This window comes from Myotis daubentonii, chromosome 3 (genome assembly GCF_963259705.1).
Source record: "Myotis daubentonii chromosome 3, mMyoDau2.1, whole genome shotgun sequence".
In the NCBI taxonomy this organism is placed as follows: Eukaryota; Metazoa; Chordata; class Mammalia; order Chiroptera; family Vespertilionidae; genus Myotis; species Myotis daubentonii.
Window position 1 is genome coordinate 183,479,548 of NC_081842.1, and position 144,179 is coordinate 183,623,726.

The 144,179-nt window shown below is 42.5% G+C and overlaps 2 protein-coding genes and 2 pseudogenes across 3 annotated transcripts; 3 read left to right on the forward strand and 1 right to left on the reverse strand.

Annotated features, from left to right (window-relative positions):
* Positions 1 to 9,579: 9,579 nt before the first annotated feature.
* ZYG11B (zyg-11 family member B, cell cycle regulator) lies at positions 9,580 to 92,135 on the reverse strand. Of its 2 annotated transcripts, XM_059689559.1 has the most exons (14): positions 91,919 to 92,135; positions 67,108 to 67,273; positions 49,083 to 49,837; positions 39,548 to 39,688; positions 33,577 to 33,753; positions 30,431 to 30,495; positions 24,601 to 24,700; positions 24,326 to 24,376; positions 21,284 to 21,445; positions 21,131 to 21,178; positions 18,786 to 18,983; positions 18,599 to 18,651; positions 17,072 to 17,169; positions 9,580 to 14,408 (listed from the first exon to the last, which is right to left on the reverse strand). In XM_059689559.1, exons 1-14 carry the CDS (start codon positions 91,946 to 91,948, stop codon positions 14,218 to 14,220), a joined length of 2,235 nt encoding a protein of 744 aa, XP_059545542.1. In that variant the 5' UTR covers positions 91,949 to 92,135; the 3' UTR covers positions 9,580 to 14,217. The 2 variants fall into 2 exon arrangements, with proteins under 2 accessions (XP_059545542.1, XP_059545543.1); XM_059689560.1 differs by lacking the exon at positions 67,108 to 67,273.
* On the forward strand, positions 64,649 to 65,686 carry LOC132231071 (bcl-2-like protein 12; annotated as a pseudogene).
* Positions 80,150 to 81,009, forward strand: LOC132229496 (TCF3 fusion partner-like; annotated as a pseudogene).
* A 26,466-nt stretch (positions 92,136 to 118,601) lies between the features above and the next one.
* Positions 118,602 to 134,171, forward strand: LOC132231072 (cytochrome c oxidase assembly factor 7). Its single transcript, XM_059689561.1, has 3 exons — positions 118,602 to 118,846; positions 121,716 to 121,856; positions 132,931 to 134,171. Exons 1-3 carry the CDS (start codon positions 118,741 to 118,743, stop codon positions 133,377 to 133,379), a joined length of 696 nt encoding a protein of 231 aa, XP_059545544.1. The 5' UTR covers positions 118,602 to 118,740; the 3' UTR covers positions 133,380 to 134,171.
* Positions 134,172 to 144,179: the final 10,008 nt, after the last annotated feature.

Genomic DNA, 144,179 nt, shown 5'->3' on the forward strand with positions numbered 1-144,179 from the left:
CCCGGTCGAACTCACAAGGGGACACTTTGCATATTAGCCTTCTACATATCTAGATCTAGATCTATGTCTAGATATCTAGATATATAGATACTTAGATCCCCATGACTACTTTTGTAACTGGCAATTCGTACTTCTTAATCTCTTCACCTTTTCCACCCATTTTCCCAAATCCCTTCCCATCTGGAAATTGTCAATTTGATCTCTGTGAAAATGGTTCCTTTTATGTGTATTAGTGTAAAATGAGAGGAAAGCTAAAGTATTTTTGTTCTTAGCTCTTATATTCACATTCCATTCTAAAAGACGTCATTAGAGATGGTCCTCGGCTGAGTCATTGCAAGATAATTTTAAACAGCTGTCCTATTCAATGCATGGGAGGAAGCCATTCATCTGCATCATCTAGTCACTGGTGCCATTTCCCCAAATGTGCTCCAAAGGCTGATTTCTGGAAATCAAGAGCTCAGTGTGGGTGCTCCCGTTCTATGCTTTACTCTTTTTTAAAAAAATATATTTTATTGATTTTTTTACAGAGAGGAAGGGAGAAGGATAGAGAGTTGGAAACATCGATCAGAGAGAAACATCAATCAGCTGCCAAAGGGGTCGCGACCCACAGGTTGAGAACCACTGAGTTAGGGCATGACTTACTCTTTTCATAGGTTGGAGCTTGTGTAAAGGCTGACTTTTGAGACTGCATTAGAATCAAATTATACGATACAAAAATGACTAATGTGAGTGTTCATGATTCCTGTCTTTCATCTCTTCCCCTCAATTTTAGGATTTATGCAGCTAGTCAGACCATTTCATAGACTGTTATGATGCAGATTAAGAATGAGGAATTGGCTCTGACCGGTTTGGCTCAGTAGATAGAGCGTGGACCTATGGACTGAAAGGTGCCAGGTTTGATTCTGGTCAGGGGCATGTACCTTGGTTGCAGACACATCCCCAGTGTGGGGGTGTGCAGGAGGCAGCTCATGGATGTTTCTCTCTCATTGATGTTTCTAACTATTCCTTTTCCTTCCTCTCTGTAAAAAAAAATCAATAAAATATATTTTTTAAAAAAGAATGAGGCTGAAACGGGTTTGGCTCAGTGGATAGAGCGTCGGCCTGTGGACTGAAAGGTCCCAGGTTCGATTCCGGTCAAGGGCATGTACCTGGGTTGCGGGCATATCCCCAGTAGGAGATGTGCAGGAGGCAGCTGATCGATGTTTCTCTCTCATCGATGTTTCTAACTCTCTATCTCTCTCCCTTCCTCTCTGTAAAAAATCAATAAAATACATTAAAAAAAAATAAAAATAAAAATAAATAAAAAAGAATGAGGACTTGGAGATAGCAGGGTAATCAGAAGGAAAGAAAAAATTAGCCAAGGGTCTATCTACCTAATAAAAACAGTAAAAAAGGGTGAGGTAGGGGAAAGAATGGAAGAAGGCTTTTAATTTTTGAAGTGTTGGCTATAAACAACATAGCTCAAAAAGTTGTTGGTTTTGCCGAAACCGGTTTGGCTCAGTGGATAGAGCGTCGGACTGAAGGGTCCCAGGTTCGATTCCGGTCAAGGGCATGTACCTGGGTTGCGGGCATATCCCCAGTAGGAGATGTGCAGGAGGCAGCTGATCGATGTTTCTCTCTCATCGATGTTTCTAACTATCTCTCTCCCTTCCTCTCTGTAAAAAATCAATAAAATATATTAAAAAAAAAAGTTGTTGGTTTAAATATTAGCCAAAGGTCATTCAGCCGGAGTGGCTCAGTGGTTGTGCTTCAACCTATGAACCAGGAGGTCTTGGTTCAAGTCTCAGTCAGGACATATGCCCAGGTTACTTAATCCCCAATATGGGGTGTGCAGAAGGCAGCCAAGCAATGATTCTCTCATCATTGTGTTTCTATCTCTCTCTCCCTCTCCCTTCCTCTCTCTGAAATCAATTTAAAAACATATATATATATACACTCTAGAGGCCAGGTGCACAAAAATTTGTGCACTTGGGGGAGTCCCTCAGCACAGCCTGTGCCTTCTCCCAGTCTGAAACCCCTCGGGGGATAACCAACTGCTGGCTGAGGCCTGCTCCCTGGGAGATTTGGCCTAAGCTGGCAGTCAGACATCCCTCTGGCAGCCCGGGAGCCCTCGGGGGATGTCCACTTGCCAGCAGGGAGCGGGCCTAAGCTGCAGTTGGACATCCTTGGCACTGCTGAGGAGGCGGGAGAGGCTCCCACCACCACCGCTGTACTGGCAGCCATCAGCCTGGCTTGTGGCTGAGCAGACCTTCCCGTGTGAGAGCGCACTGACCACCAGGGGGCAGCTCCTGCATTGAGCATCTGCCCCCTGGTGGTCAGTGTGTGTCATAGTGACCAGTCATTCCCAGTCGTTCTGCTGTTAGGGTCAATTTGCATATTACCCTTTTATTATATAGGAGTGCCTGGCCAGACTGGGTGGAGGGGCTGATGGCTGCTTGCAGGTTGGCCATAGCCCCTTCAGAATGGGGATCCCCGCTGGGGTGCCTGGCCAGCCTGGGTGAGGGGCTGATGGCCATTTGCAGGTTGGCCACAGCCCCTTCATGGTTGGGGGGGGGTCCTGCTGGGGTGCCTGGCCAGTCTGGGTGAGGGGCTAAGGGCCGTTTTCAGGATGGCTAAGCCCCCCAGCAGGGACCCTCACCCCATGAGGGTGTGGCCAGCCTGGGTGAGTGGCTGATGGCTGTTTGCAGGCTGGCCAAACCCCCCAGCCACCCAAGCTCCCAGTGGAGGCTGGCTAGAAGCAGGTATCTGGGATTTATTTGTCTTCTATAATTGAAACTTTGTTGCCATGAGCGGAGGCCGCAGCCGGCTCAGGGCCCGTGGGAAGCTTGGCTTCCTCCATCGCCAGGGCAACCAAGCCTCCTGCTTGCTCCAGCTCTGTGGCTGCCAGCCGCCATCTTGGTTGGGTTAATTTGTATATAGTCGCTCTGATTGGCTGGTGGGCGTGGCTTAGGGCGTAGCAAAGGTATGGTCAATTAGCATCTTTGTCATATATATATATATATATATATATATATATATATATATGCCAAAATTATTTGTTGTCTTCATAGGTATGTAGGATCCAGAGTAATACCATGTTACTATTGAATGAATTATTTATTGCACAGGCAATAAACTATTAAAAACCCTATTGCTCCAATACATCTAATTGAAAGTTTAAAGTTGGTGATAGGGTGCAGGCAGGCTAAATAGTCATCTCAGATGTTGAATAATGAAAAATTAAATTTATTTAAGGAAAAGAAGATGGGAGATGGGGATATCCAAAGGTAAGAGCTACACAGCACTGAGCCAAAGGGTACTGGGTCCATGATGGCAGCAAAAATATACTTAGGACAGTGAAAGAAGGAAGGGCATTGGAGAAGCAACAGGAGAGCCTAGGCTGGGCTGCTTTGGCTCACTGAAAAGTCAGAGAAAAGGGGCCCTTGGAGACAGGTTCAGGAGTTAGTGGAGGATGAGCTACCACTGCCCATTGCTCCCCTGGTTGCAAGTCTCATGGGGTCCCTTAGAGGTTAGGGGATACCTGCCTGTGGGGGAGAGGTGGAAAGGGAATGGCATAGGTGTGCTCCCTGGAGGGAGAGCATGCACTGGATCCTTTGTCTTGAGCATATTTCTTTCTTTCTTGTAGGTGAAAATCTTAGGGGAGGACTTGAGGTGGGTCTCACTAAAATATTCATCAGCTTTCCAGGTGTGTTCTTTCAGGGTCATGGTCTCCACTGATTGGTCAGTGCCAGGGCAGGGGTTCCCATTAGTCAATGTAGCTGATCCTGAGGCAGCCACAGCATCCCTTGTCTGGTTTTGCTGCTTTTCTGGGCCTAGAGTTGAAATACAACTGATGCCTAGATGTTATCTTTAGGGAGGAAAAGGTCAGGGGTGTCTAAACCATCTGACCAGGGATATGAAAGATCAGAAATCCAAACCACAAGACCAATTGTTGCAGAATTTACCAGAAAACACACAACGGGCATTCAGAATATTCAGGAAAAACTCTTTACTTGCAGATGCACTAGTGCGGTGACTCAGGAAGAATCCTTCTCCAAAGCCCGAGTGATGAATATGGAGGAAGCTTTTTTTTATCCCCTTAGTTTCTTTGTCCCCCAAATATTGACCAGGTTTCTGGACTTCTCGCAGGCTTTGCAGCCACACCCCTCCCCCCTCCCTCCCCGGTTGGGATGGGGGAAGTGAGATTACACCCAAAGGCCCGGCCTGGCTGGTGCCAGTGCTGCCAACCCCCTCTGGGAGTAGAGTCTGGTTCATGGTTTATGGCCTCTGTAAAATGGGAGTATTCCGGGAAACCGGTTCTGCAAGGCTGGACAAGCTTCACAGATAAGAACGGGGCTTAATTATACCAGCAAGACTGCGTCCGAATATTGGTTATTGGCACAGATGCAGATTGCTAGCCCCCCAGTTGTCTTATATTCCCCCTCACAATGATATGCTAGGGGAGGACAGGCTGCCCTGGGGTAAGGTTCTTGTTCTCCCAGTTTTGCCTCTTGCTAGGCATCTGGGGCTTTCTGCCCTGGTGCGTTTCTGTACCTGGCCCATCGTCCTGGCTCTGCTCAAGTGTGTCTAAAACTAATCTCATGTTTGTGTTGTGACATAGTATTTGTAGTGACCATTCATTAACAATTGTATAGACTCTAAACATGAATACTTCCCAATAATACCATCCTCAAAAGATAGTTAATCTCTACTCTGACCATTTGTTGCACATTCTTTTCTGTACCAATGCTATGGAAATAGTTGTTATACTGTATTGTTTAGGGAATAATGACAAAAAAAAAGTCTGTATATATTCAGTACAGACATTATCACCATAGGCCTAACTATACATAGTACACATCAGTAACAGAGTAATTTTTCCCCCTGAATATTTTCCACCTACAGTTGGTTGAGTCCATGGATGTGGAATCTGCTATTGTGGAGGGTCAACTATACTGTCTACAGCTAAGAAATCTCATGCCATTATGCAACAATATTGTGTGTATGGGAATTGGGGAGGGGGGGGGGCGGGGACATTGGATTGGGAGCTGGGAGGTAAGAATTGTGATCAAGTTTGTGACTGACTTGCTGTGTGACTTGGGCAAACTCATGTTACCTAAGCCTTACTTTCTTCAACTATAAGATGAGGTTTCTGAAACTAAAATCACTAAGGATTCTTCCAGACCATTGGGGTTCTTATATTATACTTTGCTTTTTGGTAATCTCCCTGACTAAATGCACTTAAAAAATACATTATATCAGTTAATTATTGCAATAGTTGTGCGAATGTCATCCTGGATATTATGTTCTCTAAGAAGTCTTCTTGGGCTGTCTAACAGGTATCCAGATTGGTTTATGTGTGGTCTCTGCCTCTATAACAAGCACTGTGGGTTGGTCTGTAAAACAATCAACACTAATAAAAGAGAAAAATGGTAATTGGCGTACGAGCTACCCTTTTCATTGGCTAATCAGGGCTATATGCAAATTAACTGCCAACTAAGATTGGCAGTTAACTGCCAACAAGATGGCGGTTAATTTGCATATGTAGGCACAATGCAGGGAGGCGAAAGGGAAAGCAGGAAGAAGCCCCCTGCCACTGACAGTGATCGGAAACCCAGGGGGGAGCTAAGAGCTGCCCCTCAGCCATGATCAGAGAATCAGGTGCCTTTTCTGCCCTGGCCAGTGATAGCAGGACGTAGGGGTGGAGCCAGCGATGGGAGCTGGGCACGGTCGAAGCTGGCAGTCCCAGGAGCTAGGGGTCCCTTGCCTGGGCCTAAAGCGAAGCCCACGATCGCGGGGCTGCTGCAGCTGTGGGTCCCCGTTGCCCAGGCCAGATGCCTCAGCCAGAGGCGTCAGGCCTGGGCAAGGGGCCGATCCTGCGATTGGAGGGTGATGGGGGTCAACGCCTGAGGGCTCCCAGTATGTGAGAGGGGGCAGGCTGGGCTGAGGGACACTCCCCCCCACACACACCCAGTGCACGAATTTCGTGCACCGGGCCCCTAGTCCTATCTAATAATAGACAAACATGGTAATTAACCATACCTCTGCTATGCTTCCCATTGGCTAATCAGGGCGATATGCAAATTAACTGTGAACCAAGATGGCGGCCGGCAGCCACACAGCTGAAGCAAACAGGAGGCTTGGTTGCCCCGGTGATGAAGGAAGCCAAGATTCACCGCCTGCTGCGCGGGGCTCTGAGCTGCACTCTAAGCAACTATGTTGCAATTATAGAAGCTAAACAAACCCCAGGTACCTGCTTTCAGCCAGCCAGCCTTGGAGCTGGAGCTGCAACAAAGTTTCAATTACAGAAGGTAAATAAATCCCAGAATAAAAAAAAAAAGAAAAAAAGGAGAGACTGGGAGCTCCAGTTGCAGGCTTGGCCTGCCTGAAAACAGCCCTCAGCCCCTCATCCAGGCTGGCCAGGCAGCCCAGTGGGGACCCCAACCCTAAAGGGGGTGCGGGCAGCCTGAAAACAGCCATCAGCCCCTCACCCAGGCTGGCCAGGCACCCAAGCGGGACCCCCACACTGATCTGGGACACCATTCAGGGCAAACCAGCCGGCCCCCACCCGTGCACCAGGCCTCTATCCTATATAGTAAAAGAGTAATATGCATACTGACCCTAACAGCAGAAAGACTGGGAATGACTGGTCACTATAACACACACTGACCACCAGGGGGCAGACGCTCAATGCAGGAGCTGCTCTCTGGTGGTCAGTGAGCTTCCACATGGAGGAGCTTTGCTCAGCCACAAGCCAGGCTGATGGCTGCCAGTACAGCAGTGGTGGTGGGAACCTCTCCTGCCTCCTCAGCAGCGCTAAGGTTGTCTGACTGCAGCTTAGGTCTGTCCCCCACTGGCAAGTGGACATCCCCCAAAGGCTCCTGGGTTGCCAGAGGGATGTCTGGTTGCCAGCTTAGGCCCAATTCCCTGGGGAGAAGGCCTCAGCCAGCAGATGGTCATCCCCTGAGGGGTCCCAGATTGTGAGAGGGCACAGGCCGGGCTGGGGGACCCCCACAAGTGCACAAATTTTTTGCACCGGGCCTCTAGATATATATATAAACCCCTAATATGCAAATAGACCAAATGGCTGAACAACTGAACAACCATACGCTGACCACCAGGGGGCACACGCGGAACATGGTGGGTGATGGCAGCAGGTGGCAGAGCATGGAACATGGTGGGCATAGGCCGTGGCAGGATGGTGGAGCAGGTGAGCAGGGGCACCAGGCCAAGGCGGGGCACTGGTTGCTGTCATCAGGGCAAGCCTCTGGTGGTTACTGAAAATTCTTTGCTCCAGCATGCCGTGGTCCTGCTGGGTGCTCACGCTGCTGCCAGCACTGGCCCCACTCACACCTGCTGCCGGCACCCAGCGCTGACCCCAATCGCTCGGCACTGTCAGTGGGTGCAAGCAGCGGCTGCTGACCCCGATCACCCCTCAAGGCTTCGCCACCTCCCCCTGCTTCTGAGGGGCGATTGGGGCTGGCAGCCGCCTCTCACACCGGTCCCAATAGCTTGGCGCCATCAGTGGGTGTGAGTGGTGACTGCTGGCCCCGATCATCCCTCAGGGCTTCTCTACCTCCTCCTGCTCCTGAGGGGCAATCAGGGCACCCGCTGACAGCACTGAATCCGCTTGCAGCTGCTGCAAGGCTGGCCCCAATTGCTCTGCGCTGTCAGCAGGTATGAGCGGGGCTGGCGCCGTCAGCTTGTGGGAGCAGTGGCGGTGCTGCGGGAGCAGGGCTGCTGGCAGAGGGACCGGGGGCCACAGCAGGGAGGGCTAGGTGGGGTTGGGGAGGATGGGCCAAGACCCGCTCCTATGCCCACAGCAGCCTCACGGCCCACAAGTCCTTTCAAGGTGCACGAATGCATGCACTGGGTCCCTAGTGTTAAATAATAGTTATATTTCTTTTTTTTTAAAATATATTTTATTGATTTTTTACAGAGAGGAAGGGAGAGAGAGAGTTAGAAACATCAATGAGAGAGAAACATCGATCAGCCGCCTCCTCCACATCTCCTACTGGGGATCTGCCTGCAACCCAGGTACATGCCCTTGACCGGAATCAAACCTGGGACCTTTCAGTCCACAGGCCGACGCTCCATCCACTGAGCCAAACCGGTTTTGGCTATATTTCTTAATATATATTCTTCTCCACTAATTTATATGTCCCCTGAGGGATTTATAGATGATATAAATTCCAACACTTAAACAGTACCTAGCATAGGTATTTAATGAAATGAATAAATGGAGTTCTAGTACTAGAAAACTTTTGCAGTAAAATTGAGGTAGGATAGTAAGAAGCTAGGAAAATTCCTTGGCAAGTGAAATGGGGAGAAGATAGTGGATTCAAACTGGCCTCATCCAGCACCCTGACTCACCTGCCTTTTTCTCCTTTGCATGACCACTCCCTTAAGCATTAAGAACTCAGGACAATGAGGTTCTGATTAGCATTAAAAAATCTTAGGAACAAATCTCCAGTCTGTTGACCACAGACACAGAGTTTTGATCAAACTAGAGATAACATCTAAGCCTTGGTTGTGTTTCAGCTCTAGGCCGAGAAAAGCAGCAAAACCACATGAAGTGAGGCCATGGCTGGTGTCAGGACCAGATGCATGACCCATGAACCCCTACCCTAATGCTGACCAATCAGTAGAGACCACACCCTGACCCTAAAGCTATGAATTGGCATATTAAAGGACACACCTGGAAAGCTGATGAATATTTTATTGAGGTCCTCCTCTGAAATGCCTGTCTTTGGAAAATAGCTAAAACCCCTTAAGATAAAGGACCCAGTGTAGGTACTCTCTCTCTCTAGAGCATGCCCATGCATTCTTCCTTCAGGCACATACCTTTGCTTTCTTTCTCCTAAGCTCTAAGGGTCCCCACCAGACTTGGAAACAGAGAGCAGAGGCAGCAGTAGCTTACCGTTGGCTAACCCCCTGAACCTCTCTCTCTTAGTGCCCCCCCCCCCTTTTTTTGCCTCTGTACTTGTTTCCCAAGTCCATGCAGCTCAGCTGGCTCACTTCTGCCTCTGTGACTTTCTTTCTAAAAGGTCAAGACAGCTCCTCTGAGCAGCCCACTCGAATCTTCTCTTCGAATGTACTGTCACTTTGCATGCTAAATAAACTTCCTCTTGCGTTAGAGTTCTTGGCTCTGAATTCTTTCTTTACTAAAGCGTCGAAAATCAACACTGCCAGTAACAAAACCATTGGTCTTTTCAGAAAGCAATTTTTCAAGAGGATAACTAAGGAATCCGAATCTTGCATTAGTATTAAATTTTAAAACAAATGTCTAGAATCAAAGTAGACAAGGCACACTTTACATAAAATTTATCATTTATTTAGGCAAAAAAGAAATTCCAAAAACAAAAATCTTTACACGCAACATTAATATCTAAGTGATGTCCTGGTTTAAAATATAGCATGATTCACGTACAGAACACTGCTATTTATCTGGCCACAGTGAGAACAGTGCCTCCAGTCCAGATAACTGAGAGCCTTTGAAATGTATACACATTATACTTTCCAATGATTTCCTTTGAAAGGAGTTAAACTCTTCCACTAGAATTCAAGCAAAAGATAGCTTTTTTTTTTTTCCACACTCACAAGTCAGAATTTGATAGTGGGAATTACACAAAAGTCAGGAATTTAAAATTTTTATTCTTGCAGATTATCTGAAAGTATAAATCTTGATATAACATCCTCCCATTTTTAAAGAGAAAAAACACTCAATTTCTTGCTTTTATGAAAGTGTGTTCAGCTTCCACTAGCTAAGTAGCTTTTTGCTTCTAGGCTGATTAAAATAAGCTTAAAAGAATCCAATGTGAACAGTTTTCCCAAAAGTGAGTCCCAAACTGAGCACATACTATTAATGAACCAGATCTATAATTTCCCATTTAATGATTGTGATAAGTTTAGATTTTCTAAATATTCTTAATAGACATTCTGGCTAGTTATAAAGTTAGGTTGTGCTGTCAAAAAGAGTTCTGCTTCATCCAGAGAAAGGAGGAACAGCATTGATTTTTCTCATAGTTTACCCCAAAAAATTGGGGGAGGAAAGAAATAGGCAGAGAAAGCTCTTTCTTAGGCTGCCAATCAGTTAACATAGAATGTCTTAGGTTAAGATTTGGAAACTGGCCTGGGCTGCGTAGCTCACTTGGTTAGAGCATCATCCCAATATGCCAAGGTTGCAGGTTTAATCACCGGTCAGGAATCAATCAATAAATGCATAAATAAGAGAAACAACAAACTGATGTTTTTCTCTTTCCTCTTTCCTCTCTCTCTAAGATGAATAAAACAAAACAAAAAAAATTAAAAAGATCTGGAAACCAAAGAATGTATAATTAGGAATATACCATGTCATGCAAAGACTTTGAAATACTAAAAAAAGATAAAGCAATTACTCATTCAGCAAATGTTCCCATCATACTGCTATTCTCATCACTGGATAAAGGTTGGATTTGCATTATTCCTAAAATAATCAGTTCATGAGTTAACAATAAAAATTAAAAATATGCCAATACATTTGGCACAAATGGTAAAGATTAAATATCCAATATCCACACAGTCATTTGAAACTGCTACAATGGATTTGAGAGGGAAACCGTAAGTTTGCAAATCTTTTTATAATCTGTCTTAAACTACTACCGTGAAGCTCTAACCACAAAGTCCCAAATAAGTAACATGCAGATAAAACTGCCCACATCAACTGACAATGTGATAGTGCCTTTAACTTATACCGTTAGTTTTAGTAATACTGTTTATCCCAAGATAAAAGTTGCACAATAACCAAAGAACGTAAACATACCATTAGAGGGCAGCAGAGGGATAGGTTTCCAACAAAAGAAATTTTCCCAGCTGCTCATGACCTCTTTTCAAACTTGAGTACATTGTTCTATGGAAGGGAAGGGACGGTGGGTGAATGTTATCTATGCATTTGGAAACATTAAGCCAAAACCATGATTCCTTAATCTGACCTTCCCTAATTTAACAAATAAAATGTTTTCATTAAAATGTGGTCCAACCACAGCTGGTTTTGCTCAGTGGATAGAGCCGTTGGCCTGTGGACTGAAGGGACCCAGGTTCAATTCCCATCAAGGGCATATGCCTGGGTTGCAGGCTTGATCCCCAGTAGGGGGCATGCAGGAGGCAGCCGATCAATGATTCTCTCATCACTGATATTTCTATTTCTCTCTCCCTTCCCCTTTCCCTCTGATATCAATAAAATTATTCTTAAAAAAATGTGGTCCAAAGGGCTCGAAGATGGCCCAATGCCATCTTACACATGGTATAATAATAATAATAATAAACACAGCCAAATGAAAGTGAATGGGGAGAAAAAGGGCCAACTCAAAAGGTTCCATTTAGTAAAAGCAACTTCGTAGGCTGAATATATAGGATTAATGTTTTTACACATGAATCTCTAATTCCTGGGCTGTTTGTAATCAAAAGATAAAATTAAATTTCCACTGCAGCTTTACGGTGATTCAGTGCAATCATGGGTAATTCACTTAAGTTGATTGATGACACTAAACAGAATTTCTGTTCAAGAGTGAGAAGTAGTAATATTTAAGTTAATTTCTGTAATTGTGGATCTGATATGATTTTTTAAATCTGCAACTAAGGTCAGTAGCCACTGAGGCCTTGGCCAGAAGGTAAAATAACCATTTATTATTACCTGATTTATGTTTTTTTCAAATGCAAGAAGGAAAAAAATGATTTTTTAGAGTTCAAAGGTCACAGCCAAACTTACTTGATGGAAAAATGAGATGGCTTAATTTTTGCTTTAATTTCAGACTGCTCTTAACAATACCACCAACATGCATCATTATACTCTAAAAAGTCTAATTCCATTTCCTGTTGATCTCTTGCTGTTGCTTATGGACTGCTGTACTGTTATTTTACAATATCTGAGTGCATCTTGATTTGAGCAATGAGTGGTTCAATCCTAGTCTTAATTGTGCTTAAAATAGTACTTTTTAGCCACTGAAGAAGTAACCCTTGAAGGCACCAAGTACTGTTAAATTCTGTTATACAAATGCGAAAGGAAGGCCTAATAGATTCTAACTGTAGAGAGAGGCCAGTTATGCCTTATAGTTTCAATATTTTAGCCAGATTCAAGACCTTAGAAACAATTCTGTGCCTTAATTAGATATACCATTTTAAGAACCATCCCAACAATAAAGGCACTACAATTTTTATATATTTGGGAAGTGATCAATTATTTTGCTTTTAAGACTCAGAGGTATTTGGCCATCACCAGTGCTCAAAGTAGTAAATTAAAATATCTGAGTCTTCATCTATCAACAAGTTATTCTGTATAAGAAGAGATTTATTATTTTCTGTACATCTTTAGCCATTCCTGAAAACAACTTGTTAGGAAAAATCTAGGATTAGCCTATAAGGAACATGCACTGTCTTGAACAGAATATAAGAGAAACTTAAAGCCAAGCTTTTACAAATAGCCTTTCCCTTTACTACACAAGCTGGGAGACTTGGAAGTGGTCAACATAGCTAGTAGCAACTTCCAAGATACTGTAGGCTGTCCTATTTTCTACATTTTGCCTTAGATATTAAAATTCAGAAAAAAAGGGGAAAATTTTAAAAGAATTTTCTATTTCCTCTGAAATAGGCTTATTCTATACAAATTTATCCTGTATCTATAACATTTTTTAAACCAATTAAGTCAGAATTAACACACAGTTTTACTTGTATTTTAATGGTTTTTAAAGACCTACGTTAGTTTAAATTTTCATCCCTGTGGAGGAGTACCAAATAATTCAAGTATGATTACTGTAATAGTGGTATGAAATGTGAATGTCAAAAATGTTATCAGCATACTAGTAAACTGGCTCCTTTCTAAATAAAAATGCTTCTGAATAATCACCATAATTTAAATATACCATTTAAAATCTCTACTGAAAACATTTGGTCATCTATGGAAAAAAATGCATTCATATGAAATTGTGATTAACTTTAATCACAAAGTAAAATTTTAAATGGGAATTAAGTTTTTTGGTGACTTGCGTGTCCCAACTGCTGTTATTGATATAATGATAACTGATTCTTTACCATACTATAACAGGTATCTTAAAGGAAAGGCAATTGTATTAAAAAAATAATCAATCAAAAAGTATTTTCTCTTATGCACTGCACCTAGAATCACTATATTTAACAACAGTCTAATTCTACTTGTTCATTTTGGCAGTACAATGTGGACATCTTTCTCCAACATAAAAACGTTAAGATACATGTATTTTGAAACAAAAGAAATTTAACTTCTTGTGGCAAAATTTACTGTTGTTAAACTTGTATTTTAACTGAGCAGTAACATCATGTGTAGTCTCTCTATTCCACTGAACAAAATTACTTTGAAATAGAGGGACAGGAATGGTCAGTTTTAACAAGACATTTTAAAAATTCACATTTTCACAACGATGTGACCTATCGATTCAGAGAGTTAATCTTTAGCCAGAATGCTGTAACATTTTACACTGTGATGCCTGTGGATTATTTCTAGAGAATTTGTGTAGGAAGCAGAAGCCCATGCTTCCAGGAATAATTATGAAGAAGCTACTGCTCATTGCCCCAGGAGATGTGGACTCCAGAAGCATAGCCTGCTCCACTTTAAAAACCATACCATAAGACCAGACCTTTTCCCAGTTCCTAAACTCTGTTATCCCTTAATCGTTTTTCTTTTTAATATATTTTTCTTCCAGCTATCCAAGCTCCAGCCAGTGAGTAGCTTTCCCGAGGAGAGGGTTCAGATTTCCATTCTTTCACACTAAGGAGGGCATCTGATAAAAGGTACACAGACAGAGAATAAAGGCATTTTATACAGAGCATTATAAAATTTACAACTGAAGCAGTTTCAGAAATCAGGTTAACAGCTTATCTGAAGCTGCAAACTGATTAGAAGGGTCTTAAAGGTCAGAAAAGTCTGGCCTAAGGGTTCGTGCAAACTTTATCATAAAACTAGAATTTCAAGCACAGGTAAGTTCAAACACTGAAAGATGTAGAAATTTTTCTAAAAAGCAATGATGAAGGAAGAGACCCTTCTTACCTCATAAGTTAAAAATCACAAAACAAATTAGAGACTGTTCACATGGGCAGTACTGTACATCATCAATCCCAAACTGATCTAAGCCTCTTGTTATGGAAACCCCAAAACATCACAGACGATATCCTAATGAACCTATCACAAAAAGGATTCCTGTGATTCAATTATCCAATTGCCTATGGCTATCAATTTAGTCTGGCCTGGGGCTGCTTTTTACAGGGAGGTGGTCTCCCATGGCGTACAATGTGTTTTTCTAAAGTGTCCAGAATGGCCACAGCAATCTGCTGGACATGGGGATCAGTCTGTTCATGTTCTTTGATGTTGTATAAATGCTGCAATCCTCCTTCTTCAATCAACATGCTGCAATACCTTGAGGCTGAAAGAAAACAAGAGAAAGAACTTTTCTTAAAACACTTAAAAATTATTCCACACACAAAAAAATAATTTTCACTTAAATTTAGCTCTTTTGTTATTGACCGCTAACATATGCTACAGATTGATAAATACCTTTGTAATGATGTTATGTCTACACTGCAAGTTCCCACACATAAATAATATAGGTACCATATATATATATACATTTTAATCATAACCTTAAGGCATAGACAATCTGGAAAAGAAAATTTATTTGACCCCAAATCACAAGATAGGTGCTTGTTACACTTTTATGCATTTCCTGTTTTTTAATATATTCTTTTATTTTATTTTATTTTTCAATTACAGTTTACATTCAATATTACTTTGTTTTAGTTTCAGGCGTACAGCATAGTGGTTAGAAAATCATATACTTTGCAAAGTGTTTGCCCAATATTTCCAGTACCTATCTGACATCATACAGTTATTACAATATCATTGACTGTATTTCCTATATGACTATACATTCCCATGACTACTTTTATAATTGCCAATTTGTACTTCTCAATCCTTTAACCTTCTCCACCAGTACCTCCACCCCCACCCTCATTTCTGTTTTTTGTTGTTGTTTTTTAAATAATATATTTTATTGATTTTTTTTTTTTTTTTTTACAGAGAGGAAGGGAGAGGGATAGAGAGTTAAAAACATCAATCAGCTGCCTCCTGCACACCCCCTACTTGGGATGTGCCCCCAACCAAGGTACATGCCCTTGACCGGAATCGAATCCGGGACCCTTGAATCCGCAGGCCGAAGCTCTATCCACTGAGCCAAACCAGTTAAGGCTCATTTCTGTTTTTTAAAAATTTAATGGCACTGATATTGTACATGCAATTTTATTTCTGCATTTTTATTTTAAAATATTTTTTGTACACACAACTTTTTAAAAAAATATATTTTATTGACTTTTTACAGAGAGGAAGGGATAGGGATAGAGAGTTAGAAACATCGATGAGAGAGAAACATCGATCAGCTGCCTCCTGCACACCTCCCACTGGGGATGTGCCCGCAACCTAGGTACATGCCCTTGACCAGAATCAAACCTGGGACCCTTCAGTCCCCAGGCCGACGCTCTATCCACTGAGCCAAACTGGTTAGCACTACACACAACTCTTAAAGCCTTATTAGTTTTAGTCATTGATTAAAGTATAATTTACACACAATAAAACAAAATTAAAGTTAATATACATTTTGATGAGTTTTGCAAATGTATATACACCTGTGTTATAATTCTTGTTTAAGTTTTTTGGTGGACTTTCCATTTCATTGATTTTGAGGAAATATCTGGAATGCTGGGCAAATGCTAAATGTAGGTTTAACTTTAGAAGAAGTCACCAAATTATTTTCTAAAGTGGTTACATATTTTTCCATCCCATTAGCAAAGAATGTGAAAGAGTTATTTCGCATTCTCGCCAACACTTGTCCTTGTCCATCATTTTGATTATAGGCAGCCTTCCTAGTATGTGCGAACTGGTATCTCATTGTGACTTTAATTTATAGTTCTCTAATGACTGATGATGTTGGTTCTGATTTTTAATTAAAAAAACACACACTACACTTTATTATTAGTGTTTCTATGTGTTTCTTGTGCAATGTTTAAAGTAACTTATGGAATGAACTTATATTAATAAATAACTGACAAAACAGTTGATTCATAATCTTTGAAAAAAAGATATCAAACCTGATCTAGGCCTGGCTGGTATGACTCAGTTGGTTGAGCGTCATCCTGTGCACTGAAAGGTCACCTATTTGATTCCTGGTTAGGGCACATGTACAGGTTTTGGGCTCAATCCCCATTTGCGTGCGTGCAGGAGGCAGCCCACTGATCTCTCTCTCTCTCTCTCTCTCTCTCTCTCTCTCTCTCTCTCTCTCTCTCTCTCTTCTCCCCCCTATCTCTCTCTCTAAAAACTTATAAAACAAAAAACAAAACCCTTATCTAAATGCCTTGCTTCTCCACAGACTATGGGTGCAGAGAGCAACATCTTGAATGGGGAAATTTTGTGTAGATGAGGACTAGGTACTGGAATGTACCATAAATATTGGATCTCCTTAAGACATTTTGCTCAAAAAATGAACCCACTGTAGGCTCCTAATTTTTACTATTATTTTTTTAAATGTCTGGATTGTTGAATAAAACTTAGGTTCTCTTGACCCTTTTATTTATTTATTTTTAAATGTATTTTTATTGATTTCAGAAAGAAAGGGAGAGGGAGAGAGTAATAGAAACATCAATGATGCGAATCATTGATCTGCTGCCTCCAGCATGCCCCCTACTGGGGATTGAGCCCGAAACCCGGGCATGTGCCCTTGACCAGAATCAAACCTGGGACCCTTCAGTCTGCAGGCAGACACTCTATCCACTGAGCCAAATCCGTTAGAGTGGCTCCTAACTTTTATATTCCATGTTGGAACAATGTAAGTCTCATTCACTATTATCATTCAGTATCTACTATTGGCAAGCTCATTCTGAAAAAATAAATGTACTTTATAAACTAAGATTCTCTTATATAGTATTTTAAAAAGTCTATGTCCTTAAAATCACTTAAATACACAATTCAGAAATGGCTTTTCTATGTAAGGAGAATTTTCCTTGAGAAAGAAAAACATAGTTTCTTTTTGGTACATACGATTCTTGCTGCAGACATGTTGCATGGCCCAAACTGCCCATAGCTGGACTCCTGGTGTTGTGAAACAGCCAAGTAATGGAAAAAATGGATTAAAGGACCTAAAAGTACAAAAGAAGAAAAGTTACATCCTCTACTTAGTGTCATTTTCTTTCTTTTTAAAAAATTCCTCACCTGAGGATAAGTTTATTTATTTTAGAGAGAAAGGGAGCGAGAAAGAGGGGGGGAAGAGAGAGAGAGAGAGAGAGAGAGAGAGAGAGAGAGAGAGAGAGAGAGAGACATGGATGTAAGAGAGAAACATCAATCGGTTGCCTCCTGTTCACACCTTGACTGGGGGAATGAACCTGCAACCAAGGTATATGCCCTGACCAGAAATCAAACCCACAACATTTTTGGTGTATGGGACGATGCTCCCACCAACTGAGCCACCCAGCCAGGGCTTAGTGTCATTTCCTAAAGCAATGATTCCTGAGCTTTTCACCCTAGAAATTTTATCCAACTATTTTTAAACTAATATAAATGAGCTATCAGTATATCTTTCCTTTGTCTTAGCCATTTGAAAAAAGGACCATATTCTGAGAAGTCTCGGTAGAGAAGATGGAAGGTGACAGAAATTTTAAAAAGTACTTTTTTGGTCTTGAAGATACACATTTAAAGAATAACAGACCTTGGCTGGAAAACCTAGAAAAGAAAAAGTTAGTTGATAACTAACTGATCGAACACCATGAAGGAGGTCTAGAGTTAGCCTTTCTATTTTTACTGGTTTTCTACCCAAAAGTGGGTAGAACATAAGTTGGGAGAATCATAAATGTTGGCAGCATCAGCATTTATGAAGTAGACAACAAAAATAAGTTGTAATAATATTATGCAGCCATCTGGAATATTTCAAGTAATTAGCAATTAGCTATCAAGTCAACTAATTGTCATAAGCAGAGTTAGGCATCCAGTATGCACCTTAATAGATTATTATAAATTGTTTCCCTAAACTAATTTGGTGCTACTTCTAGTTCTCTCAATCTTGTTTTGGAACTCCTTATATTAATATACTGTTTCCTGTTCCTAAAATCTTATGCCCTTACTTAATTATCTCTCAAAATTCAGCTCATAATCTACATCCTCTGGAAACTCTTAACCATTTTCCAATGCAGATTTAAGTACTCTCATCTTTAATTGTATAGCCTTCTATGCACAAAACTAGCATAATAGTGAATCATATCTGATTCACATTTGGTCTCCCTCACTAGGTTCTTGTGTGCAAGCACCATCTCTTACTCCTCTTTAAATTTCAAGAGCAAAAAACAAGTCCCTGGCATTTGTCTTTAATAAAAGTGGAATAAAGGAAGGACTGATGAATGAGAGGTAGCAGAAAGTAAAGATACTTTGCTTCTTTTAAAACCAGTAGGAAGATAGATACCTGGGGGCAGGGAGTAGGGGGATTATGTACCTAATAGGAATTACACATTTAGTAGGACCTCTAGGCAAGCAAAATGACTAGGTTACTGTCTTAATATTAATTATCTTGCTAATTACCTGTATGCTACCATCTCACACTCTGGAGTTGGCCATTTCAAAATAGCTGAATGCTGCAAGACACAAGACACACAAAAAAGGGATTACAATATTTATTTAGCACTGCATTATTGCATTATGAAGCTTTGATAGTTTAACCACTATGAATATTGTGTGTATGCTTCCAGAAAACACCAAATGATCCTACCAGATCATCCAGAAGAGAATTCCTCTGGCTACGGCTCAATGTCCAAGCTTGTTCACCTCTAGATATTAAATGGGCAATAATTCCTGCTGCAAAGTAACTGACTTCCACTTCCACACTATGTAGGAGACTACTGATGTGGTCTATAAAGTCCTTCCACATTAATTCAGAATGCAATTCTTGTACTTCAGCTATATTGTTCTGGAAAAAAATTAAAAGTAATATATAGTAAATGCCTAATGACCCTTTGTACTTTAAGAAACAACAGAGATTGAAATGATTTAAACATGTACCTGTATATGGACATAGCTGAAGACTGTTGCTATATTAGCACAGTGGGATTATGGGTGATTTTTTTCTCTCCTCTCCAAACAAAATAATAAACAGTGAGTCCCTTTTCAGGCAAAATTGTTAAATAGATAACCTAAAAATGTCCTGATATAAAATATCTAGAAGTGCTGGGCGAATAATAGCTAGCTAGCAACCTTTAAATATGTAGCAAACAGAACCAAACCAGAGCAGTAACAGGCCATCACCAATCTGCAGGGGAGGAGAACTGGGTTTTAATAGCCATGCAAAGCCAGAAGGTAAGGGCTAAAAATTGGAACTAAGACTTCACATACAAATGAAGGACTTTCAAAGTCTTACACCTCAATAAAAGAGTGGATAGATACATGAAAAAGAAACCTACTGTAATCTACTCTCTGGCCTAAAAGGAAAAGTCTTCCCTTATAATTTATAACTAGGGGCCTACCTTCATGCAAGGCTGTGGTTAAACCCCAACTTAGAAAACAAGAGCAAGAGAGGTAGGAAGAAAACCAGAAAAGTTTGGTATCTAGAAAGCAGAGAGGGGTGAGTATATCAAAAGGGTAAAGGAAACAGTAGTTCTGAATACTGTGGAGAGCCTAAATAAGACGAAGACAAAAAGCATCCATTTGTTTGAGCAATATAGCGATCTTGTGCCTTAAAAATGTCATAGCCTTAGGTCCCCACTAAAGTCTGCCGGCTGGCCTACAGAAGGCAGGTGTTTTATCTGGACTTGGGATGTAATGGCTTCCCTTGGCAGCACATAAGGAAGACCTCTGTTCACACAGGAAACAATTCAGGGGTTTCCAATTTATCTCACTACTCTGAAGATTATCCTCAGTCTTTTTTTTTTTTTTTTTAAGGTTAACTCTTAATTTTTTTAATTTATTGATTTTTAAAGAGGAAGGGAGAGATGGATAGAGAGTGAAAGAGACATCGATTTGTTGTTCTATTTTTTTATGCATTCATTGGTTGATTCTGACCCAGGATTGAACCTGCAACTTTGACCTATTGGAAAAACACTCTAACCAGTTAAATTATTTAACATTTCCCTATTACTGGGCATTTAGATCATTTTACATTTTCTACTTTATATAGCTAAGTGAATAGATAGGTCCTTCTTAAATGCCAGGCTCCAGCTGTCGCCCAAATCCATCTCTTATTGCTCAGTATTTCAAAGTCTTGCACCTGGGAAACAAACACAAATCTACATATTTTTACTCACTAATCTATGCCTCCTATGATCTAATTCCTTCAGAACAGAGGTCTGCTCTAAAATGGTTTTTACCACATGGGCACTTTGCCTGTTGCAGAGATTAAAGCATTTGATCTTTCATCTTTGATCCATAAAACATCTGATCTTTTATCTTTGTCTCAAAATCCTAGAGGGCTCACTTTCACCAAATCCAATATATTTACTGAATATATGATTTGTTAAGAAGTCTTTTTTTTCTAATATATTTTATTGATTTTTTACAGAGAGGCAGGGAGAGGGATAGAGAGTTAGAAACAGCGAGGAGAGAGAAACACCGATCAGCTGCCTCCCGCACACCCCCCACTGGGTTTATGCCCGCAACCAAGGTACATGCCCTTGACTGGAATCGAACCTGGGACCCTTGAGTCCACAGGCCGATGCTCTATCTGCTGAGCCAAACCGGCCAGGACTGTTAAGAAGTCTTTTAAGTAGTAATTATTAATTACCAAACACGGCCTCTAAAAATACTTTAGGTTAGTGACATTTTTTTTCTTTTTTTGTATGTGGCATTTTTAAATGAGATTTTTTCCTGATTATAAAAGTAAGTCATGCTCATGAAGTTTGTACTATACCAAAAATATAAAGTATGTAATTCATGTTTTCCTTTTAATGTGGTGAAAATCTTAGTATGTACATATAGTTTTGTACACTGCTTTTTTACTTAGTTAAAATACATATGTTTTCTAATGTCATTAAGTATTTATAAATACAATAGCAACTTCAATGTATTGCCTCAGACAGAAAATAATTATAGGTTTGAACTAAGCAGGAAATGCTTATTTCTTACCAAAAGTCCTAGAACTTTCTGTTGAATGGATGACTCAGTTGGAAAAGACTGTAAAAAGAAAGAGAAACCTATAACTACCTAAAGAATCAAATATAATAAATGCTTAAATCAATCAATAAATGTCAAAACTGTAGGCTAAATTCCCATTCTAACCTCTAGAACCCTCATGAAGAGTTCTAACCCTTGGTTTTCAATAAAGTGTCTGCAAGTGGTTGGAGATTCATCTGTGAGGTTCCAAAGTGCACTCAAAGTAAATTTCAAAGTAGTATCCACCGAATTTTGATTGGTTTTCTGCTTCACTATTTGAAGAAGTTGCTAAAAGAAGGAAAATAGAATTAATTTCTCATTATTGAATTATTACAATTATTAGTGGCAATAACTAAAAGTCCATTAGGTTTAGTCTCATGGCTTAAGACACTTCCTATAAAGGTTTTTATAATTATAACAAACAGCCTCCTAGACCAGACTATTCCTCCAACAAGAAAAAAGTATAGGAACTTCACAAATACTTCTATATTATTCTGTTTGCATCTATAGTCTAATCACCTCTAAATAAAATGAAAAGCAAAATGATTAAACCTTGGGACCAACTATCTTACCCTATCAGTGACAACATATACTCATTTCAGATCCTGGCATATAAAAGGTGAAGGGGAGAATGAAGCAAACATTTATTTAGCATCAGCAAATTATATCCTAAATTGTAGTAGTGCTATCCCCATTTTTCAGGAGAAGAAATTCAGTCTGAGAGGTATTAAATTTGATCATAGTCAACTTAGTATGAGAAAGTAAGAAATGGAAGAACTAATTCTTTCTTCAAGTTTTAAGAAAAAAAAGAAAGGACAAACTAAATATAATAGTAAGAGAATTAAAGTCTACATTGGATTTCCGGGAGGAGGAGGTCAAGGGGGAGAAAAAGGGGCTATCTGTAATATTTTCAACAATAAAGATACATTTTAAAAAAGAAAACAGAGGTGCAGGAAAAAATTAAGTCTATACTGGATTTAAATAAGATAATAACTTTGAAATTCCACTTATATATTATCTGTCATAGCTTTAACCTCTGAAATTTAAAGTTTGCAAGTTAAATGTTTTAACACCTACATAAAGCATCCATAATTCCATTTATACATTACACTTTTGGAAGAGACAGCTTTGCTAAAACAGATACAAGAAAACATTAATAAACACTCCAAGTTACATACAGTTCAGGAAAAATATTTAAGAAACACAAACACTTCTGTGCAATTATTTAAATTAATAGCATAGAGGCTAAGAGTTTGGCATCAGAATCAGGTTACCTGAGCTTAAATATAATAATCTCTCTGCATCTGATTAACTGTGTAAACTTGTTTGCCAATTCTTTGTTTCCTCATTTGTAAATTGTAGGTGATAATTAAAAAAAAAAAAAAGCTATCATTACTACTACTACTACTACTATTAATTTCTGCTAATTCCTGCTTAAGCTAAGCTTAATTTCCCCCCAAAGCATATGAGGGGGCTATTTCCTTAAAATCTTTGAATATATCTCCATCTAAAAGTACTGAGACATATATAGCAATGAAAAGCCTTATTTATAATTAAAATGCCATTCTGAATATAGTAAAAATAAATAAAATCAGCATCATTTTCCACTTAACAATATATATTCTATCATCTAGCACTTAGCATATATTCCTTCAATTACTCTTTTTTCCTTTTCATTTAATCTTCATAATAACTGTATAAAGTATTTTTTACCACCCTTAAGAAAATTTATGTGACTTGACCCAAATCACACCACTAATAAATAACAGAATTAGGGATAAACCTAGATATGTCAATTTAAGAATGCATACACTTTCCATTTACCACTACAGCCTTCTTTTTATGTTACTTATTTCATTCATATCTTTATTATTATACTTATTAGATTGCATTACAACTACCTCTACATAGCTATTTTCTATACTGTGAATTTCTTATGGGAAGATATTAGAAATATAATTCAGTGTGAATCCCTAACATTTTAAGGTGGTAGGTGATGAGTATTGTATAATTACCTATCAAATGAATGATTTACTTTGTCATTTCATACATAACTTATGTCATAGAAAAAAGGAGTCTCTCACTTCACTTTTCTATCTACTATGGTTGTTCAAACACCTCATGCCAGGATTCTAACAGGAAGCCCTAAAATGGACGTTTTCCTCCAGTTCTCCCTAAGACACTATTCATATTTACTCTCTTTAAAGGTTTTTAACTTTTCACTGTTCATTATATTATTTCCTCAACTGTGTAAGCAAGCAAAATAATACATGAACTATTTAAATTATATTCTTCCCCAAATCATCTAGCATAATCTTAAATATTTTTTAAAATATATTTTATTGATTTCAGAGAGGAAGGGAGAGGGAGAGAGAAATAGAAACATCAATGATGAGAATCACTGATCAGCTGCCTCTTGCACGCCCCCTACTGGGGATCAAGCCCGCAACCCAGGCATGTGCCCTTGACTGGAATCAAACCCGGGACCCTTCAGTCCATAGGCCGATGCTCTATCCACTGAGCCAAACCAGCTAGGGCTAGCACAATCTTATGCCTATAATCATCTTTACATTTTCTTCATAAATGTAACAAAATCACAGAATTTTAGAACTCGGTAAGATCTTAAGGCTTATATATACACTAATAGTTCAGGCAATTTTTCTAAATTCACAAAATGAATTTACAAATGAGATCCTAGGTCATCTGACTCTTAGTTCAGGGCTCTTTCCATCTCTGTTAAGGAGTAAAGCTGCCTCTATAAAAAGAAATTAATACACTCATTTAGAAGAAAGAAAAATAATTTTTAAAATATAAAGTATCGCCGAAACCGGTTTGGCTTAGTGGCTAGAGCGTCGGCTTGCGGACTGAAAGGTCCCAGGTTCGATTCCGGTCAAGGGCATGTACCTGGGTTGTGGGCACATCCCCAGTAGGAGATGTGCAGGAGGCAGCTGATCGATGTTTCTCTCTCATCGATGTTTCTAACTCTCTATCTCTCTCCCTTCCTCTCTGTAAAAAATCAATAAAATATATTTAAAAAAATAAATAAATAAAATAAAATATAAAGTATCAAAAAAATATAAAGTATCAGAAGATACATACACAACTACTGCCTGAAAACAATGAAAATGAAAACTGTCTAGTGCTCTGCATAGAGGAGATAACACTTACCCTCACAATGAAGAGCTCAGCACCAAGCTGTGCAGTTTGTTCTGTAGAAAGCTGCAAGCAAGCAGACAAAATAAATGTCCAAGAACCCACTAGTGTGAATGTAATATCAGTCACTATAGCAGGCTAAGGTCAGAGTAAAGTCTTTGATCAACCTGGAATTTTGCAATTTTGAATTGCAAGCGTGAATAAGCAGGCTGGCAGAGAGGCTTACTAACCTTTGTGGCTTTTGGATTTGGGGAAAATAATAACTATAAGGGAAACACGAGTTCAGGTACCTTGGCAGCCAGAATGGAAATGATAGCAACTGCCATCCTTTGCATGTTTTGATCCTCATGGTTGCAGAGCCACTGCATGACAAGCTTAGCTGCTTCAAACCTGAAAACACACAAATGGGTTCATGAACTAATTCTGGAGGGGCAGGCACAATTTCAGAGTCCCAGCTGGAAACTGATAATTCCTCTTAATTAACAGAGAATAATAATGATACTTAGTGTTCTGGAGACAGTACCGCAATATTAATTCTGACAACACTTTGTAATGAAATAAGAGTCAAAACTACTGGGCATTCATCTTCTAAAATTACAGCACATTTCTATTCTGTAGTGATTTCAATAATGTAGTAATAAGTATTTTCTGGGTTCCTCACAGTAGCTAGCACAACAGTAATTCATTCACTTACAAACATGTATTGAACTCCTCTTATGCCAAACATTGTTCTCGGTGCTAGAGACAGAGTAGTGTTCGGGTTATTTTATATTTTTTAGATTCCACATATAAGTGACATTATGTGGTATTTGTCTTTTTCTGTCTGACTTACTACACTGAGCATAATACCATCTAGGTCAGTGTGGCTAAACTTTTGAGCTCGGTGTGTCAGCATTTTGAAAAACCCTAACTTAACTCTGGTGCCGTGTCACATATAGAAATTTTTTGATATTTGCAACCATAGTAAAACAAAGACTTATATTTTTGATATTTATTTTATATATTTAAATGCCATTTAACAAAGAAAATCAACCAAAAAAATGAGTTTGCATGTCACCTCTGACATGCGTGTCATAGGTTCGCCATCACTGATCTAGTTCCATCTATGTTGTCACAAATGGCAAGATTTCATTCTTTTTTTAAAAACTATTTTTATTACATTTTATTTTATTTTTCAATTACAGATGACATTCAGTATTATTTTATATTAGTTTCAGGTGTACAGCATAGTGGTTAGACATTTATATAATTTACAAAGAGATCCTCCCAATAATTCTAATACCCACCTGACACTATACATAGTTATTATACTACTAGAGGCCCAGTGCACAGGATTTGTGCACTGGTGGGGGGGGCTGGCCTGCGTGGATCAGCCCACTGTGGGAGCGCCGCTCGTTCTGATCAGCCAAGCAGCTGTGGACCTGCCCTTCTGTGGACCAGCCAAGCAGCTGTGGACCAGCATCTTCTATGGAGCCGGAGCATCTGCCTCTCCAGGGGACTCGATTGGGGCCGGGCCCAGGGACAATAGCACTGAGAGGCGGTAAAGTAGTTCTCAGTCCTGCAGCGGCCATGAACCTGCCTCCTAGCCTCTGGGGTTAGCTCTGTGAGCCTGGCAGCAGCACTGCACAACCTGCAGGCATCCAGAGGAGGCAGCAGGGAGTGAGGAGGAGGAGCCTGGGGCGAGGAGGCGATGATTGCAGCCTGGGTTCCTGCCCATCGGCCTGGGGTTCGCAGCGGGAGCAGCCTCTCATCCCTGTAAGCAGCGCTCCCACTGTGGTAGTGCACTGACCACCAGGGGACAGCTCCTGCATTGAGCGTCTGCTCCATGGTGGTCAGTGTGCATCATAGCAACTGGCTGACCGGCTGTTCTGGTCATTCCACCATTTGGTCACTGGGCTTTCATTATATGCTAGAGGCTCGGTGCACGAAATTTGTGCACGGGAGGGGGGTGTCCCTCAGCCTGGCCTGCACCCTCTCTAATCCAGGACCCTTGTGGGATCGAGCCTAAACCGGCAGTTGGACATCCCTCTTGCAATTTGGGACGCTGGCTCTTAACCGCCTGCTTGCCTGCTGGCTTGATCCCCCTAACTGCCTCTGCCTTGGCCCCACCACCATGGCTTTGTCCGGAAGGATGTCCGGTCTAATTAGCATATTACCATTTTATTAGTATAGATCAGCCGTGGGCAAACTATGGCCCACGGGCCGGATCTGGCCCATTTGAAATGAATAAAACTAAAAAAAAAAAAGACCGTACCCTTTTATGTAATGATGTTTACTTTGAATTTATATTAGTTCACACAAACACTCCACCCATGCTTTTGTTCCAGCCCTCCGGTCCAGTTTAAGAACCCATTGTGGCCCTCCAGTCAAAAAGTTTGCCCACCCCTGGTATAGATAGAGGCTTTGTGCACGGGTGGGGGGGGTCTCTGCTGGGGGTGGGGCCAGCCTGAGCTAGGGGCTGATGGCTGTTTGCAAGCTAGCCATGCCCCCATTGGGGTGGGGGTCCCTGCTGGGGGGCATGGCCAGCCTGGGCGAGAGACTGAGGGCCGTTTGCAGGCTGGCCACGCCCCTGGCTTTGTCCAGAAGGACATCTGGAAGGTCTCTGGAAGGTCTCCTGGTCTAATTAGCATATTACTCTTTTATTAGTATAGAGCAGGGGACCTCAAACTTTTTAAACAGGGGGCCAGTTCACTGTCCCTCAGGCCGTTGGAGGGCCGGACTATAGTTTAAAAAAAAACTATGAACAAATTCCTATGCACATTGCACATATCTTATTTTGAAGTAAAAAAACAAAACGGGAACAAATACAATATTTGTATGTGCATGTGGCCCACGGGCCATAGTTTGAGGACCCCTGGTATAGAGGATTATTGATTACATTTCCTATGCTGTACTTCACATCCCCATGACTGTTTTGTAATTACCAATTTGGACCTCTTAATCCCTTCACTTTTTTCATGTAGCCCTCCAACTTCCCTCTCATCTGGCAACCCTCAGTTTGTTCTCTGTATCTATGAGTCCTTCTGTTTTCTTTTGTTCATTTATTTTGTTCTTTTAGATTCCACACATAAGTGAAATCATATGGTATTTGTCTTTTCTGTCAGACTTCTTTCACTTAGCATAATATACTCTAGGTCCATCCATGTTGTCATAAATGGCAATATTTCATTTTTTTATTTCTGAACTAGAGGCCTGGTGCATGAATTCATGCACAGGTGGGGTCCAGCCAGCCTGGCCCGATCAGGGCTGATCGGGCTGGGCCAGCTAGGGGGAGGGGCCATGGGCGGTTGACCAGCCAGCTTGCCCCCTGGCCGAACTCCAGGTCAAAGGGACAATCTGCATATTAGCCTTTTATTACTAGTATATAGGAGGATACTATTCCATTAAATAGGTAGGTAGGTAGAGTTAGATAGATAGATAGATACATAGATACTACATTTTCTTTATTAATTTACTGATAGATATCTAGGTTGCTTCCATATCTTGAGTATTACTAGTAATGCTGCAATGAACATAGGGGTGCATGTGTCTTTTCAAATTAATGCTTTTGTTTTCTTTATATAAGCTGGCAATAGATTCCTAATGGGCCTCTGTCTCCCTCCATTGCGTTCCCTTCAATTTCTGCCTACACAATTGTAATAAATAAATCTGTAAGAGGACTTAGGTATGATGTCACTCTTGTAGTTAGTATTTTATGATTCTAGCAATGGGCCCATACATTAAAAACTTTTTTCCTGCCTACCATATTCTTACTGCAAAGTAGACTGCTCATTAGTCCTCCAAACATACCCACAGTTATGAGGTAATATGGCCTGAAGTTCTTTGGATTTTTTGGTTTAAATTCTAGTTCTATTTTTACTTTTTCATGTGAGGTGATGCATTAAGTCATTCAAAACATCATAGGCCCTAGCTGGTTTTGCTCAGTGGATAGAGCATCAGCCTGTGGACGAAGAGTTCCGGGTTTGATTCTTGTCAAGGGCAGGTGCCTCGGTTGCAGGTTCAATCTCTGGCCCTGGTTGAAGTTTGTGTGGAAGGCAACCCATCGATGTGTCTCTCTCACATCAATGTTTCTCTCTCTGTGTCTCTCCCCCTCCCTTCTACTGTCTCCAAAAAAAAAAAAAAAAAAAAAAAAAAAAAAAAAATCGATGGAAAAATATCCTTGGGTGAGGAGTAACAGAAACATTATAAACTTTGGAGTCAGCCTAGACTCAAATATCACCTTCTACCACTTATTAACTTTGGGACCCTAAGCAAGTCCCTTAATCTCTCTGAACTTCAATATTCTCATCTATCTATAATAATAAAAGCATAATATGCTAATTAGACCAGATGTCCTTCCGGACATCCTTCCAGATGACCTTTTGGACAAAGCTGGGGCTGCGAGGAAAGCCGGTGCCAGTAGCCAGGGGAAGGAAGGCCTACTCTTGCACTAATTTTGTGCATCGGGCCTCTAGTAAAATAATAAGATCTATTCTACAGGACTGTCATGAGGATTAAATGATATCACATATCAAGCTTAAGACAGTACAGAATTGACACACACCACGCTTTTGATAAAGGTTATTTTTTTACTAGTATTATTGACTTCCTCTGTGCCTTTATTTGTACAGTTTCCAAAACATAAAACAATCAACTCAACTAGCTTCATCTTTAAAGCATATAGCATGGCATAAAAAGTACAGGCTCTCAGTCAGTCTGGATTTCAATCTAAATTCTGCTACTTACTATCTTATCACCTTGAGCAAGTTACTAAACCTCTGTGTGCCTCTGTTTCCTCATCTGTAAAATGAAGATTACAAGACTAATCATTTCACAGGACTGATGTAAGGACTGAATAAGCATATGAAAAACACAGCACAGTGCCTTGCGATTCCAGTGCTTCATACATGTTAGTTATCTTTATTACCTCAAATGCCATCACTAACATGAAATCTTTAATGATTACTAATCAGATGGAATCTTTCCCTCCTTGTTTGGGGGCCCAATTCATTCTGTTACTTCTTCTATGAAAAATTCTGTTTTCTATTATACTCATTCATTCATCCTCCCATCCATTAAACATCCACTTAAGCACTAGAGACAGAGATAAATCAATCACAGTCTCTAACCACAAAGAAGTTCAATTCTAGTAGAGTGCACTGGCTATAAAATAAAATTAGTAATCTACTATATATATTCCAAACTACGTATTTTAAATAGTAAATGGAACACCTCATTCCTCAGCCATGCCAGATAACAGTGTACTGTTAACAAAATAAATAACAGTAAAATTGCTGCTGGAGAAATATACATTTCAGTATAAATTTCTTTTTCAAAATATCATCATTAAAAATTATAAAATAGTAAAATGAAAAAAATCTCTTTTAGCTCCCAAATTATAGCATCTTAGAAAACTAAAGAACCCTTTTTACTTACTGGAATCTAGTCTTCCTTTAACTCTGCTTAAAAGTTTCTTCTTAAAAAGTTTCTTCTATAATTCAATATCAAATAACTAATAATAAGAGGTATGATTCAGAGAAAAGAACACTGAACTAAAACTAGATGACTTCTAGTCTGGTAATTACTAGTCACAAAACCATGGGCAAGACACTGAATCTCTATGTGCCTCAGTTTCTTTAGCCTACATTATTGTGTGGATATTTTTTAAACTATAATCAATATAAATTCTTAAGCAAAGGGCTATGAAAACAGGGGCCCATCTGCTATCATGAATATCAAGACACTGAACTAGAGAAAGTAGATTTAGCATTCTGTAAGACAACATTTAATCCCATCTATTTGATTAATTGTACACCAGGGATATAACTGGTATGAAATTACCTAAGACTTGGCTGGTGTAGCTCAGTGGTTGAGCGTCAACCTATGAACTAGGAGGTCATGGTTTGATTCCTGGTCAGGGCATATATCTGGGTTGCAGGCCTGACTGATCTCCAGTGTGGGGCGTGCAGGAGGCAGCCAATCAATGATTCTCTCTCATCACTGATGTTTCTATCTCTCTCTCCCTCTCCCTTTCTCTCTGAAACCAATAAAAATATATTAACAAACAAAAAAAGAAATTACTCAAGACAGATTTCTAAAACTCTGTTTTCTCCCATTTTAAGTTTTAGGACTATCACTTGCCTGTTAAATGGAACATCTTGAAGGATCCGGTCACTGCAAAGTGAAAGAAGGCAATTCTTTTGCAACTAAAGAACCAAAGGGAGAAAAAAAATCATTAATAAAATGTTGCTTTGTTATTTCTTAAACAGGAGTAGCCTCTATATTAAAAAACAAAACAAAACAAAAAACGGAAGAAGACTGATGAAACCCCATTTATTTTACAACCTTTATTTTGGCACCTACTGTTGAAATAATGACTTCCACTGGACACATATAAGTTTACCAGCACATTTTTTTTTCTTTTCCTTTAGATGACAAATAGAATAAGAAGTAGGATAATTCCAGATAATTTCCCTCTGTTCTGGTAGACTTTAGGTGGGTCCCGTTTTGTCTTCTGTCTACCTGGCCTCCAGGGCCCATGAAAAACAAAGCCCAAAGTTTATCTGGTTTGAGGGAGGCTGGCTTTAATGATCCACTCACCAATGTGGGATGCCATTTTTACTTGGTTTGGACATATTTTTTACTAACTTGCCAACTCACTGCTAAATTTTAAGAGTTAAAAATATAATTTAAGCCCTGGCTGGGTGGCTCAGTTGGTTGGAGCATCGTCCCATTCACTGAAAGGCTGTGGGTTCAATTCATGATCAGGGCGAGTACAGGAGGCAACAGATTGATCAGTGATTCTCTCACATCAATGTTTCTCCCTATCTCTCTCTAAAATCAATAAAAACAGTCCAGCTGGTGTGGTTCACTGGCTGAACCAGGAGGTCATGCTTTGATACCTGGTCAGAGCACATGCCAGGGTTGCAGGCTTGATCCCCAACAGGAGGAAGCCATTCAATGATTCTCTCCCATAACTGATGTTTCTTTTCTTTTTTCTTTTTCTTTTTTTAACATATTTATATTGATTTCAGAGAGGAAGGGAGAGGGAGAGAGAGAGATAAAAACATTAATGACAAAAGAGAATCACTGATTGGCTGCCTCCTACACGCCCCCTACTGGGAATCAAGCCCACAACCCAGGCATGTGCTACTGACCGAAATCGAACCCAAGACCCTACACTCTGCAGGCTGATGCTCTATCCACTGAGCCAAACCAGCTAGTGTTCATCATTGATGTTTCTTTCTCCCTCTCCCTTTCTGAAATCAATAAAAAATTTATATATATAAAAAGAGGTAATATGCAAATTGTCCAGAATGCCATAACGTCACAACCGCTCAGGAGGAGGCTGCAAGCGCACATGGGTGGGAGGGGACTGTGTGTGCGGTGAAATAAGCCACGGCTGGTGCAGGCCCAGAGAGAACAGGGCCTGCCTGCTGCCGTGGCTGTGCGGAGGCCCGGAGAGAACAGGGCCCACCAGCCGCAGCGCATGAGCTGCAGAGGAAACACCTTTCTGGCCACTCATTGGCTAAGTTCCCTGTATGCCACCTGCAGTGTTCTTGGTAACTTGGGTAATAAGAATCCAAGAAGGTGATCTAGGGTTTTTCCATCTCATTCCTGGAGGAAAAAACGAAGGTCTGCTGCTGGAGGGGCTAAGAAATATCATATCCTGCCCTAGCTGGTTTGGCTCAGTGGATAGAGCCTGGGCCTGTGGACCGCAGGGTCTGGGTTGGATTCTGGTCAAAGACATGTACCTAGGTTGCAAGCTCCTCCCTGGCCAGGGTCCAGGTCAGGGGTCCTGCAGGAGGCAAGCAATTGAAGTGTCTCTTTCACATTGATGTTTCTCTCTGTCTTTCCCTCTCTCTTCCATGCTCTCTAAAAATCAATGGAAAAATATCCTCAGGTGAAGATGAAAGAAAGAAAGAAAGAAAGAAAGAAAAGAAAGAAAAGAAAGAAAAGAAAGAAAGAAAGAAAGAAAGAAAGAAAGGAAGGAAGGAAGGAAGGAAGGAAGGAAGGAAGGAAGGAAGGAAGGAAGGAAGGAAGGAAGGAAGAAAGAAAGAAAGAAAGAAAGAAAGAAAGGTCATCTCCTATGAAAGAGACAGCTTGAAAATGCCTAAAGAAAGTTGTCATTTTTTCATGGTGAAGGGACCAGACTCCATGTTGATGAAAACACCTTGGCAGCTGCAGCAGCTGGCAGTGGCAGCAGCAGCAGAGTGATGGAGGCGGCGCCTTCCTCTGATCAGCCCAGTTGCCTCCCGCAGAGGGAGGCCTGGGAGCGGGCCTAAGCAGTCAGTAGGACATCCTCTGAGGGCTCCCGGACTGAGAGGGGGCAGGCTGGACTGAGGGACCTCCCACCCCGCCCCCAGTGCACAAATTTTTGTGCACCGGGCCTCTAGTTATATAGATAAAGAAAAAATAAAATCAATAAAAACATAGCCTCGAGTGAGGATTTATATATCTATATCTATATAGATATGTATATGTATATAATCTAAGCAGTATTTTATTTTTTGTTTTTTATCTTTCTTTATTGGTTAAGGTATTACAAATGTGTCCTCATCCCCCCATTAACCCCCAACCTCCCCCCCGCCACTCATGTTCTCATTCCCCTGTGTCCACGTCCATTGGTTTGGCTTATATGCATGCATACAAGTCCTTTGGTTGGTCTCTTCCCCTTACCCCCACCCTCCCCTACTTCCCTCTGGGGATTGATAGTCTGATTGCTGTTTCTCTGTCTTTGGATCTGTCCGTGTTCATCAGTCTATGTTGTTCTCTATATTCCACAAATGAGTGAGATCATGCGGTATTTATCTTTCTCTGACTGGCTAATTTCACTTAGCATAATGCTCTCCAGTTCCATCCATGCTGTTGCAAATGGCAAGAGTTCCTGAGTTGTCATCTGGCTAGGTTATATAGTCTGGCATACTGCTAGAAATAGAAAATCCTTGTCTTATTCATTTCTGTATCCCAGTACTTAATAGTATATGGCCCAGAACAGATAGATGCTCTATGGCTAGACTCAAGATCTAGGTTGAAAATGAGTTTTATATGGCTTACACTATTTCCCTGAACATTTGGATTTAAATACTATTTAGGCAGGGAATGCACACTTTAGTTTTCTACTTCTCTGTTGTCTTACAATCAGTCATACCACAAATTTATTACTTTACAGCATCTAAAGGCATTAGAATTTCCACCCTTGGTCTATTAAATTGAACTATATGGAGGTAGGAGATGGGTAGGAGACACTAAAAGGACTATTTGAATGCAGATTCCCATATGCTTACCTGCTGGTGATTAGGAAAATGTTCCATAGCTTTCAGCAGCAAATGGGTCACATCAGCCAGGAGTCGGACAGGCATCCCTACAGCAAGATCCTGCTTGGTTAAATTAAATACACAGGCGCTTGCAGCAAGTTGCACTGGTAAATTCATAGGGTGGTTTCTCATCCCAGTGACCACAAGCTGGAAAAAAAAAATTAATCCACCTTATAAATCCAAGCTCTCTTCACACAGCAACATTAGTGTTAATATATAATAATTTCTAAAATATCTTAAGTATCTTTTTTGTTCTCATGTGCAAAGAGCCTAGTGCCGGGGTCCAGCCCCAGCGGGTCCAGGGGTCCCCAAAGGTGTGGATGGAGTCGGCGAAGAAAGAATGACACGGAGACAGCGTTCAGTTGATCAGCAGCCTAGCCAGGATCTCCAGCCAAGTTCTGGTCTCGATCTCCAGAGAGGTTCTGCTTCGGATCTCCAGCGAGGTTCTGTAGCCATGTTCCCTCGCTAGGTTCTCCAGCCAGGTTCTGTCCAGGCTCTCCAGTCAGGTTCAGTGTCCAGGTTCCAGTCAGGTTCTCCTGCCAATCTCTGTAGTCAGGTTCAGTCCAGGATCCCTTGCCATGTTCTCCCGCTAGGCTCTGTCTCTAGGCTCTGAGGCCAGTCCCTCTCCAGGATCCTCCGGCATGCTCTCTCCAGCGAAGTTCTTCTGTCTCTAGTTCTGTGTTCTAAATTCTGTCTGTTGTTGTCTTGTTGCATCTGTATTTATACTAGTTGATTCTAATCCTGTCAATTTCTATTACAAAGGTTAGGGCGTTTCTTATCTCCATTCCAGGGAGAAAAGATTATGTAGTTTAAGCATGATTGTTCGTAGTTAAAGGGATTAATTACCCGCCTGGCACTTACTTGAGGGGTTTTATTCCCTCCCTAACTTCAGGGGAAAATCCCTACCTGGGGATTCAACCTTTCTCGGAGAGGTGACCTTGGTTAAAACACAGCGCCAAGAAGGTGAGCAAATATATTAAGAACCATATGCCATATATGCCAGGTCCCTTGAAACAGCAAGGATGGACCGGCTCCCGGCAAATTCCCCCTTTTTTATTTTTTAAAAGCAAGCATTAAAAAGAAAAACCTGAAACGCTCTCTTGTATCCATTTTAAGAGTAGGATTGGCGCTTTCTGCTATTACCGGAGTCCTGATCTATCATCTCAGGAAGAGCTTGCCAATCCTGCACTTTCCCGGGGTAGAAAGGCTGCAGTGGGGTTAAGGATAAGGCTCCTTGGGCCTACCTTCTCCCATGCCTCTACATTTACCTTTCCGGCACCTTTCCTTCCTCAGAAAAGCATGGACGTATTTCTTGTATAAAATGTTCCATCTGACTGGGAGTAACCTTAATTCCTCTGCTAGCAAGCATATGTGTTAAAAGATCAATACGGAGTCTTTTTTCTTGAGACTCAGTATGGCACATCTTCTTAATCTAAGGATCAATACAGAGTCTTCTTTCTTTGGACTCAGTATGGCACATCTTCTCAATCTAAGAATCAATACAGAGTCTTCTTTCTTTGGACTCAGTATGGCACATCTTCTCAATCTAAGTTCTGTACTATCCACCTTCTTACCCTACTTATCCTCTATAGGGGGGTCTGTAGCACCCTGGTGGAGTCCTATCCGTCCCGAGTGTGGGGTTCTCAATGGGGGGGGCTTACCTATGGGAATCCTGTTCCAGGGATTCCCAAAGGTGTGGACGGAGTCGGCGAAGACTATCCACCCTCTTCCTATGGTGGAGTCCTATCCATCCCGAGAGTGGGGCTTATGTAGGGGTCCCTGTTCGGGCGCCATATGCCAGGGTCCAACCCCAGCGGGTCCAGGGGTCCCCAAAGGTGTGGACGGAGTCGGCGAAGAAGGAATGACACGGAGACAGTGTTCAGTTGATCAGCAGCCTAGTCAGGATCTCCAGCCAGGATCTCCAGAGAGGTTCTGCTTCGGATCTCCAGCCAGGTTCTGTGGCCAGGTACTCCAGTCAGGTTCAGTGTCCAGGTTCCAGTCAGGTTCTCCTGCCAATCTCTGTAGTCAGGTTCAGTCCAGGATCCCTTGCCATGTTCTCCTGCTAGGCTCTGTCTGTAGGCTCCGAGGCCAGTCCCTCTCCAGGATCCTCCGGCATGCTCTCTCCAGCGAAGTTCTTCTGTCTCTAGAGAACGTTCTGTGTAGGTTCTGTGCCTAGGCTCTGTCTCTCTTGGTCCTGTCTTCCAAGCCCTGTCTGAGTTCTGTCTCTTGCTGTCTTGTTCTGAGTTCTGTGTGTTTCTGTCTTGTTACAACTGTATTTATACCAGTTGATTCAATCCTATCAATCTCTATTACAAAGGTTAGGGCGTTTCTTATCTCCATTCCAGGGAGAAAAGATTATGTAGTTTAAGCATGATTGTTCGTAGTTAAAGGGATTAATTACCCGCCTGGCACTTACTTGAGGGGTTTTATTCCCTCCCTAACTTCAGGGGAAAATCCCTACCTGGGGATTCAACCTTTCTCGGAGAGGTGACTTTGGTTAAAACACAGCGCCAAGAAGGTGAGCAAACTTATTAAGAACCGTATGCCATATATGCCAGGTCCCTTGAAACAGCAAGCATGGACCGGCTCCCGGCAGCCTAGGACATAGCAGTTGCTCACTAATGCTTAGTTTCTGTGAACCTGGTTCATGTCCAGAAATTTTTCTGTAAGACTAATAAATCTTTTTTATTCAGGTAATTTATCTTTGTGTATCCAAAACCTATTATAGTATCTGTTATATGGTTAACACAATAAATTCTTAATGACTTAAATAGAGTAAAGCAGAGGCAAACTACTTTCAGATGAGACTGGGCACATCAGGGTGATATGGCAGTAGACTAAACTTCACTTTCTTTTTTTTTTTTCCTACTTTTATTTTTACTAGCATTTATTTTATGCTGAATTTACTCCCTGGCCATAGTTTTTGTTTCTTCAGTTTCTTCTGGGATATCTTTTTTTTTCATGTAACTTCCTCTTCTGGTTTAAGAACAATCTGCTCTTTTTTTTTTTTTTTTAAATATATTTTTATTGATTTTTTACAGAGAGGAAGGGAGAGGGATAGAGAGTTAGAAACATCGATGAGAGAGAAACATCGACCAGCTGCCTCCTGCACACCTCCTACTGGGGATGTGCCCACAACCAAGGTACATGCCCTTGACCGGAATCGAACCTGGGACCCTTCAGTCCGCAGGCCGATGCTCTATCCACCGAGCCAAACCGGTTTTGGCTCTGCTCTTTTTTAGTAAGGATCATCTAAATGTGGGAGGGAGAGCTCATCTATGGGTTAATCTGTCCACGAACTCTGTAAATTCTGTGCCGCTTCTTAAGCTTTGTTCACCTGGATGTGCTCAATGACTAGAGAACCTACGTCTAAACCCCGAAGTTTAGCATTACTCTCTGCACTTTTAAGCACGTGCAGGAAAAATTCAGCACTCTTTTTAGCCACTGACCCTGCATCCTCCCCCAATCTATGGCCTGGGCAAACCTACCAACTCCACCATTCTAAAGACAGAATGGCACACATTTGCTTCTGTACAGTAACATCTTTCAAATACTTGGTGGCCTGCATACCCTGGATGGCCTGGACAATTTCATGAGTGTTCTTAAAGGGAACACAAAGATTTGAACCTTGATTTTGTAGGGTTTTCTAGGTCAAGTGAATAGCAAATCATTTTCAGAGGTCACTTCAAGCCACTTTCAAATTCCAACATTCAGTTCCTTGAGAATGCTGTTAAAATTAGAGCACAATAAAATCCATTCACTTCCTTCTGGCCTTGATAACTATTTTCTAACTTTCCCTCTCTAATCAACCCCCCAACAAATCCTTCCTACTCCTCATTATCCATATCATCTGAAGACCTTGCTTCCAACCACATGGAGAAAACTGAAGGAATCAGAAAGGAACTTCAGATTCTCACTACACAGTGCCCTCTAACCCAGTGATGGCAAACCTATGACACGCGTGTCAGAGGTGACACACGAACTCATTTTTTGGTTGATTTTTCTTTGTTAAATGGCACTTAAATATATTTAAAAAAATATCAAAAATATAAGTCTTTGTTTTACTATGGTTGCAAATATCAAAAAATTTCTATGTGACATGGCACCAGAGTTAAGTTAGGGTTTTTCAAAATGCTGATACGCTGAGCTCAAAAGGTTCACCATCACTGCTCTAACCAGCCTATATACATGCTGCCTTCCTGCCTGTTACCATAAATGATTTTTGTGGGCTCCTGTTGAAAGGTATTCTCTCCATTATGTCCTAGATCCTCCCTTTCTTGTCTACTCAAGGATATTATTTCAGCTGTTCTCCCCTCTCACTTTTACACCATTTTAAAATTCTGCAGTAAATGCCCTGGCCAGTGTGGATCAATTGGTTAAGTGCCGTCCCTTGTACCGAAAGGTCACTGGTTTGATTCCTGGTCAGGGCACATACCCAGGTTACAGGTTTGATCCCCAGTCGGGTTGTGTATGGGAGGCAACAGATCCATGTTTCACTTTCACATTGATGTTTCTCTCTCTCTAAAATAAATAAAAATATATTTTTTAAAATTCTGTACTAGGTCATTCATATCATCATATAAAGCTAGTTTGTCACCCATTTCCTCAGCCAACTACCACCTTTTTTCCTTTGCTCCCCATTGTAGCAAAACCTCTTAAAATAACTGCCTATATTTTTTTCTCTATCATTCACTGATGAATGAATTGAATGAATGAATGAATGAATGAGTAAATATTTCAGATCAGGACTAGAGATCTAGTCCTTTGGTCCTAAAAAAAATAGATAAGGCATATGCCAAGTGCCAATATCCTCTGGTATGTATGGAGCAGGTGATAGGTACTGGGGATAATATCCTAGGGTCTGAAATGTACTTGTTCCTATTCATGCACCCCATTCTCAAAATTTAAGATTCCTGAAGGATAAGTCATTTCTGGTTGTGCCACTAACTTATTGTTATTAAACCTCACAGACCCTCAGTTACACAATCTATAAAATAGAAGGTACAACTTATCAGTTGGGACTGTGGTGCCCACTAAATGAGATAACAAATATAATATACTCCTATACTCACTGGTTTCAAAAATGAATGTGTATAAGGATTATCTTTTTTAAAATTTATCTTTATTGTTGAAAGTATTACAGATGTCCCCATTTTCCCCCATTGATCACCTCTTCCCTGTTCCCCTCCCCTCCCCCAGGCCTTCACCTCCCTATTGTCTGTGTGGATGGGATATGTATAAATTCTTTGGTTAATCTCTTCCCATCACTTCCCATGCAGATTCCCCTATTGGATCTAAATTTCTTGGGGTGGGGTTCACAAATCTGCTTTTTAAAATAGGCAATACACCAGACTTCTGGTAGACAAAGACCACATTCTAACAAACACTGCCCTAAGCAATCAACAAAATTAAGAATCTTCCTTACTTGCCCTTTAAAAGCTGTCTTGGTTAAAATAACATGGCTTAGTTATGAAAGCACAGGAGGAGGTTTATAAATGGCACAGGAGGTTTATAAATGGCATGGAAAGCACAGGAGGTTTATAAATGGCATTGGAATTCCAATGTTGTATTTCTAAAAAGAGCCTATCTGGAAGCTATACAGGGCTAATACCTATTGCAGTGTCCTGATTCAAGTCATATACTTCCATTTTCTACTACAACTGGTGAGACAATATCACACTGGTCACTGGTTTTAGGTAGTTAAATATCATCTGGAAGGCAGTCATACTACTTAATGAGACTGCTATATAATTTCAAAAACATTATGCAATTATCTTTCCTCTTTCTCATTTACTGCTAATAACTGAAGTCATGCATCATTAATCCTATTACAAAAAAGAGTCAAAGGCTAAATGCATATTTTCACTAGTTTTCTTTACAAAACCATCATCTATCCAGGCAGATCATTTCAAATTTTTCACATCCAGTTTCTTATTCTTACCTTTAAAATTTCTGGCTTTGTTTTTTCCATCACATGAGTCAGACTAAAAAGGTGAAATAGAGCTTCCCGGACAAAGAATGCTCGTTCACTGTACCGCTTCAATGCCTCTGCAATCTGAGTTTCGTTGGCTTCTCCAGACACCTTTGAACAGAGCCAGAAAATTAGCTTTTAGGTTCTTCTCAACCCTCTAACTTTCTCTATCCAAATATTATTTGTCTAGATGGCATCCAGGATAGCTATGTAAGGCTTAAAACAAATCAGAATAGTCATCCTATGCAGATGCAATAGTCATCCTATGTTAGAGAGAGATACTGATATAGATATAGATATAGATATAGATATATAGATATATAGATATCCTATGTAATAAAAGCCTAATATGCAAATCGACTGAACGGCAGAGCGACTGGTCATTATGATGGGCACTGACCACCACGGGGTAGATGCTCAACGCTGGAGCTACCTCCAGCCTGCAGGCCCCAGGTGAGCCAAGGCGGGTACCAGCAGGGCACCCCCCCCCCCCCCCCCCCCCGCCGATCACCCCACAGAGCAGCACTGATCACCAGCTAGGCCTAGGGACCCTAAGCGTGCATGAATTTCATGCACAGGGCTTCTAGTACATTATATAGGCTCAGACCCTACTATGAGCCTGTGGGTAAAATTTTCTACATTGCACCTAAAATAAATCTCAATTTATTTAATATTATCTATAAGGTCTTGCCTTGGGATTAGGCTTTTATCTACCTCTTAAGGTAACTCTCTCCCCCTAACATACAATGTTATAGCCACATGGGCTATTTTCCTGATCTTTCAATAAGCCAAGCTCTTTCCCAGGAAAAGGCCATTAATAATAATAAAAGCGTAATATGCTAATTAGACTGGACATCTTTCAGGACAACCTTCTGGATGAAGCTGGGGCTGCAAGGAAAGCCCAGGTCCCAGGTGCCAGAAGGAAGCTGGTGCCGGCAGCCGGGGGAAGGAAGGCCTACTCTTGCATGAATTTCGTGTATTGGGCTTCTAGTTATTTATAATATCCTCTCACTGAAATCTTCCTCTCTTTCTTTGACTAATTTCTACTCAACCTTCCCAATTCAAGTTAAACAATACTTCTTTAGCAAGGCCTTCTCTGACCCACCAATCTAAGTCAGATCCCTCTGAAACATCTTTTTCATAGCCATTATCATAACCACCCCTCCCCCAACTACACTGACCCATTCACCACTCTATCCCAACAGCTGGCATTATGTGTGCCTCACAATAAAAACTCAGTAAGTATTCATCACATAAATGTATAAATTAACTTTCCTGATTTATTAAGCTCTCAGTCAGCATCAAGAGGTTCTGTTCAAAATTAAGACCATCTAGGAATTTCCCATTTACAAAGGTTAATACACTTAACTTAAACTATGGTTCATGTACCATTGGGTAACCAAATGTACATAATAAGAAGTGGCTCTTTATAAAAGTAATTCAACTAATAAGTGAAAGAGAAATTATTAGAATAGCACCATAATCTCCAATGAATTAATGGAACTAGGTATTAAGTTTCAACACCTGTTAACATCACAGAATAGATAACAACCAGACATTATATACTTCCTTAATGAAAGAGCATGATACCTTAAGGGTCCTTTCAAATATATCAAACATGAGTGTGATTAAGTTTCCCATCCAGCTACCAATCTGTATAAAATTCAAACACAGGGAAATATGCACCAGGAGTATACAGTCGTGAAAATCCAGATTGAGGGAAATTCTACAAGTCAAAAAAGCTGGATTCTTTAATAGACAAATCAAAAGGAAAAGAAAGGAATGGAGAGGGAACCTGTAAATTAAAAGATACTCAAAAGACAAAATTTTGAAAAATGGACAAGATTAACTAGAGATAAATAGTTGGGTCATAACACTATATATAAAAAAGCAAGGACATAATTATTATTATAAAGTCAGAATAGAGGTACTTTTATGAAGAAGGAGGGAGTTGTAATCAGAATTGGACACATGGAAGAGCTTTAGGGTAGTTGACAAATTTCTATTTATTAACCAGAGTGATGGTCTCAAATGTGTTCACCTTATTTTCACTCACTAAGCTATACATTTGTTATTTATGGTCTTTGTATCCATCTTATTTTATAATAAGGTTTAAAAATATGTAAAAACAAAAAACAAAAACAAAACCCTGTCATTCAGAGAGATATAATCTCATTAAATTGGAAGACAGGTATTTTTTGGCAGTAACATTATGCAGGATGAAACAAAAATAAATACTTAAAAAATATATTACTCAGAAACTAGTTTTTATATGAACATACAGTATTTAGGTAGGAAATGCAGCTTTGAGGAAATGAAGGGCTGCATCATGACTGACATTTCAACCATTGATATGATATGCTACAAGATCTAATATAAACTAGACTATAGTACTGATGTGTGCCAAGTGACACAAGGGCACATACCAAGCATTTGTAAGATTGTAGAAATAACAATGCTATTTCTTTACAAAATGTTTTAAAAACTATTTATATACTAGAGGCCTGGTGCACAAAAATTTGTGCACTCGGGGGAGGAGGGGGTCCCTCAGCCTGGCCTGTGCCCTCTTGCAGTCTGGGACACCTCGGGAGATAATGACCTGCTGGCTTAGGCCTGCTCCTGGGTGGCAGAGGGCAGGCCCAATCCCTAGGTGCAGCCCCTAGTCGGGCTCAGAGCAGGGCCGATTGGGGAGTTGGGGTGCCGCCCCCTGTCATGCACAGAGCAGGGCAGATTGGGAGGTTGCGATGCCACCCTCAGTCACGCTCAGGGTAGGGCCGATTGGGGGGTTGGGGCACCGCCTCCTGTCACACTCAAGGCAGGGTCGATGGGGAGGTTGCGGCGCCACCCCCTGTCACGCACAGAGCAGGGCCAATCCGGGGTTGGGGCGCTGCGCCCTGTCATGCACAGAGCAGGGTCCATCAGGGGGGTTGGGGCTCCGTACCCTGTCACACACAGAGCAGGGCCCATCAGGGGTTTGGGGAGCTCCCGCATGTCACGCGCAGAGCAGGGCCCATCAGGGGGTTGGGGAGCTCCCCTCTGTCACGCACAGAGCAGGGCCGATCAGGGGGTTGAGGAGCTCCCCCCGTCACCCACAGAGCAGGGCCGATCAGGGGGTTGGGGCGCCGCCACTGTCACACTCAGGGCAGGGCCGATGGGGAGGTTATGGCTCTACCCCATCACACACAGAGCAGGGCCCGTGGGGGAGGGGGGGTTGGGGCGCCGCCCTCTATCACCCACAGAGCAGGGCCGATCAGGGGGTTGGGGCACCGCACCCTGTCACACACAGAGCCACAGGGCGATCAGGGGGTTGGGGAGCTCCCCCCGTATCAGGCACAGAGCAGGGCTGATCAGGAGGTTGGGGCACCTTCCCCTGTCACGAACAGAGCAGGGCGGATAGGGAGGTTGTGGCCCCGCCCCCTGTCACACACAGAGCTGCAGGGCGATCAGGGGGTTTGGGCGCTGCCCCCTGTCACGCTGATCCTGGTGCCAGGAGGCCTCTCGGCTCCGCTGATCCCAGTGCTGGGAGGAATATTACCCTTTTACTATATAGGATAGAGGCCTGGTACATGGGTGGGGCTCGCTGGTTTGCCCTGAAGGGTGTCCTGGATCAGGGTGGGGGTCCCCACTGGGGTGCTTGGCCAGCCTGGGTGAGGGGATGATGGCTGTTTGCAGCTGGTCACACACCCTTCAGGGTGGGGGTCCCCATTGGGGTGCCTGGCCAGTCTGGGTGAGGGGCTGAGGGCTGAAGCTCCCAACTGCTCCTTTTTTTCTTTTTCTTTCTTTTTTTTTTTTTTATTCTGGGCCAGCTTTAGCTCTGGCTCCAGCTCTGAGGCCTCTGCTGCTGAAAGCAGATATCTGGTTTGTTTGGGTTCTATAATCAAAACAATGTATAACTCCAGCTCTGAGATCCTGGCGGGCTGAAAGCAGGTTTCTGGGGTTTTATTTAGCTTCTATATTTGTTACAATGTTTCAAACTGCAGGCTCAGAGGCCGGCAAGGCAGGCGGGGAACATTGGTTTCCTCCGTCACTGAAGCAAGCAAGCCTCATGTTAGTTTCAAGATGCCTGGCTGCCGGTCGCCATCTTGGCTGGCAGTTAATTTGCATATCGCCCTGATTAGCCAATGGGAAGGATAGCGGGCGTACGCAAATTACCATGTTTCTCTTTTATTAGATAGGATAATATACATGCATACACATTGGTCATGACTATGTATTCACATATATAAGCAGTAATTGAATAATAAAATTTTCCAAGTGTTCACCTCTTTTTAATCACCCTGAACCTTTTCTTACATTCTCTTAGATTTGGAAACACACTGAAATATTATGTGAAACAAAAAAGATTGTAAGGGGGAAATTACTTAACAATGATTTCAGTCAGACTTCATTTACCACAATTGGTTGATTCCAAACAGCTTTATAATATCTTATATAAAATATAGCCTCAAGTTTGCATGAGAACCACAGCTTGGTAGATAACCCCAGAGTCTGGGAATGAGGTGCCCCATAAATCTAAGAATCCTAGTTGTGGAGAAGTAGAAGGTTCAAGAAATGGATTGTGACAAAAGAGCAAATTGAGTGGGGGAATTGTGATGACAGAGTTGGAAATTCTATGGCAAAAAAGCCCTCTGTGTTGGGACTAGAAAGGGAGAGAAAGAACTAAGATACTCAAATAGAGACAATGAGATGTAGTGGAAAGATACACACTAGTACTTTGGAATCAAATAGTCCAAGGATACAGTGTCAGGGTCTGATGTCATCTAGTTGTGAGCCTTAAGAAAACCATTCCCTCTCATTGAGTCAAGAGATCAAAATAAGTAATATATATGTAAATGCAAAAATACCCGCCCTCCCAAAAAAACCCACAACCTCTTCTTATAACTAACTGACCACTCAGAATACCATATACGCAATGTCTTATAAAGAATTCTAGGAAGTCACACTGTCTCTATTTCTTGCATCCTTCAGCCTGGCCTAAAAAACTCAGGAATGTAAAGCCAAAAAACCAGTCTCAACTAATTTAAAGCATCACAATAATGAGACAATCATTTCAGACAAGTTTTTCATCAACTTTGCTAAGTTAGACAATTCTGAAAAAGGAGATATGGCAACATCAGCTCTTCTCCCTTAACATGTCCTATTATTTTCCAGTTTTCAAATCAGTAGTCAAATAATGTAAAAAGGACATAAATTTTTGTATTTAGTTGAATAAAGGGCAAAGATCCAATAATCTTTATCTTAAAAAATATTTTTTAAAAAATGATTCTCTTTGGCTGCATATTAATCACCTACTCAGCTTTAAAAAATACTGAAGCCTGAGTTCTACCTCCCTGTGATTCTGATTTACTTGTTCAAGTTTTCCAGGCTATTCCTTTTTTTTTTTAATCCTCAACCAAGGATATTTTTTCTGACTGATTTTTAGAGAGAGCAGAAAGGAGGGAAGGAAGGAGGTAGGAGGAGTGAGGGGGAGGGAGGGGGAGAGAGGGAGTGAGAAGAGAGAAACCATCCATGTCAGAGAGACACATCAATTGACTGCCTCCAGCACCCACCCCAACTGGGGTCAGGGATCAAATCTTCAACCCAGTTATGTGCCCTTCACTGAGAATTGAATCCTTAGGTGTGGGCTAATGCTCTAACCATCTAGCAACACTGTTCAGGGCCCAGGTTATTTCTTTTCTTTTCTTTTCTTTTTTTTTTTTTTTTTGGTATAGCAAAGGTGGAGTTTATTAAAGAACAAGTACAGACTCCCATGTGGGGAGGGGGAAAGGGTCCCCCTTCCCTATTTCTTTTCAATTAAAATTTTTTTCCAGCTTTATCAAGAATAATCCTATCTAATAATAGACAAACATGGTAATTAACCATACCTCCACTATGCTTCCCACTGGCTAATCAGGGTGATATGCAAATTAACTGCCAATGAAGATGGTGGCCGGCAGCCACACAGCTGAAGCGAACAGGAAGCTTGCTTGCTCCAGTGATGGAGGAAGCCAAGGTTCCCCGCCTGCTGCGGCCCAGCTCTGAGCTGCACTCTAAGCAACAATGTTGCAATTATAGAAATTAACAAACCCAGAAACCTGCTTTCAGCCAGCCGACCTCAGAGCTGGAGCTGCAACAAAGTTTCAATTACAGAAAGTAAATAAATCCCAGAATAAAAAAAGAAAAAAAGGAGATGCTGGGAGCTTCAGTTGCAGGCTTGGCCCACCTGAAAACGGCCCTCAGGCCCTCATCCAGACTGGCCAGGCACCCCAGTGGGGACCCCCACCCAGAAGGGGGTGTTGGGAGCCTGAAAACAGCCATCAGCCCCCCATCCAGGCTGGCCAGGCACCCCAGTGGGGACCCCAACCCTAAAGGGGGTGTGGGCAGCCTCAAAATAGCCATCAGCTCCTCACCCAGGCTGGCCAGGCACCCAAGCGGGACCCCCACACTGATCTGGGACACCATTCAGGGCAAACCAGCTGGCCCCCACCCGTGCACCAGGCCTCTATCCTATATAGTAAAAGGGTAATATGCAAACTGACCCTAACAGCAGAAAGACTGGGAATGACTGGTCACTATGACACACACTGACCACCAGGGGGCAGATGCTCAATGCAGTAGCTGCCCTCTGGTGGTCAGTGAGCTCCCACATGGAGGAGCTCTGCTCAGCCACAAGCCAGGCTGATGGCTGCCAGTACAGCGGTGGTGGTGAGAGTCTCTCCTGCCTCCTCAGCAGTGCTAAGGACGTCTGACTGCAGCTTAGGTCTGCTCCCCGCTTGCAAGTGGACATCCCCCGAGGGCTCCCGGGCTGCCAGAGGGATGTCTGATTGCCAGCTTAGGCCCAATTCTCTGGGGAGCAGGCCTCAGCTAGCAGATGGTCATCCCCCAAGGAGTCCCAGACTGTGAGAGGTCATCCCCCCCACCGCCGAGTGCACAAATTTTTGTGCACTGGGCCTCTAGTCTATAATAATAAAAGCGTAATATGCTAATTAGACCAGACAGCTGAACAACCTTCTGGAGGTCATCCTTCCAGACAAAGCCATGGTGGCAGGGGCCAAGGCAGAGGCGGTTAGGGGCAATCAGGCAGGCAGGCAGAGGCAGTTAGGGGTGATCAGGTAGGCAGGCGAGTGGTTAGGGGTGATCAGGCAGGCAGGCAGAGGCGGTTAGGGGCAATCAGGCAGGCAGGTGAGCAGTTAGGGGTGATCAGGCAGGCAGGCAGAGGCGGTTAGGGGTGATCAGGCAGGCAGGTGAGCAGTTAGGGGTGATTAGGCAGGCAGGTGAGTGGTTAGGGGCAATCAGGCAGTCAGGTGGGTGGTTAGGGCTGATGAGGCAGGCAGGCAGAGTGGTTAGGGTGATCAGGCAAACACAACCACATAGCATATAATATTTGGTTGTCTGACTCCCTCACTAAGTTACAAGCTCCATGAGGGCAAGATCATATTTGTCTGGCCTCATGATCAAAAACCCATGTCCAGCACAGTATCTAGTGTACAGAAACACCTGATAAAATATTTTTGAATGAATGAATAAAAAAGAGTAACTCAAATCATTTTCTAGATTCTATTTTTTAAAGTCTAAATTTATAAATAACCTAGGAATTGAGATATTTATAAGATATTTATAATTAACCTTGCCTTTTCCTTTACTGAAATCAATGATGGTTGCTCAAAAAAGATACCTTGCCATTGTAACCATAATATTCACTTCTAGGCCATCTCTGACACTGCTCCAGGTCAGATCAAAGAATGCTTCTGCTTAAATGGTAAAGGTAATAAGGGGGGCGGGGGGCAATGTGGCTCTGGAGCTAGACATGTAAATCCAAATGTTGGTTCTAATGAACAATAAATCATATAATTTCTGAGTCTATGTTTGACATCTATAATACGGGATTAATACCTATCAATAGAAAGCATCTATCTAGGATACAATGTATATTAGAAAAATATTAGTTTTCCTTAAATTTGTCATATTCTTTTCTTCAAGTTCTGACTCAGATACCATTTTCTCTATCAAGCCCCAAATTCTCCAGCTAGAGGAAATTTCTCCTACTCTCTTATAGCAACTACTAGAGGCCTGGTGCACAAAATTCGTGCATGGGGGAGGGGAAGGTCCTCTCAGCCCATCCTGCACCCTCTCCAATCCGGGACCCCTCGGTGGATGTCCGACTGCCGGTTTAGGCCTCATCCTGGGAATCAGGCCTAAACCGGCAGTCGGACATCCCTCTCACAATCCAGGACCACTGGCTCCTAACTGCTCACCTGCCTGTCTGCCTGATCGCCCCTAACCGCCTCTGCCTGCTGGCCTAATCGCCCCTCACTGCGCCCCCTGCTGGCCTGGTCACCTCCATCTGCCCCCCTGCCGGCCTGGTCACCCCCAACTGCCCCTCTGCCGGCCTTGTTGCCCCCAACTGCACCCCTACTGGCCTGGTCACCCCCAACTGACCCCCTGCCGGCATGGTCGTCCCATGCAGCCTACTGTTCAGTCGTTACTGTTACTGTGATGGCGTCCTGGACAATTTGCATATTCCTCTATTATTAGTATAGATAGCTATCCTTGGCTTTATAGTTCTTGTTTTTTTTGTGACCAAACCATTACCATTCCTATCAGACTAAGCTCCTATATCTTTTTCATCTTTGAATGCCAAACTGTATTAAGTTCAATAGATGCTTGCTAAAATGAGTTTAAAACAGGTATGAGAAACCTAAGAAAAGCAAAATTTTACCATTTCTGCAGTAGGTTTTTTAAAAATTTTCTAAATCTCTAGGCTTTCTAGGGCCTACTATGTGTCTTGTACTTTACATATGTAATTATTAATCTTCAAAAGAATTCTGCAAGATAGGAATGATATCCATTTTATAAATAAAGAAATGTAAACTCAAAAAATGACATCATAGCTTGCTCTAGGTCAGTGATGGCGAACCTATGACATGCGTGTCAGAGGTGACACCGAACTCATTTTTTGGGTTGATTTTTCTTTTCTTTTAAAAAAAATATATTTTATTGATTTTTTACAGAGAGGAAGGGAGAGGGATAGAGTTAGAAATATCAATGAGAGAGAAACATCGATCAGCTGCCTCCTGCACACCTCCTACTGGGGATGTGCCCGCAACCAAGGTACATGCCCTTGTCTGGAATCGAACCTGGGACCCTTCAGTCTGCAGGCCGATGCTCCATCCACTGAGCCAAACCGGTTAGGGCTGGGTTGATTTTTCTTTGTTAAATGGCACTTAAATATATAAAATAAATATCAAAAATATAAATCTTTGTTTTACTATGGTTGCAAATATCAAAAAATTTCTATATGTGACACGGCACCAGAGTTAAGTTAGGGTTTTTCAAAATGCTGACACGTTGGGCTCAAAAGGTTCGCCATCACTGCTGTAGGTCATAAAGTAAGCAAGCTGGGATTTTTGTTAGGACTCTGACTCTAAAGCAAGGTCTATATATTATTAGACACTCATCTTAATGGAGTTTTATGTAACTAAGACATTAGACAACTTGACAAAACACTACACTTTTAAAGTCTAACCTTCAAATGCCCTTCGCCTGTGAGGAATTCAGAGTAACCAGCATCAGTGGCCAGCAAACCTACGAACTGCATACTGGGCCGTTGTTGTATAAAGGCTTCAACAGCTTTATCTGTCACATGCTTTCTCCCAGAAACGTCCAGGGAGACCAGGTTGGGTAGGATATCTTTTTGTTCTAATAATCGAAGAGCTATGTCTGATGTAAATTGCTTATCATCTGATATATCAAGATGATTCAGATATTTTAGTTCTCGAACAACATCCAGTATCTGAGTAGTTGTCATTTTTAAACATTTTAAGTGATGCATGGTTAGAGACTTGAGTCGGTCTTTGCAGGCCAGCAGAGCCGTGATGTCTGTAATTGAGGTGTTAGAAATATCCAGGCTCTCTAATCTTGGCAATGAGGCAACTTCAGCCAGGTCTTCATTGTAAAAGAGAACGTTGGTGATGCTTAATGCTCGAAGGCCAGAAAGCTGGTTGAAGCACCGCTCGTAAGGATCTTCAAGGGACAGAGTTAATGAATTCAGCACCAGGCACTGGAGATTTTGCTGGATCCATTTATTACTGCCAAGCCCGCTGATGATGTCTGTAATCGTGATGTCAGCATTCACACCTGTTGCATCAAGTTCCACTAACTTGTGATGGCAGAAGGCTTTCCGAAAAGCAACAGCAGAGATCTTGGCTTTGCGAATGCAAGCTCTCTTTAAGCGCATCTGGTTACCCCTAAAAATACCTACAGTTCCATCATTCAGGAGACCTGGAAAAAAAAAAAAGCAGCACTTCAACTTCAAAAAATGGTTAAAGAAAAGCTAAAACTTCTAGCATTCTTTACATTTCCAAAGCACTCCCATGTGACAATGTTTCATTTAATATATATATAACAATTGAGCTAGGTAAAAATATTATCTATGATTTATAGATGAGTAAACAGGGGCTCAGAAAAGTGACTTTCCAAGATACCAGAGCTAGCAAGTGGCAGACTCAGGACTGTGGTACACGTTACTAAAACTAACATCTGGTTCTTCTCATCTTCCTGAACACATAGACAACTACATTTCCCAGAACACCCTTGGAGTTAGATGGGGTCTGTCCCTAGTTCTGGCAAATGGGCTGTAACCTGAAGCACCTGAGACCCAGTACATAATTTTTCATTCTATCTTTTCCTGCTATGACAAATGAGGAGCCTTCAAATTCTAGACAGTTAACCTTTATTAGAGTGGAGCTTCCATCAGCCTATGTCCTAGGGTGACCATGGAGCAGAACCCTCCATGAATTTGCAGCATTTAGGCATCATGAGTGAGGTCTAAACTTTGTGTTATACTACTAGTTCTGGGGGGTAAATTTGTTAGTAATGCATTTCTAGACTATCCCTTTATTAAGTCACTATAACACATTATTAAACACATATCTACATATAAATATAGTTAGCACATATGTCTATAGTTCATTATTAAACTACTAGTTAACAAGATCTAAAATATTATTAAAAGGATCGAGAGCAGTGGTTCTCAACCTTCCTAATGCCGCGACCCTTTAATACAGTTCCTCATGTTGTGGTGACCCCCCAACCATAAAATTATTTTCCTTGCTACTTCGTAACTGTAATTTTGCTACTGTTATGAATCGTAATGTAAATATCTGATATGCAGGATGTATTTAGGCAACCCCTGTGAAAGGGTCGTTCGACCCCCAAAGGGTTGCGACCCACAGGTTGAGAACCGCTGATCTAGAGGTTATAGTCCCTCCCTGTCAGATGAACTCAAATAAAGTGAGCACAGTAACCTCTTGAAGTCCCTAAGAGATAAAAAAATAATAATAATTTGTTAGAGAACCAAGATGGCGGCATAGGTTAACGCCGGAGTTTGCTGCTTTGAACAACTACTTCAAAAGTGAAACCAAAAAATGGAAGGGACATCACCCAGAACCACAGGGGCGCTGGCTGAGTGGAAGTCCTACAACTAGGAGGAAAGAGAAACGCATAAGGACACTCAGAGGAGGCGCAGTGCTGAAGTCAAATTCTGAGGTGCGGAGTGCACGGAGCGGGCTGGCGGCAGAGGGCGCGGTTGTTGTTTTCAATCGGGAGGGAGTCGCAGACTCTGAGCTCCAGATCCGGGCGAGTCTTTAGGGACCCAGACTCAGGCGGGAGAAGCGGGACTGTCTGGCTTCGGTCAGAGCCAGTGCAGCTTTCTCTCTGAGCTTTGCAGCGGGTGCTGGGACTCAGAGAGGCAGAGCCCCTTGGGACAGGACTGAGAGCCGCCATAACTGCTCTCTCAGGCCCACGCTGTTGATCCTGTTCGACCCGCCCTGCCCAAGCCCTGCACAGAGGCATTTGCCGGATAGCCTCAGGCAAAGGCTAGATTAGCACCTCCCTAGAGGACAGAAGTTCTCTCACCGCTGACACAGCTGAATCTCATAGCCACTTGGCCTGGAGGTCAAACCCTCCCTGGAATTAGCTACAACAAAGATTTATCTATAAGACTGCGAACAAAGACCACTAGGGGGTGCACCAAGGAAGCATAACAAAATGCGGAGACAAAGAAACAGGACAAAATTGTCAATGGAAGAAATAGAGTTCAGAACCACACTTTTAAGGTCTCTCAAGAACTGTTTAGAAGCTGCCGATAAACTTAATGAGATCTACACGAAAACTAATAAGACCCTCGATCTTATATTGGGGAACCAACTAGAAATTAAGCACACACGGACTGAAATAACGAATATTATACAGACGCCTGACAGCAGACCAGAGGAGCGCAAGAATCAAGTCAATGATTTGAAATGCGAGGAAGCAAAAAACATCCAACCGGAAAAGCAAAATGAAAAAAGAATCCAAAAATGCGAGGATAGTGTAAGGAGCCTCTGGGACAGCTTCAAGCGTACCAACATCAGAATTATAGGGGTGCCAGAAGATGAGAGAGAGCAAGATATTGAAAACCTATTTGAAGAAATAATGACAGAAAACTTCCCCCACCTGGTGAAAGAAATGGACTTACAGGTCCAAGAAGCGCGGAGAACCCCAAACAAAAGGAATCCAAAGAGGACCACACCAAGACACATCATAATTAAAATGCCAAGAGCAAAAGATAAAGAGAGAATCTTAAAAACAGCAAGAGAAAGAAACTCAGTTACCTACAAGGGAATACCCATACGACTGTCAGCTGATTTCTCCACAGAAACTTTGCAGGCCAGAAGGGAGTGGCAAGAAATATTCAAAGTGATGAATACCAAGAACCTACAACCAAGATTACTTTATCCAGCAAAGCTATCATTCAGAATTGAAGGTCAGATAAAGAGCTTCACAGATAAGGAAAAGCTAAAGGAGTTCATCACCACCAAACCAGGATTATATGAAATGCTGAAAGGTATCCTTTAAGAAGAGGAAGAGGAAGAAAAAGGTAAAGATACAAATTATGAACAACAAATATGCATCTATCAACAAGTGAATCTAAGAATCAAGTGAATAAATAATCTGATGAACAGAATAAACTGTTGATTATAATAGAATCAGGGACATAGAAAGGGAATGGACTGACTATTCTTGGGGGGGAAAGGGGTGTGGGAGATGTGGGAAGAGACTGGACAAAAATCGTGCACCTATGGATGAGGACAGTGGGTGGGGAGTGAGGGCGGAGGGTAGGGCGGGAACTGGGAGGAGGGGAGTTATGGGGGGGGAAAAAAAAGGAACAAATGTAATAATCTGAACAATAAAGATTTAATTAAAAAAAAAAAAATAATAATAATAATTTGTTATACCAAGAACTAGTAAGGTTTCAAACTGAAAAAAAGAGATAATCTATAAATTCAATGTGAGATAATAAAAATGTTAAAATTATTTGACAAATATTTTAAAGGAGCCACCATAAAAAACGCTTAAGTGGGCAATTACAAACATGCTTGAAACAAATTAAAAATGGAAAGCCTCAGCAAAAAAATAAAAGACCTTAAGAAAAAACAAATGGAAATTTTAGAACTGAAAAATACAGTAATAGTTGGGTTCAACTAGAATGGAAGGAACAGAGGAAAGAATCAGTAAACTAAGAGATGAAATAATAAAAATCACTCAAATCTAAACAGGAAAAAAAATACACTGAAAAAAAAAATGATCAGAGCTTTGTGTGTTATTGAATTCCCAGGAGAGGAGAAAGAGGGCAGGGTTGAAAAAGTACTAAAAGAAGTAATAGCTATAGACCTATGAGAATGCTCAAATAAAATATTGTAATAACAACAAAGGCTGGCAAGTATGTGGAGAAACTGGATCTGTCCTATATTGCAGGCAGGAGTGTAAAATGGTACTACCACACTTAAAACAGTTTGGCATTTTTCTTAAAACCTAAACATACAACTATCAAACAACCCAGTAAGAGCACTCCTGGGTATTTATCCCAGTGGATGAATGGTTATACAAACAGATGTACTTGATAACATGGACTACTACTCAGAGATAAAAAGAAATGATTGATATACATAACAATCTGGAGGAGTCTCCAGAATAAATCCCAAAAGGTTATATACTGAATGATTCCACATATATAACATTCTTGAAATGACAAAATTACGGAAATGGAGGACAGAAATGGTTGCCAGAGTTTACGGAGGGGGAAGGAAAAGGAGAGAAGTAATTGTGGCTATAAAAGAGTAACATGGCCCTTGCTGGTTTGGCTCAGTGGATAGAGCATTGGCCTGTGGACTGAGAGGTCCCAGGTTCGATTCCGCCAAGGGCACATGCTGGGGTTGTGGGCTTGATTCCCCGTAGAAGGCGTGCAGGAGGCAGCCAATCAATGATTCTCTCTCATCACTGATGTTTCTATCTCTCTCTCTCTCTCTCTCTCCCTTCCTCTCTGAAATCAATAAAAATATACATTAAAAAAATAAAAGGGCAGCTCTAACCAGTTTGGCTCAGTGGATAGAGCGTAGACCTGCGGGCTCAAGGGTCCCAGGTTCGATTCCGGTCAAGGGCATGTACCTTGGTTGTGGGCACATCCCCAGTAGGGAATGTGCAGGAAGCAGCTGATCGATGTTGCTAACTCTCTATCCCTCTCCCTTCCTGTCTGTAAAAAATCAATAAAATATATATTTTTAAAAAAAGGGCAACATGAGGGATCCTTGTGGAGATGGAAATTTTGACCATATCAATGTCAATATCCTGGTTGTGATACTGTACTATGGTTTCACTACCACTGGAGGAGGATATCATCTGTATTATTTATTACAACTTCATGCGACTCAACAATTGTCTTAAAAATACAAAGTTCAAATCCAGTTTCTCCAATTTTAAAGAGATCACTGAAGAAAATTTGTAAGTGTTGACATGGAATTAAGGGAATTCCATTTCATGGTTTCAAATTTCTTGCTAAGAATAAGTGACAGAAGATCTGAGAAGAGCAAAAAACATCTGAAACAATTATTAGGAGCACTACTAATGATCAGAGAAACACTCAAGAATTCCTAGGCAGTGCTGAGGAGCCTTAGCTTTGTATTACTGAACTGCCTCCTCATCATTCAGGTCTCAGCCTAATTATCACCTCCTTGAAAAAGCTTTCGTTCATCATCCAAGCTAAAGTAGATGCCTCCCCTCCCCCGCCCCCCGAAAATGATGTTCTTTTTCCCTCAGAGAATCTATCACAAGTTGTAATCCTATATGTTTATTATGTCTCCGACTGGACTATACACCCCATGCAAGCAACATTTGTGTTTAATATTGTACACTCAGCACCTGACATAGTGCCTGGCATGCAACAGGTGTTCAATAATTACCTCCTCTGGCACGTCCTTCTTAAAAATTTTATTTCTATTGAGCCTCTTCTGCACTCATTAGTAACTCCTTTCACACTAATGTTAAAGATTTCTGTTAAGGATGCTTGTAAAAAACAAAAATGGGAATAGACACTTAGTTAAGATCAATGTTTACCTTGTTTATGCCACAAATTAAATTTTCATATATTTTTAAATGTTAGTATTGTTTTTACAGCTCAAATTTCAGGCTCCTAAGTTAATTACTGATTTTAATCTTAGTGACTATCACAATGCCTTTGGATATTGTATACATACATTTAGTAAAATGGGTTACCCCTTGATTATTTGGGTCAGTGTACATTAAGTGAATTTTTCTAATTACAAAGTTTAAGGGTCTATAATTCAAATTAATGGAATTAAAAGAGCAAAGAAATTTTAAAAAAGGAAAAAAGAGAGACTGAGATTTAGAAACCAGTCCTGTGTTTGAGTCCTGGTTCCAATATTTATTTGCTATTTGACACCAGACAAATTACTCCACAAATCTAATATTTCTAATCTGCAAAATGTGAATACTTATATTTCCTTCACAGGGATTGCTGAAAAAATGAAATAAGACAATATACATAAAAAGCACTTTGCAAATTGAAAGCACTATACAAACATCATTAACTATATTTGAAAGAAATCTTTCTAGATCTTTTCCTTCTTTCAAAAATAAATATACTGAAGAATCATTTGTCTTTTTCCATGACCAATAATTGTACTTGCTACAATGCATTTAAGCTAAATTTTCCTTTGCTGTCATTCGATCTGCTTGGATTGTAGTTGACAGCCTGCCCCTTCAGATTATCAATTCTTTTTTGGTTTTGCTTTGTTAATCCTCACATGATATTTTTTTAAATTCCTTTTCAGAGATAGTGGAAAGGAGAGAAAAAGAGGGAGAGAGAGAGAGAAAGAGAGACAGAGATCAATGTAAGGGGCACATTGATTGGTTGCCTCCCACAGGTGTCCCTACTCAGGCTGGGGATGGAACCTGAAATTCAGGTACTTGCCCTTGACCAGGAATCAAACCTCAGACCCTTACTGAACAGCCGACGCTCTGACCACTAAGCCATGCCATCAAGGGCAGATGATCAATTCTTAATTTGCCAGGGTCAAAGAATCAATATGTTCTAAATGAGGGTTCCTCAATGAGTTCTTTCAATGAATAAAATACAGAAGCATTAATGCAAGGAATTTGCCCCAAAGCATTTTTTATTTCTTTCTGCTTTAGTCTATGGATAGCTGAGGTAACCAGCAATATGACTTCAAGATAAATGGGGTATTCATCTGGGACTATAAACACTCAATCATTTAGAAAGTCTATTTAGTTATTCAAGGATGTAATCCATGTTTCAAAGGTTTCAATTTAATCCCATACCTGAACATGTCACGGTGTATCAATTTAGGTAAGGTAGGCAGTATAACACAGACACATTAACATTAGATGGCAAAATTCTTATTCTGATTCATAGAAAATTTTGAGCACTGAGACACAGATAGAATGAACAGAAATTATGGTAAGAAAATTATAGAGACAAACCAAGATGGCGGCATAGGTAAACACCGGAGTTTGCTGCCTCGAACAACCACTTCAAAAATACAACTAAAAGATGAACGGACATCATCCAGAACCACAGGAAGGCTGGCTGAGTGGAAGTTCTACAACTAGGAGGAAAGAGAAAAGCATACCAAGACTCAGAGGAGGCGCAGTGCTGAAGTAAAATACTAAGGTGCGGAGTGCATGTGGAACAGGCTGGCGGCTGAGGGCGTGGTTGTCATTTTCAATCGGGAGGGAGTCTCAGGCTCTGAGCTCCAGTTCCGGGTGAGTCTCTAGGGACCCAGACTCATACAGGAGAAGCGGGACTGTCTGGCATCACTCAGAACCCTACGGGAGCTTTCTCTCCGTGGGGCTTGCAGCGATTACTGGGACACTGAGAAGCAGAGCCTCGGAGGGCAAGACTGAGAGCAGCCATCATTGCTAACCCCACCCTGTTGATCCCGTGGGACCCGCCCTGCCCAAGCCCTGCAGGGAGACTTTTGCTGGATAGCCTCAGGCAAAGGCTAGATTAGCACCTCCCTAGAGATCCAGGAGCCAGGAAGCCCAGAGGTCAGAGTGGGACCATCCAGTTTGCAGCTCCGTGGAACCATAAAAGACACACTCAGGGGGCAGACTCAGTGAGCACCAAAGCCCCATTGAAGCAAGTCTAGCCCCAGAGAGGTGTCTCCAGCACAGAAGTTCTCCCACTGCAGACACAGCTGATTCTCACAGCCAATTGGCCTGGAGGTCAATTCCTCACAGTGATAACTACAACAATCAAGGCTTAACTACAACAAGACTGTGCACAAAGCCCACAAGGGGGTGCACCAAGAGTGTCTACCTCAGGTAATTGGGACACTTAGCACAGAAAGGCACTCTAGCGACACAGCGAAGCATAAAAAATGCAGAGACAAAGAAACAGGACACAAACGATAGAATTGGAGGAAAGCAAACTGTTGGATATAGAGTTCAAAACCACACTTTTAAGGTCTTTAAAGAACTGTCTAGAAGCCGCTGATAAATTTAATAAGGCCCTCGAAAAGACTGGTGAGACCGCTGATAAATGTAGTGAGATCTTCAAGAAGACTGGTGAGACCGCCGATAAATGTAATGAGATCCTCAAGAAATCTAATGAGACCCTCGATGTTGTGATAAAGAACCAACTAGAAATTAAGCATACACTGACTGAAATAAAGAATATTATACAGACTCCCAACAGCAGACCAGAGGAGCGCAAGAATCAAGTCAAAGGCTTGAAATACGAAGAAGCAAAAAAAACACCCAACCAGAAAAGCAAAATGAAAAAAGAATCCAAAAATACGAAGATAGTGTAAGGAGCCTCTGGGACAGCTTCAAGCATACCAACATCCAAATTATGGGGGTGCCAAAAGATGAGAGAGAGCAAGATATTGAAAACCTATTTGAAGAAATAATGACAGAAAACTTCCCCTACCTGGTGAAAGAAATAGACTTCCAAGTCCAGGAAGCACAGAGAACCCCAAACAAAAGGAATCCAAAGAGGACTACAACAAGACACATCATAATTAAAATGCCAAGAGCAAAAGACAAAGAGAGAATCCTAAAAGCAGCAAGAGAAAGAAAATCAGTTACCTACAAGGGAATACCCATACGACTGTCAGCTGATTTCTTAACAGAAACTTTGCAGGCCAGAAGGGAGCGGCAAGAAATATTCAAAGTGATGAATACCAAGAACCTACAACCAAGATTACTTTATCCAGAAAAGCTATCATTCAGAATTGAAGGCCAGATAAAGAGCTTCACAGATAAGGAAAAGCTAAAGGAGTTCATCACCACCAAACCAGTATTATATGAAATGCTGAAAGGTATCCTTTAAGAAGAGGAAGAAGAAGAAAAAGGTAAAGATACAAATTATGAACAACAAATACACATCTATCAAGAAGTGAATCTAAAAATCAAGTGAATAAATAATCTGATGGACAGTATGAACTGGTGATTGTAATAGAATCAGGGACATAGAAAGGGAATGGACTGACTATTCTTGGGGGGGGAAAGGGGTGTGGGGGTGAGGGAAGAGATTGGACAATAATCGTGCACCTATGGATGAAGACAGTGGGTGGGGAGTGAGGGCGGATGGTGGGGTGGGAACTGGGTGGAGGGGAGTTATGGTGGGAAAAAAGAATAACTAATATAATAATCTGAACAATAAAGATTTAATTAAAAAAAAGAGAAATGAACCACTTACAAGGTCAAAAAAAAGAAAACGAAAAAAAGAAAATTATAGATCTCGGAGAGAACCAAGATGGCGGCATAGGTAAACACCTATACTTGCTGCCTCTCACAACCACATCAAAATTACAACTAAAAGGCAGAACAACTACCACCCAAAACCGCGGGAAAGCTGGCTGAGTGGCAGTTCCATAACTAGAGAGGTGAAGAAAATGCACTGAGACTGGTAAGAGGTGCGGAGGCACGGAAAGAGCTGGCACCTGGATGTGCTTCACTTTTAATGGGGAGGGAGATACAAGCTCCCGCTTGCTCTGAACTCCAGTTCTGGGCGAGATTCTGGGGGACCCAGACACATACAGGGAGAAACTGGACTGTCTGGCATTGGGACAGGAACGCGAGGGCGGCTTTCTCTCAGAGGTGCTCACAGCGAGCATTGTTCCTGCATGGGGGCGCGGGACGTGGAGAGCCGGGGAACTCTCTGGTGCAGGGCTGACTGGCAGCCATTGCTGTTTGCTCTGCCCTGGTGATTCCCAGAGACCCTGTCCCACCTAATTTACAACCCCACCCAAGCTGTTCGCATCAGCTTTTGCATATGCATGGCCTGTCCTTTCTCTGCCTAAAACCTGTCAAACTGCAGCTGGGTCAGAGAGCCCCAGAGCTTCCAAAAGAAGGCCCAAGGCCCTGCTGGCCTTGCCTCACAGCTGGGCCTCATCTGGGCCCTTCCAAACCAAAGAGGAGGAATCTGCAGATGTCTCTGTAGCTCCTGCTGGGCGGCTCCAGACAGTGGCTGACCTTGCACTCCTTGGAGATCCAAGAGCCAGTGTACCCAGTGGTCAGAGTGAGACCATACTGGATTACAACTCTTCACATACATAAGAGTAACACTAACAGCAGACTCAGTGAGCACCAAAGCCCCACTGAAGCAAGTCCTGCCCCATAAGGGTCTCTCCTGCGCAACACTATAGACACAGCTGGTCATTACAACCAATTGGCCCAGAGGTCAATTCCTCCCAGTGACACCAACAGCAATCAAGGGTTAACTACAACAAAACTGTGCAAACAGCCCACAAAGGGGTGCACCAAGAGCGTTCACCTCAGGTAACTGGGGAGGCTGAGCCACTGGGCCCTATAGGACACCAACCACACAAGGCCACTCTATCAACTCAAGGAGACTTAGCAGCTACTCAGTACATAAAAACAAACACAGGGAAGCAGCCAAAATGCGAGACAAAGAAACAAGTCACAAATGAAAGAAATGGATGAAAGCAAAATACTGGATATAAAGTTCAAAACCACAGTTATAAGGTTACTCAAGAATCTTCTAGAAACCTTTGAGAAATTTAGTGAGACCCTCAAGGATATGAAAAAGAACCAATTAGAAATTAAGCATACACTGACTGAAATAAAGAATATTACAGAGATCCAACAGCAGACTAGAGGATCACAAGAATCAAGTCAAAGATTTGAAATATGAAGACGCAAAACACACCCAACTGGAAAAGCAAAAAAAAAAAAAAAAAAAAAAAGGATCCAAAAATATGAAGATAGTGTAAGAAGCCTCTGGGACAACTTCAAGCGTACCAACATATGAATTATGGGGGTGCCAGAAGAAGAGAGAGAGCAAGATATTGAAAACCTATTTGAAGAAATAATGATGGAAAACTTTCCCTACCTGGTAAAAGAAGTAGACTTACAAGTCCAGGAAGCGCAGAGAACCCCAAACAAGAGGAATCCAAAGAGGACGACACCAAGAACACGTCATAATTAAAATGCCAAGGGCAAAAGACAAAGAGAGAATCTTAAAAGCAGCAAGAGAAAAACAGTTCCCTACAAGGGAGTACCCATATGACTGTCAGCTGATTTCTCAACAGAAACTATGCAGACAAAAAATATACAAAGTGATGAATAGCAAGAACCTACAACCAAGATTACTCTACCCAGCAAAGCTATGATTTAGAATTGAAGGTCAGATAAAGAGCTTCACAAACAAAAAAGCTAAAGGAGTTCATCACCACCAAACCAGTATTATATGAAATGCTGAAGGGCATTCTCTAAGAAGAGGAAGAAGTAGAAAAAGGTAAAGATAAAAAATTATGAACAACAAATTGACAACAAATATGTATCTAGCAACAAGTGAACCTAAAAATCAAATGAATAAAAAACCTGAAGAACAGAACAGACTGGTGAATGTAACAGAATCAGGGGCATAGAAAGGGAGCAGACTGACAATTCTAGGGGGGAAGGGGTTGTAGAGGGTGCGGGAAGAGATTGGACAAAGAGCTTACACCTATGGGCAAGGTCAGTGCTGGGGGGGGGGGGAGGCCTGGAATGGGGTGGAAAACGGGTGGAGAGGAGCTATGAGGGGAAAAAAGAGGAACATCTGTAATAATCTGAACAATAAAGATTTAAAAAAAGAGAGAATTATAGATCTCAATAAGTAAAACTTCAGCATTAGGTTCATATTATTACTAGTGGCCCAGTGCACAAAATTCGTGCACAGAGGGTTGGGGGTGTCCCTCAGCCTGGTCTGCACCCTCTCTAATTTGGGACCCCTCTGGGGATGTCCGACTGTCGGTTTAGGCCTGAGGATCGGGCCTAAACCGGCAGTTGGACATCCCTCTCGCAATCTGGATTGCTGGCTCCTAACCGCTCACCTGCCTGCCTGCCTGATTGCTCCTAACCACTCTGCTTGCCGGCCTGCTAGCCTCCAACTGCCACCCCTGCCAGCCTGCTTGCCCCCAACTGCCACCCCTGCTGGCCTGCTTGCCCCCAACTGCCCTCCCTTTTGACCTGATTGCCCCCAACTGCCTCCCCTGCCAGCCAGCTCGCCCCCAACTGCTTCCCCCCACCGACCTGATCGCCCCCAACTGCCCCGTCGGCCTTCTCGCCCCCCATCTGCTCCCCGTACTGACCTGCTCCCCTCCAACTGCCCCCCTGACAGCCTGCTCACCCCCAACTGGCCCCCGCCAGCCTGCTCGCCCCAACTGCCCCCCGTGCCAGCCTGATCACCCACAACTACCATCCTGTGCTCACCTGCTTGCCTCCAACTGCCCCCCCCCGTGCTGACCTGATCGCCCCCAACTGCCCTCCCCTGCCAGCCAGATTGTCCCTAACTGCCTCTGCCTCGGCCCCACCACCATGGCTTTGTCTGGAAGGTCTCCCGGAAGGCCTCCCAGTCTAATTAGCATATTACTCTTTTATTAGTATAGATTAATATTTTAAAAATATATTTTATTGATTTTTTTACAGAGAAGGAGAGGGATAGAGAGTTAGAAACATCAATCAGCTGCCTTCTGCACACTCCCTACTGGGTATGTGCCCTTGGCCGGAATTGAACCTGGGACCCTTGAGTCCTCGGGCCGATGCTCTATCCACTGAGCCAAACCGGTTAGGGCTAGATTATTATTTTAAATCCTCACCTGAGGATATGTTTTCCATTGATTCTAGAAAGAGAGGAAGGGAGAGAAACACTGATGGGAGAGAGAAACATTGATCAGTTGCCTCACACTTACCCTGACTGGGGATCAAACTCCCAACCTGGGTATGAGCCCTGATTGGGAATCAAACCCGTAACTCTTCGATGTAAGGGTGATGCTCTAACCACTGAACAACACTGGCCAGGGGAGCATCAGGTTTATTTTAATAAAGACTATTAACAATATCATTAGTCCTTTGAATTTGGTAAATAAGTAAAAAATTTGTAAATGTAAATAATTTTTAAAAATCATTATGCTATTAGAAAAATATATTATCAATTTCGTTGATTCTTTCAGAGAGGAAGGGAGAGGGATAGAGAGACAGTAACACTGATTGGCTGCCTCCTGCACGCCTCCCATTGGAAATTAGCCCACAACTTGGGCATATGCCCTGAAAGGGAAATGAACTGGCAACCTCTTGGTTCATGGGTCAACACTCAATCACTGAGCCACGACCACACCAGCCAGGCTGATATTACCAATTTTAAAAGCATTCATGGAACATTTTTTCCAAAACATTTTATTATGAAAATTTTTAAACACAGAAAAATGTATGAAACTTTATAAAATTGTGACAAGAATTGGCAATGTGTTCTTTTGCATATTAGTAGTATCCCCTCTTGATTATTTGAAGGTGGATATGATTTTGACAAAGAGATTAAATAATTTAGAATACTTTTTGGTGAATAATGCAGGTAATCACATTGGGGTAACACAAATGGGGGCAGCAGGTTACTTCTCTGACCCTCAGTTTTCTCATCTGAAGGCAGCTTGAAAAGAAGTAGTAGAAAACACGTTTTGATCAAGCATATAGCCTCTCCAAGTCACTACTCCAGAGGATAATTATCTAGTTAGAGTGACTTAAAAACAACTTGCATTATTTTATTTAAAGCAAGCATGTCAAACTCAGGCTAACAGCCTAACAGGAATCAAATAAATAAGGTTTAAGCTTATGTGGGCCACAAAAAAAACAAAAGCTTCAATTTTCATAGAAAGATAGGTTTATTTTGATAGAGACATGCTGAATACAAAGGGCTGAAATGAATGAGTAATCATTAACACAAAATAATAGAACATTTTAATAAAAATTAATTAATATTTTTTCTTGAACATTAACTTACCAGACACTGAATAACTGCACAAATTAATAAGCATAATGCAAATAAACCTATTTTTCTTGTTCTCCAAAAGCGAAGTATTTCCTGTTGCACACACCAAACAAGTCAGTCCAAGACTAATGATGTGGCAATCAGCTACTAAAATCTTCGCTGCTAGTATTAGTGCAGAGAAATGCTGCGCCTGCATGTAAGGCACGTAAGGAAAATGAATGCAACACAATTATAGTAATCAGTCATTAGCGAATGTTGTAGTTCATTATTAATAATTATATATAACAGGATATTGTAAAAATTAAGTTACGTAATTTTTATTAAAATGTTTCTTACATACTGTTATATTGGCGGGGCCCCAAAAACATTCATTGTGGGCTGCATGCTGCCCATGAGTTTGACATGCTTGATTTAAAGCATTTGCCACAGTACTTTATTATACAACTAGTGGCCTGGTACACAAATTAGTGCTCATTGAAAGGAAATTAGTTAGAACAACTATTTTAATATTGCTATTCACCCTTTCTCTATAATAGAAGTGTCAACCAAATTCATGATCAACACTGACAGATGGAAACACGCGTGTGATTGGTGCCAGTGAGAGCTTTACATGCATTGCTATGCACGAGTCAACTTAGCCTCTTATAGATATAGAATATAGTTACTTAATTAGACCTGCTTTCTGATTTATCTAAACTTTTTCCAGCCCAGTGAAGCACCCCAACTTCTCTTTCAGGTCATTGTCAGCAACACAGCAGTAAATATCAACACGAAGCAGATTATTATTGTAGATGAGGCAGGGAGAATAAAGGGTAAAATATTTAACTGCATCAATGTTTGACTATATTCTGCACAGTGAGAAAACCTGAAGTCATTTTCAAGGTCCACCATTTCTTACTTCTTTTCAGTCAGGTCAAGTTTCTAAGCTTTCTAAATCTCCGTTTTCCGGCTAAATAATAGATAATACAATTCCACTGAGTCTCCTATCTACCTACTCCAGGACTTCTGTGAGGATCAAATGAGATGAGGTACGGGAAAACACTTCACAGACATTTGGTTATAGTTGAAATGTTTCCACCTGGCTATAAAGCAAGTCATGTTCCTGGAATGAAGAAACTGAAAGGAGCTAATCGTCGCTAAGGAGAAGAAGCCGGGCGTTGCTACGTGACATCATTACCCAGACGAACACTTAGCATATTAGCCTTTTATATAGATAGATAGGTAATAAGCATTCAATCAATACTGTTAACTGCTATCATTAGGAATCTGGCAAAGTTAAAACTTTAGTTAACATATATTCTTTTGATTTACAAGACTAGTTGTACATATACTTAAATATATATTTAAATGGAATATGCTCATATATATTTAATGTATTAAATTTAATATGCTAAAGATAATCATTAAATTGAAACTAGAAAGAAATGTTAGCACTGTCATAATCTCTAAAATTGCTGGGGAAAGTTGAACAAATAGAAGTTTAACAAGTTCAATGAAGGAGGTGGCTGTGGCGGTGGGGCCCCAGGCCCAGGCCCTGGGCCAGGTGCCCCCATGGCAGGCTCGGAAGAGCTGGGGCTCCGGGAGGGCACGCTAAGGGTCCTAGCTGCCTTCCTTAAGCGGGGCGAGGCTGCCGGGTCCCCCATTCCAACCACACCCAGGAGCCCTGCCCAGGAGGAGTCAACAGACTTCCTGAGCCACCTTCAAAGATGCTTTCCTTGTTCTTTGGGTCGAGGAGCAGTTCCCCTTGAGTCCCCTCGGCCTTGCTCCCTGCCCCTTCGCCCCTGCTATGGTTCGCAGCCTGGCCCAGCGACTCCAGACGTCTATGCCCTCGTGACCCAGCGGCTGGAACAGCTGGTCCAAGAGCAACTGAGATCCCCACAGAGCCCAGAGTTACAGGGTCCCCCACCCACCGAAAAGGAAGCCCTGCTGCGGAGGCTGGTGGCCTTGCTGGAGGAGGAGGCAGAAGTCATCAACCAGAGGCTGGCCTCGGACCCTGCCCTGCGCCGCAAGCTGGCCCACCTCTCTGCTGGCTCCTTCGCCCGCCTAGTGGAGCTGTTCTCCAGCCGGGAGGGCAGCCCTTGCCCCAGCCGCGCACGCCCCTCCTTGCGGTGCCCCGGGCCCCACCATCTTCCCCGGAGCCCCTGGCCCGCCTGGCCCTGGCCATGGAGCTGAACCGGCGCGTGGCCTGGTTCGGGGGCACCCTGGCTGGACTCAGCGTAGAGCACGTGCACAGCTTCACGCCGTGGATCCAGGCCCAGGGGGGCTGGGAGGGCATCCTGGCCAGCTTCCCCGTGGACTTGAACTTGCCCTTGGACTAGCTCTTCCTCAGCAGCTGTTACAAGATTGGCCTTCAGGCGCCAGGGCCCCTTGCATGCTTCTCGAGCCTTCCTCTTCTGCTCAGGGCTGTGAGTGGTGGCTGCCCACCCTGCTTTTGCCAAAAAGAAATGGCTCAAATTTTTTTCATATTAAAAACTTGTTCAAAGGTTGAAAATAAAATAAAATTGTTGTGCAGCTTTGTAAGGGATCTTGAACTTTAACACATATAGTACCTATTGAAATTTACCTTAGTTCCCTTGACAGGCTGGAAGAATTCAAAGAGACTACAGCCTTGAGCAATTTAGAGAAAACGAAGGAGTATAGAAGTCTTCTTTTTTACTAAATTATCCCAAAGTGACTTTGTTACAGGCTTATTTATCTTACCCTTCCTTGGCATGCATTATCTATATGTATGCTTTAAATATATATATTTAAATGTATATACCATTATTGCCATCTAGGAGCAGGGATGCCTATAATGTGAGTGTAGAAAATGTTGTGTGGCACAGGAAAAGAGCGTAGACTTGGAATCAGACATATCTGCATTTGAACCTGGATTCTACCATTTATTAGCCGTGTAACCCTTAACAAGTTACTTCTCTGAATCTCAGTTTCGTTATCTGTATATAAATGGGATAATAATAGCTTTCTTATATAGTTTTTTGAGAAAATTTAAGGAAAACATATAATGTAACTGGCATGTAGCAAGCAATCAAAAAATGATATTATTGTCATATTTTCATTCTACAGTACTTTATAGTTGTAAAAAAAATTATATTTCCTACTGTAAGATTTTATAAACACTATATAGAAATGTATTTTATGTCTTTCTTTAAAAAAAAATATATTGAGTTTAAGACAGAGAGAGAAAGAAAGAGAAAAAGAAAACTGATGTGTTGTTCCACTTACTTATGCATTCATTAGTTGCTTCTTGTATGTGCCCTGACCAGGGATTGAATCCCCAACCTTGGCATATCAGGAAGACACTCTAACTAACTGAGCTACCTGGCCAGGACCTAAAGGTATTATATCTCTTCAACTTAAACCTTAACCAGAAGTAAGAAATATACATAACCAGAATCTCACAGATGAGACTTCCCACTTTATTTTTAGAATTTGTTTTTTAAGACAGAAGTACTATGATTTCCCATTAGCTATGATTTCCCATTTCAAAGGTCAAAAGCAGAAACAGTGTTTCTATAATATTATTTATTGATCCTCCCACTGCCAAATCAAGATGTAAGGTGTGTTTTTTATTGATTCTCCCACTGCCAAATAAAGATGTAAGGCACATTTTTTATAGAAGAAGGAGAAGGAGAAGGAGAAGGAGGAGGAGGAGGAGGAGGAGGAGGAGGAGGAGGAAGAGGAGGAGGAAGGGAGAAAAAAAAGCAATTTGCCCAGATTAAAAAAGAAAAATGCTTATTCCAAATTACAGAAAAGTGGCAGGGTAGGCAAAAATAAATAAAATTATTTTCCTGGAATTGGGCTCATCTGGCCTTTGCTGTTATTTCTAAGAAAATAATTAAATGACCACAGTAGCACTTCAAAACCCAGTGCCAATTAACAGCACAGATTTTTGTTTTCTCTGACTGTATTATTTTTTTACCATGAAAGGCCATGGTCTGAAGCAGTCGATCAGCCACTTCCTGTGGGAATACTCCAGGTTCTTGCAAACACAATGTTCCATCTTGTCTTGCTGAACAGAACTTCTCAAGATGTGTAGTCAGGAAATTCAAGCAGATATCAAGTAAGGAATAGGGAGATGCCTCCTCCTTGGAGCCCAGGATGAAACATAAAGGAAACACAAAAGCCAACAAGTTAGTTTCCAGAAAAGTAAAGAACAAAACATGCATTTCCACATTCAACAAGTATTTTCACTCAGTGTGTTACTGTTGTAACTATTTATTTGTTGTAACTAGCTATTTATTAATTATAGGAAAGAAGCCAAGGGAGAAGCTAGACATTATAGGTATGTCATTTGGCCATCTTCATCAGGAAACTGCAAAATCACACTCCCCAGAGAACCACCAGCCCATTTCCTGCAGATTGCTGGGGGAAGGGACTGGACAAAGGGGAGGATGGGCTCATGCACAGGGAAGTTGAGATGACATAGGGAAGGTACTTGCTGTCAGTCAAACTTGAGAACAGAAATCAATAGCTAAAAGGGACGGAGCCAATGCAAGCCTGTGACAATTTGGCAATATATAATCCCCCAAACAAAGGAATCTGCTCTCTCTTGGCTCTTGGAGCTTTTGGGTTGGGGCTCTCTTGGCTCTCTGGTTCCTTTGGCTTTGCTCCTGCCCATGTTTCCTCCATAACCATGTGACCTGTGGGCCCACACACAATGGACTAATGGACTGCAGCAGGGAACACAATCTAAGCTAGCTTGATGCTGGTCTGGACACTGCTCCTATATGGAGTGAAAATTCTGGACACTAGCTTTGCTGAAGCTATGGCTATACTTCTTCCTTAGGGGGGCGAAGGGAAATGGGACCGTGGAAACTCAGGGGTTTGATTTCACAGAAATAACACTTTCTACAACATCCCATCCTCCCGTGTGAGTCTCAGAAAATTCCTTTTCTCTGGATATTGCAAGAAGCCCACTCCCAAGAGCAACAGGTGGTGCACTGATAACAAGTGCACCATATGCTAGATACTTTTTTAGGCAATATAACATGTGACCATATTCTTAAGAAGTAGGAGAAGAGTACATTTATACAAAGATTTACATAAAGCCTATTAAATACTATAATAGCGGGCATATTGGGTAGTGTGTACCAGGTGTACCGGTTAATAATGCGGATTTTTTCCAATAGATGGAGTTACACATAAGTTGATATATATGCGATTTGATATGTATGCTATTTTGTTGTATTGACAACAAGCTTCAAAACTTCATATGTCAAATTTTCTGAAGGTGTTAATATCATAGATATTTTTATGCTTAAAAATATCGAATTTCATGCCAAAAAAAAGAGCATTTGTAGGAAGTTTTAATTCATTACTTTATTTTTGAAAAAAAGTGCTGCTGAATACTTCGGGAAGCTTATGGTGAACATGCTCCATCTCAAGATACTTGTGAATGCTGGTTTAAACGCTTTAAAAGCGATAATTTCAATGTGAAGACAAAGAACGTCCAGGTCAACCGAAAAAGTTTGAAGACCAACAATTACAAGCATATTGAATGAAGATGCGTGTCAAACTCAAAAACAACTTGCAGAAAGATTAAATGTTACTCAGCCAATGTTCCGATCGTTGACAAGCAATGGGAAAGATTTTAAAGGAAGGAAAATGGGTGCCACATCAACTGAACGAAAGACAAATGGAAAACCGAAAAGTCATCAGTAAAATGTCGCTTCAACGGCATGAAAGAAAGTCTTTTTTGCATCTAATTGTGACTGGTGATGAAAAGTGGATTTATTTTGAGAATCCCAAATGCACAAAATCATGGGTTGATCCAGGTAAACCATTAACAGCGACAGCAAGGCCAAATCGCTTCAGAAAGAAGACAATGCTTTGCGTTTGGTGGGATCAGGAAGCTGTGGTGTATTATAAACTTCTAAAACCAGGTAAAACCGTTAATACTGATTGCTACCGACAACAAATAATCAATCTGAATCACACTTTGGTCGTAAAACGACCAGAATGGGCCAGAAGACACAGCAAAGTAATTTTGCTTCATGATGACACACCATCACACACTTCAAAACCAGTTAAAGACACGTTAAAAGATCTTGCCTGGGAAGTATTAACCCACCCGCTGTATTCACCAGATCTTGCTCCTTCAGATTACCACTTGTTCCGATTGATGGCACACGCACTTTCTGAGCAGCACTTCAAAACGTACAAAGAAAATTGGGTCTCTGAATGGTTTGCCTCAAAACAAGAAAAGTTCTATTGGGACAGTATCCACAAATTACCTGAAAGATGGGGGAAATCTGTAGCTAGCGATGGACATTACTTTGAATAAAGCACTTTAGATGTTTCTCTTGAAGTTATCGTGTTTTCTTTGATTACAAAATCCGCATTGTTAATCTATAAACCTAGTAAGCATGAAGCAGGGAGCCCCAATAAGTCAAGAATGGTCAGGAACGACCTCAGGAGCAAAGAAGACTGATCTTCCTAAATTATTACCAGGACCCCTCCTCTGCTCAAACCTTCAATGGCCTCCCATGGGCCTGAAGAAGAAAAATATCTGAGATTGTTAGACTGATGCTTGAGGTCTAAAACCTAGCTTCCATGGACACAGACAATAGGGTAGTAAAAGACCTGGGTCTGGGGGGCAGGGGAAGACTGGAGGGGGGTCAATAAGGGGAAAAAGGGAACATATGGAATACTTTCAATAATAAAGATTAAAAAAATAAAACCTACCTTCAATTTACTTTCCAACTTGATTTCCCACAAAATCCCCATCCCAATCTATAGTTCAAATATGATAAATTTATCTGGATTAAAAAAAAAAATTGCTATAGGTGCTGGCCTTCTCAAAAAAGAAAAAGGTTAACCCAGTTATTCCAGTCTGAGAAATAAAGAACTAATCAAATAAGCACAAAAATTTAAGTGTAAGGGTTTAATTACAGAAATAAACACTGTAAACAATGTCTCCTGAAACAATATTATAACTAGTGGCCTGGTGCATGATTTCGTGCACATTGAAAGGAAATTAATTTGAAGAAATATTTTAATATCGCTATTTGCCCTTTCTCTATAATAGAAGTGTCAACAAATTCATGATCAACACTGACAGATGGAAACACACGCGTGTGATTGGTGCCAGTGAGAGCTTTACATGCATTGCTATGCACAAGTCAACTTAGCCTTTTATAGATATAGAATATAGTTACTTAATTAGACCTGCTTTCTGATTTATCTAAACTTTTTCCAGCCCAGTGAAGCACCCCAACTTCTCTTTCAGGTCATTGTCAGCAACACAGCAGTAAATATCAACACGAAGCAGATTATTATTGTAGATGAGGCAGGGAGAATAAAGGGTAAAATATTTAACTGCATCAATGTTTGACTATATTCTGCACAGTGAGAAGCCTGAAGTTATTTTCAAAGTCCACCATTTCTTACTTCTTTTCAGTCGGGTCAAGATTCTAAGCTTTCTAAATCTCCATTTTCCGGCTAATGAAAAGAAAATACAACTCCACTGAGTCTCCTATCTACCTACTCCAGGACTTCTGTGAGGATCAAATGAGATGAGGCACGGGAAAACACTTCACAGACATTTGGTTACAGTGTGAAATGTTTCCACCTGGCTATAAAGCAAGTTGTGTTCCTGGAATGAAGAAACTGCAAGGAGGCTAGTCGTCGCTAGGGAGAGGAAGCCAGGCATTGCTACGTGATGTCATTACCCACACAGACACTTAGCATATTAGCCTTTTACACTGAGTGGCCAGATTATTATGACCACCTGATGTTTGTAGGCAAATTAGCTATAATTTCATGCTGAAGTTGCTAGAGGGCCAGATCATTATAAACGTCTGAATAGCACAACATACCTAAGTATCGTTGCTGATCAAGTTCATCCTATCATGTTGATGGCGTACACCAATGGAGATGGCTTCTTCCAACAAGACAATGCGCCATGACATGGTGCTCACATTGTGCAGGAGTGGTTTCAAGAACATGAGGGAGACTTTACCTTGCTTAGGTGTCCCCCACAATCACCAGATCTCAATCCAATTGAGCATTTGTGGGACGAAGTTAAAAGAGCCATCAGGCAGCTGGTTCCACAACCATCAAATCTCACAGAACTGGACAGTGCTATTCATCAGGCATGGTGTCAGATTCCTCGCATCACCTTTCAACATTTTGTGGAGTCCATGCCAAGAAGAATCACCACACTATTGAAGGCAAAAGGTGGACTAACGAAGTACTGATGGGGTGGTCATAATAATCTGGCCGGTCATAATAATCTGGCCACTCAGTGTATATATAGACATTACAGTAGCTGCCTTCAATATGACTGTGTTGAGTGTTTTACATGCATTACCTATTATTTCACTTAATCCTCATCCCAATTTTACAAAGTAGTAAAGCATTATCTTCATTTTTGTATAACTGAAAACCAGTTCAGAAAAGTAACATCTTTCTCAGCATTTCACACATTGTAAGTGACAAAGTATGGCTTCAAATTAAAAACTGACTCAGGAGTACAGCCCTTAACCACATATTACATGTGACATTTTAATCACTGAATATGCAGCCATTAAAAATTATAGTTTAAAGATATAGTAATCACATAGAAGGATGCTTATAATACAGGATAAGGTATAAAAAGTTTTATAGAACTTCCTTAACCGGATAAAGGTCACCTATGACAAACCCAGTTTGTATCATAATTCATGTTGAAAGTCTGAATATTTTCCCAAAATCAGGAATAAGACAAAGATGTTTCTCTTACCACTTCCATTCAACTTTATACTGAAGGTCCTAAAATTATGCGAGAAAAGGAAATAATAAGCATACAGATTGGAAAGGAAAAGTAAAACTATCTCTATTTGTAGGTGACATAGTTTTGTATAAAGAAAATCCTAAGGAGCTCATAATACAAAAAACAAAAACCCACACCTATCAGAACAACAAAATAAGTGCAGCAAGGTTGTAGGATAAAAGATCAATATAAAAATATCTATCATATTTCTATATACTTACAATGAATAATCTGAAAATGAAATTAAGAAAACAGTTCCATTTACAATAGCATTAAGAGTAAAATACTTAGGAAGAAGAGTCCTACCTCACAAGATACAAAAACTAACTCAAAATAGATCAAAGACCTAAATTTAACAGATACAACTATTAGCTCTTAAAAAACACACACACAAAAAAAAACAGATATAAATCTTCCTGACTTTGGATTAGCAATTGGTTTCTTAGATATAACACCAAAGGCACAACCTTAAAAAAAAAAAAAAGGAACAGATAAATGAACTTCATTAAAATAAAGAACTTTTGCCCTGGCCAGTATGGCTCATTTGGTTGGGCGTCTCCTATGTACCAAGAAGTTGTTGGTTCTAGTCCCAGTCAGGACACATGCCCGGGTTGTGGGCTCCACCCCAGTGGTGGTGGGGGGGAAGGGGAGAGGGGGTGCAGGAAATAGCTGATCAATGTCTTGCTCTCACATCAATGTTTCTCTCTCGCCCCTTCTCCCTTCCTCTCTTTAAAAAAATCAAGTAAAAAGATTTTTTAAAAAATAAAAATCTTTTGTGTTTCAAAGTTATCATCAATGAAGTGAAAAGAAAACCCACAGAATGGGAGAAAATATTTGCAAACGATATATCTAATAAGGGATTTGTATCTAGAATATAGTATAAAGAACTCTTATAACTCAAGAATAAAAAGACAATTAAAAATAGGCAAAGGTCTGAAAGGACATTGCTCCAAAAAATACAAATGACCAATAATCTGAGGAAAGATGCTCAATATCATTAATCATCAGGGAAATGCAAATCAAAATCACAATCAGCCCTAATCGATTTGGCTCAGTGGATAGAGCAGCCATGGGCAAACTAGGGCCCGTGGGCCAGATCCGGCCCGTTTGAAATGAATAAAACTAAAAAAAAAAAAAAAAAAAAAAAAAAAAAAAAAAAAAAAAAAAAAAAAAAGACCGTACCATTTTATGTAATGATGTTTACTTTGAATTTATATTAGTTCACACAAACACTCCATCCATGCTTTTGTTCCGGCCCTCCGGTCCAGTTTAAGAACCCATTGTGGCCCTTGAGTCAAAAAATTTGCCCACCCCTGGGATAGAGCATCAGCCTATGGACTGAAGGGTCCAGGTTTGATTCCAGTTGGGGGCACGTACCTTGGTTGTGGGCACATCCCCAGTGGGGGGTGTGCAGGAGGCAGCTGATCGATGTTTCTCTCTCATGATGTTTCTAACTATCCCTCTTCCTTCCTCTCTGTAAAAAATCAATAAAATATATATTTTTAAAAATTACAATCAAATAACATTCCACACCTATAAGCATGGCTATAATATAAAGTCATCCCTGGCTGATGTGGGTCAGTTGGTTGGCTGTCGTCTCGTGCATTAGGATGTTGCCAGTTCGATTCCTGGTCAAGGCACATACAAAAATCAATCCATGAATGCATAAATAAGTAGAAAAACAAATACATATTTCTCTCTCTCTCTCTCTCAAATCAATTCAAAAAGAAATTCCAAGCCCTGGCCTGTGTGCCTCAGTTGGTTGGAGCATCCTCCCATACACCAAAAGATGGTGGGTTCGATTCTCTGTAGGGCACGTACCGAGGTTGAGGGTTCAATCCCTGGTCTGGCGCATGCAGGAGGCAACCAATTGAAGTTTCTCTCTTACATCAATGTTTTTCTCTTTAAAATCAATTTCTAAAAAAACCTCTCTTCTTTGGAGGAGAAATTGGTTAAAAAAACAATAACACACTCCAAGATTTATTTAAAGTAATAGTTAACCAGAGGGGGGAAAGTGGTGTGTGTTCGTGAAGAGAGCAAACAATAAAGCACACAGAATAAAATGCTAACATTTGGGGAATTTAGGTGAATGCTACATGAGAATTCTTTGTATCATTTTTGTAACTTTTTATATGTCTGAAATTGTAAAAATAAGTTAGAAAACAAAATAGTGATTAACACTCCCATGATTTCACTAACAAAACTAGGCAAGGGATTATTTCTTTCTTTCTTTTTTAAAAATATACTTTATTGATTTTTTACAGAGAGGAAGGGAAAGGGAAAGAGAGTTAGAAACATCGATCAGCTGCCTTCTGCACACCCCACACTGGGGATGTGCCCGCATCCAAGGTACATGGCCCCCGACCGGAATCGAACCTGGGACCCCTCAGTCCGCAGGTCGACGCTCTATCCACTGAGCCAAACAGGTTAGGGCAAGGGATTAGTTCTTCAATGGAATCTGTTATGGTCATAAAGAGTTTGCTTTGGCAAGTACAGAAGAGGAACTAAAGCTTTGGTGAAAGAACTAAGCAGATTATACAGATTTAAGTTTCACCCCCTAGTAGTGACAGCTCTAACTCTCTATCCCTCTCCCTTCCTCTCTGTAAAAAATCAATAAAATATATATATTTTTAAAAATCACAATCAAATAACATTCCACACCTATGAGCATGGCTATAATATAAAGTCAGCCCTGACTTTATATTATAAACTCTTGGATTGATCAGAGATAACTAAGCCCTCTAATTATCACAAAGTACAGCAGGACGAATGACAGAGTACCTGAACAATGACTGAAAAAATATCCAAATGCAAATAGGAAAAACAACAACTCCACCCTGAAAGAACAGCCTAGCCCTTTAATGTCCTTTGATTAATGTGGCATTTTCTGAAACAGGATATAATCGCAACATTGTGAATTGTTGAAATAAAATTTGCCAAGATTGATCTTCTCAAATACTGCTGGTCAGAGTGTAAATTAGCACGATTTTTCTGAATATAAAGGATTTAATAATTATCTTTAAAACACCCATACTTTTGACTCAGTACTTCTTCATCCAGTAATTTATGGGGGGGGGGGGAGAGGAGAAAAAAGGAAATAATTAAGAGTAACCCGCTGGGTAGCTCCATTGGTAGAGCGTCATCCCATATGCTAAGTTTGCAGGTTTGATCCCCGGTCAGGGCACATACAAGAAGCAATCAATGAATGCATAAATAAGTGGAACAAGTCAATTTCTCTCTCTCTCTCTCTCTCTCTCTCTCTCTCTCTCTCTCTCTCAAAATCCATTTTTTTAAAAAGGGAGTAACAAAAGATTAATCACAGTTTTCCTGATCAAAAAAACTCCCCAAACCCATAAATACATACAAATGTCTAAAATAATGAAAAATGGTAAACAAATTATGCAATATCAACTCTATAGAATATTACACAGCAATATGTATATTTATGAATAACTTTTAACAACATGGTCAAATGCTGAGAATAAAATATTAATCTTAGCTAAATAAAAACTACATATACAGCAAGATTTCAATTAAACATCAACTAGGCATAGGAAATGATATTACCTGAAAAGTTATTTCAGAAGGTTAGAAAGTTATCTCTAAATTAAATAACATGACTTGGGATGGTGAACACACAATATAGTGTTCAGATGATAGTGTCGTGGAATTGTGTAACTAAAACCTGTTTGATTTTTTTAACCAGTACCACCCTAATAAATCAATAAAAGGAAAAATAAACAAGTAAAATAAAACAATATATTGGTAAATCTATAGAGAAGATCAAGGAAAAGGTTTAAAATAAAAAAGGATAGTGGATACCTTGGGGGTGGGGAGAAGTGACAGAGGAATATGGTACAAGGAGGGGGAAAATGGCAATGGTCTTGTTCTATTTCTTAACTTGGATGCTGGGATTTTAGATATTTGTCTACTATGTTCCATGGCTTACATAAATGTTTCATATCATCTTCTGAATATATCAAATTATTAAAAATAGAAAAAAGACAAAAGTAAAAAATTTGGGCCCAGCCAATGTGGCCCAGTGGTTGAGTGTTGGCCTATGAACTAGGAGGTCATGATTTTGCTTCCTGGTCTGGGCACATGCCCAGGTTGTGGGCTCGATCCCTAGGGGGGGCGTGTGGGAGGCAGCCATTTGATATTTCTCTCTCATCAATGTTTCTATCTCTCTAGCCCTCTCCCTTCCTCTCTCTAAAACCAATAAAAATATTTTTTTAAATGAATAAATAAAATAAAAATTTGGGGAAATGAAAAAAAGCTATGTTCATGATTCTGTTTTTCAAATATTGTAAGATAATAAAAAATTTTCAATTTTATGAATAATTGGCATATTTTTCAACATATATTCTAACTAGTAAGAATAGACATTTTTATTAGGCCCAATAAAATTATTTTAGTTTGAATGAAAATGTGTGTATGTTTGTACATACGTACACACATTTCCCCCCTAAATTAACCATTCTCACTACTGCTTATTCCCGTTTCTCTATCTAGTCTTACATTCCCCAGAGGTTTTACCATCTGATAATGATGGACTGGCAGGGTTTTCAGTGGAAAGGCAAGGGAGCAGCTATGATGTATAAGTGAAGTAGACAGAAAAGAAAAAGAGAATTTTGAGAAGATCTGTGAACTCCATTCTACTTCACAATGTTCCAAATTTTGCAAATAAAAACTTGGAGTTATTTCTAAATGACATTTTGTCTGCAGGATTGTGTTCCATGGATTATGTCACTGCTCTGAGACTAGACTGCATAGGTCACAACTTAAATAGTTATTCATCAGCAATTAAAGAATTTCTCCTACTATTAAAGCTAGGTATATCACAAATCTTCTCTTCTGCTCCCGCCTTTAGATATAACAGAACAGAGTCGTGGAGGACAGAATACTACCTAGGGGAGACACCAAGGCTTTCAAATGTTGGAGGAGGGGAGAAGAAAAGCAAGTAATAATAAAAAGAATCTTTGTCATTAAACGTCTGCCTAGTGTTTCAATTTATAAAGTCTTTTCAAAACAATCATTCTGACTCTGAATATATCAAATTATTATATTGAAATTATTTTTGTTGAGGAAACAGGTCCGGAGAAGGAATGTTAGCAATAGTAGCTATGCCTCCCTTTTATATATGTTGTTCCTTCTCCTTAGAATGCCCTTCCATACCAGTCCATCTATCAAATTCCTACTCATACTAAAAGAAGCAGTACATATGTCCACTCCTCCACAAAGCTGTCCTTCACATATCTACGAAAACACAAGTAGATATAATCACACTACACTTTGTATATAGTTCTATTAGTTATCTACTGTATAACTTTTATTCATTTAGATGCTGTCTCCCCTCCGGACTATGAGTTCAAAGAAAGTTAGTTCTTAAATGCCTTTTGTCCCACTTAGGTGAGACAAAAAACCTCATAGTATACCCACCCCTTTTTGTTCCCAAGTTACAGTGGAAAGTTTTATAGACATCTGCTTTAACAAGAATATGGATATTCCAGCTGTTGTGGCTCAGTTGGTTGAGTGTCATCCTATAGCCACTAAAAAGTCACCAGTTCCATTCCTGGTCAGGGCACATCACTCATTTTATTTCTCCCCATGGCACCATTACATCTGATATAAAAAGTATTAAAATTGCCCTAGCTGGTTTGGCTCAGTGGATAGAGCGTCGGCCTGTGGACTGAAGGGTACCAGGTTTGATTCTGGTAAAGGGCACATGCCTGGGTTGCAGGCTCGATTCCCAGAAGGGGGCATGCAAGAGGCAGCCGATCAATGATTCTCTCTCATCATTCATGTTTCTCTCTCTCTCTCTCTCCCTCTCCCTTCCTCTCTGAAATCAGTAAAAATACTTTTAAGAAAATGTTTTTTAAAAAGTATTAAAATTGTCTTAATCAAGACCAACCTTGTGGACTTTATAATAACTGAGTATGAGGTTTCTCTTTTGGTTAATTATAAGGAAAAACACACGTTATAGATAATGCTGGTAACAATGTCTTATAGTAAACAAAGCATATCCATATCCTTTATTTTATTTGATACTCACAAAAACTTTATGAAGTGAAAGGAAAAATATTACATCTTTAATTTTAGAGATAAGGAAACTGAGGCACAAAAATGAAGACACTTTGCCAGAGGCATTGTGGTTAGCAGCAAGAATACTACACCTGGATTTGAATTCTAGTGGTATTACATTGCAAAATACCTAGTTTTTCTGACCTTCAGTTCTGTCCTTTGTAGAATGGGGATATTAGTACTTATCTCATTATGCTATTGTTATAATGAAGCACAAAACCCCCAGCATAATGCCTGATGGAGTAATTAATTACTCAGTAAATGTTCCTTTCTCACTTACTAGACACAATCTTGTACAAGTAATATAAATTTAAGTTTCAGACACATAGGTCAGGAAGTTCATGGTTGTAAATCCTCAAGAAGAGACTTTTCCTATCCAGAGTTCATACCAAGATAAACAAGCCTCTTTGTCTCTCTACACTATCAGGCAGATATTTTTTGGTCTACCTTGTCGCTAAGGCTGTAGGCAATGTAAAGTCCTGGTTTTATGTAGCTGTCTCAGTTCCAACTCATGAATCAGGCTCAAAATCTCATCTCCCACCTGAAAGGTTCCTAAGACTGATAAATCCTCCAGTAGAAGAAACTGGCTCTGATAGTGCTCCATTTTTTTAAATACCTAGATTACTTTTTTTTTTTTTTTAGATTGGGCCAGAAACCAGGTGATTATAAAGATTATAAAGTTGACAATTTTATGATTAGAAATAAAATTTGTATTGACATCTCTCTGCAGGGCTGTGTAATACTGTGGTGAAAAGTGTGAGGTTGGGAGTCAGACTGCCTAGATTAAAATGTTAGCTCTACCATTTATAAAAAACTATGTAACCTTAGGCAAAGTACTTAATCTCCCTGCACCTCAGTTTCAAACTCTATAAAATGCAGACACTAATGGTCACTATATCATAAGATTGTTGTCAGCATTAAATTCTAAGAGAAAGACACATGGAACAGTGATTGGCATATATTAACTGCTCAAGATATGTTAGCTATTATCCTATCTAAAAAAAGAGAAACATGGTAATTGGCGTACCACCGCTACCCTTCCCATTGGCTAATCAGCGAGATATGCAAATTAATCACCAGCCAAGATGGTGGTTAACCGCCAACAAAGATGGCGGTTAATTTGCATACGTAGGCACAATGATGGGAGGTGAAAAGGGAAGGATGGAAGAAGCCGCCTGCCGGTGTTGGAACCCAGGTGGCAGCCAAGAGCGGGAGAACTGGGCCACCATTGTGATCGGAGAAGCCGGGCCACCTTTGCTGGCCCTGGGCCAGTAATAGGAGAAGCCGGGTGGGGCAGGGAAGAGGGGATGTCCGCCTCTTCCCTGCCCCACAGGCTTCTAGGATCACGGATCACCAGTGACCGGAGAACACCCAGAGGCGGGGCCAGAGGCCAGGCTGCACCCCTGCCTAGGGATGCGGTCTGGGGGCAACACAGCCAGGCCCCAGAAGGAGACCCATGGGCCTGGGAACTCGATCTGGTGCCTGGGCAGCAGCGCAGCCAGGCCCCAGAAGGAGACCCATGGGCCTGGGAATGCAATCCGGTGCCTGGGCAGTGGCGCATCCCCAGCCCCAGGAGATCCATGGGCTGGGGAACGGGACAGCGCAGCCAGGGACCAGGGCTGTGTTGCCACTGGGGCACGCGATCCGGTCCCGGGGGTGACGCAGCCAGGCCCCAGAAGAAGACCCAGGGACCAGGGCTGTGTTGCCACTGGGGCACGCGATCCAGTCCCGGGGGGCGACGCAACCAGGCCCCAGAAGGAGACCCAGGGGCCGGGGCTGTGTCGCCACTGGGGCATGCGATCCGGTCCGGGGTCGATGCAGCCAGGCCCCAGAAGGAGACCCAGGGGCCTCCCAAGCGGAGAGTCTCCGTGGTCAGAATGCGCGGTGTAATAAAGATGGAGGTGACTCAGATGCCTGACCAGCTGCCTTAGACCAGCAAGCAGGGCCTTTCAGCAGGGACTCGGGGTGGGGGTGGGGCGAGGAAAGCGAGTGGGAAATAGAGAAATACAACTCCCAGGAGGCTTAGCGGCTGGGGCCTGTGTGCCTGGCCATGAAATCAGATCGGTCGAGTCATTTTGGACTTTAAAAGGCTTGCAAGGTTGGAAGTTCTGCTGGGAGCCAAGGAGAAATGGAGCTGGAGCAGAGAGAGGGGTCCATGGCAGCTGTGGGCTTTGAGGAGTTCTCAGCACCTCCCGGCTGGGAGCTGGCGCTGCCTCCGCTATTGGGTGGTCACATCCTGGAGAGTGAGCTTGAGACCGAAGTGGAGTTCGTGTCTGGGGGTCTGGGCAGCTCCAGCCTCCAGGAGCGAGACGAAGAGGAGGAGGCAGCCCAAGGCCAGTGGCCACGGTGCCAAGGGGAACTCAATCGCAGGAAGTACCAGGCGCTGGGTCGGCGCTGCAGGGAGATCGAGCGGGTCCTGAACAGGCTCCATCAGATATAGAGGATAACAGGGAGACTCCAGCAGGACTGGAGGTTCCTCATGAGGGTGCTGGACTTCTACGGCAACGACTACTCGGCCAGCCAGTTCACCATCTTACTGGAGGATGAGGGCAGCCAGGGCACAGACGCCCCACCCCAGGCAACGCTGAGAACGAGCCTCCGGAGAAAGAGGGGCTGTCCTCGCCCAGGAGGACACTAGCGCCTGCAGAAGCCAGCAGCCCAGCCCCTGGTGAGGGGCCCAGCGGTTGGAAGAGATGGCAAGTGCCACAGGAAGGGTGCCGGGCGGGAGTCCCGCTGACTCCGGATCTGGCCCCCATGCAGATAAAGGTGGAGGAAGACTTTGGCTTCAAAGTGGTCGAGGCTCTGGACTCAAGTTGAGTTTCTCGGGAGCCAGACAAGCTGCTGCCCTACCCCACCCTAGCCAGCTCCCCCTTTGACTGACCCCCCAATAAACGGACCCCATGCTCTCCTCGGCAAAAAAAAAAAAAAAAAAAAAAAAAAGCTTATAGAGGCATGCTTATAGGATCAAATAGTATAAATATAGATGTAACAGGACAATAAAAAGAGAACCTGGCTACGATGATCACCTGAACGCTGCCTCTGTGTCATTCCTTCACCAACTCCGTCCACACCTTTGGGAATCTCTGGACCTGCTGGGGCTGGACCCCAACATTCCTGTTCTTATAAGGACTTCAGTGAGATGGGCTAAGAGTCACACTGGAACTGCCTCAATTTAATGTAATCCCCTCTTTAAAGATCTTATCTCCACATACAGATACATTCTGAGGTTCAGGGGATTAGGATTTTAACATACATTTTGTTGATTACCCAAATCAGCCCTTAACAACCAGCATGTTTCAGAAAGTAGATTCCTACAGGGTTATTTACCAAACATTCAGAAGTATTTTTAAAAGAGCTAAGCCCCTTGCCCACCGCACGGGCCCCTCCTGGCGAAGAGCGAAAGCCTGGGTTCCAGGCGCCGGAGGAAAACTGGTGCCAGCAGCCAGGGGAAGGGGCCCCCAAGGGGTCCCAGATTGCGAGAGGGCACAGGTCGGGCTGAGGGACCCACCCGAGTGCACCGGGCCTCTAGTAGAATATAAACTTCATAAAACAAACACTATGTTTTGTTATTGCCAGAACCTAAAATAATACCTACCACATAATGACACTAAATGTTTATTGAATGAATAAATGAACAATCAAGCACAAATTTATTGTTAGGTATATTTAAAATACTTATTTCCCTCTAGAGCAGACCCTAATGCCGCAACCCTTTAATACAGTTCCTCATGTTGTGGTGACCCCCAACCATAAAATTATTTTCGTTGCTACTTCATAACTGTAATTTTGTTACTGTTATGAATCATAATGTCAATATCTGATATGCAGGATGTATTTTCATTGTTACAAATTGAACATAATTAAAGCATAGTGATTAATCACAGATATTAGACAAGCTTTGACTCCTCATTTTTGTAGTACTGCATGGAAAATCCCTCCTTCATTTATGGGAGTTTTTTTCCTTATGTTTTCTACCACTGATTCAACCAAGTCAGGCTTCCAGGGATAAACCAAGTCAGACTTCCAGACTACCACTGATTCAACCAAGTCAGACTTCTCCTTCCCCAAACACAATCATTTCACAAATGAGGAAAAAAGTCCAGAAGATAGTACCACCCTGGCTGGTAATGCTCAGTGGTTATAATGTCGGCCCACGCACCAAAAGGTTGCAGGTTTGATTCCCAGGCAATGGTATGTACCTGAGTTGCAGGTCCAGGTCCAATCCCCTCCCTCAGGCAGGGCGCATGTGTGAGGCAACCAATCAATGTATCTCTCTCACATCAATGTTTCTCTCTCTCTCTCTGGCTCCTTCCCCGCTTCCTACCACTCTCTCTAAGAATCAATGAAAAAAACGTCCTCACTCCTCAAGTGAGGATTAAAATATATATTGTATTCAAGGGTATAAATATAATGAACTATTTGGCATGAACAGTGGGAAGTTATTTTTCTTTTTTAAAAACCACCAACTACTTTCAGAGATCCCTAGATGTCAAATAATGCAGGTAAGACAAACTTCTTGCATGTATCATTTCATGGACTGGCCAGCGCGGCAAATGACTATGTGCCAAAGGACAAGAAGCTGGAGTTCCATCTTTAAGAGATCATGGCCTGGTAAGGTAAATAAATACCCTTCCCTTCCATCTTAGCACATGTAGCAAAACTATTCCAAGAAACAAAACAAAAATTCAAGTCAATAATCATGGAGCTGTTGAGTAGATCATAGGAATCACTAACTCAAAGAAATACTTTAGCATCATTTTCCTCTTTACTTTCAGCATAAGTTTTGAAACAGAATATGGTAAACAGAGAAGCCAGGTTAATAATGGAAAAAGCACTGGGCTTGTAGTTAGTCCTGGCTCTGCTACTTAGTAGCTGTGTGACCTTAGGAAAATAAATTAACTTCTCAGTTTTCTTATTTGTAAAATTGATGCTAAACCTCTGTCTTGACAATCACAAAATGGTATTGAGGAATAAATGGGATGTATATGAAAATGCCTTTAAATAGTTTCTGGTATGAAAGTTGGGTAATATATTCAGGGAAATAAGAGCTTAAGTTTACACAAAATTTAAAGTTATAAAAGCAGCTTCCCATAATCCCAAAGTACTATAACTAATAGAACATACCCACGCTACTATAATACTTTCCTTTAACTTGCCAAAGTTTTACTACATTTTTTTAAAGAGGTGGAAGGGATCGCAGAGGATTTAATACAACTGTTTCATTTTATAGATTAAAAAAATGGAGGCATAAAGAGGTGAAATGATTGGCCAAAGGTTACAAGGCCCATGAAAAGTAAATGACCATACATAACCAAGAACATTCAAACTTTTTAAAAATGCCTTCAGAAAAGGAGAATATGACACTGAACAGGCATTAAGATGCTGGAGAGCTAAGAAAAATGTTTATACAAAACAGAACTGGAGACAAGAAAAAAGAAAAAAACAAAAGATCTTTTTATAGAGCTAACAAAATGTTTAAATGATTAACCACCCCTCTAAATTTACCTGTAACTGAGTCTTTACTGTGTTTAAATATTCTATTCTCTGAAAGGACACCTCCACAAATTATAAACAAGTAATCTGCCAGTATTTATACAAAGGGATATTGTTTTGCAATTCATCTTGAAATCACTTGGCTTCCTTCATAACTCCTCCAACTCAACTCTTTTGGACAGAAACATGTATCTGAGGTCAAAACTACCATTTAGGCTAGTATCTGATCCAACATTTCTTACCCATCAAACCTCTTTTCCCCCGCAGGGTACCTATGGAGAGTGTTCACCTTTTTTGCCCTCTTTTACAACTCACATCTCAGTTAACATCACCTTATTCAATTCTCTACAAATACATTCTTTCACTGAATAAATATTTATCTTCTTACTATGTCTCAGGCATTATGCTAGGTGCTTAAGACATGAAACTGATAAAACACTGTACTGTCCTTGCCCTCAGAGAGCTCACAACCTAGAGAGACAGCCAGCCTTGTTAACAAACAATCCTGGCCCTGGCCAAGTAGCTCAGTTGATTAGAGTGTCCTCCCAATACATCAAGATTGTGGGTTCGATCTCCAGTCAGGGCACTAACAAGAAGCAACCAGTGAATAGATAAAAAAGTGGAACAAATCAATGTTTCTCTATAATTAATTAATTAATAAATAAATACTACCACCGCAGAATAACTGCTGTAACCAAGACATATACAAAGTACAGGAAAGGCATATGGAAAAAAGTATACAAGGCTGCCTGAAGGTAACCGAAGGCTTCAAAAAGGAGGTAAGGTTTAAGGCAGTGATTTTCAATCTTTTTCATCTCATGGCACACATAAACTAATTACTAAAATTCTGCGGCACATCAAAAAATATGCTAATATTTTTTGCCGATATGATAAAAAATAGGTATAATTTTGATTAATTCACATTGGATGGCTATTGCTGTATTGGCTGCTGTCATTTTTTTTTTTTATTTGACAGGGAAAAGTGATCAGTGTCACTAACTAAATAATAAGGTATTGCATGTTTTATAATTTCTTGTGGCACACCACTGTGCCTGCCTGCCTGCCTCAGCACACCAGTTGAAAATCACTGGTGTAAGGTAACACAGGAAGATTAAATAGTAAGGGAGGGGGATAGCATTCTAGGCAAAAAGAAACAGTGTAAGCAAAACTCAGAAGCTGGAAAAAGAGCATAATGGTTGCTTAGTATTACAGAGTATAAAATGAAAAAACTTTTATGTTGTTGTTAATCCTCACCCAAGGATATTTTCCCACTGATTTTTAGAGAGAGTGGAAGGGAGAGGGACAGACAGACAGAAACATCAGTTGCCTACAGCACACACCCCAACCAGGGCCAGGGAACCTGCAACCAAGGTACATGCCCTTGGCCGGAATCAAACCCAGGACCCTTCAGTCCTCAGGCCAACACTCTATCCACTGAGCCAAACCGGCTAGGGTTGAAAAAACTTTTTCACATAAAATGATTAATCATTAAATGATTAGATCATTAAGGGTCTTAGTATAATATTCAAGACACTTTCATTCAACAACTATTTGCTAAGCCCTACTATGTGCTAGACCAGGGGTGGGCAAGCTTTTTGACTCGAGGGCCACAATGGGTTCTTAAACTGGACCGGAGGGCCCGAACAAAAGCATGGATGGAGTGTTTGTGTGAACTAATATAAATTCAAAGTAAACATCATTACATAAAAGGGTACGGTCTTTTTTTTTTAGTTTTATTCATTTCAAATGGGCCGTATCCGGCCCGTGGGCCATAGTTTGCCCACGGCTGTGCTAGACACCGACAAGTACACAGGATACAGATCTTCGTAGACCCATTGCTATCCAAATGTATGGGTGCCACTTGAGTTGTACAGTATAGCCTGTGTGGCCACAGCAGCACTATAAGAACACTGTAAACTAGTGGAGTCTAAATGGCAGGCTCCTTACGCATCAGAAAAAAATCTACAAATCCACATTCATACCAAGTATGCTCTCTCTATCTATAATAATATCTTGAAATATATGCTGTTTTCAATGCATAATAGATGCTGTTAGAATTAAGAGCAGCATCATTTTTAAATAATACTGAATCCCAACTAGCCTTTTGCTTGTTCCCCTAAATCAATGTATTCTGAAAGCATACTCCTGTCATATCTCACAAGCTTTCAATGTTCAAAAGGTATCTAAATGCTAAAGACAGAATGCTATCAACACCTGATGTTCTGCTTCAGATGCGTTATAGAAGGCAATTTGGCAATATGGATCAAGAACCGTAAAACTGTACACACCCTTTGACCATTTTTTTTTCAATAAATATGAATTACTTTTATACTGGAAACAATGGTACAAATATTTTAAATGCTCAAATTCAGTTTCGATTCCTACAACCACATAAGAGCCCAGGAATGTGTTTGAAATAGCATAGGCTTAGGGGTCAGACAATCCTGTGCTTGAATCTTGCTGTCACTTAATAGCTTTATGATTTCAGGAAAGTTATTTGATTTTTCAAAGCCTCAGTATTCTTATGTGTGCAATGAAAAAACATTATCAACCTTACTAGGGGCCCGGTGCACGAAATTCGTGCACTGGGTGTGGGGCGGGGGGGAGTGTCCCTCAGCCCAGCCTGCCCCCTCTCACATACTGGGAGCCCTCAGGCGTTGACCCCCATCACCCTCCAATCACAGGATCGGCCCCTTGCCCAGGCCGGACGCCTCTGGCTGAGGCGTCCGGCCCGGGCAGCGGGGACCCGCAGTGGCAGCGGCCCCGCGATCCTGGGCTTCGCTTTAGGCCCAGGCAAGGGACCCCTAGCTCCCGGGACTGCCAGCTTCGACCGTGCCCAGCTTCCATCGCTGGCTCCACCCCTACTTCCTGCTATCACTGGCCAGGGCGGAAAAGGCGCCTGATTCTCCGATCATGGCTGGGGGCTCTTAGCTCCCCCCTGGGTTTCTGATCACTGTCAGTGGCAGGGGGCTTCTTCCTGCTTTCCCTTTCGCCTCCCTGCATTGTGCCTACGTATGCAAATTAACCGCCATCTTGTTGGCAGTTAACTGCCAATCTTAGTTGGCAGTTAATTTGCATATAGCCCTGATTAGCCAATGAAAAGGGTAGCTCGTACACCAATTACCATTTTTCTCTTTTATTAGTGTTGATGGGGCTGTGAAGATTAATTAGTATACCATCTGACACACTGTGTGCTCATTAAATAAAAGCTGTGTATGAGATCATGCTTCTCTAAATAAATGTCCCAGTATTCAATAACTTTGTTTTAACATTATTTTTCTATTTTAATTACCATTCACATTAAAGATGTCTTTTATTCCACAATAAATGATGACTATTTCTGCCACTTATTGGTTAAATGTGTTTTTAAGGGCTAGCTTTAGAACCAATGAAAAAAGTAGTGTTCTAGCCAGCATTTCCCAATGGCCCACATCATTAAATTCAATACTGATGTCTAGCTCAATATGTATATTTTTAACCATTTAATAAAATAATTATTACATTTTTTTCTCCTTTAAAAACAGAATAGTTTGAGAATACCCAAAATTTTTTCTACTGCACATAAGTGAATTAATAAAAATGGGAGACTGGCTCATAACATTATAGTGGTTCAACTGTTATAACTTCATCTGAACACTGAACATCACAGTAGTTTAAAGTTATTTTTATTCTTATAATGAACTGTTGGTTAAAGACAAGAAACATTAGCTACACTGATGATGAAACGAGTAAATGAATGAATTTATCTGATCAGGATTCTTTTTTTTTTTAATATATTTTATTGATTTTTTACAGAGAGGAAGGGAGAGGGATAGAGAGTTAGAAACATCGATGAGAGAGAAACATCGACCAGCTGCCTCCTGCACACCTCCCACTGGGGATGTGCCCGCAACCAAAGTACATGCCCTTGACCGGAATCGAACCTGGGACCCTTCAGTCTGCAGGCCGACGCTCTATCCACTGAGCCAAACCGGTTTGGCTGATCAGGATTCTTAAATGGTACTACATTAAGATAGCTCAGTATTTGTTTTTTTAAAATTGATTTTTAGAGAGACAGGGTGAGGGAGAGAGAAACATTGATGTGAGAATAGAACATCAATTAGCTGCTTCCTGCATGCCCCCTACCAGGGATATAGCCCAAACTCGACATGTGCTCTGACTAGAGATCGAACCAGCAACCTTTTGGTCCACAGGACAAAGGCCAACCAAATGAGCAACACTAGCCAGGGCAAGATAGCTTAGTATTTTTTAAGCATTAAAAATAAAAATGTGGTGATAGTTATATTCAATTAGGATCTTCCTTTATTGGAAATAAACCATCCATGCTTCCAATGTTTTATTTATGGAGATAGGCTTTCAAGTAGCAGCCTGGAAACATTCCCTTTAGTTTGTCATTTAGAAACAAAACAGAACAATTATACAAACCTGTTGTTTTTAAGTACAAAAACATAAGAATTCCAAATTTAAGGTTAAAAAGTCAGTTCTTACCTATTTTGATGCCATAAACATAATTAAGTTCATTCTACATTGTAATATATATTCATTTTAAAATATGACAAATAATGATTTATCTCATGTTAATGTGTTATTTGTTAAGTAGGAACAGGAAATCTGTTTTAATGTATTTTGCTCAATGTATTATTAAATAAATTATACATATAATTTAAAATAAACTATATTTGCCCTGACCGGTTTGGCTCAGTGGATAGAGCGTTGGCCTGCAGACTGAAGGGTCCCAGGTTTGATTCTGGTCAAGGGCATGTACCTTGGTTGCGGGCACATCCCCAGTAGGGAGTGTGCAGGAGGCGGCTGATCAATGTTTCTAACTCTCTGTCCCTCTCCTTTCCTCTCTGTAAGAAATCAATAAAATATATTTAAAAATAAAATAAAATATATTTTACTTAAAATCACACCCTTCTCATACCACACAAAAAATATTTTTAAAATTAAATAAGTTTTCCCCCTGGCTGGTGTGGCTCAGTTAATTGGGCATCATCCTAGGCACAGAAAGATTGGCGGTTCAATTCCTGGTTAGGGCACATGCCCGAGGGTTTGATCCCCAGTAGGGGACATGCAGGAGGCAGCCAATGTTCTGCTCTCACATCAATGTGTCTCTCTTTCTCTCCCTCTTCCTCTCTCTCTCTTTCTCTCTAAAATAAATAAATTTAAAAAAATTAAGTAAGTTTGGGAAGTGCTGATTCTCTCTACATGACCTAATACAGTGATGGCGAACCTATGACACGCGTGTCAGAGGTGACATGCGAACTCATTTTTTGGTTGATTTTTCTTTGTTAAATGGTATTTAAATATATAAAATAAATATCAAAAATAGAAGTCTTTGTTTTACTATGGTTGCAAATATCAACAAATTTCTATATGTGACACGGCACCAGAGTTAAGTTAGGGTTTTTCAAAATGCTGACACACCGAGCTCAACAGGTTCGCCATCACTGACCTAATACATGACCTTTGGGAGACCTATTGTTTGTAAATAAAGGACTTTGGTATAGTAAATTTACTTTGTTTTAATATTCTCATAAATTCCTAAAGGCCGCACACATATGAAAACTGAGGCCTAGTGATCAGAATTGCAAAACTGTTAGTGATTCTGTGTTTCTTGTACAACTCCATAGTAATGTCTCTATGGAAAATTCACTAAAATTGGTGTGCCGGATCTTCATATTTCATATCCCTATATTCTTCTTCCTCCAATTTAAATCACCACCACCAAAACAAGGCTAGGGAGAGAGTTCACATACTTATTTTTCACCCAGAGGAGCAAAATAGCTCTTCCCACCCCAAACCATGCTTCATACTGATTTATAGTGATCATCCCTTCAAATCTCTTTATTATGACATCCCTTCAGATATAAAAAACCTTTCAAGAGAACTCAGGGTCTTTACAATGAGGTCAAAACTCCTGAATCTATGATTCAAGGTCCTCCATGATCTGACGGTAGGCTCACCTAGTCTCATCTCCTACTACACCCTCAATCTAGAGTCACACATTTCCCAGAATACATCATGCCTGCTCTGTCTCAGCTTCCACATTCAAGCTGGTACCTTTGCCAGGAATGACTTTCTTCCCAAATTCTTACCCAATAAAGCCCCACCTATTAAGACCTAAGTTCAAATGTCCCCTTCTCAACCAAGCCTTCCTCTCTTTCTGATCATGCCTAAAGTCATTCACTCGTTCAAGAAATATTTATTGAGCACTTATGCATGAGGCACTATGTATATGCTAAAGATTCAATGATGAGCCAAATAAACATGGTCTCTACATTCATAGACCTAGTACTTATCTCATTGGGTTGCTATGAGGATTAAATGAAATAAAACATGTAGGTCACTTAAAACGGGGCCTATATAGTCATGCTCAATAAATAATAGCTAATAATGTTGCTGCCTAACCATACTAACTAAAACATTTGCCACATACACACATACATCACTTTATAGCTTGCCCTGATTGACTGATTTCTTTAAGGCTTTTATTTGATTTTTTAGAGAGAGAAGGAGAGAGAGAAACATCAATTTGCTGGGTTACTTGTTAGGACTGCATCTTGGACTAGTGTCTCACAAACCAGGAACATCAGCATGACATAGGTTACTTGTTAGGAATGCAAACTCTCAAGCTCTACTCCAGACTTAATAAATCAAACTCTGGAGATGGCAGCTTGCAAGCTCTCCAGTTAATTTTGATTCATGGTAAAGTCTGAATGCCCCTGTCTTAGACATCTCTACTACAGTCATGCACTGAATAATGAACGACATTTGGATCAATGCTGTACTGCACATACAACAATGGTATATATATCATACAGCCTAGGTGTGTAGTAGGCTATACCACCAGGTTTGTGTAAGTGCACTATGATGATCAAACGACAAAATCACCTAACAATGCATTTCTCAGAACATATCCTTATTATATTTAAGTGGGCACTGGGAATTACAGAAATAAGTAAAGCACTATTGCTGTCTAGAATAACTCACACCTCAGGGGGAGAAACAGGTTAACACAATGACAGTGTGATCGGTTGTGAATGTGAAGGTTGTCGTGGAGGCAGATACAGGAGCATGACAACCCAAAAATGCAGAGTCAGTGAGTTAGAAAAAGTTCAAAAATTAAATTATTTCATTATAAACCACTTTCCTAAAAAACGGATGGGAGGAAAAAAAAATAGAAATTAACTAGCCTCCTAGGAGAACATGATTACCAGGACTTAGATTTGACTAGAATGTCTTATTCCTCCCAAAAAACCAAAATATAGATGACTGCAAATGATGGAGAAATATGTGTGATCCAACTCAATGAAAAACCAACTGAAACCTCAACCTATTTTGAAACAGGAAGGAGAAAAATTGCAAATATAAGAGTCCCCCCAACTAAATTCAGAGAGGGCACGCCAAAGGAAGGCATGAGGAGGTATCTGACTGCCAACCTTGATTTTCAGTCTGTAGAAGCCCTGGTCTCTTGTCTCCGAGTGAAAACACACCGTTTGTTCTGAGGAATAGTCAAATCTGTAAATACTTGGAAATTTTCCAAACCGTACCTCCACATGAAGAAGCCCTCGAAATAAAACTGCGTCCCCAAACATTTTTAGTGATTTCCGTCAAAAGGCTGCCTATCTCGTAAGGTCAGAGAGAATGCATGCTGACCGCGCACCGTCGCTCCAAAACACCGTCCCTTCGGTTTGGCAATGACACCGGGGCAATAAGCGGCGAGGCCCGCTCCAATACCTCCACCATCGCCCTTCCCCTCGACGAGAAGAAAAGCCACCGATTCCCAACGGCCCGCCCTACCTCTCCGGGGGAGCCATCGCCTGCACATTGTTCCTGCTTAGACCCCTGAGATCCGGAGGAGGAAAGGGGGCGGCTGTTAGAGACCGGGAGCGAGGCTGGCCGAAACCCGGGGAGGAAATGAGGGTGGTGGAGGACGCAGGGAGGAGATGATACCGCCGGGAGGGGGCGGGGGAGGGGGATAAAATGGTGAAAGGGGCCAAGAAGCGAGAGCAAAAAGAGCAGGAACGAAACATGGGGAGGAAAAGAGGTAAGTCGTAGAGATTCCCCGAAGAGAGACAATTACAGGCAACATGGTCGAGAAGAAAAGGAAGGTCGGGTTAAATAAAGGACGGGGAGGGGGCAGCCACGGGGAACGCGAAGGAGGCTGTCACGGAGGGCGATGAAAAACAAAAACGGGTGTCAGCTGGGAGTTAAGAGAAAAAGGGCTGTCACCCCGGCAGGTGGCCGGGAGCCCCGGGAAGGAGGAGCCCCCCGAGGGGGCGGTCACGGGAGGTGAAGGGAGAGACGGGGCGCGGAGGGGGGCACCGGAGCGCGGGCAGGGCAGGCCTGCGGGAGCCGGGGCGGCGAGGGACTGCGGTTCGGGCAGGCCTTGCTCCCTCACCATGGCTGTGCCAGCCTGGTCCTCGGGCATGCGGCCTCGGTCCGGGGCTCGGCGGCGGGCCGGGCCTGAGCCCGCCCCCAGGTGGAGCCGGCGCGGGGGCTCCAGGAGGCTCCGGCTTGCGGCGGCTCCAGGCTCGGCCCAGGCCGCGGCCTCCTTCCCGCTGGAGCTGGAAGCTCTGCACCGCGGCGGCGGTGGCGGCGGCGGCCGCGGCCCCAGAGCGCAGACTCCGCCCCCGCGAGGCCCCGCCCTCGCACACGAGCCCGAGCTTGGCCCCGCCTCCACTCTCACTGCGCAGACTCCTTCGTGGAGTCTGGACCAGGCACCCCACCTCGGACTTCTGCCCCCTCAAATCCCATTCGCCCTTTAAAAATAAAGAGCTGCCCTGGCCGGTTTGGCTCAGTGGATAGAGCGTTGGCCTGTGGACTAAAGGGTCCCAGGTTCTATTCTGGCCAAGGGCACATGCCCGGGTTGTGGGCTCGGTCCCCGCCCCAGTGGAGGTCGTGCAGGAGGCAGCCAATCAATGATTCTCATCATTGATGTTTCTATCTCTTTCCCTTCCTCTCTGAAATCAATAAAAAATATACATTAAAAATAAAGAGCTTTAAATATTACGTCATTATGGAGACTACAGCACTCATTCGTTTCAGTCACAGATAGACTCCTGTGCTTCTGGTTCATTGTCATTAATTACTATTCTTATGGATTTAATAATTAGTGCCCTAGGAATTGTCCTAATCCTTAGGGATTTCAATTCTCTCAGATGATTCTTCCAACGCCCTGGCCTCTCAAATTCCTCTTCTTTAGTGATCACCCTTGCCTCAGCCTCTCATTTCCACACTCATACCTTAGATCTTTTCATTACCAATAATTGTAACCCCTCTAAAATCTCTATTTTAATCATCCAACTCTCCCACCACAAACTCCTTCCTTTCTCGCTCTCTTCCTCTAACACCCAACTCCAAAAATTCTTCAACTCCACTAAGACTCGAAACCCATTGATCCTATTACCTTTTCACTATTCCTCACACTACCCTATGTCCTCACTTCCTCTCATGAACAGCTTAGATTCTACTGTCCATCATCAAAATCATTCCCAGATATTAACCTTCATTTCTCTAGTTCTGCTCTCCTTTCCTTGTACTCACCTGACAAAACTCTAATTCTGAACGTGCAGCAAAATGGGGTGTGTGTCAGGTTGGAGGGGTGGTAGTGGAGAAGAATCCAAAACCATGCTGACTGTACTGATTGGTGTCCCTCTCCCTTCCACTCTCTAAAAATTCAATGGAAAAAAACATCCTCAGGTGAGGATTAAAAAAAAAAATCCACTTCCTTTGACAAACAGAAACTTATAACTTTAAGTGAATATTGTTTTCTACAACAAACACTCTTAACAAATGTAGTGCCCTATAACAATTCAAGATTACAAATTGAGATTCTGTGGAACTACTAAAAATAAACATTTAAATATTTGGAAACTCTGGTTCTTTTGATAAACATAGAAACCCAACCTTATGAGGAAAGATTCAGAGTAAGTATAGCTTTAACTAAAATTCAATGATAAATTGTATGCAATTATATACTAGTGTTTCCTCTTATCTATCTATGTAAACAAAAATTAATGGTTAATTCAGTGCTCTACCCTCTTAAAAACACTTGTGTCCTTCAAAAAGTCCTGCTAGTAAAGCTTCTAGCCTTTGTTCTCTAACTATAATCAAGACTGAATCTAAGGTATTCAGGACTTTATAATAATTTATTTCTCCAGAAACTCAATTGTTTACAGAAATTGAAAGATTTATTTATAATTTTAATGTTAGCTGATATTATTATTGTTTTGTTATTATTGTCAAGAGAATATTAATTCCATTTTATTCTAGAATGTAAAGCTAGGAGCAAAGAGGGGATGGGAAGCTATAGGAAGATAGATTTCAGTTCAACAGAGGGAAGAGCATTCAAAGAGCAAGAATTATTCTGCATGGGATGGACTGCTTTCTTGGTTACCAGAAAAATGCAAAAGGGGGGCAATTGACAAAATGTTGGGAATATGATAGATAAGAGTTCTATAAGGAGTTAAGAAAATAGAATTGATGATTATTCAGATTCCTTCTAATTTTAAAATTCAGTGGTTCAAGAAAGTTAAGTGCGAAAGCAAAGGAATAGAAATTTCAGTACAACTCACTTATTTCCGAGGCAGGATTTCCTGTTACTTTTAATATTCAGTGCCCTGAATCTTTAAGGGAGGGGACCATTCTAACGGTCTGCTGTGTTTTGTAGTTTGTGGGATAATGAAAAAGACTCCCAGTTAAAAACAAACAAGCTCCTCCTTAGCAATTTAATAAGGGGATAGCAAACTTACTGAGTATGACGAATTTTAGTTGGCGACTCCTGAGGTGCTGAGCTCCATTCCAACCACTCATCAGAACCCAAGACTCAGGGCAGAAGTTTCCAATAAGCATCATCTATTTTTTTAAATATATTTTATTGATTTTTTACAGAGAAGAAGGGAGAGAGATAGAGAGTCAGAAATATCGATGAGAGAGAAACATCGATCAGCTGCCTCCTGCACATCTCCCACTGGGGATATGCCCGCAACCCAGGCACATGCCCTTGACCGGAATCGAACCCGGGACCCCTCAGTCCGCAGGCCGACGCTCTATCCACTGAGCCAAACCGGTTTCGGCAAGCATCATCTATTAAGAGTTCACCCTGGTTGGTGGGCTGACTACTCTCCATGTAGAGCTAGGCAGTAGGAGAGGTTTTTTTTCAAAGCTAAAAGTAGCAATCTAGATACAAACTTTAGCAATCCCTCACAAAATCACAGCACACCGTTTTTCAGAAAGCCGTTTACCAACCAACCTCACATTTAATCTTCACCACAAGCCCCTGGGACTGGTAGAGGGGCTTATTTTCCCATTTGATAGATGAGAACACAGGCTTAGAGATAGGAGACATCACCAATCAGCTGGGGAAGGGCTAAATCTGACCCCAGAGCTCATGCCACTATCTCACAGCCTTGGAATTTCTCTCGAGGACAGGAAGGACCAGGTGAACAAAAGGTCTTTCTAGTACAGAATTTTCTGCTATAATCCATCATCAACTTCTAGTGTCTATCAGAATCAGCTGGAGCACCTGTTAAAGGAGTTTTCTAGGTCCTTCCCCGAGGCTTTCTGATCTATTAAGTCAGGGTTGGGACTCAAGATTTTGCATTACTTGCACATTCCCAGAAGATGCTAATGAGGTTAGTCTAGGAAGGAACAGGAGTGCCACTCTCCTACTCCCCCCTCCCTTCCTAGTGCCAGAAGGCAAATGAAGATGCTTTGAGCAGCAAAACAGAAGCACCAGTGCACTGTCTCAGGATGAGACTGAGGAGCACTGTACCAGGAGTCAGAGGGTTGAATTCTAGCCCCTGGCTCTAATACAGGGGAAGTGGGATTTGGTACCTTTAATTAAGGCTGCTTGGACCTTTGAGATACTGAGGCCTTGGGCAAATCTTTCCTCTCCCTGGAGCGATTTGATCATCTGTAAAATATCCTGAGGGGATGAGTGGTCAAGAGGGTAAACTCCAAGGTCTAACCAATTCTAATATTCTGGTTCTATATTTATCTAGCCAGAGTCTATTTCACTAGGTACCTATGCCTCCAGAGTAGACAGAAAGTAGCTAATATTTAATACTAAAGGCCCGGTGCACAAAATTCGTGCAAGAATAGGCCTTTTCTCCCCCCTCGCCCCCCCACCCTGCCCCCTCCCCGCCCCACTGCTGGCACCAGCTTCCCTCCCAGCCCCAGCTTCGTCTGGAAGGACGTCCAGTCTAATTAGCATACCACACTTTTATTATTATAGATTAGACACAAGAACTCTGAGAAATCAGACAGTGCTTGGGAAATCCTCTTCACATGATGGCTTCAAGACCTCATGGGAGAGCTGGTGAAAACTCCTGACTGTGGAATCAGAAATTATGTCTCCAGAGAAGAGAAATGTGGTTTAAAAATCAATTAAGTATCTTCTCATGCTTTTTAATTAAAAAGGAACAACGAACAGAGGGTTTTGTACAGAAAGGCAACAAACTCCTTGGACCTATAAGCGCAGTGATGTAAAATGAACCTTCTTAGGTGACTAATCAGGCTGAGGCAGAGCTCTCTAGTAAGATTACATTTTACCATGCTCTGCTTTTTAATATGTTACAAGCTTTTTCTTTATTTTCCTGACTTTTAATATAAATAGAAAAGGTTAACTACTAAAGCTTGTAAAATATATTTCAGAGAGTTGCATAAAGTCACAAAACATGTTTATTGTGAGAAAGAGCATTAATTTGAAAAATCTGGCTATTCATGTAATCTATAAATGACCTCTCTAGTCTTTTCTATTCCATTTCATTTCTTTTTAAATTTTTTTATATTTTTGGTTATTTTAACTGATTTTTTAGCGAAAGCAAGGGAGAGGGATAGAGAGATAGAAACATTGATGAGAGAGAAACGTCATCGATTGGCTGCCTCCTGCACACCCACATACTGGGAATCCAGCCTGCAACCTGGCACATATGTGCTGTGACTGGGAATTCAACCGTGACCTCTTGGTTCTGGCTCAACCACTGAGTCACATAGGCTGGGCTCCATTTCTTTTCTTCATTCCTCAACACATAGTGAAACTTCTGGGGGTAGAAGGCAGTTTGGCAGTTAAATCTTCTTTTCCCCACTGAAGTCACTGGTTTTAGCATAAAGGTGGCTTAAGCTATTTCTGGTTCAAACATCAAGGTAAAGTGTAGCCCTAACCGGTTTGGCTCAATGGATAGAGCGTTGGCCTGCAGACTCAAGGGTCCCAGGTTCGATTCCGGTCAAGGGCATATACCTTGGTTGCAGGCACATACCCAGTAAGGAGTGTGCAGGAGGCAGCTGATCGACGTTTCTCTCTCATCGATGTTTCTAACTCTATCCCTCTCCCTTCCTCTCTGTAAGAAATCAATAAAATATATTAAAAAAAAAAGGTAAAGTGTATTCCATAGGACAAAGAATCAAAGCAGAGCTAGTATAGAGAGCAGGGAGGAATATGTGTCCATTAGGTGGAGTGTCCCAGTGTCAGGGCCACATTCTCAATCAACTGTTTAAGGTTGGTATCTCTCCCTCTTCATTGCTCTCATCCACTAAACACATTCATAGATGGCCTTGACACCTGACCCGGGCTTTACTCTGTTGCAGTAATTATCAAAGTTTAGTACCCAGTATCATCATCACGGGGAAACTTGTTATAAATACAAATTCTTGGGTCACAAAGACCAACAAAATCAGAAACTCCAGGTGTGGGGCCCAGAAATTTTCCAGCTGATCCTGATCCATACTAAAGTTTGAGAGCTATTGCAATCCTACAACAACTTGGGTGACTTCAATGTTTACCTCAGTGACTCATCAAGCTCGTTGGCCTCTCTGCTCTTTGATATTCTCAATTCTAATGACCCTCCCTTCCATTTCAGCCACCCACTCCCTTGTCTCAGTTTTGTCAAACTCAAAATTCATTCATGTTTATAGTCTGAAAGCATCCTACATATGCATCACAATCTCTTTACCTTTGTATTCTCTGTGCTTTCCTTGAATGGTAACAAATTCTCTGATGTCTTCAGGTAGACATCACCTATGTTCTGGTGAGTCCAAAATTTTTCTCCCAAATCGTTCTCCCAAGCTTCTGATCTACACATTCAAAGCCAAAAGCAAACTCCATCTGGACATCCCACTGGTATCTCATAGCAACATGTCCAAAAATTAACTCCCTATCATTCCCACAAACTTTTCCCCTTTCTTGTGCTATCTCAGAAGCAGATACCCATAGATGAGTTTTTAAGGGTGACCTGGCCGTCATCCTTGATATCTTCCTCTCCTTCACCCCTTACAACCAAGAAATTACTCATGTTCTACTACTGTTACCTCCTTGAGGTCATATGTAAGTTATTAACTTATCCTTCAACAGATATTGAGGCTTGCAAAGCTGTCCCTAGACCAGGAATTCTCAATTTTGTCAAACTCAAAATTCATTCATGTCTAGAGTCTGAAAAAATCCTACACATGCATCACAATGATTTCTCAATTCTTTTCCCTCTTCCTTGATATCCTTATCACTGATGCCTTTCTTTAAGTGGTTCACAATCCTGATTTCATATTAGAATCATCTAGGAAGCTTTAAAAATTACACAGCCTTAGCTCACTAATTAAATAATCTAATTTAACCAGACTGGGCTGGGGCTCCAGTACAGGAGTTTTTTTGTTTGTTTTTTTAAGACTTTTAATTTGTTAATGGAAGTTTTAGATTGACAGCAAAATTGAGAGGCAAGTATAGAGATTTCCAAAATATCTCTTGCCTCCACTCATGCATAGCCTCCCCCATTATCAAAATCCCACATCATATGTACTAAAATGTTACATTTATTACAATTGATGAACCTAAACTGGCACATCACAATCGATTACCTAGAGTCCATAGTTTACATTAGGGTGTGAACTATGAGGTTATTCATTCAATGGGTGTGGACAATGTATGCATCACATAAGAGTCATACCGAGTAGTTGCCTTTTCCAGATTATCATATAGTTGGAATCAAGCCTTCAGGTTGGTCTCTTTCACTGGGCAGAAGTGACAAGCATTTAAGTTTCCTGTATGTCTTTTCATGTCTTGATAGCTCATGACTTTCTAGTGCAGAATAATATTCTATTGTCTAGACATACCACAAGAACTGGAGTTTTTCATTTTGAGCACCCTAGATGATTCTAAGGTAAAGGTAATTCTCGACTTTATATTCTCGTACCCTCTAGAAAATTTTTTAGAAACTATGGTCCTCCTCACACATTTTTAATTTGACATCTAGTTTTTATTATCACTTTAATAATTGCTTACTGAGTGTTCTTGCTTTGCTGTCCTGGGACTCTCCCTTAAAGCCCTTTAGATTGACGCTAGCCCTTTCAAAGGTGCTCCAGACGTTTTACCCTAAGGGCAATACTCTCATAGTACTATTTAGGATAGGGGAGACACATATCTTTCCTATAAGGGTGAGAGAAATGCTACTGTGAAACAGGAGATATAAAAGGCACATTATGAGGCAGATTAATTTTAGGAAAGAATACACAAAAGTTCAGGATGTAGAGATTATTCATGCTTGTGTACCCCCTGTAAAGTCTTCATGAACCTCCAGGGGTGTGAGTTCCCCTGTGTGAAGCATGTTGCTTAGACCAGCGGTCAGCAAACTGGGGCTCGAGAGCCACATGCAGCTCTTTGGCCCCTTGCGTGTGGCTCTTCCTAAGCCTTAGGAGTACCCTAATTAATAACAATGTACCTACCTATATAGTTTAAGTTTAAAAAATTTGGCTCTCAAAAGAAATTTCAATCGTTGTACTGTTGATATTTGGCTCTGTTGACTAATGAGTTTGCCGACCACTGGCTTAAACCATTCTGTATCCTCACTGGTCACTCTGCTACCAGTCTTTTTTTGGGAGGGGGAGGAGAGACATCATTCACATGCCACAAAACTCATCCTTTTAAAGTGTTTAATTCAGTGGTTTTTAGTATATTCACAAAATTGTGCAACCATCACCACTACTTCCAGAGGCCAGTACCCAATAGGAGTCACTCCCCATTCCTTCCTACCCCAACCCCTGGCAACCACTAATCTATATTCTATCTCTATGGATTTGGCTACTATGAACATTTTATATGAGTGGACTCATATGATATGGCTTTTTGTGTCTGGATTCTTCCACTATGTTTTAAAGTCTCATCTATGTTGTGGTATGTATCATGGCTCCATTTCTTTTTATGGCTGAATAATATTCCATTGTATGGATATAGTAAATTTTGTTTATCTATTAATCAGCTGATGGACATTTGGGTTGTTTCCACTTTTTGACTATTTAGAATAATGCTGCTGTGAACATGCATGTAAGAGGCTTCCTTACAAGCATGTTCTCTTAGGTATATACCTAGGAGGAGAATTGTTGGGTCATATGGTAACTCTATATTTAACTTTTTTTTTTTAATCCTCACTTGAGGATATTTTTCCCATTGATTTTTAGAGAGAGTGGAAGGAAGAGGGAGAGACAGAAAGAAACATTGATGTGAGAGAGACACCTCGATTGGTTGCTTCCCACATTCCCCAACCAGGGCCGGGAGCCTATAACTGAGGTATCGAACCCAGGACACTTCAGTCTGCAGGCCGATGCTCTATCCACTGAGCCAAACCAGTTAGGGCTATATTTAACTTTTTGATGAACTGCTAAACTGTTTTACAAAGCAGCTGCACCATTTTACATTCCTATCAGCAATGTATGAGGGTTCCAATTCTCTACGTCTTTGCCAACAGTTGTTATTGTTCATCATTCTTATAATAGACTAGAGGCCCGGTGCACAAAAATTTGTGCACTCGGGGTTGGGAGAGGAGGTCCCTCAGCCTGGTCTGTGCCCTCTCACAGTCTGGGACCCATCAGGAGATAAGGACCTGCTGGTTTAGGCCTGCTCCCGGTGGCAGAGGGCAGGCCTAATCCTAGGTGTAACCCCTGGTCGGGCTCAGAGCAGGGCCCATTGGGGAGTTGGGGCCCCGCCTCCTGTCATGCACAGAGCAGGGCGGATTGGGAGGTTGCCATGCCACCCTCAGTCATGCTCAGGGTAGGGCCGATTGGGGGGTTGGGGCACCACCCCCTGTCACACTCAAGGCAGGGTCCATAGGGAGGTTGCAGCGCCACTCCTGTCATGCACAGAGCAGGGCCGATCAGAGGGTTGGGGCTTCGCACCCTGTCACACTGATCCTGGTGCTGGGAAGCCTCGCTGCTCCGCTGATCCCAGGGCCAGGACGCCTCTCGGATCCCCTGATCTCTCGGCTCCCCTGATCCCTGGCCCGGAGGCCTCTCGGCTCCGCGGATCACCGGGCCAGGAGGCCTCTGGACTCCGCTGATCACCGGGGCGGGAGGCCTCTCGGCTCCGCTGATCACCGGGGCCGGGGGGCCTCTCGGCTCCGCTGATCACCGGGGCCGGGGGGCCTCTCGGCTCTGCTGATCACCGGGGCCGGGGGGCCTCTCGGCTCCGCTGATCACCGGGGCGGGAGGCCTCTCAGCTCCGCCATCTTGGCTGACAGTTAATTTGCATATCTCGCTGATTAGCCAATGAAAAAGGTATCGGTTGTACGCCAATTACCATTTTTCTCTTTTATTAGTATAGGATATTCCAATGAGTGTAAAATGGTACCTTATTGTGGATTTAACTTACATTTCCATAATGACTCATGTTGTTGAGCAACTTTTCATGTGCTTGAAAGCTATCTCCAGTTTTAAACCTCTAACGCAACCCCCTTTTGTTACCAAAATTATCTTTCTGTTCCATATTATACCCCTGTTTGGAACTTTTCAGTAGCTCTACAGATACGGCCAACCCCTTAATTTGACAACTGAGACACTTTCCTAACTGGCCTCTGTCTCTGCCTTAGGCAACAACACTCTCGTTTCATGTCTCCTAGCTCTGTTCTAGCCATACTGAACTATTCATAGTTCTTGGAATACATAGTGCTATTTGAAGCCCCTACATATTTGCTCATAGCATTCTCTCTGCCAAGAAACCCTTCTTGCTTTCTTCAAATATATCTTCCTCTTGCCTTTGACACTAGACTCACGTGTCTCCTCCTTTGGAAGGCCTTTTCTGATCAATCCTTCCATAGTTAAATTAGTTGTCCCTTATGAGCTTCCCTCCATAGCAGTACTATACTAGGGTTGTCTCTTTTGCTTATCTACCCAACTAAGCTGTGAGCTCCTTGAATCCATTGGCTGGACTCAATTCAGCTCTGTCTTCAGGGCCCAGAACATGGCTCGACTGGAGGAATTAATTTCATGGGATCCTCATATCCCTTGAATGCCCTCTGGCTGAAGTGCTAAGAACTTGTTCCAGTTCTTCAGACGAAGGCAAAGCCAACTTACCTTTAGGGCATCTTAAAATAGCCTGGACTACTCAGGCAGAAAACCTTCCAATCACAGGAGTATGTAATAGTGGAAAGATAAGACATTTTAAAAGGGAATACTATAGTACTTGTTAAGAGCATAGCCTGGAGCAGGCCAATCTGTCTGGGTTTCACTCCCAGCTCCATACTTACTAGCTGTGTGATCTTGGAAAAGACATTTCTGTGTCTCTGTTTCTTTATCTATAAAATTGCTATGAAAAATTGTACTTACCTCGTAGAGTTTTAATGAGGATTAAGTTACTATTATATTTAAAGCTCTTAGAATAGGACTTGGCAGAGTATAAATGTAATATGAGTATTAACTATTATCACTTATCCTGCAAGCTAGATATTATTATCCTTATTTTACAGATGAGGAAACTGAAGTATAGAGAGAGGAGTGACTTGCTCCAGGTTATAAGTTAACTTGACTCCCAGGTTTGGTAACTGATCCAGATCTCATATTTTGTGTGAGGATTTTTTCCTTTGCCTTTAACCCTTCTGCTACTCTCTGCCACAGTGGGATGGGAGATAGGAAGATGTGGCAGCTAGTTTGGAACAGTCACCCCAATCAGACTATTAGGGCATTATCTCCAGGATACCCTTCTATAGAGGGTCATTCATCCAAGTACTACAAATGATGCACCTGCTATGCGCTGCGTGTGTGTGTGTGTGTGTGTGTGTGTGTGTAAATTTCACTTTTTTCCAGGCATCCTTGCCTGTCATCTACTATTCACTGTCCTATCCCTTTTCTAAGGCATATGCATGTAAATAATTTATTCCTCAACAAATATTAAATGAGGCTTTGAAAAGCTCTTCTTTTAATTTTTAAATTACAGTTTCCATTCAATATTATTTTGTATTAGTTTCAGATGTAACAAAGCCCGTCTTAAACCTGGAATTCTATGGGTGGCAAATTCTCTGACTAATGATAATAACTCTTCTACTATGCATTCTTTCCACTGGACCACGTGCCTTTCCTCTGTGTTATGCCATATGCTAGACACTGAGGATACAGAAATAAATAAGACACAGTCTTTGCCCTCAAGGTGCTCAGGGATTGTGGGTGAAAAGGATTGACAACAGCAAAAAAAATTATGATCAATACTTTTATAAAAAGAAGCAGGCACCTACCAGAGCACAAAGGAGGCATCCAGCCCAGTGGAGTGGTCAGAGAGGGTTTCCTAGAAGAGGTACTACTTGACTCGAGCTTTGGAAGGTAAATAAGAATTATCTAAATTAAGAGGGGAGGAAAGAGTATTCTAGGTATAGGGAACAATAGGTGTTAAGCCACTGGAGCATGAAACCAGATGATGTATTTTGGCTCTACGAATAGTTTGGGATGAGACACAGAGTATGCATAGAAGGGAAGAGACAGCTGGAGAGGCAGGCTGGGGCAGTAACTTACCTACAGCAGGGCAACGGTAAGGAGCTTATACTTCATCTTGAACACTATACGACATTTGGTCACAACTCTTTTCCTACACCATTGCTTCTTACCGACAGTCATCATTGGGTTACATTTAGAAGCCCACATTAATTTACCCTTTCATTGATTCACTCATCAACGTGTACTGAGCACCCACCTGTATCAGTTCTTATGGCGGGACAGGAAGCCTCAGGATAACAATTTGAAAGCTTGTGAGCTTTTTTAGAAGGCACTAAATCTCAGCCCAGACATGAGATGCTTTACCATGAAATCTGATCCCTTCTTTACCCTTGGTGTTGCCACCTGTTGGGCCCAGCTTGGAGTGGGTCTGCCTTAGACCAGGCTGTAGTGTGTACGTTCTTGACTTTGTGTAGGAAAGATTTCACAGCCTGAGTCCAGGTCACTTTGAGAGTATGTTTATTAAAACTGGGGACAGTGAAACAAAGGAGAGACTTAGGGTAGGAGAAACAACAGGAGGGAGCTTAGGCGGTGCTCTGCTTTTTTTCTCTGGAAATGTTCTAGGAAAGAAATGAGGCACGGTGGGGCTGCTGTCAGCTCACTGGGAAGTCAGAGAAAAGGGGGCCTTGGAGACAGGATCAGGGATTGAGTCCTGATCGAGCTACCATTGCCCACTGCTCCCCTGGTTGCAAGTCTCGTGGGGACCCTTGGAGTTCAGGAAGAAATAAAAATTTCATGCCTGGGAAAGGGCATGGGTGTGCTGAGAGTGAGCTTGCACTGAGTCTTTGTCCTCAGGGCTTTTTATTCCCCCGGCTTTTTTTTTCTACAGGGGAGAATCTTAGGGAGGGGTTTCAATAGAATATTTATCAGCTTTCCAGGTACATTTTTAATATGCTGATGTATCAAAATTCATGTATAGGGGAGTTTGGAATTATTCTGTGGTCTGTTTTACTGTTATTTAGGTCTGTCTGGCTTTAATGTTTTTTTCCTTATTCGTTCCCCAGACTTCATCTGTCCTTGGGTTTAGCTGGCACAGGCGTTAATTGGTTCTATTTCCCTGACCAGGGTGATTTAAGCTATGTATTCTCTAGTTAAGGAGGAGAGGTATACACTATTTGCTTCCAAGCGCCCTTGGTTGGGGAAGATAAGGTTTTTTGATTCACAAGATGGCTGCAAGTTGCCCAAACTGTTTAGCCTTGTTTAATTTTCTTGTCTCAGTTTCCCTATGCCACTTGCCCAGGAATTTTCCTAGCTTCTTTTATTTATTTATTTATTTATTTATTTATTTATTTATTTATAAATAAATCTTTATTGTTCAGATTATTACAGTTGTTCCCCCTTTTTCCCCCCCATAGCTCCCCTCCACCCAGTTCCCCCCCACCCTCTACCCTTAACCCCGCCCCCCCCACTGTCCTCATCCATAGGTGTATGCTTTTTGTTGCTGGGTCATACACATGGAAAATGTGGCTATTTCCATTCACGACATGTCCCTGTGTTTGGCCACACAGGGACCATCTCAGCCTCACAGGGGCCGTCGCTGCCTCACAGGGACCGTCTCAGCCTCCCAGGGGCCATCTCAGCCTCACAGGGGCCATCTCAGCCTCCCAGGGACCGTCTCAGCCTCCCAGGGGCCATCTCAGCCTCACAGGGGCCATCTCAGCCTCCCAGGGACCGTCTCAGCCTCACAGGGGCCGTCTCAGCCTCACAGGGGCTGGTGCAGCCTCACAGGGGCCGTTGCAGCCTCGCAGGGGGCGCCGCATCCCACGTTGAGGGTGAAGGTGCGAGACAGAAGCTCCTCCCGCTGTCTCTCCTGCTGCTTCCTTGCATATCGTCAATGCTGGAAGTTTCTGAGAGCAGTCTGCAGGTGCTGGACATCATACTTTAACTGGTCAACACGAAGTTTGGTATTCTGTCTTTTGTTGGGCGGCTCCTTGCTGGACAAAATCTCCAGGTGTTCTTTTTTTTAAAAATATATTTTATTGATTTTTTACAGAGAGGAAGGGAGAGGGACAGAGAGTCAGAGACATCGATGGGAGAGAAACATTGACCAGCTGCCTCCTGCACACCCCCCACTGGGGATGTGCCCACAACCAAGGTACATGCCCTTGACCGGAATCGAACCTGGGACCCTTCAGTCCGCAAGCTGACGCTCTATCCACTGAGCCAAACCGGTTTGGCTCCAGGCGTTCTTGCTGGCTAAATATCTGGTATGCTTGCTTGGATTTCGTTTTCTACTAAATGCACAGACTGCTTGTCTGCCATCTCCTGGCGTCCCATGTGAGACTGGATCTGGTGGACCTGTTTGTGCATTTGCTGGTACAGCGGTTCCATGTTGCCCGCCCAGCCAGGTCCGGTTCCGGCTTCCTCCAAACCTGATTCTGCTTCTTGAGTGCATCCCTTATGGGTGCGAGGAGTTGAAATCTGCAGTTTGTTGGGTTATGCTGTAAAAGCACAGGTGGTTCCTTTTGTGCCTCTGGCACAGCTTGAGCGAGGATGTAAATTGAGTAGGGCGGGGTCTCAGGGACTCACCAGGGTGGAGCAAACAGCAATGGCATCTCCGTGACTCCTCACCGCTCCGCGACTCTGCGTCTCCGCGTCCCCGAGTGCCAGGGAGCAGCTCCACGAGAAAGCTGCCCTCGCTTTCCGACCCGCTGCAAGGCCGTCCCGCCTCTCCCTGTAGGGGTCTGGGACCTCAGAATCCCGCCCCAAACAAGCTCAGTGGATTCAAGAGTTTGTAACCCCTTTCGATGAAAAAAAACTGCACATCCAGTTGCAGCCCCCTGGTGCGCGACTCCGTACCTCTGTTCTTGGTGCCTCTGCATATCCTACTCAGTCTCAATGCTCTTCTTTCTTTCCTTCCAGTTATAGAACTTCCACTGGGCCAGCTTTCCCATGGTTCTGAATGATAGCTGTTTTGTCTTATAGTTGGTATTTTCAATGTTGTTGTGGGAGGCAGCACGCACAGGTCTGTACTTTATGCCGCCATCTTGGTTCTCTTTCCTAGCTTCTTACTATCCTGCCACAGGGTCAGTTGTACTTCCCTGAACATGCTGCAGTGAACCAGGTAGGGAGCACATCATGGGAATGGCTATAGTTGCAACAGCTGAAACAGTCAGCTTGGGTGGTGCATGAGTGCCTACTGTGCTCAGATGCAAGGAGAGAACATCAAGTTCCTGCTCTCTGGGAGTTCACAATCTCAAAATGCAGAGTTATACCTGGAAGACACCTTGAAAAATCATTAGTCAAATAGGATAAAATAAGCTCTTACAAAGTGCCTGGCTCTGTGTGGGGACCTGAGTTCTGGTTCTTATCCTTAAGGAGCTCACCGTCTGGTAAAACAGGCATCGTAAAAACAGGTAATGACCACAGAGCTTCAAGAGGTGGAGGAGATCTGAGCGGGCTAATCTAAGCCCACTGTCAACCAGTGAAGGTTAGAAAGGGGTCCTAACCAAGGACTGGGGGTGTCATGTCTGAGCTGAGGCTGGAGAAAAGTGGGAAGGACAGCCCACAGAGAGAAAACAGCCTGAGGAGTTCAGAGAAGAAGAGAGGGTCAGAGTGACTGGCTCGTTTCATAGGTGGGGAGGCCTCAAGTGCAGTGGTAAGCAGGGGTCAATGCTGAGCTGAGCTGAGCTAAGAAGGATGTGGGTAATGTGGAGCCACTGGTTTACAACATGGGTGTGACACACTTAGATCTGCCTTTTTGAAAAACAAGTCCCTTTCATTGCTGAGCCCCAGTGTACTCATCTGTAAAATGAAGGAGTTGGTATCTTCAGAACCTTTTTAGTGCACGTGTCCTATGAGTCTGATTTAAAGCAACGCTTCTTAGACATTATTGTGCATCTGAATCCCCTGAGGATCTTGTTAAAATGTAGATTCTGGTTTAGTGGGGTCTGGGTGGGCTCCAAGAGTCTGCATTTCTACCAAGATTTCAAGTGATGCCCATGCTGCAGATTACACTTTCAGTAGCAAGGATTTAGAGTCATTTCTAACCAGCAAATTCTGTAAGTTGTAAATTACCTGACTAGAAATAGTATCTTAATTTTTACAGTGTTTAAAGATTTACAAAGAAGTCTACCTACCTGGTCTCCTTTGACTACTTTCAGCAATTCTTCCTGAGAAGTAAGAAGTTAGGTATTAAAGTTGGTCTGTCTCCTTCCAGCATTGCAGTGGGTTAGTGATTATAAATTCAATTTTACAGATTAGGGGACTGAGGCTCTGAAAAGAAAACAGATTTAGCCAAGGCCTAATACTATAGAAGTATCAGAACAGGAATTAGGATTGAGGTTTCCTGACCCCTATTCCACTGCTATTTCCAACAAATTTTTATGCTGCTCCAGGCATCCATTCATTCACTCAACACAGATTTATCATGCACCAACTACTTTTCAGACCTGTCACAACATATGAATGCAGAGAAAGTTACTTTTCAATAACTGGAAAGAGTGAAATATACATATGTAAGGGGAGAGAAAGGCTTATTGGAGAGTGTAGCCTATTGTTGAGATCTCAACTCTAAAGATGGATTATAAAGGAAACCCAATCAGTATTTACCTGTAACTTTTGTACATACATTCATCAAATATTTACAGAACCCTATTCTGCACCAGGCCCTATGTTAGATTTGGATGACATAGGCATGAGTCAGACAATTCTCAGAGAGCTCATGGCTTAATTAATATGACATTTACTGTTCATACGTCCTTTCCCCATCATGAATAATAGCTGCCATTTCCTGAGTGCTCAATATGTGCCAGTGTTGCACTAAGCTTTATATGTCATTATCATAATTGTTTTAATTAATTCTCAAAAATCTCGTTAGAACAAATACTAATTGAGGGCAGAGATTTTTGTCTGTTTTGTTCACTGATGTATCCCTAGAACTTAGAATTGTTGAATGAGTAAATAAATAATTGATACGTATTTACAACTATGACCTCCTTTTTCACAGATGAGTAAACTAAGGAGCAGGTCAGTAAAATGCTTTGCTTCAGGCTTCCCAAATAGTAAAAGGCAGAACTAAGACACTTTTAGAAGAACCCAGAATTGCCTGCCTCCAAACCCAATGGCTTTACCCATCGTATACCAGTGATTCTCAAACGTTAGCATGTGTCTGAACCACTGGAAGGTTCTTCAAGCCCAGATTGCTGGATCCCAGAGTTTCCATTTGTAAGTTTGGGGTGGGGCCAGAGAGCATTCCTTTCTAACAAATTCCCAGATGACTCTGATGCTGCCGGTCCAGGGACCATACTTTGAAAACTATTACTCCAAACTGCCTCCCAACTTCTCACTTATTCCAATAAGGTAAATAGAGATTAATATCCCATGGCAGATGAGGACAATAAGGTTAGAAAAGTAACACCACTTGTCCAAGTTCCCACGGCAAGTATGGGATTCCAAGGTTAGTGTGATTCCAACGTCTTTATTATTCTTGATAAACCTTGCTGCCTCAGCTAATGATATATGGGCAAGGGGCACAGAAGAAGCCAAAATAAAAAGGAGGGAGGGTATTTGTCAGGAGGGGGTGAAGATCAAGTTGGAAAGGTTACCATCCAACCTGCTGCCCTGAAGGAAGAGCCTGTGGCTTCCGCGGCTCTCCCATTAGCTTTCTGTGAGCCTTGGGTCAAGCCTCTTTCTTCCCGCTGGACCCCAGTTCTCTTCTCTATAAAGCAGGGGCCTTCCCAGCTTGCAGAACAACCCGGACGCCTCAAAGACAGGCAGGAAATCAGAGGTTACATTGAATCCTGTCTCTGATTGCTTTGCGCTGGCTGAAAGCCATGCGGGTCATGTGGGGACTAGGCAATGTGCAATCGTGCTGCTGAAATGCGAGTCTGAGCAGAGCTGGCACCTGTCCGTGACTTTCCCTGTTTCCGGTGGGAAGGGTGCAGGGAGGGAGGGAGGGAGGGCTGGAGACTTGGCGGCACGGGTTTAGGGGACTGGCCACAGCTGGAAGACAGGGCGCCTCCATGACTAACCCACCCAAGCTGAGGTTTCTCAGGGGACCTGAAGAGGGCAAAGAACTGGTGCCTCCACCGCCACCCTGGGAAAGCCCAAGGATCCAGAGTCTTCGCCTCCGTGCAGCGGCACCAATCCCAGGCCTTTAAAGTGACATCACAGCAAACGTGATTGGTCTGGTCTTTCCCCACTGGGCGGATCCTGTCAGCTCAGGGATCCGTAACCTCTGGGGAGGCTTGCCGGGCTGTGTGACCTTGAAGAAATCACTTTACTCCTCAGAAGTTCGTTTATAAAATGGAGATATTAATATCTGAAATGATTCATAAGACATTGAACGTTATGTAATTAAAAAACAATTTTATTATTTGTCAGCTTACAAAAGTCATATGATTATTATAAAAATAAATATGGAATGGAGACACTGCGAGTCCCCTATACACTATTCCCTCTCTCCGTCCCAATCCATAGTTACTATTAACAGTTCAGTGTATTTTCCCTGTTTTTTTCTATAACTATATAAAAGGTTACTTTTTAAACAAAATTAAGTTATACTATATAACTGTTTTTCACTTAACAATACATTTGAACATCTTTAAAAAAATAAGTCAATATATTTAATTAATTACTTAATTAAAATCCTCACCTGAGGACATGCTTAAAGAGAAGGAGGGAGAGGGAGAGGGAGAGAGGAACATTTATGTGTGAGAAACGTGGACCGGTTACCTTCAGGAATGGAACTGGCAAGGCTTTGGTGTACAGGACAATGCTTTCAGTGTTGACATGAATAGACTTAATTCATTCCTTTTAATGTCTACATTGTATCAAATCCCCTATTCTTGGATATTTATCATTTCTATTATCATAACAGCAGCAGCAGCAGCAGCAACAACAACAACAAAAAAAAACTGCAGCAACTATTTATTTGTGTAAGAATTTCTGTAGGATACTTTCTTGGAAGTTGACTTTCTGGACCAAAAATGTAAGCACATTTTAATAACATCAAAAGCACAGGCAACAAACCAAAAATAAACACATGGGACTACATCAAACTAAAAAGCATCTGCACAGTAAAGGAAACAATCAATAGCATGAAGAGGCAACAAATGGAATGGAACATATGGCAACCAGATATCTGATAAGGGGTTAATCTCCAGTATATGTGGGGAATTCCTACAACTCAAAAGCAAAAAAACTAATAAACTGGTTTAAAATGAGCTAGATACTTGAGTGCACATTTCTCCAAAGAGGTACAAATGGCCAATGGATATATAAAAAGACTAGGGGCCCGGTGCACGAAATTCGTGCACTGGGTGTGTGTGTGTGTGTGTGTGGGGGGAGTGTCCCTCAGCCCAGCCTGCCCCCTCTCACATACTGGGAGCCCTCAGGCGTTGACCCCCATCACCCTCCAATCGCAGGATCGGCCCCTTGCCCAGGCCTGACGCCTCTGACAGAGGCGTCAGGCCTGGGCAGGGGACCCTCATTTCCCCCCATCACTGGTTCTGCCCCCAGCCCAGGCCTGATGCCTCGGCCAGAGGCATAGACCCCCATCACCCTCCAATCGCCTGATCGGCCCCTTGCCCAGGCCTGACGCCTCCGCCAGAGGTGTCAGGCTTGGACAGGGAACCCCCATCTCCCCCTTATCACTGGCTCTGGCCCCCGCCCAGGCCTGAGGCCTCTGGTCCAGGAATCATGCCTGGGCAGGGGACCCCCATCTCCCTCTGATCGCTTGCTCCACCCCCCGCCCAAGCCTGACGTCTCTGACCCAGGCTTCAGGCCTGGGCAAGGGGACCATCATATCCCTCCAATCCCTGGCTCTGCCCCCCACCCAGGCCTGATGCCTCGGCCAGAGGAGTTGACCCTCATCACCCTCCGATCACCAATCACCGGATCGGCCCCTTGACCAGGCCTGAGGCCTCCAGCAGAGGTGTCAGGCCTGGGCAGGGGACCCCCAGTTCCCCGTGGTTGCAGGCTCCGCCCCTGCCCAGGCCTAACACCTCTGGCCTAGGCGTCCGGCCCTGGCAGCAGGGACCCACAGCTGCAGTGGCCCCGCGATCGTGGGCTCTGCTTTAGGCCCAGGCAAGGGACCCCTAGCTCCCGGGACTGCCAGCTTCGACCGTGCCCAGCTCCCATCGCTGGCTCCACCCCTACTTCCTGCTATCACTGGCCAGGGCAGCAAAGTCGCCTGATTCTCCTTGGCAGGGGGCTTCTTCCTGCTTTCCCTTTCGCCTCCCTGCATTGTGCCTACATATGCAAATTAACCGCCATCTTGTTGGCAGTTAACTGCTGATCTTAGTTGGCAGTTAATTTGCATATAGCCCTGATTAGCCAATGAAAAGGGTATCGTCGTACGCCAATTACCATTTTTCTCTTTTATTAGATAGGATGCTCAAAGTTGCCCAGCCAGTGTGGCTCAGCGGTTGTGTTAACCAATGAACCAGGAGGTCAAGGTTCAATTCCCAATCAGGACATGTGCCCTGGTTTCAGGCTCGATCCCCTATAGGGAGTGTGCAGAAGGCAGCCAATCAATGATTCTCTCTCATCATTGATGTTTCTATCTCTCTCTCCCTTCCTCTCTGAAATCAATTTTTTAAAAGATGCTTAAAGTCACTAATCATCAGGAAAATGCAAATCAGAACCACAATGAGATACCTATAATGATGGCTGTTATAAAAAAAAATCAAGAGACAGCCCTGGCTGGGTGGCTTAGTCTTTTGGAGCATTATCATGTACACCAAAACAGTGTGGTTCTATTCCTGGTCAGGGCACATACCTAGGTTGTGGGTTTGATCTTAGTCTGGGCGTGTGTAGGAGGCAACTGATGGATGTTTCTCTCTCACATCAGTGTTTTTCACTCTTGCTCTCTCTCCTCTCTCTTAAAAATCAATAAAATAAAAACATATCCTCAGGTGCGGATTAAATAAATAAAAAGACAAGTTGAGGCTATGGAGAAATTGGAATCCTTGCACACTTTGGACAGGAATGCAAAATGGTGCCGCTGCTTTGGAAAACAGTATGGAGGTTCTTCCAAAAATTCAAAATAGAATTATAATATGATCCAGCAATCCCACTTCTAGGCATTTACCCAAAAGATTGAAATCAGCATCGTGAGGAGATATTAGCATCCCCATGTTCATTGCAGCACTATTCCCAGTAATCGAGATGTGGAACAACCTGAATGTCCATGGACAGGTGAATGGATGAAGAAAATGTGGTACACATGCATACATTAGAATACTATTCAGCCTCAAAAAAGAAGGAAATTCTGCAGTATGCTACAACATGGATGAACCTTGGACATTATACTAAGTGAAATGAGCCAGTCACAGAAAGACAAATACAGTACTGCATAATTCCAGTTATATGAGGTATCTAAAATAGTCAAATTCATAGACTCAAAGAGTGAAATGGTGGTTGCAGGGGCTGAGGGGGGAGAGGAAATGGGGAATTACTAATCAAGGGCATAAGGTTCAGTAGAGCAAGATGAGTAAACTCTAGAAATCTGCTGTACATTGTACCTTTATTCAACAATAATATATTGTACACTTAAAATCTGCTAACAGGGCAGATATGTTGTGTTCTTTTTTTTTTTTAACTATATATATATTTTTTAAAATATGTTTTATTGGTTTTTTACAGAGAGGAAGGGAGAGAGATAGAGATTCAGAAACATCGATGAGAGAGAAACATCGATCAGCCGCCTCCTGCACACCCCCCACTGGGGATGTGCCCGCAACCCAGGTACATGCCCTTGACCGGAATCGAACCCGGGACCCTTCAGTCCGCAGGCCGACACTCTATCCACTGAGCCAAACCGGTCTCGGCGATATGTTGTGTTCTTACAAAAATAAAATAAAATTCAAACAAAATACAAAATGGCTGCAGCATTTTGCATTCCAACAAGAAATGTAAAAGGGTTCCAGCTTTCTTTCTTTCTTTCTTTCTTTTTTAACATCCTCATCAATACTTGGTATTGCTTGTCTTGTTGATTACAGCCATTCTAGTAGTTGTGTAGTGGTATCTCATTGTGAAATTTATTTGCATTTTCCCATGCTGGCCATATTTTTAAAAATTTATTGTTTGTTTTTGTTTTAGAGAGAGGGAAGTGGGGGAGGAAGAGAGAGAGAGAGAGAGAGAGAGAGAGAGAGAGAGAGAGAGAGAGAAGAGGAGAAGAGAAGAGAAGAGAAGAGAAGAGAAGAGAAGAGAAGAGAAGAGAAGAGAAGAGAAGAGAGATATCAATGTGGGAGAGAAACATCAATAGGTTGCTTCCCCGGCAATGGGGATCAAACCTGAAACCTGGATATGTTCCATAACCAGGAATTGAAACCTGCCATATACAGGCAGATCTCAAATTAACCGAGCCACACTGACCATGGCATGCTGGGTGTATTTTTGTGTGCTTGTAGCCTATTCATATGTCTCTTTGGTAAAATGTCTACTCAAATATTTTGCCCATTTAAAAAACATTGTCTTTTTTTAAAAAATATATATTTTATTGATTTTTTACAGAGAGGAAGGGAGAGGGATAGAGAGTTAGAAACATCGATGAGAGAGAAACATCGACCAGCCGCCTCCTGCACACTGGGGATGTGCCCGCAACCGAGGTACGTGCCCTTGACGGGAATCGAACCTGGGACCTTTCATTCCGCAGGCAAACGCTCTATCCACTGAGCCAAACCGGTTTGGCAAAACATTATCTTTTTATTGTTGAGTTGTAGGAGTTCTCTAAATATTCTGTATACAAGCCCACTGTGGGATAGATGATTTGCAAATATTTTCTTCCTCCCCTCCAAAAATATATAAGCATATTTGAAATGTTGATAAATATTACCAAATTGCTCTCCAAAGAGGAAGCATCAATATATATTCCCATCAACAGTGTATGGGAATGCTGGTTCCACAGCATCCTCACAAACATGTGATGCCAATCTTTGTTAATCGAAGAAATGAAAAATAGTATCACACTGTTTCTAATTTGTCTTCCTTTTATCATCAGGGGGAGCATTTCATTTACCAGTGGTTTTTCTCTTCTAAAGAAAAGTGTGTTTTGTTGAAACCTTGAATTTTTCAATTTTGCATCCCTTAATCCCTAATCATTATTAAGCATCCAGGGAGTGTTTGTTGAATGAATGAAGAGTAATGCTGTGCAGAATAAATCTATACTAATAAAAGGGTAATACGGTAATTAGATCAGATGTCTTCTAGACAAAGCCACGGTGGCAGGGGCTGAGGCAGCGGTGGTTAGGGGTGATCAGGCCGGCAGGGGAGGGCAGTTAGGGGCAATCAGGCCAGCAGGGGAGCAGTTTGGGGCATCAGGCCGGCAGGCAGAGGTGGTTAGGGGTGATCAGGCAGGCAGGCCAATGGTCCCGGATTGCGAGAGGGATGTCCGGCAGTCAGACATTCGCCAAGGGGTCCCAGATTGGAGAGGGTGCAGGCCGGGCTGAGGGACCCCCCCCCCCCCACACACACACACGAATTTCATGCACTGGACCTCTAGTGAGATAATAACTCTAAAGTACTACTTAGAGATCAATTAATATCAGTTTAATCTATGTCTGGAGTCGGGAGGTGAGTGCTATAATGCTCTTGATTTCTTCCCCTTCACGATCCGGGATGATTACTGTGAACTCTAAGATTCCAAGAGACCTGGTTTTTCTGTGTCTTCTCACTGTGTGTTTTTGGGTAAGTCACTTAATTTCTTTGACCCTCCATTTCTCTGCAACAGTCTGAACAGTGTGTACAGATTGCATCATGCTTATCGAAAAGGGCTAAAAGCATAAGATTAATTTACAATAAGCATATATTCCTGTATTACTTGAATAAAAAATAACTGTCAAAATGTTCTCTGGATCTATTTTTCCGTTCTGCTTGCTTGTTTATTTTGTTTTTTGGATTCCAGAAATAAATGAAATCATCTGGCCAAAAAACCAGTAACTGTGAAAATTTATAAGAATAGGGAGAATAAAACTACAGAGATAAGAACAGGACTAACAAAGAAAGCTGGCTGCCTTTGTAATGACCTTAAATTTCTTTTTAAAATATGTGATTTCATACTTGGCCCAGCCTCTTTTCCATCTTTTTTCTAACTCTCTATTGCCCTCTACTGCTCAGGTGTTCTCATTTCAGTGCATTTCAATTTAGCAAATAGGATTAAGGGAAAGTACTATTTATGGCCTGTCCTTGGCCTTTGTTACCTATATCACCCTCGCCACACCTTACTCTATTCTTGGCCTTGTGACCAGCACAAGGGACATAGAGCTCACAGTCTAGGGGGGGACACAGACTTTTAAGACATTATATAGCCATTATGAGCATGACAAGAAATATTTCTGGAACTCTGCTAAGCACATTGCATACATGAACTTATAGTCCTACTGACAGCCATGCAAGGGATCTGCATTTATAGAAAAGTAATCAGGATCACAAATGTGATTGGTTCAGGTCACTCTGGATTCTGACTAAGATCTGTCTGTCCTCCAAAGCCAGTCCTTTCCAGTACATTATAACAGAATAAACCAAATGGTGTGAAACACTGAGGGGGAACATCTAAACCTATTTTACAGAGGAGAGGATCTCTGATTTGGGCAGAGAAGGGTGGTCCACACATCAAGAGCAGCAGTAAACAGGGGCACAAACTTGGGACCTATTCAGAGAATAGAAGATTGGGTGGGGTGTGGAGGAACAGAGGCTAGAATCAGATTGTACATGACCTTGAAGGCCAGGCGAAGGAAGGTGGGCTCAAATTCCAAGGTCAGGCCTTCCCTACCTGGGGCATATATACTGAGGGATCTCCCAATGTGATCAGGGTTTGAGAAACCACAGGTAAATGTGACATATCACCTGGAATTTCAATTTTACTCAAAGGCTTGAAGAAAAGGCACTCTTGTTTTCTTTTTATACTAGGGGCCCGGTGCATGAAATTTGTGCACTGGGTGTGTGTGTGTGGGGGGGGGGGAGTGTCCCTCAGCCCAGCCTGTCCCCTCTCACATACTGGGAGCCCTCAGGCGTTGACCCCCATCACCCTCCAATCGCAGGATCGGCCCCTTGCCCAGGCCTGACGCCTCTGACAGAGGCGTCAGGCCTGGGCAGGGGACCCTCATTTCCCCCCATCACTGGTTCTGCCCCCAGCCCAGGCCTGATGCCTCGGCCAGAGGCGTAGACCCCCATCACCCTCCGATCGCCTGATCGGCCCCTTGCCCAGGCCTGACGCCTCCGCCAGAGGTGTCAGGCTTGGACAGGGGACCCCTATCTCCCCCTGATCACTGGCTCTGGCCCCCGCCCAGGCCTGAGGCCTCTGGCCCAGGAATCATGCCTGGGCAGGGGACCCCCATCTCCCTCTAATCGCTTGCTCCACCCCCCGCCCAAGCCCGACGCCTCTGACCCAGGCTTCAGGCCTGGGCAAGGGGACCATCATATCCCCCCAATCCCCGGCTCCACCCCCCACCCAGGCCTGATGCCTCGGCCTGAGGAGTTGACCCTCATCACCCTCCGATCACCAATCACCGGATCGGCCCCTTGACCAGGCCTGAGGTCTCCGGCAGAGGCGTCCGGCCCGGGCAGCGGGGACCCGCAGCTGCAGCGGCCCCGCGATTGTGGGCTCCGCTTTAGGCCCAGGCAAGGGACCCCTAGCTCCCGGGACTGCCAGCTTCAACTGTGCCCAGCTCCCATCGCTGGCTCCACCCCTACTTCCTGCTATCACTGGCCAGGGCGGCAAAGGCGCCTGATTCTCCGATCATGGCTGGGGCACAGGGCAAAGGCGGCCCCAGGGCCGCCTTTGCCCTGCCCCCCAGCTCTTAGCTCCCCCCTGGGTTTCCGATCACTGTCAGTGGCAGGGGGCTTCTTCCTGCTTTCCCTTTCACCTCCCTGCATTGTGCCTACATATGCAAATTAACCGCCATCTTGTTGGCAGTTAACTGCCAATCTTAGTTAGCAGTTAACTGCCAATCATAGTTGGCAGTTAATTTGCATATAGCCCTGATTAGCCAATGAAAAGGGTATCGTCGTACGCCAATTACCATCTTTCTCTTTTATTAGATAGGATAAGATGTATTGTGGAATTGGATGTAAAATAATATGAATTTTTAAATAAAACTGGGATTTGAAAGACATTTTCTGGTTGCAGTAAGTTGCTTCCCAGTGAGGAAGTGTTTGGAAGTTGTACACTCTCTGATGCCATTAGGGGTAGGCTAATAGGGGAGTTATTGGGGAAGCATTGCTATAGGTGGTGGGAAACATGGATTGAACTCCACTGAGGGCTTTAGTCTAGGGCTGGCTGGGACTCAAAGATGAACAGGAACTGACTGTCTTTGGAGAGCTTTCAGTCTAGGCTTTATGAAGCTGATGATTCTGAGCAGAACAAAAAAAAAGTTCCTTTCCTCTTCCCCATCTCCTTGACACATTCTTCTTGTAACTCATCCATTCTTTTACTTAAAAAATATTTACTCTACAACAACTCACTTTTTGTGTGACCTAGGACAAGTTACTTAACCTTTATGTACCTCAGTTTCCTCATCTGCAGAATGGGAATAGAATAATACCTACCCCATAATGTCACAAGGAGTGTCATAGTGAGAATTAAATGAGAATTTGTATAACGCTCTTAGAATAGAATCTGGAACAAAGTTCAACCCTGTTTAAACATTAGCTATCACAACAATATTATTTGTACAATTTCTACAGCTATTGTGTTCCAGTCATCACCCGGCACAGCCTTTGGTCATTCACGTTGGGAGCAGGGGGTGGGTCTGGGAGGAATATACTAGTTAGAGATAAACCAGATTTCTTATTGCAATTGTACAGACTTATACATAGGAGGTGCTCAAATTGCTTGTTGAATGAATACATAAATGTCTTCCTACTAAACTTCAAGCTATTTAAAAGCAAGGACCATTTTTCCTCACTGTTGAATTACTAGAAGGAAGCACTTGGTGAGGCACACAGTAGGCCCTTAGAGATTACAGAACTAATGAATGTATGGGGGACTACAGGCAGAAAGTCACTTAAGGCCACAGAGCTGGCACAGATAAAGTGCTGCAGAAAGACTGCCATCAGTTTTGGAAATGGGAGGACCAGAGGAAAAGATTTGGCCGCCAAAGACTAACCGCGTGAGAACTGCGGACAAACCCAGTTTGCGGCGCCAGGATTTAGCGAATGAGCTGAGCGGGTGCGCGCAGACCTCCGCCGCAGCGCGCCCGCCCAGGCCCCGCCCAGGCCCCGCCCAGGCCTTAGCGAAAGAGCGTGTGCACGCAGACCTCCGCTACGGCGCGCCCGCCCAGGCCCCGCCCAGGCCCCGCCCAGGCCCCGCCCAGGCCCCGCCCAGGCCCCGCCCAGGCCCCGCCCAGGCCCCGCCCAGGCCCCGCCCAGGCCCCGCCCAGGCCTTAGCGAAAGAACGGGTGCACGCAGACCTCCGCCGCGGCGCGCCCGCCCAGGCCCCGCCCAGGCTCCGCCCCTCCGCCGGCTCACGGGACCGTGGGGCTGGACTCCGCGTGGCCTGGCAGGAGCGACAGGTTCTTCGCATCTGGGCGAGCTGGAACCATGGCTGGCTTGGTGGACTTCCAGGACGAGGAGCAGGTGAAATCGTTTCTGGAGAACATGGAGGTGGAATGCAACTACCAGTGCTACCGCGAGAAGGACCCGGATGGTAAGCGCTGCCGGCGCGGCCTGGGAACACGTGGGGGCCCCTGGAGGAGGGGCCGGGGCCGAACGGTCACGTGATCGACCTCGAGGGAACCTGGAAGCGGTCACACGCCCGGGGCACGGCGGGACGGGACGGGGTCAATTGACACTGACGACCTTGCGCGTGGTGGGGCGGGTTGCGTTCCACGAGGGCTCTGCGGGCTCTCCGTGGGTCAGTGCTCCGCCGGCTTCAACCTGGAGCCGGCCGGGAAGGAGAAATGCTAGGGCACTTGCGGTAGAGGGACTGGGGACATTTCAGGGAACAGATAAAATTCCCTGTCCTCCTGGAGCGTACATTCTAATGGGGGAATTGGACAGTAAACATAAAGAAATGAACGAAACAGTGTGTTAGAAAATAGTAAGTGCAGTGGGGAAAATGACTGAGCGGCGCCGGGAATGATGGAGGGCAATTTAAATTAAGTAGTCAGGGGGAATCACTGAGAAGATGGCGTTTGAACTGAGTCCTGGGAAAGGTAAGGGAGATCTAGGCCAGGCGGAGGGAACAGTGAGTGGCAAGGAGCTAGGACAGGGGTGGGCAACCCCTGGCACCCGTGCCAGACATGGCACGCCAGTAACTTTTGCTGGCACGCGAAACCCTCTCTTATAATCTTCCATTTACAATTTTTTTCTTAATATCGACTTTTTTATTTTTCAGATCAATTCAGTGTAGGTGCATCTTAGATAAATAATTTTACATAACAAGTTATCTTAAAGACCATAGACATGGATTGACGAGAGGGGGAAGAGCAATTTCAATAGCGTTGAAAACGAACTATTGAGGACTTGGAATGCCATTCCAGAAAATTTTTTCTGCTTAAAAAACTGCAACAGCGTTACTCTCCATGTTTTCATTCACATACGCTTGTGAATCTTTGCTCTTAGTGATGAATTTTGTTAAGTCTCGTAATAGGAGTAACCTGACGGATGAAAGTAGTAGCTCGTGAATATCTCTGAAGGTCACCTGAAGGTCACGAAATATAAACCTGATGTAAAATCTCTGTCATCAGTGATGCAGCAGCAAAAGTCCCACTGATAATATCAAGCGGAGTCATAAAGTTTTCTGTCGGACTATCAGTGTACATGTATACATTAAAAAATAAATGTATTTTTCATCATCATATACTGTGTTTTTGTCGCTCGAATGAATTTTATTATTTCCTCAAGGTTCTTCATATACGTACACCTTAAGAGATATCAAGTAGGCATAACATGTTCTCAAAAAATTAGGGTTGGCACGCTGAAGAATTTTGAGTCAGATTTTGCTGGTTTTGGCACGCACTCACAAAAAGGTTGCCCACCCCTGACCTAGGACATGAATGTGCCCTGTGTGTGCTGGGAACACAGTGTGGGGTGAATGGTGGTGTCCAGAAGGGGCCACTCAGAGAATCCAGTGCCTTTGGGTGGTTTTCTTCCTCCTCCTTTATTTATTGGTTGACTGACTTTAGAGAGAGGAAGAGAGAGAGAAACATTGATTGGCTGCCTTCTGCATGCACCCCCCCAATGGAACCCACCACCTTTTGGTGTATAAAGGTCCACGCTCCAACCAATTCAGCCACACTGGACAGGGCTTCCTACTTTACTTTTATAGAAGAAAAAAAATGGCACTGGCCCAACTTTGCAGCCTAGTTCCAGAACATGATATAACTCTTTTTTGTTTGTTTTTGTGGAAGGGGGTGCGGGACATATGGACAGATACATCCATTGGTTGCCTCCCAAACTTGCAACCCAGGCACATGCCCTTGACTGGAAATCAAGCCCACCACCCTTCAGTGTGCCCATGGACGCTCTAACCACTGAGCTACCGGCGAGGGCAATGTAGTTATATTTTTATGCTAACCAACTACACAGAGTTGCTCTGCATTATATAATGTTTAAGAAGAACCCAGGGTTCTTTTTAAGAGAGCTGGTCCATGTCCTAAATGTAGAGAGAATTCATAGGAGAGTTACTTGAGGAGCAGGATAGTTGGGAAAGATTTCTTGTGTTGGTCAGAAGGAATTGGTCTTCCCTGATCACCTAGTCTGTTAACCATTACCCCAACATGCACAACAAACTACCTTACGATCCTGTTTCATTTCAGTCATAACATTTATTATGGTTTGAATACATCTTGTTCACCTATTATTTATTGTTTACTCTAGAATGTAACTTTTAGGAGGGCAATTGACTGTATTCCCAGCATCTGGGACAGTGTAGTGTTTTGTGCATAGATGAGCATCCATGGTCAAATGTCGTTGAGTGAAAATGAATGAGAGATGTTGGGGATGAAGGGACAGGGGAGAGATGATAAGGAGAGGCTTGCTGGGACTAGAGCCTGCCAAGGAGAGAGAGTATATTTCCAATTCCTTTGGTAGCTGCTGTTTCTACTCTGTTGTCAGACTTTACATTCCCAGCCTGGCTGAGGAGTAAGGTACAGTCATCGAAGCACCCCTTTCTTGCTGCCACAAAGACTAGCCCACGGACCCGTTTGGTTTTCTGTGTTTGACCACTGAATTTCCTAAGAAGTTCCGAAGCTAGCAGAGTTTCAATTATGGAAGTCACTGCGTCTTTGGGCCAGCCTGGCTGGCAGGGCAGAAGGGCTGGTGAGAGGAGGAGCCAGTGCAGGGGCCAAGGTCTCCCCCGTCCTTACATTGCTCAGCCCCTGCCCAAGGGCAAACAGTGCCTTTGTAGGAATGGCTGAACACTACCTGCATTCCTTGTCATACCTCAGGAGAACAGCGGCTGGTCCTAAATGAAAGACACATCTGGCCTGTCACACCTTGACCCTCCCCAAACGGGTCCATAGGCTAAGCAGTGGCCCCAGACATGAAGAAAAGCTCTTGTCCTCTTTTCACAGGTTGTTATCGGCTGGTGGACTATTTGGAAGGGATCCAAAAGAATTTTGATGAGGCTGCCAAGGTGTTGAAGTTCAACTGTGAAGAGAACAAACACAGTGATAGCTGCTACAAACTGGGGGCCTATTATGTGACCGGAAAAGGTAAGGAGGGCCTGCTTTCCTTGGTACTTGTCATTGATAGTGCTGACCTCATACTGAGCCCTCTTTGCAGAAGGGTCCTCACAGGCATTGGGGAAGCACGTTGCAGGAAGATTTGGAAATGTGTTCAGCAGAATGGTGAGGGGAAGAGTACAACCTTTTAAGTTAGGCAGACCTCAGGGAATGTTACTTGCAAGGAGTGAGTGGAATCTTCAGTCAGTCACTTAACCTTTGTGCCTGTTACATCACCTATAAAATACTTCATAGGGATTTTGTGAAGATTAAAAAGGATAAAGTAGGTAAGGCATCAGCACATGCCTGGCCCAGAGGAGGGGATCAGTAATGGTTAATTCCCTTCCATCTATCTTTTCTCCTCATGCCCTATTGCAGTCATCACTGGAGTAGCTTTTAAGTTATCTATTGCTAAATAGCAAATTATCTTAGCAAATTTACTTCACATAGTTTCTGTGGGGTCAGGAATTGGGGAGTAGCTTAGCTGTGTGCCTCAGGGTCTCATGCTTTTTTTTAGACATTAGCCAGGGAGTTAAGGGTGCAGTTATTTGAAGGCTTGACTGGAACTGGATTTTTCCCATTTTAAGATGACTTACTCATGTGGCTGTTGGTAAATACGTCCTTCTGTTCTTGCCAGCTGTTATCAGGTGACCTCAGTTCCTTGTGACATGGCTCTCTCTATGTGTCCTCATGCCATGGCATCTGGCTTCCTCCAGAGTGAGTGACCCAAGAGAGAGAGCAAGAAGGAATCCTCAATGTCTTTTGATGACTCTTCAGTGGCCTACCCTTAGATGTCACACATGTTTCATCCCCATCACATTCTATTTATTGGAAGTGAGTCAGTAAATCTAGTCCATATTAAGGGGAGAGAACTTAAAAGTCCACCTCTCAAAACCAGGAATATCAAAGAATTTATGGACATATTTAGAACCACCACAAATAGGGAATATGACCTTTGACAGGCAGCTATTTTTTTGCTCACCAGATCATGAGCTTCTTGAAGATGTTATGATTCATTCATCCCTTGTTCCCTGTGCCCAAGCCTGGTTAGAGAGTTGTTCAGTGAAAGTTTGATGAAGAAGATGTCTTTTTAATTCTCTGGAGCTGTGTAGATTATTTCTGCTTTCACATGGGACATTGGTTCTATGGTAGTCCCTATTTTGATGAAAGTTTATCATCATCAAGAATATTAGTTTTGTCTACGGCCATACCACCCTGAACGCGCCCGATCTCGTCTGATCTCGGAAGAATATTAGTTTCGCCCTAACCAGTTTGGCTCAGTGGATAGAGCATCGGCCTGCAGACTCAAGGGTTCGATTCTGGTCAAGGGCATGTACCTTGGTTGCAGGCACATCCCCAGTGGGGAGTGTGCAGGAGGTAGCTGATCAATGTTCCTCTCTCATCGATGTTTCTAACTCTCTATCCCTCTTCCTTCCTCTCTGTAAAAAACCAGTAAAATATATTTTAAAAAAAAGAATATTAGTTTCCCTTCTGATGCAGGGGGGCATTTCTTTAACTTAGTAATTTTCTTAATATCCTAACTTAAGGAAATAACTAAAAATGCAAATAAAGCTAATGTGCAAAGATATTCACCCCAACATTATTCATCTGGCAAACTTAACATTAATTTATAGTGTATAAGCAGTATATAACTGCATTATATTAATTATTTTTTAAATTGTCTACCAACAGTAGCAGCTTAGTTAAATAATATAACTTCCATTGGATGGAATGTTATTTAGCACATTAAAAAATGTTTCTGCCCTGGCTGGTTTGGCTCAGTGGATAGAGCATCGGCCTACGGACTCAAGGATCCCGGGTTCGATTCCGGTCAGGGGCGTGTGCCTTGGTTGCACGCACATCCCGAGTGGGGGGCGTGCAGGGGGCAGCTGATCGATGTTTCTAACTCTCTATCCCTCTCCCCTCCTCTCTGTAAAAAATCAATAAAACATATTTTTAAAAAAATACAGTTCCTCATGTTGTGGTGACTCCCAACCATAAAAAATTATAGAAAATAAATAATAAAAATAAATAAATAAATAAAAGGTCCTGGGTTTGATTCCAGTTGGAGGCACATGCCCGGGTTGCAGGCTCGATCCCCAGTGGGGGGCGTGCAGGAGGCAGCTGATCAGTGATTCCCTCTCATCATTGATGTTTCTATCTCTCTCCTTCTCCCTTCCTCTCTGAAAAGAAAATAAGTTTCTAAAAAATGTTGTTGATATGGGGAAAACTTATAATATTCAGTAAAAAAAGCAGAGTATAAAATTATATATGGTATAAATTCAGCTATATAATATAGTGTGCAAAACCAAAAATGTTCCTAGCTGTTGTCTCTGGATTTGATTTGTGTCCTGGTAAAGTTTTGGATTCTTTTTGTCTTTATCCCATATTTTACTATATTTTCCACAAAGATTTTGAGTTCCTTATTGAATTAAGGAAAGACAGACTTACTATACAGACTTATGTGATTAATAGTTGTGCACTGAGCCTTTTTGTTGTTGTTGTTGTTCTAGTGCTCCTTTGTTGAGCATACTTTTAGTATTTGCTATCAACAGTGAAACAAGAATTAAACATGACCAGTGTGTATGGGGTCAGGGGGTATATTTATACTAATACCTGTTATACCTAGGAGAGCTTGAGAAGCATCTTCAGAGAGAGACATATAAAGTACTCTGGGGTTTAATGCTGGGAGAGGGTCATCATTTGGGGTGCTGTCATAGAGGAGAAGGCATTGAAACTGGTGTTTCAAGGACAGAGTAGATTTTGTTTGGTGGAGGTGGAATAGAGTTATGTCCCGGGCAGAAAGAAGGTGAGCAGGTGTGAAAAAAAAACAGTGGTAGATGCCCTGGCCAGTGTGGCTCATTTGGTTGGGCATCATCCCATGCTCCAAAAGGTTGCTGATTTGATTCCTCGTCAGGTGCATGCCTGGGTTGTGGGCTGGATCCCCAGTAGGGGATGTGCAGGAGGCAGCTGATCCATGTTTTGCTATCAAATCGATGTTTCTTTTCTCTCTCCCTCTCCCTTCTTCTCTCTCTCTCTCTAAAAATCAATAACAGTATTTTTAAAAATAATTTAAAAATAGTAAAACAAGTAAATTTCTTAAAAAAAAAAAAAAAAAAAAGAGTAGGCCGGGCTGACGTGGCTCAGTAGTTAAGCATCAACCTATTAACCAGGAGGTCACAGTTCGATCCCCTGTCAGGGCACATGCCCAGGTTGTGGGCTTGATTCCCAGTGTGGGGTGTGTAGGAGGCAGCCAATCAATGATTCTCATTATTGATGTTTCTAGCTCTCTCTTCCTCTCCCTTCTTCTCTGAAATCAATAAAAATATATATATTTTAAAAAGAGTGGTAGAGAACAATAATTAATCGTCTGTTAAACTAACATTCTTAAATAAATTTCTATAGGTATTTAAACCAAAGTGGTCACAGAAGGTCCCATTAATAGATCTTTGCTACTCAAGCCCTTTTGGATTGCTGTTTATTAGACCCTGAGCCCTGCCAAGTCTAAAAGCCAATTCTGTTGGCTCCACCTGCCTACTTCTGAGATAAAGGATTTTATAATCATTGGTTTTGCCCTCTGTTCCTGAAAACACACCCCATGTTCCTTCTTGACACAGACTGGTTAGTAGCTCTCCTTTTGCCAAGGATAGCTGGGGCAGGGGAAGAGTGGGAAGCCAGAGCACCCACTCTAGCTGACATGTGACATCAGGCAAAGCACCTTCCTCCCCGGGCCACAAATCCCTCACCGACGAAATTACAAGTAGTAAGGTCTGCGCACACCTTCTCTGCAGGTTTCCCTGTGCGTCATGGGAGAACAGACATGACTGCTTTGTTTTTTGTTTGTTTGTTTGTTTGTTTTTAATATATTTTATTGATTTTTTACAGAGAGGAAGGGAGAGAGATAGAGAGTTAGAAACATCGATGAGAGAGAAACATCGATCAGCTGCCTCCTGCACACTCCCCACTGGGGAAGTGCCTGCAACCAAGGTACATGCCCTTGACCAGAATCGAACCTGGGACCTTTCAGTCCGCAGGCCGACGCTCTATCCACTGAGCCAAACCAGTTTCGGCATTGACTGCTTTGTTAAACTGTGAAACATTCCATCCGTTTGAACAGGCCTGGTTGTATTGGCTGCTGTAGAAGTTACTTTGGATGGCACACTTAGAGTGACCCACAGAGTATTTGGGTCAGATGTTTTCATTTGTAAAGCAATTTAAATGTCCTGAAGGGAAAAGTAATTCTGATACACATCTCTTTCATGAAATATTCTGCAGCCAGTGAAACAGATATTAAGAAGGGTTTCTAATGGGGAGTGACGAGGGCTCATGATTATAACATGTAAAAATAATACCAAACTACATAGAAAATGTACTAGGAGGAAATACATAAAAATTTAAATAGTAATGGTCTCTAAAAATGCAAATAAAGGTTATGTGCAAGATACTCACCCCAGCATTATTCATCTGGCAAATTTATCATTAATTTAGTTTATAAGCAGTACATATTTGCATTATGTATGCTTCCCCCTTCTCCCTGTCCTATTTAAAAGTCCTCAATGTCTCTTCTAAAAAATAAGATTACTGTAGAGGAGGAAATAAGTTAATGATGATAAAGCAAATAAACCTTTATCTCTAGTCAAGACCATTCTTGTGAGGTCCATACTGCCTATAGCTATTTATTGAACAGTTCTACTTGGAGTTCTTTTTTTATTTTTATTTTTTATTTTATAAAGAATGTAAGCTTTTTTTTTTTTTTTAAATATATTTTATTGATTTTTTACAGAGAGGAAAGGAGAGAGATAGAGAGTTAGAAACATCGATGAGAGAGAAACATCGATCAGCTGCCTCCTGCACACTCCCCACTGGGGATGTGCCCGCAACCAAGGTACATGCCCTTGACTGGAATCGAACCTGGGACCTTTCAGTCCGCAGGCCGACGCTCTATCCACCGAGCCAAACCGGTTTCGGCTACTTGGAGTTCTTATAGACATCTCAAACTTAACAAATCCATTGTGGAATTTTTGTTTTCTTCTATTTATTGTATCCTGTCATCTTCTACTTAAGCAAGTGGTATCTCTCAACCTAGTAGCTCATGCTAGTTTATCTTCAAAATATGTCTCAAATCTGTCCTGTTTCTCCCTCTTCTGCTATCATTCCTACCCAACCCACCCTCCTTTTCTGCTTGGATTATAGTTAGGAGATTAATGCAAGTCCCCCATCTTCTTTCCATAAGGCAATTAAAATGAACTTTGAAGAACTTTGTAAAATTTAGCCATGGATTAGCTAAAATATTCAAAGCAAATGTTTTCAGACATTGGACAACAGGCAGTGAAGTATTGTGATTCCCGAGAAAAGGAAAACACATAAGGTGATCGCCATCCGTGATTGCTTTAGCTTTCTTTCTGAAAGTATTTTCCACACTATGCACAAAGCAGTGAAGCCAAATAGAGCATGATAATCATGCTTAAGTAATGAGGCAGAGGTCAAAGTTTCCAGCTACTGAGGAAGTGAAATTCTCAGGACAGGATACCAGAGAGGAATAAGCTATACAGAGGAACTCTAGAAATCCACATAGGCGATCTCTTAAGTCTTTGGCGAAGTGTTAAGCTGCACAAGGTCTCTGAGAGACCTTGCAGTAAAAAGATATTGAGGAGCTATGAACTGAAGAGATTTCAGAGGTTTCATAGTGCTAGAAGTGGTTTGCGTTCCAACCAGCCAGAGAAGAGGGACCTCAGTGAACACCACAGATATTCAACAGAGACTCCAGAAAGGCCATGTCCTAATGGTAAGACTACTCTAGATCTGCTCTAACAAACTTAAATACAAGCCTCAAAAGGATCAGGCTGATTCACCAGTAAATTAGTTAGCTACCTGCCAGAATGAAACTCAACAGTCTTTAAAGGAATTCAACAAAATCCACGCTGTACAAAGTATCATCCACAATGTCCAGCATAAAATAAGAAATTACTAAATAAAAAAAAGGCAATTAATAGAAATAGACCCGGATATGACACAGATATTGGAATTTATAATTGAGAATTTAAAAACAGGTATAATAACTATGTTTAAGATTTTAAATAAAACATAAACCTAATGACTGAACAGATAGGAAATCTCATTAGAAAAATTAAAGCTATAAAAAGAACCAAATGAAACCCTGCAATAGAAAGTTGTAGCCTATATAATAAAAGGCTAATATGCAAATAGACCGAACAGTAGAACAACCAAACAACTGGTCACTATGACATGTGCTGACCATCAGAGGGTGTGTGCGGAACATGGTGGGCGTTGGCTGCGGCGGGATGGTGGAGCAGGTGAGCGGAGGCGCCAGACCAAGGCGGGGCACCGGTTGCTGTCATTGGGGTGAGCTGTTAGTGGTTACTGAAAATCCTTTGCTCCCGTGCACTGCAGTCCCACCCGCGGCTCACACCCACTGCCAGAGCCACTGCTCACACCCACTGCCAGCCCCGGCCCTGCTCACACCTGCAGTTGGCACCGGAGTTGCCACTTGCACCTGCTGCCGGTGCCCAGCGCCAGTCTCGATCACTTGGCGCCATCAGCAGGTGCAGCTGGCAGCTGCTGGCCCTGATTGCCTCTGAGGGCTTCTTCACCTCCTCCTGCTCCTGAGGAGCACTCGGGGCAGCAGCCACCACTTGCACCTGCTGACAGTGCCAGCCCCACTCACACCCACTGCTGGTGCACCGAGCCTCTAGTTTAAATATAAAGGTGAGAGGAATATATTCTCAAAAGTGAAAGAACTCAAGGGCATAGAATCTATCAGCTTTTATAGAAAAATCTATCTGATAACCAATAAAGAGGTGAATCAAAAGAATTCAGGAATGGAGATGCTCTTATGGAAAGCATCAGTGATGAGCTGAATCCATTTAGAATGAATATTGGGCTAATTAGGATTACTGAATAGGATGTAAATAATACAAACCTTTATGACAAAACACTGTAACATTTACTGAGCACTTATTACCTGCCAGACTCTTTGTAAGTACACATTTAAACTTCTTGCAACATATGAAGTAAGTACTATTGTCCTTGTTTTACAGATGAGAAAAACTAAGACTTGTAGAGGTTAAATAACATGCCTAAGGTAACATCGCTGACAACTAATGGAGTTGGGACTGGAGCCCAAGTTTTCTGGCTACAGAGCTCAGGCTTTGTTAACCACTATGCTGTTCTCGTTCCCTAAATTGAAATAACCAACAAGAAGTAGAAAGTGAGGGAGGAGAGATGGGAGGAATAGCCTCATGTTTTCTAGTTGTGAGTCAATAATCTCTAAAATTTAGTTAAAAAATAAAAACAAAGAGTAACCTTTTATTTATTTTTTATTTTTTAAAAATACATTTTATTGATTTTTTACAGAGAGGAAAGGAGAGAGATAGAGAGTTAGAAACATCGATGAGAGAGAAACATCGATCAGCTGCCTCCTGCCCACCCCCTACTGGGGATGTGCCCGCAACCCAGGTACGTGCCCTTGACCGGAATCGAACCGGGGACCTTTCAGTCCGCAGGCCGACGCTCTATCCACTGAGCCAAACCGGTTTTGGCGAAAGAGTAACCTTTTAATATGTTTAATAATTTCTTTATAACTCGAGGGCAGAGGTGGGGAATGGTTTTTCTGCCAAGGGCCATTTGGATATTTATAACATCACTGCTTAATATAAATCACTTAATATAAATCTATGTTGCCATGAAAAAAGCTCCTAGATTTATTGAATTTTGAGCCCCGCCTGCAGTTGTCTTGGCAAGGCCAGACCAAATGATTTCGTGTCCTTTATACACCCACCCTTGCTCCAGGAGTCCATTTAGGAAAATTTTCTGGTGAAGAAATATTCATTTGAAATTCAGCAGTTTCTTCAGTTTCACTTTGGTTTTCTTCTGATAAATTCAAGTGAAATCAAAGTTAATTTTTTATTTGCATATGTAGTCCAGGTTTTCAAAGCACTTTTATCAGCTATGTATTCAGCCATCAAGCTGAACACTTGCTACAAAGATGTCTAGAATGGTAATCTCCTAATGATAATGATGGTTATTTCTAGGTGGTGTATTTGGAAAGATTTCTTTAAAAAAATAATGTTAAGAGATAGTTAGAAATATTTATATGTATATATTTTACATGTATGTTGTTTGTTTTTAAATATGTTTTTATTGATTTCAGAGAGGAAAGGGGGAGAGAGAGAGAGAGAGAGAGAGATAAAGAGAGAAAGAGAGGAACATTAATGATGAGAATCATTGACTGGCTGCCTCCTGCCACGCCCCACCACTGGGGATCTAGCCCAAAACCTAGGCATGTGCCTCTGACTGGAATCGAACCTGGGACCCCTGAGTCCACATGCTGATGCTCTATCCACTGAGCCAAACCCACCAGGGCTATTTATATATTTTTTAAATGGGTGATGGTGTTACTGGACAGGGACCTGCCTGAGATGGGTCTGCCTCAAGTCAGCCTCTAGTGCAGTGGTGGTGAACCTTTTGAGCTCGGCGTGTCAGCATTTTGAAAAACCCTAACTTAACTCTGGTGCCGTGTCACCTATAGAAATTTTTTGATATTTGCAACCATAGTAAAACAAAGACTTATATTTTTGGTATTTATTTTATATATTTAAATGCCATTTTAACAAAGAAAAATCAACCCAAAAAATGAGTTTGCGTGTCACCTCTGACATGCGTGTCATAGGTTCGCCATCACTGCTCTAGTGTGTGGGTTCTTGACTTCGTGTAGCAAAGATTTCACAATACAAGTCCAGGTAATTTTGAGAATATGTTTGTTAAAGCTGGGGACAGTGAAACAAGGAAGGGCTTAGCATAGAAGAAGCAACAGCCCTAGCCAGTTTGCCTCGGTGGATAGAGCTTTGGCCTGTGGACCAGAGGGTCCTGGGTTCAATTCTGGTCAAGGGCACGTATCTTGGTTGCAGGTTCCTCCCTGGCCCAGGCCCTGGCTGGGGCTCATGCAGGAGGCAGCTAGTTGATGTGTCTCACATTAATGTTTCTCTCTGTTTTTCCCTCTCTCCCACTCTCCCGAAAAATCAATGGAAAAATATTCTCTGGTGAGGATTAAAAAAAAAAAAAGAAGCAACAGAAGAGCCTAGGTGGTGCTCTGCTTTGGCATTCTAGAAATGCTATAGGAAAGAAGTGAGCCAAGGTGGGGCTGCTGTCAGCTCACAGGGAAGTCAGAGAAAAGGGGGCCTTGGAGACAGGATCAGGAGGTAAGCCCAGGACGAGCTGCCACTGCCCACTGCTCTCCTGGCTGAAACTTTTGCAGGGACCCTTAGAGTTTAGGAGGCAGTAAAAAGTTCATGCCTGAGAAGGGACATGGTGTGCTCTATAGCGAGCCTGCACTGAGTCTTTGTCTTGAGGGTTTTTTTTTTATCTTCTGTTGGCAAGAATCTTAGGGGATGGTTTCAGCAGAATATTCATCAGCTTTCCAGATGCATTTTTAATATGCAGATACATCAAAATGAGTGTATAGAGGAGTTTGGGATTGTTCTTTGTTCTGCCCTACTGTTTTACTTTTTTTTTTTTTTTTAAATATATTTTATTGATTTCTTACAGAGAGAAAGGGAGAGAGATAGAGAGTTAGAAACATCGATGAGAGAGAAACATCGATCAGCCGCCTCCTGCACATCTCCTACTGGGGATGTGCCTGCAACCCAGGTACATGCCCTTGACCGGAATCGAACCTAGGACCTTTCAGTCCGCAGGCCGACGCTCTATCCACTGAGCCAAACCAGTTTTGGCTTTACTTTTATCTTGGGTCTATCTGGCTTTAGTGGGGTTTTTCTTATTTGTTTCCCAGACTTCATCTGTCCTTGAGGTTAGCTGGCACAAATGACATTAGTTGGGTCTCTGTTTTCTATTTTCCCTGCCCAGGGTGATTTAAGACAGCAGTCGCCAACTGGTGGTCCGTGGACCACTGGTGGTTCCTGAGGTCCAAAAAGTTGGCAACCACTGGTTTAAGGAAACCTTTGGAGCAGTGGTCACCAACCTGTGGTCCCTGAGGTCCGAAAAGTTGGCGACTGCTGATTTAAGATATGTATTCTCTGGTTAGGGTGGTGAGTTATAAACCATTTGCTCTCAAGTGTCCTTGGTTAGGGGAGATAAGGTCTTGCAATTCACCACCTGGCTGTAAGTTGTTCAAATTTGACTTTGTTTCCCCATTCCACTTGCCCAGGAAATCTTCCTAGCTTCTTACTGTCCTGCCTCAGTGCTACATGGAATTTAAAATTTCCATTAATAAAAACAACTAAAGAAAAAAGCCTTGTAATTACCTCTGCTTAAGATGACCCATTAGTAGTTTCCCATTTATTATTGCACCTAGGGTTCTAAGCCCAGGATCCCTAATATGACCCACCGTACCCGTAGGTTCTGCCCCCTGCCTGTCTCTTTAGCCTCCTTCCCTAGGGCTTCTGGGTTCTAGCCACATGGGCTCCTTTTCTCTTTGTATCCTATTCCTTTTGCCTGGAGCAAGTCATATTTTCTTTCCCTTTTTCCTCCCATTATTTCACAGCTCAAATATCACTTCTTTGGGGAAGCTTTCCTTGATCTCTCCACCTAGTCCAGGTCAGAACCCTGATATATTCTCATAGCAACCTGTACTTTTTCTCTGTACACTTGTCACACTTATGTTCATGCATTTATTTTTGTTGTCTCATTAGACCATAAGATCCACAGACAGGGACAGAATCTGTCTGTTCCCCAGAACCTGGCATAGTCGTTGGCAAATAGCATACATTCAGTATATATTTAAATTAACAAACAGTTAATAAAGTGCTTCTAAGATGCCATGTTCTCACTGTAACCCTATGACATAGCGATTGCTATCATTCCCACTTTACCTTTACCTTTTCGGTCTGCCTTTTAAGGTCTCATTTAACTAAGGCTCCATGACTGAAGAAGCTGGTAGATCTGTGCCCTGGACTAGTCCACCTTCCTTTCGTGCTGCTTTAACTCGAGGAATGTGAATTTTATTCAGGAATTGTTCCCTAACTGGCTGAGACATTCCGGCTCTGCCCTGGCTTGGATTTACTCTTTTCTTCTCTTTCCTAACTCCTAGGCGGACTGACCCAGGACCTGAAGGCTGCCTTCAGCTGCTTTCTGATGGCCTGCGAGAAGCCTGGGAAGAAGTCTGTGGAGGCATGTCACAATGTTGGTCTCCTGGCACACGATGGACAGGCCCATGATGACGGCCAGCCCGATCTGGGGAAGGCCAGAGACTATTACACAAGGGCCTGTGACGGCAGCTATGCCCCTAGCTGCTTCAACCTCAGTGCCATGTTCCTGCAGGGTGCTCCCGGCTTTCCCAAGGACATGGGCCTAGCCTGCAAATACACCATGAAAGCCTGTGACCTGGGCCATGTCTGGGCCTGTGCCAATGCCAGCCGCATGTACAAGCTGGGGGATGGTGTCGATAAGGATGAAGCCAAGGCTGAAGCGCTGAAAAATCGGGCCATGAAACTACATAAAGAACAGCAGAAAAATGTCCAGCCTTTAACGTTCGGGTAGTGTGGCCCACCCTCCTGTGCAACAGATGCTGGCACCTCCGATTCCTGATGCAGCCCTTGGAGATCAACCTGCCGGAGCAGGAAGACTTGGGACTTGGTATTAGTAGCCCTGGTTACATATACCCATTGCCCCGGAGTGTCACCTACTGGGATGTAGCCTGAAGGATTTATTTCTTTAACTGGTGTGTTCTGTAAAGAGACCCACATTTAATGGGGTTTTAGATCTCAAACTCTTATAGCTCTGAAAAACAGCAAACTAGAGAGCAATGGAGATTTTGGGGGGGTGGGGAGGAGAGACAAAGAGCCGGAGATGGGAAAAATCAGCAGCCACAGGGCCTGAAGGAATCCGACATCATCGTCGTCATTATTATTTTAGTTGGGAACGCTTAAAAATCAGGAAGTATCTTGCTTTACGTAATAGAGGGCTTAAGGAGCTAAGAACAGTCACGACTCCACCCTCTGGCTTATGTAATCATTGGTGTGGGCTTTAGTTCTGCCTTTAGAGTCACGTTTTTGCAATACATTCACGGAGATCTGGAAGATTAAAGGTCATTAGTCGTATGTTTCAGGGTTGCTAAAGAGGATGAAACAAGCCCTCCTGCAGTGGAGACAATTGCAGTTAGTGGACTAGCATCCCCAGTCCACTTACGCGGTATTGCTCATCACACTGAGGGAGCAGATTATTCCCCAGGCAACTTCAGGCGGAGATTTGTAAGCAAGGGTTTTGTAACACATTTTGTCCCTCAGAACAGAGCCTTTTTAACTGTTCCTGTGAATAAACTATTTTGATTAATATTTTTGTTATTGGTGTTCTCTCCGCATCCTAGGTAGAGATTATGTTCTTCAGTGGTTGTGCCTTTTCTTTTAAGAACATTTGCTTTTTCTATTATCTTCCTAATCTGTCACTAGGGGGCGAGCTTGTCATTTTCCTGCTGATAACAGGACCGTTATTTCTGTCACCACCTACAGTTTTTGTGCTTGCAGTTTTGCAGCTGTCTTAGAAGGAAAGTTTGCTGTGTGGATGGTTTGTAAGCGTTGCCCACCCGTTTCTCCAGTTGACAGAGGAGAGGGACATTCCCAAGGGCAGACAAGATCTAAAAAGTGAGCTTATTTTCAAAATATAAAGTAGCTTTTGCTGTGTTTCAAAAATATTTGTAGGCCAACAAGAATATGAAAAGATGTTCCACATGGATAGTCACCAGGGAAGTGCAAATCAAAACCACAATGAGATCATTATCATTATCTTACCCTTTCAAGATGGCTAGTATTATTTAGAGAAAAAAAAAGACAACAAGTGTTCCATCTTGAAGGGTTTTTGCTGGTTTCTGTTCTGAAAGAGCTGCATTTAATACCATCTTTGCAGGTGACACTTATGATCTCCACTACTCAAATTGATAATCACTGGGCCTGGTTGCAAAGAATAATACAGAAAGGATATTCAAGTAGAATCTGTAGACGTCTCTTGCTTATTTCTGGTATTACGTTTCTCATTGTTCATCAGTAACCTGATGGCCACTTATGACAGATACTGGGAGTAGCAAGAAATCTCCACGATCCAACTAGAATTATTGAGGTATTTCATTAACAAGAATCAAATTGATGCCTCACAAAAGGAGAAACCTCAGGATGATCTTAAACCTGGACACTTTGGGGCCTTTTTTAAGCCTCTTGAGCATTTTTAAACAAATAAATTTGGGCTTCCAAAAAAAGACAACATGTTTGCAAGGATGTATAGAGATTGGAAGCCTGATAGATTGCTGGTAGGAATGTAAAAGGTGCAACCACTATTGAAAACAATATTGTGGTTCCTCAGAAAACTAAACATAGACTTACCATATGGTCCAGCAATTCCTATTCTAGGTACATACTCAAAAAAATTGACAGCAGGGTCTCCAAGATATTTATACACCGATGCTCACAGAGACAACCACAATAGTCAAAACATACAATGGAATGTTATTCAACCTTAAAAGGAAGGAAATTCTGATACATGTTATAACATGGATGAACCTTGAAGACATGCTAAGTGAAATAAGCTAATCACAAATAGATAAATACTGTATGCTCCACTTAGATGAGGTATCTAAACTCATAGAGACAATACAATGGTGGTTGCCATGGTGTGAGGGAGGGAGAAATGGGAAGTTGTTTCATGGGTATAGCTTTTCAGTTTTGCAAGATGAGAAACTTCTGAAGATTATTTGCACAAAAATGAATATTTTTAAAAATATTGTTAAAAGAATATGTTCCCTTCTTTTCCCCCCTTGATCTCTTCTAGCAAAAATGAATATTCTTAACACTATTGAACTATACATTTAAAAGTGGTTAAGATCGTAAATTTTATGTGTACTTTACCACAATTTTTTAAAACTATAAACGTAATTTTTTTAAAAATGCAAGATCTGAAATTTTTGTCTATAAAAGTACTATGTTCTCTTGACATGCTGTTTGGAACATAGCAAAAGAAACAGTTACCCCTCACTTACCAACGTTCTTTGGTCCAATAACGTTTAACCATCTTTTAAGAATCACATGCCCTAGCTGGTTTTGCTCAGTCAGTGGGTGGAGCATCAGCCTGCAGACTGAAAGATCCCTGGGTTGATTCCCATCAGGAGCACATGCCCAGGTTTCCGGCTCGATCCCCAGAGGAGGCAGCTGATCAATGATTCTCATCATTGATGTTTCTATCTTTCTCTCCCTCTCCCTTCCTCTCTGAAATAAACAAAAATATATATTTTAAAAAATCACATGCCCACATTTGGATATTTATTAAAAAAGAAAAAGAATCACATGCACAGCCGGCTGTAGCTCGGTGGTTGAGCGTTGACCTATGAACCAAGAGGTCATGGTTCGATTCCCAGTGATGGCACATGCCTGAGTTGCAGGCATGATCCCCAGTGTGGGGCGTGCAGGAGGCAGCCAATCGATGATTCTCATCACTGTTTCTATCTCTCCCTCTCTCTCTCAAATCAATAAAAAACATATAAATTTTTAAAAAAAGATTCACATGTTTCCTAAGATTGGCTTTATCAGACTTATTTTCCCCCCCAAAATATGTTCTATTGATTCTTTACAGAGAGGAAGGGAGAGGGACAGCGAGTTAGAAACATCGATGAGAGAGAACCATCGATCAGCTGCCTCCTGCACCCCCCCCCCACTGGGGATGTGCCCGCAACCAAGGTACATGCCCTTGACCGGAATCGAACCTGGGACCCTTGAGTCCACAGGCCGATGCTCTATCCAGTGAGCCAAACCTGTTAGGGCAAGACTTATTTTTTTCTCTCCCTAGGTAGACATGTAGCAGTAGGTTGAAAACAACAGGAACAAATAACTAATGGAACAATAGATTTCTACTCCTAATAATTAAGTTATTTGGCATTTGACAGATGGAAGCACAGCATTTAATTTAGATAGTCTGTAAGATAGGACATGTACGAGGTCCGGGAGTGATGATTGACTTGTAGAGAGTAAAAGCCAACAGAAATCTACACCTGCTGAACAAAAAATACAGTGACTCCACCACTAGCATTTCCTATCAAGGGCAGAGTTAACTTAGCAAATCTGCCCAAAATAGAGCATCTTATTTGCTGAATGTTTGCATTTACTAAATTTAACAGCACACTTGAAAATATTTTTTAATGTATATTTTTAAATATTGATTTTTAGAGTGGAAGAGAACAAAAGAGAGAGAGGGAGGGGGAAACATTGATGTGTGACTGAAACATGGATGGGCTGTCTCCTGCACACCCCCTAGTGGGGGATCTAACTCACAACCTGGGCATGTGCCCTGACCAGGAATGGAACTGGCAACTTTTCAATGCACAGGTTGAGGCTCAACCAACTGAACCACACCGGCCAGAGCAGCAGCACACTTGAAATTATCATTGGACTTTCATCTATGGAGTAGAGAGATAGGAGTATAAATTCAAAGATTTCAATAGGAATTTTCCTTTTAACTGTCAGGTAAATTTTTATTGAATTAAAGTATTTTGTTGCAACCACCATTACATACTGGATACATATATCTTTAGAACCACACTGTGTTCCCGTCCTTCATAAGTGCTTTAAAAGTTATTTATGTTGGTTGGCCCTGGCTGGGATCTTCGAGTGGTTAGAGCAGTAGTTCTCAACCTTCCTAATGCCATGACCCTTTAATACAGTTCCTCATGTTGTGGTGACCCCCAACCATAAAATTATTTTCGTTGCTACTTCATAACTAATTTTGCTACTGTTATGAATCGTAGTGTAAATATCTGATATGCAGGATGTATTTTCATTGTTACAAATTGAACATAATTAAAGCATAGTGATTAATCACAAAAACAATATGTAATTACTAGGGGCCCGGTGCACGAAATTCATGCACTGGGTGTGTGTGGGGAGGGGAGTGTCCCTCAGCCCAGCCTGCCCCCTCTCACATACTGGGAGCCCTCAGGCGTTGACCCCCATAACCCTCCAATCGCCTGATCGGCCCCCAGCCCAGGCCTGATGCCTCCGGCAGAGGCATAGACCCCCATCACCCTCTGATCGCCTGATCGGCCCCTTGCCCAGGCCTGACGCCTCCACCAGAGGTGTCAGGCTTGGACAGGGGACCCCCATCTCCCCCTGATCACTGGCTCTGGCCCCCGCCCAGGCCTGAGGCCTCTGGCCCAGGAATCATGCCTGGGCAGGGGACCCCCATCTCCCTCTGATCGCTTGCTCCACCCCCCGCCCAAGCCCGACGCCTCTGACCCAGGCTTCAGGCCTGGGCAAGGGGACCATCATATCCCCCCAATCCCCGGCTCCGCCCCCCGCCCAGGCCTGATGCCTCGGCCAGAGGAGTTGACCCTCATCACCCTCCGATCACCAATCACCGGATCGGCCCCTTGACCAGGCCTGAGGCCTCCGGCAGAGGTGTCAGGCCTGGGCAGGGGACCCCCAGCTCCCCGTGGTTGCAGGCTTCGCCCCTGCCCAGGCCTAACGCCTCTGGCTGAGGCATCCGGCCTGGGCAGCGGGGACCCGCAGCAGCAGCGGCCCCGCGATCGTGGGCTCCGCTTTAGGCCCAGGCAAGGGACCCCTAGCTCCTGGGACTGCCAGCTTCGACCGTGCCCAGCTCCCATCGCTGGCTCCACCCCTACTTCCTGCTATCACTGGCCAGGGCAGCAAAGGCGCCTGATTCTCCGATCATGGCTGGGGCACAGGGCAAAGCTCTTAGCTCCCCCCTAGGTTTCCGATCACTGTCAGTGGCAGGGGGCTTCTTCCTGCTTTCCCTTTCGCCTCCCTGCATTGTGCCTACATATGCAAATTAACCGCCATCTTGTTGGCAGTTAACTGCCAATCATAGTTGGCAGTTAATTTGCATATAGCCCTGATTAGCCAATGAAAAAGGTATCGTCGTACGCCAATTACCATTTTTCTCTTTTATTAGATAGGATATATGTGTTTTCTGATGGTCTTAGGCGACCCCTGTGAAAGGGTTGTTCGACCCCCAAAGGGGTCGCGACCCACAGGTTGAGAACCACTGGGTTAGAGCATCAGTCCATGCAATGAGGGGTTATGGTTTTGATTCCTGGTCAAGGGCATGTACCTAGGTTGCAGGTTCGATCCCCAGCCCCAGTTGGGGCACATATGGAAGGCAGCCTCTCTCTCTCTCTCTCTCTCTCTCTCTCTTTCTCTTTCTACCTCTCTCCCTTCCACTCTCTCAAAAAAAAAAAAAAAAACCACAATGGAAAAAAATGTCCTAGGTTAGCATTAACAAAACAAAGTTATTTATGTTGGACATGTCAAATCATTTGGCTGAGTAATCCATCCTAGAGAAGTCTCTCTTACATTATTGTAGCTTTTCACATAATAAATATTCTTACTCTTTGTTTCATTTTAGCCTAGGAACAAAGTTCATTAGCATGAAGCCGAGTAGTATAGGCTTAGAGTGTGGATTGCATGTGTAGACTAAAAGCAAGATGGAAGGGGAAAGCCTCATGAAGCTATTTGTTGTTCAGATGACTTTTAGATCATTTAAAATATCTGTTAAAAGCTAATTACTTCCTGGTGGTTTTATTTGATGTGTCACGAAAAATGAAATAGTGAATTCAGTCTGATCTTTTAAAAAATCACAGATTTTCAATTAAGTGGTGGGTTTTGTAATTTTGAAGAGTTAGGTTAACTTGATTTTTGGTAGCAGATGTGCAGGGCTATTTTGTAATAAGAGAAAGTTTATTTAGGAAGCCACAGAGGTAGAAGAAGTGAGTGGTAAAAGAAATGGGCTCAGGAAACAAGTTACAGAGGCAAAGAAGGGCCCTTGGAACTCAGGAGAAAAAGACAGCCTAAGAAAACACATCTTGGGAAGAAGAGAGGGAGGGAAGGGAAAAGGAGAGCGCTGGGCTGTTTTTATGGACCAGATTCTGCCTGGAACCTGTGGTGCCTCCCTGACTTGAATCACATACTGAAATAAGGTTGGGAACAATGGAATAAGTATTAACAGTGTCAAAATGTTACATTTCGCAAGAGTTATTAAAATGCAAAGAAGAATAATGGACTGTCCCAAAGGTCTAAGGCCATTTCATATCCAGGCTGCTGTGTGAGGAATGAGTTGATAATGGCGAGCATGGTTGAGTTTCTCACTTTTGTTCAACCTTTGAAGCCAGATTTGAAAATGGGCCCTAGCCGGTTTGGCTCAGTGAACAGAGTGTCGGCCTGTGGACTGAAGGGTACCAGGTTCGATTCTGGCCAAGGGCACATGCCTGGGTTGTGGGTTCCATCCCCAGTAGGGGGTGTGCAGGAGGCAGCTGATCAATGATTCTCTCCCATCATTGATGTTTTTATCTCTCCCTCTCCCTTCCTGTCTGAAATCAGTAAAATATATATATATATATATATATATATATATATATATATATATATATATATATATAAAATGGGTTGTCAGATTCTGGTCACAGCAAGCAGCATCATCACTCTGTCTTCTGGCTAGCAGGCATTTGAATCATTACCATCTATTTCCCATGTCTTTCCTCCCTGCTAGGCTTCAGCTGGGTGGCCTAATGGGGAAGGAGTTTCATAATTGACTAGTAGTTTGTGTTCTTATGAGTGTTCTCTAAACTCTCACAGTGGGAGGCTCAGTGCTGTGAGAAAGGGAAGCAAGAGTCCCAGAGGTGGATGAAAAAGCCGAAGGGTCTAGAAATTTTGGTTTAATCTGGTGAGTCGTGCAACAACACCGAAGGGTTTTGAGTAGGAGAATGGAATGATCACATTTGGAAATTAGATCACCCTAGTGTGGAAAATGGATTGGAGGAGTCATGTAGGGGTAGGAGGAGGGTGGAGTCAAGCATGGGGTTAAAAAATAACCAGATTTTGAAAGCAGTGAGATTTTGCTCCTCACCCTCCTACCCCTGGCACATGTTGTCAGTTTGGTTCAAATAAACTGTTATAAAAACAAACAAACAAAACAGATTTCTAGCCTGGGCACCTGGGTGGACAGGGGAAGCCATTCATATTTACTTGGAGCCTATAAGATCAAGATGGGGACAAAGAAGCCCAGCTGGTATGGCTCAGTGGTTGAGCATGGACCCATGAAACAGGAGGCCACTCATCGACTCCTGGTCAGGGCACATGCCCGGGTTGTGTGCTCAGTCCTCCCGGAAGCGGGTGTGCAGGAGGCAGCCGATCATTGATTCTCTCTCATCATTGATGTTTCTATCTCTCTCTCTCTCTCCCTCTCCCTCGCTCTGAAATAAATAAAAACATTAAAAAAAGAAGAAGAAGAAAGGATGAGGACAAAAAACCTTTTTTGAGCTGTTTGGTAATTTTTTAAAAATTTAGAAATACATTACATTTTAATTTATTAAAGTTTTATGAAATTGCTTGAAAAATTTTGTGAGAGGGCAGAGGGAAAATGCCTAGACTTCAGATCCTACAGATGTGTATACTTCTGGATTAGTCAAAGGCATGCTAAGCATGAGTGTTTAAGGCACCTAGCAAACTGAGAAACTAGAAATTAAAAATAGTTTTACATTTTTTAACAGCCCAAGTAATCACTTTGGGGAGGGTATTGCAAACTTTTTTGGTTTCCTAATGTTTGTTTCGCAATTCTGACGTCTTTAATTTTAATTCCACATTAGGGTTGAGGCACCAGATTCTTGGAAGTTCTTAGGTCTAAAGGTCTTAATTGGGGTTGGATCTGGGGTATTAGCTGTGTGACCTTAGGAAAGTTACCCAACCTCTGGTCTTGGTTTTGTCACCTCTCAGATGGGGATAACAATTTCTTCTGGGGTTGTTAAGAGGATTAAATAGCTCTTAGCATAGAATGATAAATGGTTTTTGTTTAAAAACATTTTTAGGAGACCAGATTTTACAACTAGATAATTATTTTCTCTCCAAGTGGCAATGTTGACTTGTGAAGGACTCTAGCTTTTGAAACAGGCTGCCTTTTCTGGCATTCTTTTAACCCCAGGGCGCTGATGGTGAGGCTCTCGAGGGGTATTTGGGACATTAAACAGCTGCGGGAGGCAGGCCTGTGAGGGGGTGGGGGCGGGGCCTGCCTCCTGCCTCCTCCCTTCTCTGCTGCCCTCGTGGAGAGAGAGTCACTGAGAAGACTTGCACCTGCTGGGGGCCCAGTGTGGAAACTATTCCCAGCTGGTGCCCCTCCCCACCCAGGCTTGAGGAGTGGTGATTGTGTTACAGTTTATAAATCAGCCCTTCCTGCTGCCCGAAGGGGAAAGGCCAACATTCTTTGCCCAACATATAAGTCTCCCCACCCCCATGATACCGTGCCTGCCTCCATATTTAGCTCCATCTTGTTCCTGGCTTGGGCTTCTATCACAGGGAACTGACTGCTTATAGTCTCTGCACCACTGCCAAAAAAGTAACAAAAACACCCAGGCTATTTCTTACTGCCGTGTTTTTGTGATGCTGGCACCTCTGTCTGGAATGTCCTTCTATCTTTTACGAAGAATGACCATCATCTTTTGAGACTCTGAAGCATTCCCTTCATCTCCGAGGCTGCTAGAGGCTTTCTCTGCCCGCGAGCGCCATCCGTCACAGCAGTGGCCACAGTGTGTTATCATCTGTGTATTGATCTCTCCACTTCCCACAAGACTCAGGTCCTGGAAGACGGACGTGGTTGGCTCCATCTCTGTGCTCAGTGACCAGAAAGAGGCTGGGCCCACGCGAGGCCACCAGTGGTTGCTTGCTGAGATGAACAGTACAGAGCGGCGCTTTAGGAGCCTCCTGATCACCCCAAGACAAATCAAATCAAGCCCAGGCAGCTCCTCACATCCAGGGACCAGTGCAAGCCCGTAGGCCGGCGCTTCTCAACCTGTGGGTCTCGACCCCTTTGGCGGGCGAATGACCCTTTCACGGGGGTCAACTAAGACCATCCTGCATATCAGATATTTACATGACGATTCATAACAGTAGCAACATTCCAGTTATGAAGTAGCCACAAAAATAATTTTATGGTTGGGGCACAACAATAGGAACTGTATTTAAAGGGCCAGAAGGTTGAGAACCACTGCCCTGGGCTGTACTCTTTTTGAAACTGCTTATCAAGAAAAGCTCCCGTCTAAGCTGGAGCTGGCGCCTGATGGTTCAGTACTATTTCTTGGGCTCTGTTCAGGAAGGGATCTGTTTTTAAAAAATTGTTTTTAATAATGAAGGAGAAGGACCCACCAATGCCACCTGGTACCCTAAAGTCCATGCTTAGTAACTTAATGTCAAGAAACCAATATTAACATCCTCATGGCTAAAGAATTACAAGCCCAAGTATGGCACTTTTTTCCCTTGGAATACTAAGAGTATTTGCCTTGGTCTTTGCTCATCATTATAATGACTTGTTTCTATATGTATCTCCCTGATTAGTCTGAGACTCCAAAGACAAGGATCAAGAATTCAATCCTCTTTGAAATCTTTCAAAGATTTCTTGTCCCCTACAGCAGTGGGGGCACCTGCTTAAAAGAGATTCTTAGATTCACTTACAGGTAATATATAAAAATCCGGATTTTTGGACATAAGACACTGGGGGATAGGGGCGGCTGGGAGATTGTCAAGGGGGCGGGAGGAGACATATGTAATACTCTTTGATATATATATATATATTTATTTTATCCTGATGCTTCAGCATCCAGTAGCAAAACACTTATAACCTTAGTGCTACATTTAATTAAATGTTAGTGGGCCCTTGGAACTCGGTGTCAGGACTGAGAAGGAGGGTGTGCCATGTCAGTTAGAGATGCTGGCCAAGGACCAGAGGAAGGAAATGCCCCTGCAGTGCCCACATCTGTCAATTAAGACTAGGTATCTCTGAACCCCCTGTAATATTTTTAGCAATAAAAAAAAAATCCGGATTTTAAATAAGCAAATCCCAGGAGATTTTTATGCATACTACAGTGGATGAAACACTCAAGTGGTATATAATCCTAGTCCTGAACTTGGTACCACAGCCCCTCTGCAGTCTGGGCTCCACACCTTCAGCTCTTTGCACAGCAGTTCCACCAAAACATCCTGCTTTCTTGCCCACCCCTGCCTTGGCACAAGTCAGGTCTACTCTTATTAATGCTTCAAAACTCAACCCAGATGTCACCTCCTCAAGGAAGCCCTCCTAGACCCCCAAGGTCTATAATGCTTCAATAGTTCTTGTGAGTCTCACTCACTTCTTTTCACATGGTTTGGGAGAGGCTGTAAGTGCCTCAAGGACATGGGTTATGTCTGACTCATCTCTGTTCCTAGTGCCTACCTCCAGACCTGGTACAGATAAGATATTTAATAAACATTTATTGAAGGGAAGGGACTCGAAACAAATCCTATCTTCCAGTGGATCCATTGAGTG

What these genes read in the sequence shown, in the direction of transcription:
- ZYG11B (XM_059689559.1), bottom strand. Translation starts at nt 91,948, where the DNA reads ATGCCCGAGGACCAGGCTGGCACAGCCATG. An exon ending in CAAAGCCAGAAATTTTAAAG is followed by an intron (nt 33,754 to 39,547) that starts GTAAGAATAAGA and finishes TTTTTTTTCCAG; the next exon opens with CTTGTGGTCACTGGGATGAG. An exon ending in TGTGAGATGGTAGCATACAG is followed by an intron (nt 17,170 to 18,598) that starts GTAATTAGCAAG and finishes TTGTACTTTTAG; the next exon opens with GTCCTTTAATCCATTTTTTC.
- LOC132231072 (XM_059689561.1), top strand. Translation starts at nt 118,741, where the DNA reads ATGGCTGGCTTGGTGGACTTCCAGGACGAGGAGCAGGTGAAATCGTTT. An exon ending in CCGCGAGAAGGACCCGGATG is followed by an intron (nt 118,847 to 121,715) that starts GTAAGCGCTGCC and finishes CTCTTTTCACAG; the next exon opens with GTTGTTATCGGCTGGTGGAC. An exon ending in CTATTATGTGACCGGAAAAG is followed by an intron (nt 121,857 to 132,930) that starts GTAAGGAGGGCC and finishes CCTAACTCCTAG; the next exon opens with GCGGACTGACCCAGGACCTG.